The following is a 144,179-nucleotide window of genomic DNA, read 5'->3' on the forward strand; positions in this document are numbered from 1 at the left end:
ATCTTTCAGGTGCACCTTCACAACTATCAGGAGAGTAAATTTAAGATTGCTGTGCACTTATACTAAAGTATGGGCTATGTGTTAAATAGTCATATACTGGGAAACATTGTGTCATATTCCACAATACAGAACTAAGCAAGAACTAAAGTACTTATTCAAACATTTGGGTGGTCCAGAACTCTGATATACAGTACTTAATAATTAGTGGTTATGATTATTATTATCATTTGTAATTAAGGGTACACTAAAAATATTTCACAACTAATAAAAACTAACAAATTCAACCTTAACTTATGCACTACAAAGTAATATTCACTCTCATCCATAAAGTTACCATCACACATCATTATTTTATTAAGTCCTTTTAATGTGAAGTTATCCTAACCTCCAATACTGAAACTCTAATACTTTGGCCACCTGATGTGAAGAGCTGACTCATTTGAAAAGACCCTGGTGCTGGGAAGGATTGAAGGCAGGAGGAGAAGAGGACAACAGAGATGGTTGGATGGCATCACTGACTCAATGGACATCAGTTTGAGTAAACTCTAAGAGTTGGTGATGGCAGGGAGGCCCGGTGTGCTGCAGTCCATGGGGTCGCAAAGAGTCGGACATGACTAAGTGACTGAACTGAACTGAACAGATCCTAACCTCTCGATATTTGATTATCTAAACTTTAAAAAGTATATTTTAAAATATATACTTTAAGTAGATACTATTACGTAAGATTCAAGAGAGAGAAACTGAAACGCAGATGTCAAATATTTGTTAATGCGTGGTGGAGAATTAATTAGAACTCAGATCTTCATGACTCAAGAGACAGGGCTCTTTACCAGTCATCTTGGTTACATCCCAAATGAGAACCAAAGGAAAAAGATATAACCTATCCCTCTCTTCCCCGTCAAGATTTAGTGAAAAAACTTACAAGTCCAATTAGATTAGAGTCTGTGATTGTTAAAAAAAAAAAAAAAAGAAAAGGATCTGCTCTTCCTCGAACATTCTGAAGAACTTTGCAAAATTCTAAAAAGTGAATTTTGTAAAGTATAAGTGAGAATAATAAATGGAATTGCTAGGTAATAAATTTTATTCTTATGATGAAAGTGAAAGTTGCTCAGTCATGTCCAACTCTGTTACCCCATGGACTGTAGTCTGCCAGGCTTCCCTGTCCATGGAATTCTCCAGGCCAGACTACTGGAGTAGGTAGCTGTTCCCTTCTCCAGGGGATCGTCCCAACCCAGGGATCGAACCCAGGTCTTCCATATTGTAGGCAGATTCTTTACTGTCTGAGCCACCAGGGAAGCTAGACACATACATATGAGAGTGACAGGTACAGAAAGCCACTTATTGTCTGATTAGGGGAGAAATAGCACTTATATAAGGTATTTTCAGAAATAGTTCTATGCTATCAAAACAGAGTTGAAGTTAAATTTGTATTATATCTGAGTATAGCAAATTTATTCAAGTACCAGGGCTATAAATCTAGTCCATGTCAGGTACAATAAATTTACCTGCATTTATCACTTCAGCAGGGAAAATTTTGAGCTTATGGTTCTTTGATATTAAATGTAGAATCTTTACCTAAAAAGAGGAAAAATTGAGAGCCACCACTGAAAATGCCTGTCCTGGGGATGGCCTTAAATTTCAGAAAAATTCCATAAGTTAAAATGTAGACCCAAGTAATAGTATTTTGTGACTCTCATATATTCTGGGATAGCAGGTTTTAACCTGAATATCAAGCCTTTTATGACCATTACAAATCTCTGGGTTTCCACTGCCTGGTTAAGGCTTTAATCTTGTCAACTTCCTATCCTTCATCCACAGAGAAAGATTTTATTTTTGAGTGTGTATGAGTTATAGACATATTGAACCAGATATTGACACAAAGAAGAATGTTTCAGTAGCCTCCCTCAGAGTTCAACAAACTCATTCATTCATTTATCAAACAACAATATTTATTGAACATCTAAAGCTTCAATTATTCTTTGGAGGAGTGCTATTATTTTTTAATTGGAGTATATAACTTGCTTCATTTTATATCCTTTTTGTTCACTTCTTCCTTTTATGATTCTGTCCATTCATTCATAACTTGGGAATTAGGCAGATCTTAGTTTTTAATGACCCAACTTTCTCTTCTCATTTTGATCAAAAATTCTAAAAAGCAAGTGACTTTCTCCAATGATTTTTATTCCCAAAGGGGGAGGATGCAATTAATAATATGGTTTACCAAATTTCCAGGAGTCACAAAAAGAAAAAGCAAATAGCTAGCTCAGAGGTAAATAGGAAAACCATCCTCTATTAATGCATTTATTAATATTCTGTATATTCATAAAATATTTCTGTAATGACACTTTTAAGATAGCATAGAAATTATAGTTGCTTCTGATACGGTCAATGAAGGGCTAGGGTTCAGGAGTGAGAGGAAAACTTTTTGTGATCTTTGAATTTTTCTTATCCTGGACTTGAATTAATATTTGAAAATTACAGGACAGTTAATATCTTATTTAATTCTATATCATTGAACTATTCCCCAAAGTATGTGATAAAAATAGTTTTTGTGTAATCCAAATGCAAAATTGTATATTATTTAAAAGTATATATATATGAAGATCCGGAGAAGGGAATGGCATCCCACTCCAGTACTCTTGCCTGGAAAATCCCATGGACTGAGGAGCCTGGTAGGCTGCAGTCCACGGGGTCTCGAAGAGTCGGACATGGCTGAGCGACTTCACATTCACTTTTCACTTTCATGCATTGGAGAAGGAAATGGCAACCCACTCCAATGTTCTTGCCTAGAGAATCCCAGGGACGGTGGAGCCTGGTGGGCTGCCGTCTATGGGGTCGCACAGAGTCGGACACGACTGAAGCGACTTAGCAGAAGCAGCAGCAGCAGTATATATGAAGATCAGGATAAAGTAATAACCATGACACACACAAAAGTAATGATCACTTAAAACATCATTTATAACCAGCAGTATTTACTCACTTTAAGTTTTCAAGTGTTAATTCTATTAAGAAAAATTTATATTATTCTTTTTTAAAAATATGTCCCATTTTGTATTTGTGGTAAAAATAATGAGCATACTGTAGATAAGTCTTATACTGTATGATAACAAAGTTGATATGTCTATGTAAAGATTGGGAAAGTAACACCTATTTCTCAGAATTATCTTAAATGTTTACATTTTACAAGTGAATAAGGTAAGAAAATAATAGTCTTTACTTTTTCCTGAAAGTGAAAGGAAGCAGACCACTTGATTGTCAAAATTTCTTATTTAGAAATGAATTTGAAATAACATTTCTTCCACCCCATGTGTAAATAATTAATATAGTTGTGCTGAAATATGTTGCTCATGACTTGTTAAATTTTAGCTGTGGATTTCTAATCTGAGGAATGTGTGTAGCATTCAACTGATGCAGTAATAATTATTCCTGGTCTTAAATTGCTCTGTGTAGAAGCAACTGTCTCAGGCATCAGCAGAAAGATGATACCTAAAATACCCTTATTTTTTGCTCAGATAACATTAGAAGACTATTAGATTTGTTATCAGTTTGATATGCTGTAGTCACCAGATCATACATGTTAATATATGTAGAACTTATATATTATGTTAATATATATAGCATACAAATATTTCTTATGAAAAGAAAAATATAGACATTCACATAAAAAAATTCTCACTAGCAGTGGATTATACATTAAATGGATAAGTCTCTGTCAACATTTTGTATTGCTTTTCATTAACAGATATTACATAAGATTAATTTTACTCTATCTGGAATAATGCCTTATGCTTCCCACTCCCCCCCACCTCCCTGAGGATTACCTGATAATTTCTGCAGTCATATTTATTTAGTCATCATAATTGAGAAGACAATAGTGACATTTACTTGGCAGGGGATGTGAACCTTTGATACTTCAATGGTCACCACAGGCCCATACAATGAAGGCTAGGGTTCATATTGTTGAACTTGGTGCAACTGTATTGGTCCTTTTAATACTGTAACTCTCATTTAGAGGAGCATAAAAACTTCCCTGATTCTCCTAAGCACATACCTGTACCAGGACCTCCACCAGCATTCAACAGTCTAGCTACTCAACTGTTAATATCTGGCTTAACAGAGGTTCCTTGTATCTAGTTTTTCTACCAGTAAGACTGATATCAATTCTGATTGGATAAAAATGATAAAGAATGTGAATATTTACACATTGAACAAAGAAAAATGTTTTCATGACCTGTGATGACATTCAAATATCCTGCCTAGACATTTAGAGATGAAGTTTGTGCTTCATCTTGGGTTCTATGTGATATATTTTTATTACTATAATCATATCATAAAATAAAATGATTTATAAATGACGTTACACATGCAAATACCACCCAGTGCATTTGCATGAATAGAGTACCTCGTATTGCAAATACCACCCAGTACATTTGAATGAATAGAATACCTCGTGGTTTTTTTTCCTTGTCTACTTCAATAGTGATGTGTCTTGGCATCTAAATTCTACTCCAATTGGAGTTATTTCCTCTTTTTCTTATAAATGTAGTATGTTATTACTTATAAATTTGGTTTTATTCCTGTATCCTATGCTTCTGTACTTTTTATTTCTCTGTATCCTTTAATGAAAAGTGTCCTGATCTTCTTTTAAATTCAAATTTACTCATTATAAGTCGATAAAAACATCTGACTACATTTTTGTCTTCAAGTATACTCATGCTTGATTATGTTTATATTGAAATTCATTTTAATTTATTATAGATTACTTTTATTTTATATTTATAGTTCAGTTTGAGGACTGTAATTTTTCTATAACTATGTTTAGATGTAGGTTATATAATTATATAGGATTTCAAGTTAGTAAACGGTTCATTAGAAATTGCTCTAACTGTGGGGGTACCCTGAGTCTAATAAGGTTAAGAACTGCTATTTAATTTATTAAAAGTCAAAGCTCTTTCAAATCAGTATGTGAAGTATAAGATTATCTTGTATGTACGCAAAGAAGTCTTCTGAAGTCTTCAATAATAACTACTGTTTATTTTCTAATTTTTTACTATGTGCCAAGCAGTACTGTAAGCAATGTATGTGTATGTGTACCTATCTATCTATCTATATATATATATAAAATTTTAGTCCCCCTCAATTTTCTGAGATACCTGCTATAATTAGCCCCATTTCATAGACATGAAACTGAGTCACAGATAAAGTCACAGAACTGGAAAGTACTGCACTAAATATATATATGGATACTAAAGCAAAATCTTAGAGTAGATCATAGTAGACAAATGCTCTGACTGAGAACAAGTAGAAAAGTTTGATAAATATAGATACAAAAGGCTTCAGAGGCTGTGGAAAAAAGGACTGGAGGGAGTAACATTTCAGGGACAAGTTGAGGATCCTCAGCTTTCCCAGAGAATATTTTCTTATTCTAGCTAAGGCTAGAAGATGAGAATGTGGGCTCCAGGCAGACGCAGAGGGATCTAGAAGACAACAGCTTTTGACAGTGCCACCAGTGACAGAACTGGAGAAATGAAGGTACTCAAATGCAGGCTGACTTCCCCTCCAAACCTATAGATGCTAGTCACTCAGTCATGTCCGACTCTTTGTGACCCCATGGACTGTGGCCTGCCAGGCTCCTCTGTCTATGGCATTCTCCAGACAAGAATACTGGACTGAGAGCAGCTCTCCTGCATTGCAGGCAGAGTCTTTACCATTTGAGCCACCAGGGAAGCCCCCTCAAGATCTATATAACAGTGCATATAGAGGACACTACAGAGCTAGGCCAAAGCCTCAGAAAAGTAGAATGGAATTTCTTTGGGACCCAAGGTCTGCCAAGGCAGCATAAAGAATGCTGGGTGGAACAGAAAGCCCCCAGGAAATGGTTAATTTCTACTGAAGGTCTGCCATGGCTTGTCACCAGGGCACTCTTGCCAATCAGGCCACACCAGAAACTGAATGGAGATTAGACTCCTGGTAGAGAGCCACTGCTGGGGGACAGGACATTTTGAAATAAAAACTTACAATAAATGAGACCATGCCTTTGTGGTGTCATTGAATTATTCTCCTTCTGCTGAAGCTTTCTGTATATTTTGTGTTGCTTTCTTTCCTTTTCACTCTTCGTCCTTTCCTTTTCCCACACTTGTTATATACAATCCAAAATAGGATTCTGTTATTTTAGATAAGAAAAAACAGATTTTTTTGATTTTTTCTAATTCCCTGACAATATTCTAAGCACATTAGCTATAAAAACTAAATTAACCTTAAAACAACACTACAAGATAAGTTCTGTTACTTCATTTTACATGAATGTGGAGATCAAGCCCCAGAGAGGTGAACTAATTTGCCTGAAATTAAAACCTAAAAACTAGCAAAATTGGTATTCAAGCCTGGAAATCTTGCTCCAAGGCCCATGCTCATAACTAGTAAACATTACATTAAATTTTCACAGAAATGAGAGGAAAGGGACAATTTAGTATGTAGGATAAGTAAAGAAATGAATTCGTAGTATCATAAACTCATTGGTGACTAAGTCAGGACATTCATCCTATATAACTAAAATAAAGATCTTCACTCCCTGCGCTGTGTTGTTGGTGTTTTAGTCCCTGAGTCGTGTCCAACTCTTTTGCAAATCCATGGACTCTAGCCCACCAGGCTCCTCTGTCCATGGGATCTCCTAGGCAAGACACTGGAGTGGGTTGCCATTTCCTTCCACAGGGGGTCTTCACGACCCTAGGATCAAACCCATGTTTCCTGCATTGAAGGCAGATTCTTGACTACTGAGCAACCAGGGAAGCCCCACTGTGCTATAGATTTTCAGATTTAGTCTAGTAAACAATGTCAGTTTATCAGGCCCTTTTAAGTCAGATTTTGTTCTGGACAATCAGTCAGTATTCTTTTTAGTCAAAGAGAGTCTTCTTTTTTTTCCTCCAAAGAATTTGCATTTGACATACTACATTTGAAATTCTTATATTACTATGTTAGTTACATAACATTGGGCAATTTAGTCTCTCTGAGCTTTGGTTTTCTTATCTCTTAAATGAGAAAATACAATGTTTCCTAATAGATTATTTGAGGGAATTTGATGAAATGATACAAAACGCCCATTTAGCCAGTGCTTATCATATGTACTCAATACAGAGCAGCTGTTTTATTATATGTGTTGACAGGGTACATAGATAAGAAAAACATGATTTACTTAAGGAAGAAACACCAATAAAATATTTTAAATTTCATGTATTTTAACATATTTTCCTTTTGGAGAAAGAAAAAAATCTATGAGTTTATAACAAATCTTGTATAAACTGTAATGTCTAGAACAATGATGTTTATATATCATGGTAATCATACTTCTCAAGAATGTGTGAGGGTCTTTTCACATTGAATAATAGAGCTGCAGCTAACAAACTTGTGAGTTTGGAAGATATAAAACTACTAGATGTAAATATGACTATAAAAATATAATTTCTTAAATAATGAATTTAGAACTCTCTCCTAAACACTCTTGCTTTGTTTTAACATAACTGCCTGTCTTTTCACCACTGTATTTTTCTAAAGAAACTGAAAAGATGCAATACAAAATGTTACATGAGTATTTTGAGAGAATGTCAATGACTGAAAATGAAATATATCCCAGGCTTAATGTATTTTAGTATTTCTTTCATATTTTATTTTTTTTAAATGGGGAACCCAAGTTATTAAGAACTTAACTCTAGTTCAAACTCAGTGCCAGAAAACACAGAAAAACTGAATTCGAATTAGCCACAACTTTAGCCCTCAAAGAGCTTTTATTCTAGCAATAAAGGCAAGTACACACAAGAAATGATTACAGAACTGGGTGGGAGGGTGACTGTGATAGAATTGTCTAGTAGGAGGGGGTCTCAGGATTCCAAAGAAAAAGTGCCCAAATCATGGGGAGGGATCAGAAAAGGCAAGTTGGCAGACAGGAAGACCAACATGTACTTCAAACCTTCCCATCAAGGAATATTCAGAAGCCTTTAACCCTGAGCATCTATACATTCAGTACTATTATATACTATATGCTGCTGCTACTGCTGCTAAGTCGCTTCAGTCATGTCCGACTCTGTGCGACCCCATAGACGGCAGCCCACCAGGCTCCGCCGTCCCTGGGATTCTCCAGGCAAGAACACTGGAGTGGGTTGCCATTTCCTTCTCCATGCATGAAAGTAAAGAGTGAAAGTGAAGTCACTGAGTCGTGTCGCTGTACTACACCATATACTATGAGGAATAGTTCATTGGGACTTTGTCGGTGTTCTGGCTCAGAAGACCGAGGTAAAAAATCTATTGAGCTATTTAGTCCCTCTTTGTATTCAAAGGGAGAAAAGATCTCCAGGAAATTATTAATGTACTTTGTTTGCTTGTCTGAATCATTCTCTTTATGCTTTTACCCAATAAATACATTTGGTGGCAATTCTAAGATCTTTGGTGTGTACAAAAATATAGTTTCTGGTTGGCCATATTTTGTGTATTATGGCCAATTCCTACTCACAAGCTGCTTACTTTTGAATTTGAATTCAGTAAGCAGGATACAGAAACAACTGTACTCTGTTAGAATGTCTTATTGAATTTAACAATCATGTAGGTGGAAGGAATTCCTCACATAAACAGATTTCAGCATGTACAGTATTGAAATGTCCATATTCCAACTAAGACTGTAAACTAAATGAAGCTGAAAATGACAGATATCCATTCCACAGTTCTCCACTCTACCAGCTGAGCTATGGAATAGTGGGGATGGGAGCAGGGAAAGGATGACTGGATGGAGCACAGGGCCTTTCAGAGCAGTGAAACTACTCTATATGATACTATAATAGGGGATGCATGGCATTATGCACTTAGCAAAGCTCTTAACTTTACTTACTAATAATGTATTAATACTGGTTCATCAGTTGTAACAAATAGACCACACTAACGCTAGACATTAATAATAGGGGAACTGAGCATTGGAGGGACAGGGTGTATAAATGAATTATCTGAACTTTCTGCTCATATTTTCTGCAAACCTAGGACTACTCTAAAAAATGAAATCTATTTAAAAGACAGAGAAATGGAAATGACAAATTGGAAAATATTTTTTAAGAATCTGATAATGAATGATTAATATCCTTTACAAATAGGGATCAAATAAATCAATGACTAAAATAATTAAAATTTCAAACACAGTGAGGGCAACAAGATAAACTAATAATGAACATAAGAAAAATACTGGCATTATTACTGATAAAATAAATACAGAGAAATTACATATTTTAACTTATCTAATAAACATTTTATCAGAGAAGGCAATGGCACCCCGCTCCAGTATTCTTGCTTAGAAAATCCCATGGACGGAGGAGCCTGGAAGGCTGCGGTCCATGGGGTCACTGAGGGTGGGACACGACTGAAATGACTTAGCAGCAGCAGCAGCAGCAGCAAAAAAGATTTTATAAAATGTTAAGACTCAAGGTAGCTCAGAGTACAGATTAATTTTCAAATCTTAAGTATAAATTGAGTTTTAAAAAATGGTAATATATATCAAGAATATTTTACTCATTCATCTATACATCTGTGAGTTTATAAGCCTAAAATGCAATAGTGAGTATAGCAAACATTTCCCCTGAACCATGCAGCTTAAAGTTTAGTGATTAAAACTGATATTTTAAGAAACTTAAAAATTAAGTGCTCTTGTTACAATTGTTATGATAAAGAAATACAGAAGAGCTTAAATTGATCTGGATTATCTTCAAAGGAGAAGTAAAATTCAAATGAGACTAGAAAGATAAGCAGAAATTAACTAGATGAAGAGAGAGTGTCATTCCATCAGTAGTAAGAGCAGAGTTGAAATGCTGTAGCATGCGAGCCTGATGAGCTCAGAGAAATGACAAGGGCCAGTGCAACGGAAGCAGAGAAAGCTGCAGTGAGTTGTTGGGCATAGTGGAAACCTTTGAAGAGTCCAGACTGATGCTCAACAGGGCTCTTGGAGACCTGAAGGCTCATAGCAACTGAGCCCAAGAGAACTGAGAGGGGAAATCAAAGGTTTGGCGAGTCTTAGGATATATGAGTAATGCTTTAAGGGAACCGTGTCTGACTCTGTGTGACCCCATAGATGGCAGCCCAACAGGCTCCCCTGTCCCTGGGATTCTCCAGGCAAGAACACTGGAGTGGGTTGCCATTTCCTTCTCCAATGCATGAAAGTGAAAAGTAAAAGGGAAGTCGCTCAGTCCTGTCCGACCCTCAGCGACCCCATGGACTGCAGCCCACCAGGCTCCTCCGTCCATGGGATTTTCCAGGCAAGGGTACTGGAGTGGGGTACCTTTGCCTTCTCCAATTAACATAGAAATATAGGCATGATTTCCATTATTTGGATGTTCAGTGTGTCTTATTTGAAACCTTTTGAGCAACTATATGCAGAAGGCAGATAATACAGAAGATCATCGAGACACTGACAACAGCGACTTCAGGCAAAGGGAAAAGAACTAAATGAATTCCAGGAAAAGCACAACATTCATCTCATGGGGGGAAGACAACCAGCAGCCAAGGAAAACTCAGAAGGAGCTAGGGCTAAAGCCAGCTCAGCTGGTGTGTTGGTCTCCTAGAGACTAAGACCTCTACTTTTTTGTATACCCTGATTCCCACTTCTAATTTCTCTCTTTATTGTCATTATTTTCTCTATTGTAATTTTTTTAATACTTAAATGTCTTGGTCAGAAAAAGTAGTAGAATATAGTGTTTATCACAGGATGTTTGTAAAATATGGTTAAAGGGGAAACTTGTTAGGTAGGTGGGACAAGGAATCTTCTAAGAAGTGATGTAAGAGTCCATAATGAACAGGACTGTACATACTGCTGGAGGATTTTTTTTTTTTATCCTGTGATGGAGTCTACATTTTTTTTTTCTTTAAATAATTTCCTTGGAAAATAACTTTATTGTAGAAGATGCTTGATACCTGCAGTTAGCAAACTAAGATTTAATTGGGTCAAGGGCTTCTAAATAAGGGTGATGAGAAAGGGTGGTGAAATGTTTATATGTGCCAACTATTCTATTATACAGCTTGACTATCATCCTTTCCCCCTAATATTTTATTTTGCAAATGAAATATTCAGAACTACCTTGCTTATCCTTGCCCAGGTGGCCCTTTATCTGGCATCTACCAATGCCTGATTTGTAAAGGGTGTATTTTTGCTCTGTCATGTAGGCATATGTAGATAATCCCGACACAAATTACCATTCATAGCATTCCTCACAACCTTCTATTACTGCCGATAATAAAAGATTTGGAAGTTCCAATGCCTAGGATCTAAACAAAGAAAGAAAAAAGGAATTGTATGGATAAGAATAGCCAAATTAGTGCAGAAAAAATTACATTTCAAGGTCAGATATTGAGAAAATGTATAGAAATAAAGTTTTAAAATGCAGCAATTAACACTGTATAGTCCATTATCATGTACCACATGAAATTGCAAAAATATAACTCCATGACTGTCACAAAAGTCTAGTATCTTTTCTTTAGGAATTTGCTCTCAAATCCATACAAGAGTGGTGCATACATTTCTAACTGCAGCTGAGTTTGGAGTATAAGCAAGTCCTATGAGTATTGCTCTGTTCAATGTCAGAATTAAAAGTTCGGAGTTTTCTTATGGTGGTTGCCCAATACCTTTAGTTTTGAAGTGAAGGTTATTTTTTTTCATGTCAAAATCTCTGTGTCTGTGTGTGTGTATCTATTCAACCCTGAATACTCATTGGAAGAACTGATGCTGAAGCTGAAACTCCAGTATTTTGGTCATTTGATGCAAACAGCTGACTCATTGGAAAAGTCTCTGATGCTGGGAAAGATTGAGGGCAGAAGAAGAGGGTGTCAGAGGATGGGATGGTTGGATGGCATCATGGATTCAAAGGACATGAACTTGGCAAAATTCAGGAGATGGTGAGGGACCTGGCATGCTGCAGTCCCTGGGGTCACAAAGAGTGAGACATAACTGGGTGACATAACAACACACATACATATATATATACATTTTTACTTTTCAAATTTTTGTCAGTGCATATATGTGTATGTGTATATATACTTGCTATACTTTTTTGTCAGTGTGGTGATGGTTGGTAATTATACATGGAAAAAAATCTAGCACTGTGGGAGTTTAATGAATAAAGGAAATGAAATATTTGTCAGGCAAGTTCAATGTCAAATGTCACAGAACAATTAACTTCCTCCTTCCATCCTTGAATGTTTCTAGATGTAGTGGGTGGGCCAGCTGGTCTTCCCCACAGAGGAATTTCAAGATGTATGTAAGGCAATTACTTCTTTCAAGCAAAGTCAAGCCCCAGACCTTACTGAACTGAAATCACAAATACATTTTAAATTTGCAGACCCAGTTCCTATTGTTTTGCTTAAGGGACACAGCTGAGTTCTTCCAATCCATTGTATTCAGGTTTCCAGCTTACATTCAGACTGAGAAAACCTGAGATAAGAAGGGATGACAATTCACCATGTAAATCATAGCCCTTGAAAGTAACATTTTCAACAAAGTATTAAGACACTGCTTTAAGACAATATTGAAAAGGCAAAACACTTGGGGTTTTAAGGTTAACAGTACCATCTAAATAGAGTTTGGTACTGAATATGAGAGCTTTTACTTGAAAGGAATTGATGGCTCTGAAGTATGATCTGCATGCAGGCTAAGTGACAACCTAAACAAAGAAGGCTGCTGTGCTTAATTTGAGCGGATTCCATGAATGTGTTGTGGTATTATGAACTTGTTTACAATAATAACCCGAATGCATCTGCTCCATCTCTGTGCAGTTACCTAGACTACATTGTTTGACACCACCTTTCTGCATTAACCTCCATCTGCTGGGCTATGTCTGTCATTTCTCTCACTATAACATAATGTGACAGAGTCTTCATTTACCTAAACTTATCTTGGCAACTTGTACTTCATTAAAAAGAATCCTGAAAGCATCAGTTAAAGCTTTCTTAGCTGGCCATGCATAGCCAGGCTTCATAAATCATTCTTTCACTTTCCATTTTGCAGCTTTTAGAAAGGTAACATTATTGAATTCAGATCACTGGGAAAGAGTAGTACTAAAATGTTTATTGACCAGCTTTTAGGCACTAAGCTCTGCTCTAAACCAGACATTAACCAAAGCTTTTGAAGTTTAAAAAAAAAAAAAAAAAAAAACTTAACTCACTGATATGGTTTATACTGTGCTATAAATACCTGTTATAACAGTCACTTTAGCAAGCTAGTATTAACTTGTTTGAAGAAAAAATATTTTTGGTTGTTGGTTCCCCATTCCTTACCACCTAAACTTCTTAACTAGATTTCTGCTAATTTAAGGAGATATTGATATTATCATTTACCTATCACCACCAACTCTAAACAATCTCAGTGGGTAGTAAAAACATACCAAGTCTCCCTTGGGTTCCTTCCTTAGTAAATTTTGCACTTCACAGAAGTTTGTATATCAGGTTTCCTTGACTGAGAATCAGCTACCAGAACTACCTCAACAACACAGTCTAAGTCAAATTGGACTTCTGCTAAAAGGCACCAAGAACACGTTCCTTATCCAATAGGCTTGCATGCATGTTTGTGGAAGCATTATCATATTTATGTTTGCAAATGTATGGTCTTTCTTTGAGAGCATTGGGGATTTGCCATCAAAGAATTTAAGGAAGGACGTTTAAATCCAGAAATTGTGTGAGGTTTGTTCTTATGGGAAAAATAATTATTTTAATGTATTTAATACATTACTCTGGTCAAACAAGAAGTACTTTATTACACCCTTCACCCTCTGCCATGGAACTCTTGAAATCAAGTATTTTAGATGAGTACATGGCAAGTAATCATGATTTATTTACTTTGGGTCATTTAGGTGAAACTATTTTCTGCTTTATATGTATCAAGTCATCTTCAATATATCTGTAATTTTAATTGACAAAATGAATGGAAATAATATTTTTACTTTGTTTATTTTAAAAGCAAACATCTATAATATGATTTTAAAGGAAATCCTTAAAATGATAAATTGAAATCATATAACATTTCAATCTAATAGTGTAATTTTAAAATCAAAGGACTTTAGAGGTGGAAGTAAATTTAAAGAAGACCTGACATGGACTCATTTTTACATAAATCTAGTAGGAAACAGGTGTTTATTAGTTTTCAATGATTTGCCCATGCTCATAAAGCAAGAGCATAGCAAAGATAAAACTCAAATGATTTTGGGCATAGAGTTTCTGATACAGCTTATATTTAGATTCCAAGAAATATATCAATATAGAGAATGCTTTTTATGTCTCAAGTGAGCCTTTGATAAGGAATATCAACTGTAGATCTATATAATCATAATAGAAAGTCTATCTTTTATTGATGAATTCTCAATTATTACAGCAAAAGGAAGTCAGAATAACATTCAGAAAATTACTCTTTCTTCCTTATGCTCTACCAGTTGGCATTTTTATCATAATGGAGACGATATGAATTCTAATATTGCTTGACACAGAATAAATAAGAAAGAAATACAGCAAAAGGTCATATCGCTTAGCTGATTTATATATATGCCTTCTACTGTCTGTGAAAACATAGCATGAGGATCCATCAGACAATAGTAAATTTTTCAGTAACAACAGAAATTACCTTGCCCAATATCCTTAATTTACAGAAGGGAAAAAAGAGGTCCAGATAAGTGACTTACACAATTACAGTTATTTCCTCTATTACATACTATCCCTTTAATTCATGTAAAGGAGAGATATTCATAATTCTTTTGTTAGGTCACCAGCTATAAGCAACAATTGTGAAGGGCATTGAGGAGTTCCTCTAGGAAGTCACAATCCAGCTGAGAATATGAACATTTAAATGACAAACAATAATTCAACAATTTTCTAATAGATACAGACTGCAAAGAGAAAATAATCAGTTCAGTTCAGTCGCTCAGTCGTGTTCAACTCTTTGTGACCCCATGAATAGCAGCACGCCAGGCCTCCCTGTATATCACCAACTCCCAGAGTTTACTCAAACATGTCCATCGAGTCGGTGATGCCATCCAGCCATCTTATCCTCTGTCAACCCTTTCTACTCCTGCCGCCAATCCCTCCCAGCATCAGAGTCTTTTCCAATGAGTCAACTCTTCGCATGAGGTGGCCAAAGTATTGGAGTTTCAGCTTTAGCATCAGTCCTTCCAATGAACATCAGGACTGATCTCCTTTAGAATGGACTGGTTGGATCTCCTTGCAGTACAAGAGACTCTCAAGAGCCCTCTCCAACACCACAGTACAAAAGCATCAATTCTTCGGTGCTCAGCTTTCTTCACAGTCCAACTCTCACATCCATATATGACCACAGGAAAAACCATAGCCTTGATTAGATGGACCTTTGTTGGCAAAGTAATGTCTCTGCTTTTCAATATGCTATCTAAGTTGGTCATAACTTTCCTTCCAAGGAGTAAGCGTCTTTTAATTTCATGGCTGCAATCACCATCTGCAATGATTTTGGAGCCCAAAAAATAAAGTCTGACACTGTTTCCACTGTTTCCCCATCTATTTGCCATGAAGTGATGGGACCAGATGCCATGATTAGTTTTCTGAATGTTGAGCTTTAAGCCAACTTTTTCACTCTCCTCTTTCACTTTCATCAAAAGACTTTCTAGTTCCTCTTTACTTTCTGCCATAAGGATGGTGTCATCTGCATATCTGAGGTTATTGATACTTCTCCCAGCAATCTTCATTCCAGCTTGTGCTTCTTCCAGCCCAGCGTTTCTCATGATGTACTCTGCATAGAAGTTAAATAAGCAGGGTGACAATATAGAGCCATGATGTACTCTTTTTCCTATTTGGAACCAGTCTCTTTTTCCATGTCCAGTTCTAACTGTTGCTTCCTGACCTGCATATAGGTTTCTCAAGAGGCAGTTCAGGTGGTCTAGTATTCCCCTCTCTTTCAGAATTTTCCACAGTTTATTGTGATCCACACAGTCAAAGGCTTTGGCATAGTCAATAAAGCAGAAGTACTGGAACAGTTCTGGAACTGTCTTGCTTTTTCCATGATCCAGCGGATGTTGGCAATTTGATCTCTGGTTCCTCGGCTTTTTCTGAAACCAGCTTGAACATCTGCTGGAAGTTCATGGTTCACGTATTGCTGAAGCCTGGCTTGGAGAATTTTGAGCATTACTTTACTAGCGTGTGAGATGAGTGCAATTGTGCAGTAGTTTGAGCATTCTTTGGCATTGCCTTTCTTTGGGACTGGAATGAAAAAGGACCTTTTCCAGTCCTGTGGCCACCGCTGAATTTTCCAAATTTGCTGGCATATTGAGTGCAGCATGTTCACAGCATCATCTTTCAGGATTTGAAATAGTTCAACTGGAATTCTATCACCTCCCCTAGCTTTGTTCATAGTGATGCTTTCTAAGGCCCACTTGACTTCACATTCCAGGATGTCTAGGTGAGTTATCACATCATCGTGATTCTCTGGGTCATGAAGCTCTTTTTTGCACAGTTCTTCTGTGTATTCTTGCCATCTCTTCTTAATATCTTCTGCTTCTGTTAGGTCCATATCATTTCTGTCCTTTATCGAGCCCATCTGTGCATGAAATGTTCCCTTGGTATCTCTAGTTTTCTTGAAGAGATCCCTAGTCTTTCCCATTCTGTTGTTTTCCTCTATTTCTTTCCATTGATTGCTGAGGAAGGCTTTCTTATCTCTCCTTGCTATTCTTTGGAACTCTGCATTCAGATGCTTATATCTTTCCTTTTCTCCTTTGCTTTTTGCTTCTCTTTTCTTCACAGCTATTTGTCAGGCCTCCCCAGACCGCCATTTTGCTTGTTTTCATTTCTTTTCCATGGGGATGGTCTTGATCCCTGCCTCCTGTACAATGTCACCAACCTCTGTCCATAGTTCATCAGGCACTCTGTCTATCAGATATAGTCTCTTAAATCTATTTCTCACTTCCACTGTATAATCATAAGGGATTTGATTTAGGCCATGCCTGAGTGGTCTAGTGGTTTTCCCTACTTTCTTCAATATAAGTCTGAATTTAGCAATAAGGGGTTCATGATCTGAGTCACAATCAGCTCCCAGTCTTGTTTTTGCTGACTGTATAGAGCTTCTCCATCTTTGGCTGCAAAGAATGTAATCAGATTTCAGTGTTGACCATCTGGTGATGTCCATGTGTAGAGTCTTCTCTTGTGTTGTTGGAAGAGGAGCAACCCCACGTCCAAGGTCAGGAGGGGTGGCTGTGAGGAGATACCCCTCATCTAAAGTAAAAGAAACCCAAGTAAGACGGTAAGTGTTGAGAGAGGGCATTAGAGGCCAGACACACTGAAACCATAATCACAGAAAACTAGTCAATCTGATCACACAGATCACAGCCTTGTATAACTCAATGAAACTAAGCCATGCCGTGTGGGACCACCCATAATGGACGAGTCATGGTGGAGATGTTTGACAGAATGTGGTCCACTGGAGAAGGGAATGGCAAACCATTCAATATTCTTGCCTTGAGAACCCCATGAACAGTATGGAAAGGCAAAATGATAGGATACCAAAAGAGGAACTCCCCAGTCAGTAGGTGCCCAATATGCTACTGGAGATCAGTGGAGAAATAACTCCAGAAAGATTGAAGGGATAGAGCCAAAGCAAAAACAATACCCAGTTGTGGATGTGACTGGTGATAGAAGCAAGATCCAATGCTGTAAAGAGCAATATTGCATAGGAACCTGGAATGTCAGGTCCATGAATCAAGGCAAATTGGAAGTAGTCAAACAGGAGATGGCAAGAGTGAACATCAACATTCTAGGAATCAGCGAACTAAAATTAATGGGTGAATTTAACTCACATGTTCATTATATCTATTACTGCGGGCAGAAATCCCTTAGAAGAAATGGAGTAGCCATCCTTGGTCAACAAACGAGTCCGAAGTGCAGTACTTGGATGCAATCTCAAAAACAACAGAATGATCTCTGTTTGTTTCCAAGGCAAACCATTCAGTATCACAGTAATCCAAGCCTACACCCCAACCAGTAATGCTGAAGAAGCTGAAGTTGAATGGTTCTTTGAAGACCTACAAGACCTTTTAGAATTAATACCCAAAAAAGGTGTCCTTTTCATTATAGGGGACTGGAATGCAAAAGTAGGATGTCAAGGTACACCTGGAATAACAGTTAGGCAAATTTGGCCTTGAAATACCAAATGAAGCAGGGCAAAGGTCAATAGAGTTTTGCCAAGAGAGCACACTGGTCATAGCAAACACCTTCTTCCAACAACACAAGAGAAGACTCTACACATGGACATCACCAGATGGTCAACACCAAAATTGATTGATTACATTCCAACAAACAAGAGAACATAATAGGAGCAATGAATTATTCAAAGGATTGAAAGAAAAAGTGAAGAAACAGAAAAGAAGATTGGGAGTTTATCAGGCAGAGAAATGGAGAAAGACTTTCCAGATAAGAAAACACCAGCAAAGCCGTGGCATGGGAAACTGTGGTAGTGTTACCAAGTAATCCCAAGACATACTTTAGCCTGCTGAGTCTAATTCCCAACACTTAATACATAAAACCACTATTTGTTTAGTTTTAACTTCCTGTTCTGCCTCTCATATTTTAAATAGGTAGTAATTTTTTTTTCTTATATGATGGATTAGGGAAGGATGGGCAGTCAGTGACACCCAGGATACAATCTTAGCTCCAATTAACACTTGCTCGGAGTTTGCAAATCACATTTGTAGTTCCTTGTGTTCTTTCCATTTAAAGTTGAGCTAAATAGAATTTAATCCCTAAGGTTACTTGTGCCTAGTTTTTGGTACAGTGCCTACATAAAATTAGGTCCTCAAAATCTGGTACTTGCAAACATTTGCTTTAATGACATTTTAATATACAGTTACAGATATGCTATTTTGAATATAATATACAGCCACTTACTAGAACATCTATTTATAAAAACAACATTCAAGGATATAATATATAAAGAATGTGCAGATACTTGAGAGAGTCTCTATGTCTGTGCCCTGAAGAATAACCATTATATAATTTATTATTAATAGCAAACACTTTGAATATCTCAGGCAAAATCTCAGCGTAAGTTCTAAGTAGAATTTGGTTCCATCTAATTATACAATCAGTACATTATTCCTAGTGTTTCTAATTTTAGTTGTCTGCAGCTATAGTACTAAAATTATAAAATGAACTTTCTCCCATAGTCATCGTAGCCTAAAGCAGATATGCACAAGGTGAGTTTCCCAGAATGTACAAAATCTAAAATTAACATGGACCCAAGATGCAGACCAATTCACAGAGAAATACCCTCACGTCTCCTTACAAGCATTCCTGAAATCTTAACAGTAACCTCAAGATGTATTTTAGTATACTCAGTGAAAACTGAATCCCTATCAATTCTGAGGCAAAGTCTGTTACAATCAAAAGATAACAAATACTAGAGAATGCTCATTTTCTTATCATATTTTCTACAGAAAGATGGTCTTCACACTGCCTTTGAGACCAGACAAAATTTACCATACGGAATAACTCAAATAACATTTATTATATACAAAGTTCCATATTCTCATGCTTATTCAATAGAAATGAACAAATCTTCATTCCTGCTTCGCTAAGATTACAATAGTCTGGAAAACTGGCAAAATGTCCTTTCCATTTAACTGGTTTCTGTGCTTCTGCACAAAGAGAGGATATATTAATTTATCCCTTAAATCAGTATTCTCTTAAGTCAAAAGAACCTTTGTAGCAGACAATGGGTTTTGTTTAAAATAAAACTGAAATTATTTCAATAAATAAAAGAAAGTTTTTTTCTTCATATACTCGGGTTATCAGGAAGGTTCATACTTGAGAGAAAGAAAAATGTGTCTCTGGAACTAAGAGCAGTTTGCTGATAATTCACCTTTTGCTAATTCATTTTGACTGCTTAAACACAGAGTTTTAAGAGGCTCTGTTGATTTTTCTAGAGTAAATGACCAGTGGTCTCTTTTAAGGGACCTCCTTTCTGTGAAATCAGAAGGAAGTGGCATTAGGCATTTTGGTTGGAGACTTGGAGTCAATCCAGCCTGCAAATGGTTACCAAAAATCTGTTGAACTTTTCTTTCCGGGGAAGCTTCCTGTCTCCTCTCACAGTTGGGTATGGCTGAATGACTACATTTTGGCAATGGGATATAAATAGAAAAGATGTCACTATTTCCAGCCCCGGGCCACAATATCTTTCTATGTGTGGTCTTGATTCTTCTTCCTAGTACAACACCTGGATGAAGACTGGAGTGGAGTGGATCCCCAAAATACAAGAGGCATGGGTCTCCAAATGATTACATCGAACAGTTCACTTGAAAACACAGACACACACAGGTGCACACATATAAACACATAGGTTGCTACCAACCCAACAACCCAAGTACTCTATTTCTGTTTTTGTCACTGAAACACTTGGGTTGTTTCTCTAGAGGACCTTACTGCTTTGTGCAAATATTTGCATTCATCTTTTCTGAGTGCATAGGGAAAATGTTCTTTCCCTCTTTGTAAAAGTTAGTTGTGACCATATGAAGTTCTTTGGCCAGTGACATGGAGTAGAAAAGTCAGCATAAAAAATAAGAGAAGATATTTGCAAAAGATGCAACCAACAAGGGATTACTCTCCTAAATTTACAACCACCTCATGAGGTTCAATATTAGAAAAATAATAATAAAGAAATGGGCAGGAGACCTAAATAGAGGTTTCTCCAAAAAGGCAAGTTGCTGTTCTTTAGTTGCTAAGTCATGTCCAACTCTTCCGTGACCACATGGACTGTAGCCCACCAGGCTCCTCTGTCCATGGGATTCTCCAGGCAAGAATACTGGAGCAGGTTGTCATTTCCTCCTCCAGGGGCTCTTCCTGACCCAGGGATTGAACCCATGTCTGCTGCATTGGCAGGCCAGTTCTTTACCACTGAACCACCAGGAAAGCCCAGAGAAGATATACAGATGGCCAAAAAAACCCATGAAAAGATGCTCAACATCACTATTTATTAGAGAAATGCAAATCAAAACTACAACCTCACACCAATCAGAATGGCCATCATCAAAAATCTACAAACAACAAGTGCTGGAGAGGGTGTAGAGAAAAGAGAACCCTCCTACAGTGTTGGTGGGAATATATGTTGCTACAGCCACTATGGTGACCAATATGGAGGTTCCTGAAGAAACTAAAAGCAGAGATTACATATAATCTAGCAACCATACTGCTGGGCATATATCTAGATAAAAACATGGTTCGAAAGGATACATGCACCCCTGTGTTCACTACAATGCTGTTTCCAACAGCCAAGACGTTGAAGCCACAAATATGTCCATCAAGTGATGAATGACTAAAGAAGATGTAGTACACACGTATATGATAAAATATTACTCAGCTATTAAAAAGAATGAAATAATGCCACTTGCAGCAACATGGGTGGACCTGGAAATTGATCGTAATAAGTGAAGCCAGACTGAGAAAGACAAATATGTTATGATATTGCTTACATGTGGAATCTAAAACAAACAAACAAACAAACAAATAAACTTACAAAACAGAAACAGACTCAAAGACTTAGAGATTGAATTTATGGTTACCAGGACAAAAGGATATGGGAGAGGGCTAGATTGAGACTTTGGAATTGATTTTTACACACTATTATATTGAAAACTAATAACCAATAAGGACCCACTTGTACAGCACAGGGAAATGTGCCTCAGTCTCTGTAATACCCTAAATGGGAAGAGAATTTGAGAAAGAACAGATCCATATATATGTCCAACTGAGTCACTCTTCTATACACCTGAAACCGGCACAACATTATTAATCTATACTCCAATGTAAAGAGAATTTTAGAAAACAAGAAAAAAGGAAGGATGTGGGTCATTTTGGAGAAGGAAATGGCACCCCACTCCAATATTCTTGCCTGGAGAAGCCCAGGGACGGGGGAGCCTGGTGGGCTGACGTCTATGGGGTCGCACAGAGTTGGACACGACTGAAGCGACTTAGCAGCAGTAGCAGTGGGTCATTTCATGTATTATGCATTTAGTTGTTGGTGCGAGAGTCTCCAGGTAAATATTCCTTTGAGCCTCCGAAGGTTGTAGGTTTGTAGGTTGTATGGTACTTTAGAATAAGTAGAGCATCGGATTGCTAAAGTTTCAGGAGGAAGCCCATCTTGACCCGTACAAGGCCCAGGCCTAATGCCTGCCATTCTTATTTTCCATCAGATAAATGTCCAAATACATCTTGCAAAAAGTACCTGCTCTGAGAAAGCAACCATTCAGAATCTGAAATTTAGACTCTATTTCTTAAATAGGATTCTTCTTTAGTAGTAATTTTAAAAAATCCCAAATAGTACTAGAAATAGTCTAACTGTTAGAAAAGTATAGAAAGTGAAGCAGTACTTTCATTATCTCTTTCTAAGTTTCTCTCTTGCTACGAACTTCCCTCAAATTCGTGGGAATATATAGTAACATTTCATGCATGTTTCATGCTTAAGTAGTATAAGGATACCTTCAAGATAGTTAAAGAGCTCCTTGCATATAGACTCCAATTTATGGACCTTCACCATGGTGGCTCTTGTCTTCTTTTTAAGAACCTCCTTTCTGGGACTTTGCTGGTGGTCCAGTGGCTAAGGCTCCACATTCCCAATATAGGGAGCCTTGGTTTGATCCCTGGTCAGGGAACTAGTTCCCACTTGCTGCAACTAAGACCCAGTGGAGTCAAATAAATATTTAAAAAAAAGAAAATAACAACAACAAAAAAAAAAACCATCTCCTTTCTCTTTACCATGGGAGCTGATTCTCAGTCCTGTGACTGGTTGATCTGGCCACATTCCCAGTTCCGCTCATATGGCCCACGGCCATAATGAAAGCTCCCCAGTCGTGTAGACCCACACTGTGGTCATTCCAGCACTGCTCAGTTCTAGTTCTCTGCTGTCTCCTGGTTCCATCATTGCCTGCAATCAGACATTTTCAGAAGCAGTATAGCAGGATATTCTAGTGGTAGGCTCTGACCTCAGACATGACATTTCAGTACTGCCATTGATCAAATATGTAACCTTGAAAAAACTCTTAATCATTGTATCTAATTTCCTCATTTTTAGAACTATTGATTCCTTTTTCATACACGCAGCAACTGATTTGCTGATATCTTCATCATTCAGTTAAAGCAATAGCAGCCAAATTGGTCATCTTTTTCTCAGTTTAACTCTATGTGTGTGTGTGTGTGTTAGTCACTCAGTCATGTCCAACTCTCTGAGACCCCATAGACTGTAGCCCACAAAGCTCTGCTGTCCATGGAATTCTCCAGGCAGGAATACTGGAGTGGGTTTCCATTCCCTTCTTCAGGGAGCTACCAGGGAAGCCCTTAACTCTGTATGATACACTCTATCTAGTCCCATGTCCAGATTATCACAAAATACATTTTCCTGAGGCTTCCCTGGTGGCTCAGATGGTAAAGAATCTGCCTGCAATGCAGGAGACCTGAGTTCGATCTCTGGGTTGGGAAGATCCCCTGGAGAAGGGAATGTTAACCCACTCCAGTATTCCTGCTTAGAGAATCTCATGGACAAAGGAGCCTGGTGGGCTGCAGTTCATTGGGTTGCAAAGAGTCAGACATGACTGAGCGACTAGCACTTTCACATTAAAATGTCTTGTGCTTCCTTACTTTGTGTCTTTCATTTTGAACTTTCAGCACGATATACCAAATCTTTTCTTTATTTAAGCTGTTCTGCCTCAGTCTCTTCTTGTCTTTTCAGAGACTCTTCCAGCAATATCCACAATGGCAATAGCCAAACCTGAGTCAAATAACCTGCTTAGAACATCCAAAATGAACAGTGTTCTATACCACTTTGCTTTTGGACATATACTTCACAGGCTTCTCTGGTGGCTCAGATGCTAAAGAATCTGACTGCAATGCAAGAGATCCTAGATTCAAGAAGATCCCCATGGAGAAGGGAATGGCTACTCACTCCAGTATTCCTGCCTGGAGAATTCCATGGACAGAGGAGCCTGGTAGGCCTCAGTCCATGGGGGTCACAAAGAGTCAGACATGAAGGCGTACTAAAACCTTCACTTTCATGTACTTCACCTTGTCTAGACTGTAACTGTCTTTTGTTTTCTATCTTTGTCAGTCCTCTTTGACTTTTCTGACTGACTTCTGAGGGCTTGATTTCCCTGGTTATTCTAGTTGAGTTATATTCCCCTCATCTTCTTTAATGCCTTGGGCATCCAATTGAATAGCAAATATCACAGTAACAGCATTTACTTGTGTTCTTATCCTCCTTTCCTCTTTACTGGAATCACCCTTTTTAGCATTAATTATGCTTTTCGGATGTGAGTCTGAGTGAGCTCCGGGAGTTGGTGATGGACAGGGAGGTCTGGCGTGCTAAGATTCATGGGGTCGCGAAGAGTTGGACACAACTGAGCGACTGAACTGAACTGAACTGAACTGAACTGAATGCTCTTTTTATTTTTGTCTCTTCAGCACCTAGGATATTGTCTGTTACACACTGTATTGCTAATAGTTGCCAGGATTGCCTTCACAATGTACCACAAACATAATGCCTTAGACGATAGACATTTATTTCCACGGTTCTGGAGGATGGAATTCAGAAATGAAGGTGGTTAGAAGAATTAGTTCCCTCTGAGGGCTGTGAGGGGGGGATTTCTTTCAGGTCCCTCTCTTCGGCTTAAAGATGGCCATCTCTATTTTCACGTGGCTTTCTCCCCATATGCATGTCTGTCTTCTAATTTCTAGTTTATATGAGGACATCAGTCACAGTTGACCAGGACTCATTCTAACACCTCATTCTACTTAATTACCTCTATAAATACCCTATCTCCAAATGAAGTCACACTATGAGGTACTGGGGTTTAGGACCACAGCATATAAATTTTTTGGAGACAATTAAACCAATAACAGTGAAAAATACACATTAAATTAGTACATGAATGGAAGAAGGAAGGCATTACTAAATTTTCAATAAGTCATTGCTTAAGTCAGGTATGTATTAGAGCATTCTGCATCACAGATGATAACAAAAGAACTCTTTGATACCAGCATTTAAAATCCTAAAATAGAAGAAAAAATATTAGCAGGTGCCTTTTGGCCTGGATGAGACTTTTTATGCTGCACCAATTCAAAGTTTATGAAGCCTTTTATTTCTCCCTCAGCTGGGGCTTCTCTGCTCTGTTAATTGTCATCCTGTCCATTTATTCAACTTCTAGTCTAGTAAGAATGACACTGGATTCTGAATATACCACACAGAGGAAAATGCAATACTCTGTCCACTCAGCAAGTCCATCTCTGTGGAATAATGGGGTTCATATAAGAAAATAACACTTACACAAATTATGGTTTGCCATAGGTTTGCAAAACTCACAAAGCCTCTGGGAATCAAGATATATTGAAAAATCCATTCTGCCAGCTACATAAAGACACTTAAAAGCATCAAGATTCTTTGTGCCAAGTGGAGAAATTGCAAGGAAAGGTGAAAGGATATTGCTGTGTACTGAGGTATTTGCCTTTAACAGATTTTCCTTTATTTTTATTAAATGTCTATAGTTCCGGCACAGTGATTTCACTTTATATAAAAGCCTAATGTGTCACAGCATAATATTTTTTGAAAATTGTGACTGGATTTTTAGATAGAATCTGATTTTGCTACACATTTCCCTTCTCATCTGGTGGTCACAAATAATTTAAAGTAGATAATCATATTAAAAATGTATATAGACAAGACTGGCACCTATAGCACACAGTATGTGATGGCTCTTCAAGCACTGAGAATACATATTTGTGTTATAATAATTATTTGTTTCCTCAGGTTTAGATTAGGGGGAAAATACCAACCCGTGTAGTATTACACACATTACGACACTACTATTTCATTGTCTAAAATGAAGGCAGCATCATCAGCTCAGTTCAGTTCAGTTCAGTCACTCAGTCGTGTCTGACTCTTTGTGACCCCATGAATCGCAGCACACCAGGCCTCCCTGGACATCACCATCTCCCGGAGTTCACCCAGACTCACGTCCATTGAGTCAGTGATGCCATCCAGCCATCTCATCCTCGGTCGTCCCCTTCTCCTCCTGCCCCCAATCCCTCCCAGCATCAGAGTCTTTTCCAATGAGTCAACTCTTTGCATGAGGTGGCCAAAGTACTGGAGCTTCAGCTTTAGCATCATTCCTTCCAAAGAATAGCCTCTCCCATTATCAATACCACCCACAAGAGGGCTTCATCTGTTACAGTTTATGAATCTACACTGACATAATTATCTTCCAAAGTCCATAGTTTACCTTACGGTTCATTCTGGGTGTTGTTTGGATAAATTTGATGAGTTTAGATAAGTTCATGCTAACTTGTGAACCCATTAGAGTAACATACAGAATTTCACAGCTCCACATATCCTCCATGTTCTGCCTATTTATCCTTTCTTCCTACCCCCAACACCTACCAAGTGAATTGACTTTTTTTACTGGCTTCAGAGTTTTGTCTTTTTTAAATGTCATAGAGCTGGAATTACAATATGCAGCCTTCTCAAATGGCTTCCTTCACTTAGTAACAAGCATTTACTTTCCTCCTTGATCATTTTATATTTTACTATTTATTTTTAAAAGTTTATACAATATTTGAAAGGTTACTTTTCATTTACAGTGTTTCCTTTTTCTTTTCTTTTTTTTTTTGTTTACAAAATATTGGCTCTATGCCCTGTGTTACATTGTACATCCTTGAGCTTATCTCACACCCAGTACTTTGTGCCTCCCTCTCCCCTACCCCTCGGTTGCTCCTGCCTCCCTCCCCACTTCCAGTACAGCTTCAGTATTTTCCCCACTTGATGCAAAGAGGCGACTCATTGGAAAAGACCGTGATGGTAGGAAAGACTGTAAACAAAAGTAGAAGGGGGCAACAGAGGATGAGATGGTCAGATAGCATCACCAGCTCAATGGACATGAATTTGAGCCAACTCCAGGAGATAGTGGAGGACAGAGGAGCCTGACGTGCTACAGTCCATGGGGTCACAAAGAGTCGGACACGACCTAGAGCCTGAACAGTAGCAGTTCTTCCCACTGGTAGCCACTAGTTTGTTCTCGGAGAGTCTGCTTCTTTTACATCATATTCACCAGTCTGTTGTATGTTTTAGATTCTACAGGTAAGTGATATCACACAATGCTCCTCTTTCTCTGACTTATTTCACTTAGCATAATGCCCTCCTGGTCCATCCATGTTGCTGAAAATGGCAATATTCTGTTCTATTTTGGCTGAGTAGTATCCCATTGTATACATTCTATGTCGCCTTTATCCATCCATCTGTTGATGGACCCTGAGTTTACTTCCATATCTTAGCTATTGTATTGTAAATAATGCTGCTATGAACATCGGGATGCATATATCTTTTCAAAGTAGTGTTTTGGGTTTTTTCAAATGTATACACAGGATTGGAATTTCTAGGTCACATGGTAGTGTTATTTTTAGCTTTTTAAGAAACCTCCAGACTGCTTTCCACAGTGGCTGCCAAATTATATTCCTACCAAATTACATTCCTACCAAATTACATTCCTACCAACAGTGGACAAGCATTCCCATTTTTCCACATCCTGACCAACATTTGTTGTTTGTATTCTTTTGATGACAGCCATTCTGAAAGGTGTGGGGTGGTATCTCTTATTGTTTTGATTTGCATGTCCCTGATGATTAACAGTGTTGAGCAACTTCTCATGTGTCTGTTGACCATCTACATTCCCTCTTTAGAAAATGTTTCTCTGCCCATTTATTCATTGGATTGTTTATATTTTTGATGTTGAGTTATATGAGCTATTGATTTATATGTATGGATATTAATGCCTTATTTTTCACATCTTTTACAAATATCTCCTCCCATTCAGTACATTGACTTTTTGTTTTGTCAATGGCTTCCTGTGTTGTGCAAAAGTTTCAAATTTAATTAGGTACCATTTGTTTACTTTTGCTTTTTTTAACTTTACTTTAGGAGACAGGTCCAAAAAATAATTGCTATGATTCATGTCAAAGAGTATTCTGCCTATGTTTTCCCCTAGGAGTTTTAGAATATCCATGATCTTTCATGGCTTTATAGCTCATTTATATTTTGTGCTGAATAATGTTCCATTGTGTGGATGTCACACAGTTGATATATCCTTTTACTTACTGATATCTAAGTCGCTTCTGAGTTTTGGCAATTATACATAAAGGTGCTCTAAACATGTGTGTGCATATTTTTGGGTGGACATGAGGTTTAAACCCCTTTGGGTAAATACTCAGGAGCATAATCATTAGCTGATATGGTATGATTAATGTGATAGAAAAATGCCAATCTGCCTTCCCAAGTGGCTGTACCTTTCGCACTCCCACAAGCAATGAGTGAGAGTTCCTATTGTTCCACATTCTCACCAGCAATTGGTGTTGGCATTGTTCTGGATTTTGACCATTTTGATAGGTGTGTAGTGGTATGTAACTGTTGTTTTAATTTGCATTTCCCTGATGATATATGATGTGGAGCATCTTATTTACCTTACTTACCTTCTATATATCTTCTTTGGTATGGTGTCTGTTAAGGTCTTTAGCTCATTTTGTAATCAGGCTGTTTGTCTTCTTATTGTTAAGTTTTGAGAGTTCTTCATAAATTTTGAATAGCAGTCGTTTATCAGATGTGTCTTTTACAAATATTTTCTCCCAATCTGTGGCTGTCCTTTAATTCTCTCAGCAATGTCTTTTGAAGAGCAGACTTTTTAAAATTTTAATTTTTAAGTCCAGTGCATCAAGTCTTTCTGTCATGAATTGTGCTTTTGTTGTTTTATCTAAAAGTTAATTGTCAAACTGAAGGTCCTCTAGATTTTCTCCTACATTATTTTCTAAGAGTTTTATAGTTTTGTATTTTATATTTTGGTCTATGATCTATTTTGAGTTGATTCTTTGAAGGGTTTAAGGTCTGTGCCTAGATTCTTTTTATTTTTTTTCCTTTTTGTATGTAGACGTTCAGTGGTTCTGGAGAAGGAAATGGCAACCCACTCCAGTATTCTTGCCTAGAGAATTCCGTGGACAGAGGAGCCTGGTGGGTTGCTGTCCATGGGGTCACACAGAGTCAGACGTGACTGAAGCGACTTAGCATGCATGCATGCATTGGAGAAGGAAATGGCAACCCACTCCAGTGTTCTTGCCTGGAGAATCCCAGGGACAGAGGAGCCTGGTAGGCTGCCATCTATGAGGTCGCACAGAGTCAGACATGACTGAAGCGACTTAGCAGCAGCAGGAGTTCAGTGGTTCCAGCATCATTTGTTGAAAAGAATGCCTTTGCTCCACTGGGTTTCTGTACACTTTCGTCAAAGATCAATTGACTATATTCTCATGGGTCTATATCTGGGAAAAATTACCTTATGAGAGCCTACGTGAAAGGTGAACATAGTGAGCTTGGCAACTGGGAAAGTTAAACTGTCAAACACTGTGTATTAATAAGAAGCTATGATAATGATAATTTATGTGTGTATGTTTAGTCGCTTCAGTTGTGTCTGACTCTTTCAACCCTGTGGACTATAGCCCATCAGGCTCTTCTGTCCATGGGATTCTCCTGGCAAGAGTACTGGAGTGTGTTGCCATGCCCTCCTCCAGGGGATTTTTCTGACTCAGGGATCGAACCCGTGTCTCCTGCATCTCCTGCATCTCCTACATTGGCAGGTGGATTCTTTACCCACTAAGCCAACTGGAAAGCCTGTGAGAAGCTAACTGCACTCCAATTTTCTCAGCATTTGGCTGTGATAACCCAGATTAACCCATTGTTAACTGTATAAGTGCTTGCAGTACAAGAAGAGGGGTTCTCAAGAAAATAATTATTAATGAGAAGCAAGGCAGCTTAAGCAATAACATAGAAATGAAGAAGTTCAGTTCAGTTCAGTCGCTCAGTCATGTCCGACTCTTTGCAACCCCATGAACCACAGCACACCAGGCCTCCCTGTCCATCGCCAACTCCCAAACTCATGTCCATTGAGTCGGTGATGCCATCCAACCATCTCACCCTCTGTCGTCCCCTTCTCCTCCTGCCCTCAATCTTTCCCAGCATCAGGGTCTTTTCAAATGAATCAGCTCTTTGCATCAGGTGGCCAAAGTATTGGAAATTCAGCTTCAACATCAGCCCTTCCAGTGAATATTCAGGATTGATCTCCTTTAGAATGGACTGGTTGGATCTCCTTGCAGTCCAAGGGACTCCTCAAGAGTCTTCTCCAACACCACAGTTCAAAAGCATCAATTGTTTGAAGCTCAGCTTTCTTCACAGTCCAACTCTCACATCCATACATGACCACTGGAAAAACCATAGACTTGACTAGACAGACATTTGTTGGCAAAGTAATGTCTCGGCTTTTTAATTTGCTGTCTAGGTTGGTTATAACTTTCCTTCCAAGGAGTAAGCGTCTTTTAATTTCATGGCTGCAATCACCATCTGCAATGATTTTGGAACCCAGAAAAATAAAGTCAGCCACTGTTTCCACTGTTTCCCCATCTATTTGCCATGAAGTGTTGGGACCGGCTGCCATGATCTTCATTTTCTGAATGCTGAGCTTTAAGCCAACTTTTTCACTCTCCTCTTTTACCTTCATCAAGAGGCTCTTTAGTTCCTCTTCACTTTCTGCCACAACGGTGGTGTCATCTGCATATCTGAAGTTATTGATATTTCTCCCAGCAATCTTGATTCCAGCCTGTGCTTCCTCTAGCCCAGTGTTTCTCATGATGTACTCTGCATATAAGTTAAATAAGCAGTTCAGTTCAGTTTAGTTCAGTTCAGTCGCTCAGTCATGTCCGACTCTTTGCAACCCCATGAATCACAGCACGCCAGGCCTCCCTGTTCATCACCAACTCCTGGAGTTCACTCAGACTCATGTCCATCGAGTCTGTGATGCCATCCAACCATCTCATCCTCAGTCATCCCTTTCTCCTACTGCCCCCAATCCCTCCCAGCATCAGAGTCTTTTCCAATGAGTCAAATCTTCGCGTGAGGTGGCCAAAGTACTGGAGTTTCAGCTTCAGCATCATTCCCTCCAAAGAAATCCCAGGGTTGATGTCCTTCAGAATGGACTGGTTAGATCTCCTTTATAAAGCCTTGACATACTCCTTTTCCTATTTGGAATCAATCTGTTGTTCCGTGTCCAGTTCTAACTGTTGCTTCCTGATCTGCATACAGGTTTCTCAAGAGGCAGGTCAGGTGGTCTGGTATTCCCATAAATGAAGAAGAGATGCATGTATATTTTTATGTTGAACTTGTAGAGTCCAGTTATACACAAGTTAGACACAAGTTCATGCATGCATGCAAACACACACACACACACACACACACACGTATTTATACCTGTTTTTCAATGATCTGGCTTTTTCACCCCAACAACTAAATCACGCAAACCTGAAGTAATAAAAAAATTTCTAATCTAAACAAGAATTAAAAATGTCAACAATATACTGATAATTAGCATCAGATGGTGATACCCAATGTGAAAGATTAGAGAAGATCCCTAGCATAAGCAGAATGGTCTCTGCTTGCACTTTAGTCAAAGAGACAGGTGGATATTTTGAGCTCTGTTAAGCAGTAAAGTTTTTATGTGTCTCTCTGGAAATGAATTTGGATTGATGACTGATCTGTCATCAGCTGGTTGGAAATACTGAACCATTTGGTAAATAATGCAGACAGATTCTCACCAACCTTTTCCTCTACATTGCTGTCGTTGTTTTTTGTCTAATATGAAGGTTTGTTTCTAATTAATGTGGAGTTCTGAAAGAAGACAAGTTGAGGGGTAGGTATAAAGCAATTTGATCATGAAGTGGAAATACTAGACAAATAGAAAAGCGTCCAGTGTCAGGAGATAAAGAGGAGAACATGAGCAATTATAGAGAGTATTTACCTGTCTTGTGCCTCAAGTGATTCAGGAAGCAGAAGAAAGAGCTGTATTCTGTGGCCATTTCTAGAACAAATTAGAACACAGCCTAACATTTAAAGGGGGCTTTACTTTCTTCTCAAAGTCCAGTTTGGCAAATTCAGATGGGATCATTTGAGTCTGAACTGACCGAATAGTTACAATTAATTCAAGAACTGCTTCTAGCAAAATTTCAGCATTTTGCTAGGGGGCTGGACTGGCTCACTAGAGTAATGTGCTGTCATGAATGCACTGATCTTGAAACAGAGGACACGGCATGGTAAGGGGAACTCTCTGGAGAAATGAAAGTGTATTGATACTGGTTACAATGTGATTTATTTTAGTGGACGCTGGCAAAAATAAAGCTGAGAATATCTCAAAATGAAACTGTACATGAATGTAACCTCTTTATTCTGATCAACAAGCTGATTTAACATTAATATGAACTTTTTGTCATATACCTATATCTATATATTTATCAGAATCATGGACTTCCCTGGTGGTTCAGCAGTAAAGAATCTGCCTGGAGTGCAGGAAACATAGGTTCAACCTCTGGTCAGGGAAATCCCCTGGAAGAGGAAATGGCAACTCACTCCAGTATTCAGCCTGGACAGAGGAGTCTGGGTGGGCTACAGTCCATGGGATTGCAAAAGAGTTGGACATGACTTAGCAACTACATAACAACAACAATCATAATAGACTGAAAAATGGCTCAGAGGGTAAAGCGTCTGCCTGCAAGGCGGAAGACCTGGGTTTGATCCCTGGGTCAGGAAGATCCCCTGGAGAAGGAAATGGCGACCCACTCCAGTACTCTTGTCTGGAAAATCCCATGGACAGAGAACCCTGGTAGTGTATAGTCCATGGGGTCACAAAGAGTCGGACACGACAGAGCAACTTCACTTTGATCATTTTGTTTAAGTCCATCAGTATTCCACCAAGCATTTTTTCAAACAAGAAAATTAATAATGCTTGTCCAGTACTATTTATTATCAGCATACCAATTTCCTGGCAATTTTGAAAGATAAGAGATGACTATTTTAAAATACATATTGTTCTTAAAATCTACCACAAACTACAAAGCATAGTTTGGACAACCATTAATCAAAAAAACGTTTCAGTGTTCACATAAAATCACAAGTGTGTGTATATGTTTGATTCCAATTTTTCCCCATATTTGTGTAGCAGTATTGCTATAAAATATATGGAGGAGGAGCTATGGGTTATATACAATGGACATATTTTATTGCTTTGGGAAAATTCTAAGGCATCCAGCACTGCAGATGGTGACAGCAGCCATGAAATTAAAAGACACTTGCTCCTTGGAAGAAAAGCTATGGGAAACATAGACAGTGTATTAAAAAGCAGAGACATCACTTTGCTGACAAAGATCCATCTAGTCAAAGCTAATGGCTTTTCCAATAGTCATGTATGGAGGTGAGATTTGGACCATAAAGAAGGCTGAGGGCTGCAGAACTGATGGTTTTAAACTGAGGTGTTGGAGAAGACTCTTGAGAGTCCCTTGGACTGCAAGGAGATCAACTCAGTTAATTTTAAAGGAAATCAACCCTGACTATTCATTGGAAGGACTGATGCTAAAGCTAAAGTTCCAATATTTTGGCCACCTGACGCGAACAGCCAGCTCATCAGAAAAGACCCTTATGCTGGGAAAGATTGAAGACAGGAGACAAAGGAGATGACAGAGGACAAGATGGTTGGATGGCATCACTGACTCAATGGACATGAGTTTGAGCAAGCTTCAGGAGATAGTGAAGGACAGGGAGGCCTGGCATGCTGCAATCCATGGGGTTGTGAACAGTCAGACATGGCTGAGCAACTGAACAACAACATCCAGTGCTATGAGATCTTATGGTTAAAGAAAATGGACAACTGCTTTTTCTTCTCACTTGGCTGCGCTGCACAACATGTAAGATCTTATTAACAGTTCCCTAATCAAGGATGGCACTCGTGCACCCCAGAGTCTTAACCACTTACCTGCCAGGGAAGTTCTGAGGTTTAAGAAAATGGAATCCAAGAGCAGTGATGCATTAGCCAGTCTCCCCAGTATTCCTGTAGGTATCCCTGCCTCTCCATGGTCACATTTAATCCCTTGCAAAAAGGGATATGAAGGACAAAGCTCAGACACAAGAAATCTCTAAGTACTGGCCAATGTACTCAAATCTCAATGTACTGGCCATTGACTTATTGCAGCAAGTTGACCACTTCTCATGTCTTCCTTTTGGAAATGAAGGAAAAAATATTCCCAGAGGTCAAGTCCTCTCCTTTATTACAGTGGCTTCTACTTCTAATAGCATAGACTTTTTAATAACAAAAACTCATGGGCCTATTATTTTGTAGTAATTGTTCTCTTAGAATCCATTGATTAAGACAAATCATAATGATACAATACTCTTGGTAAATTCAGTATGCACTTAAGAAATGTAGATTTTATTAATATCTATGCATACATATTCATTATTCATGCTGCATATTTTGTTAGAGCTAAATTAGGACCAGACTGTCAGTGCTTTGTGTGCGTATGAATTGTTGGAAGATCTTTTTCTGGGGCCTGTACCCCAGCTTTCTCTGGGGCCTGTACCCCAGCCTGTACAATATATATATTGTGAACTCTTGCTCTAGCCCCCTCGGTTTGCCCAAACATTTCTTCTCCCTCAGGATTGCTCTTAACTACCCACCCTGTTGTCTGCTCTCCATAGTCAATTCTCAAGCAAAGTGATCCCTTTAAACATAAGTCAGATGCTGGCACTGCTCTTCCGCAAGCCCTTCAGGGCCTTCCCTCTCACTCAGAGTAGAAGCCGCCACCTTGCCACGTTCTCTTCTACCTCCAGGATCCTCTGTCACGTGCCCTGGCACCGCCTCTAGTTCTCATTCTCTCTCTTTCTGTCCCTCCCAGGTCCAGACACACTATCCTCTTTCCTCTTCCCCCAGCAACCAAGTCCAACTGCTCCTGTCCCAAGACTTTTGGACTTAATATTACCTTTGTCTAGATATTCTGTCACTAGGGTTCACTCTTTCAGCATCTTCAAGGATTTGCTTTTATCACCACTTCAGCGAAATTCCTCAACCATTCTAAACTGGAATTTCTGACACATTGTACTCCCAACTCCCCTTAGCTATTGAAAATTTCCATCTACAGCACTCCTCAGTGTCTGATAAAACAGAAAAGTTATTTGCCTATAGTTCATTGTCTGAGTTTCCCCACTGCAATTAAGTCTTCATGAGGCAGGAAGGCAAATATTTATGTGATTTTTTTCACTACTCTGTCTTCCCTAGTTGGAACACCGTCTGGCACATGATGGGTACTCAATAAAAATTTATGAATAAAAGAATCAATAGATTAATCAGTTATTCTGTTTAATTCAAAATATGATGCACCTTCTTAATAAACCATATATGCTGGAATGAAATCTCATTCTATCTCAAAATTGTTCTTTTTTTTAAATTCTTCTTGAGTAACTTTTGCCTGCCCTAGAAGTCACTAGCTCATTAAATTCAGGACCTCCTTTACGGTCTCCAAATGCTTTGACACAATGCTAAGCTCTTACAAGATCTTCAAATAACACTGCCTGGCTTAAAATGAGTTGCTTCAAAAATGTCAGGGAAAATAAATTGCTCTTTTTCACCCTTACTGTGCCACCCTTTTGTCTTCATAAAGCACAGGTTAAAGAGGGAAAACTTTTGAATAATGCCATTAATATAACAATCTGACTGAGATGAGTGAATGATGGAAAGGAACATATTTAAATTAAAACACAAGACTGCATTTGAGGAATCAGTACAAGTATGATAGTGATGAAGTACCAAAGAGGTAGCCTGTAAAGCCTGGACATAAACTCCCTTTCACCTCATTGCTGAGAGCCTCACTAGTCCACGCTGCTGCTGCTGCTGCTAAGTCGCTTCAGTCATGTCCGACTCTGTGAGACCCCATAGATGGCAGCCCACCAGGCTCCCCTGTTCCTGGGATTCTCCAGGCAAGAACACTGGAGTGGGTTGCCATTTCCTTCTCCAATGCATGAAAGTGAAAAGTGAAAGGGAAGTCGCTCAGTCGTATTCGACTCTTAGCGACCCCATGGACTGCAGCCTACCAGGCTCCTCCGCCCATGGGATTTTCCAGGCAAGAGTACTGGAGTGGGGTGCCATCGCCTTCTCTTCTCTAATCCACACTACACACTTGCTAACCCAAGTGAAATGCATTTACACATACCAGGGGGACATTTCTCATTCATGTAATAATGGTCTTCCTTTGCTCATCTTAGCTCCCCATATTTTTATAGTCATAGCTTTTTTTTAATGTTAAATTCAAGTACTATTTTCTTCATTCAAATATCCTTTATTCTCCCATTAGAAATAAGTTTAGCCTTCTTGGTAATGTTATAGCACCTAATATTTACATTTATAAACAAAAGTATGGGTCATTATGATTATACAGGCATTTGATCTACTTATTAGAGTGTAATCTTTTTGAGGACCACGTCTAAATTAATTTATCATATAATCTTTAGCACCAATTCACCATTTTCATGGAGTGGGCACTGGATATATGTGTGTTGAATAGATGGGTGGATGGATAAATGATTGAAAGGTTGAATACATATTTGACAGTAGCAAAACCTGAGTTCAAAGATACATACTTTCATTATCAAGTACTCAATTCTTAGTAACAGTAGTTTTATATCATGTTTAAATCAAAAGATTTCTTTAAAAAAATATTAAATAAAAATGAACTACTTTTAAGAGTGAAAATGTTATGGGGCCTTAAAGCTCCTTAAATATATATATGGTGATTCTTTGAAAGTTTCTTGAGAACTTAAAACAATTGAGGAATGTGAAAAGGGATTTTTCTAAAATCATTGATTTTCTGCTACATTTAACTGCAACTCTGGATTAAGAAATATTTTTAAACGTTTATTTTCAGATGTGATTGAAAGAAAAAATATGAAAACTACAAATAGTTCTTCATTTAATAATTTAATAAAAATAATATATATATGACTTACTTCGTGCCAGGAGTTATTGGAATTTATCTGTTTAATTAAGTTAAGTATTGTGTTTATAATTCTAAGTCATTCACAAACTTAATTCTTAAATCAAATCTGAAGAAAAGAGTTAACCTACCCATCAACTGTAGATCTTTTATAATCAGTTTGTTACACTAAAAATATCAATAATTATACATTTTCCTACTATAATGACCTATAACATTAGCCTGATGTAGCTGAAAATGGACAAATGTTGTCACTTGAGTGACTATCTTATTTGATATTTACCAATAAATCATGTTATGTTTCCTAGCTACTTCTAAATAGATTAAATATTAAAACATATCTAACAGCTGGTAAGTTAATCAAAATAATGCCTATGAATAAAATAAGAATGCAGCATTGAATATGAATAAAATAAGAATGCAACACTGAATATGAATAAAATGAAAAGCAGGACTATTTGTTTATTTGTTATTTTGTCTCAAGAGAGGAGAGAGAACATCAGAAAATCAAATGATCTGAAACTAGGGTAAAACCTGAGATCACTTAAGAAAGTCTTCACTCAGTGGTCGAATCCATCCAAGTTGGAACATCTTGAATAGTCTGTTAACTGCAGGTCTTTCTAACCTAATTAATATAGGAAGTTATCTTAGGATATGAGAAGAAAGGAAATCACTTATCTTAGCTGGTTCAGCAATAAGCAGATGGGCTTAGCAATACATACAAGTCAAAGAATTGTAACAACTCAAAGGAGGCAGCATAATGTTTTAAAAGCATACGCTACTGAGCTTTCAACAACTATTGTTCCTTCTAGCCTAAGATGCTCTCATTCTGCTATTCTTCACGGCTTCAATAGAGTAGCATTTGCCTAACCCTCTCATTGGACTACATTTTTACTGTATCTTGTCTTATTTATTTCATTTGTAAACTTTGTTTTATCATGAAGGTAGAAATATCAATAACACACTATGTTGTTCTTCCAGAAACTTACGATAGGAGAGGCTGCTGTGACCATTTGTCTACTGAGTAATAATACAAAAACAAGCTTGTATCCATTTTACTGTTAGGTAGTTAGAATAGAATGTTAGGTAGTTCGAATAGGAAACAAAAGTCCAGAATGGCGGTGGCTAAAAGATAAAGGAAGGGAAAAGCCCACGAAAATAGAACAAAGGAAGTTCCGAGGACCTGAGTGAGGACCTCAGGTAGAACAAACAGCAGTCCTGGCTAGCCCAATTTACACAGGGCAGGCCCAGGGGGAGGGAAAAGCATAGAAAAAGAGGAGCCAAAGGGCCGGGGCCTCTCTTCTCTTTGTGTCTTTTGGATCAGCATGCCCTCACCTCTTGAGGATGTATTTTCCTTTTATTTTATAAATAAAACTGAGCTGTAACATGGAGCTGTAACACTGATCTGTCCGAGAGCTATAACACGGTCTGTCTGAGAGCTGGGACACATTCTGTCCAGGGCTTTCACATCTGTCGCTTCAAATTTTTGTTGTGATGAGACAGAACCGAGGAAATTACACACTCCCCTGACATTACCAAGGTAAGATGTGTGAACACACATGTGGGAGATGTTATCTGCAAAGATTTCCTGAACAATGTAATGCCTCACTTGGACTCTGAACATGATGGTTTATTTGCTTAAATTGAAAGACTGGATACACATTTTGGAAAGTGGTAACCAATAGTGCAAAACTATTAAAATGTAAAATGAATATAATATATATTAAGTCAAAAGTATAAAGTATAAAGCATCCCACCAGTGAAAAATGGTTTGGGGAGCTAGAGTTTAAATCATAAAAAAACTTCAGCTGTCGAGATGCCAGGGGTAGTTGTCTTCTCCAACAGTGAGAAGGGAAAGACTAGATTTCAGTTTTGGAGTTTGTTTGGCAATAGGATGAACTATGGATGATTTCTTAGAAAAGAAATGACAGTGGGAATAGACAGTAACAGAAAGTGAATGAAAAGATTTTCTGAATAGTTAGATATGAGATCAGAATGATTCGTATAAGACGTTTCTTTGTTTTCTTGTTTGGGAACTGGATTTAATCTACACATCATCTCCCAAGATAGTTAATATGGGTTGAAAAAACAGTGGGTGATAAAAGGCATTTATTTTGGACTTTACTTTCACATTCATATGATAATTCATTTGGATATGCTTTATTTTTAAATTTTGTATTATAAAAACCTTTCATTTCAACAACAAAAGAGTAGTTTAAAAGCTTTAAGTCTTTTGAAAGCCTTTGCATTTTAAGCATATTATTACCTTTTAAGTAGGAATTTAAAATATGAAAGTTTGAGGATTTTTCAGCATTATTGTGTAGTAATAGCTTTAAAGTATTAACCTCCTTGTGCAAATCCAACTGGGAACATCCAGCCTTTCAATGGCTCCTTTTCCTGTCACCATAAGATCATCATAAATAGCATAATTTCTTTCAAATTCTTCATTTTTGTTAGTGATTATCATTAAAGAAAAAGTCTCTCAAACAATTCACCTGAGTGTCAATACAAAAGCATTTTTATTTTAAGGAGTAACACTAGTTTCTAATTTTCTGACCAAAAAAATGATAACAAGTGAAATTATCTGATGACTTGTCAGCATCCTGATTTACCCATTTGAATAACTTTGTAAGAGAAATAACTTGAATGGACCTGAAATCTGGAAAGGAGGTATGGATTTGGGATATAGATTAGACTAATATCAGATTCATAAACACTTTTTGCAGACAATAGGAGGCAGCGATGCATATTGAACTAGCCAAAGGCAAGTCAGCAAAAAAATACAGACATGAGGAGAAAAGCCCAGAATGATAAAATGCTAGTATTATTGTATTTTTCTTAAATAAATTTTTTAAGTGACCAAAAAACCACCTACTATGTGCGCTTCTAGACTTGATAAATATCAATGTTGCTTTTTTAATAAAATAAGAAAATTATTTGCTTTTACTGAACATTTTTAGTGCTATTCTTTTATAAGTTTGACTTCGGTTTTCTTTTGGATTTTAATATTCCTCTTCCCTGTGGACATATGATTCTGAGTTTGATATGTGGGAGGAAGAATCATTCATATGTCTAGAACTCTTATCTCTTCTCCCAGTAGGTTTGTTTTTAATTCACTCTCCCACACTTGTACCTCTACCCTCCTTAATAAAAATGAAATCCCTTTTTATTCATTAGCATTTTAATAGAAAAAGAAGACTACAATAATGGTATGGGCTATGTCCATATGTTATGTGAAATAGGACCGAGCATTCTATAAATCCCAGAAGAAAAGATTCATGCAGGCTAAACACAGCATTTTGATTGTAATCAGTACTAGATATGGTAGTATTTTCTTTCCTCAGAGCAATTATGTTAAGAGCACCTAAATGTCTAAAAATAACATTCGATAATGTTGCCTATTTTGTGAGAGTATTATTTTAACTATGTTTGTTTAGAGCAAAACGTAAGTCTACTAGGCTATTTTAATAATTTGATATTTAAATTTATTCTTTTAAAGTATGATTGGACTGCAAGTTTTCAGTTAATTTGATAACTGTCTTATGATTAACATTTGAAGCAGCCAGGCATGCATTCCAATTTAGAACAGTGCCTCTCCAGCTTTGAAATAGCATTTTCTTATAATTTCAGTAGGTCTCTATAGACCAGCTTTAAAAAAGCAAAAGGCACCAATCTTGCATAGGTCTCTTAGAAATTCTTTTTTGTTTTCAGGATATCTTTCTCTGGTTCAGTTCAGTTCAGTCACTCAGACGTGTCTGACTCATTGTGACCCCATGGACTGTAGCACACCAGGCTTGCTTGTCCATCACCAACTCCTGTAGCTCACTCAAACTCCTGTCCATCGAGTCAGTGATGCCATCCAACTATATCATCCTCTGTCATCCCCTTCTCCTCCTGCCTTCAATCTTTCCCAGCATCAGGGCCTTTTTCAAATGAGTCAGTTCTTTGATCAGGTAGCCAGAGTACTGGAGCTTCAGCTTCAACATCAGTCCTTCCAATGAATATTCAGGACTGATCTCCTTTAGGATGGACTGGTTGGATCTCCTTGTAGTCCAAGGGACTGTCAAGAGTCTTCTTCAACACCACAGTTCAAAAGCATCAATTCTTCAGTGCTCAGCTTTCTTTAGTCCAACTTTCACATCCATACATTACTACTGGAAAAACCATAGCTTTGACTAGATGGACTTTTGTTGGCAAAGTAATGTCTCTGCTTTTTAATATGCTATTTAGTTTGGTCATAGGTTTTCTTACAAGGAGTAAGTGGCTTTTAATTTTGTGGCTGCAGTCACCATATGTAGTGATTTTGGAGCCCCCAAAAATAGTCTGTCACTGTTTCCACTGTTTCCCTATCTATTTGCCATGAAGTGATGGCACCAGATGCCATGATCGTCATTTTCTGAATGTTGAGTTTTAAGACAATTTTTTCACCCTCTTCTTTCACTTTCATCAGGAAGCGTTTTAATTCTTCTTTGCTTTCTGCCATAAGTGTTGTGTCATCTGAATATCTGAGGTTATTGATATTTCTCTGGGCAATTTGATTCCAGTTTGGGATTCATCCAGTCCAGCATTTCTCATGATGTACTTTAAATATGAGTTAAATAAGCAGAGTGACAATATACAGCCTTGATGTGTTCCTTTCCTGATTTGGAACCAGTCTGTTGTTCCATGTCCAGTTCTAACTATTGCTTCCTGACCTGCATACAGATTTCTCAGAAGGCAGGTCAGGTGGTATGATATTCCCTTCTCTTTCAGAATTTTCCACAGTTGTGATCCACATAGTCAAAGGCTTTGGCATAGTCAACAAAGCAGAAGTAAATGTTTTTCTGGAACTATCTTGCTTTTTTGATGATCCAACAGATGTTGGCAATTTGATCTCTGGTTCCTCTGCCTTTTCTAAATCCAGCTTGAACATCTGGAAGTTCACAGTTCACATACTGTTGAAGCCTGGCTTGGAGAATTTTGAGCATTATTTTGCTAGCGTGTATGATGAATGCAATTGTGTGATAGTTTAAGCATTCTTTGGCATTGCCTTCCTTTGGGTTTGGAATGAAAACTGACCTTTTCCAGTCCTTTGGCCCTGAGTTTTCCAAATTTGCTGCCATAGAGTACAATACTTCCATAGCATCATCTTTTAGGATTTGAAGTAGTTTAACTGGAATTCCATCACCTCCACTAGCTTTGTTTATACTGATGCTTCCTAAGGCCCATTTGACTTCGCATTCCAGGATGTCTGGCTCTAGGTAAGTGAGCACACCATCATAGTTATCTGGGTCATGAAGATCTTTTTTGTATAGTTCTTATGTGTATTCTTGTCATCTCTTTTTAATATCTTCTGCTTCTTTTAGGTCCATGCAGTTTCTGTCCTTTATTGAGCCCATCTTTGCATAAAAATTTCCCTTGGTATTTCTAATTTTCTTGAAGAGATCTCTAGTCCTTCCCATTCTATTGTTTTCCTCTATTTCTTTGCACTGATCACTGAGTACGGCTTTCTTATCTTTCCTTGCTATTCTTTGGAATTCTGCATTCAAATGGGTATATCTTTCTTTTTCTCCTTTGTTTTTGCTTCTCATCTTTTCTCAGCTACTTGTAAGGCCTCCTCAGACACCATTTTGCCTTTTTTGCATTTCTTTTTCTTGGGGATGGTCTTGATTCCTGCCTCTGTAAAGTGTTACAAACCTCCATCCATAGTTCTTAAGGCACTTTGTCTATCAGATCTAATTCCCCTTGAATCTATTTGTCACTCCCACTGTATAAGTGTAAGGGATTTGATTTAGATCATACCTGGATGGTCTAGTGATTTTCCCTATTTTCTTCAATTTAAGTCTAAACTTGGCAATAAGAAGTTCATGTTCTGAGCCACAGTCAGCTCCCAATCTTGTTTTTTTGCTGACTGTATAGAGCTTTTTCATCTTTGGCTGCAAAAAACATAATCAATCTGATTTCAGTATTGACCATCTGGTGATGTCCATGTGTAGAGTCTTCTCTTGTGTTGTTGGAAGAGGGTGTTTGCTATGACCAGTGCATTTTCTTGGCAAAACTCGTTAGCCTTATAATAGAAAAACTCTATCTCCTTATCAAAGAGAAAGCACAAGTTTAATTATGGTCTTCTTCACTCTTCTCCAGGGAATCTTCCTTACCCAGGGATAGTACCTGAGTCTCTTCCATTGCAAGTAGATTTTTTACCATCTGAGCCCCAGAGAAATCATAGATAATTCAACTGAGTCTCAATTATCTGTGCATAGTCACTCAGCAATTTAACAGCGAAGGCAAAACATGAACCCAAATCTTTAGAGTTCTAATTCAGATTTTTTTTTTCCTCTGTATTTGACAGATCTTTAATGTCACTCATTCCTAGCAGGAATACATCAACATCTTACTAGTTTAGCAAAGTTAATCTTCTTGGAGAATAAGATTTCCATCTCTTTTTCTTTCTCTCCTGAGGTTGTATTTACTCACAATTTCCCCCATCACTGTCTTACTTTCATCTGAATCTTTATCCTATTCACATAGTTGGTGTTCTATTCTTTTCCCACTTGATTAAAGTGCTATCAGTCAATTCAGCTCAGTTCAGTCACTCAGTCGTGTCCGACTCTTTGCAACCCCATGAATTGCAGCACGCCAGGCCTCCCTGTCCATCAGCATCTCCCAGAGTTCACTCAAAATCACATCCATTGAGTCGGTGATGCCATCCAGCCATCTCATCCTCTGTCGTCCCCTTTTCCTCCTGCCCCAATCCCTCCCAGCATCAGAGTCTTTTCCAATGAGTCAATTCTTTGCATGAGGTGGCCAAAGTACTGGAGTTTCAGAATATCTAAATTATATTATGCATTTTCTATATTATCATTCTTATTCATTTTTTAGGGATGAAATGTTCCCATATGCCATACAAAATGTATGTTCTTTAGGGTGCTAAATGTTAGGAGGACACATCTGGACCAAAAGCAACATCTAGGCACCAGATTCTGTGGAGAATGGATATTTAGCACAAAATTGGTGTTGACGTGAATTATTATAGCTCAATCAACTTTGGCAAAAAGAAAAAAAATATCCCTTAGAAACTCTAACCCTGGCTTTTGTGTTATTTGGTTCTAGCTTTTTTATTGGATATGAATTACTATGGTTAACTTTGATAATAAAGAGAGTTTGTGAAGAAGTATCAAAAAAGCAGAGAAAGACTGCTTTCTAAAAGCTTGAAAAGTTTGTGTTTTTTTTTCCCTTAGAATGACAGGCTTGATTCTCTGGGGAGTCCAGACATCAAATGGTGAACAACAGCAAAAAATTAAAAAACCACAGTTGTCCACTCAGAGTCACACTATCTGCTGAATATTATCCACCCACCAGGAAATGTGGTTTATGAAGAGAAAATGGGAAGGCTAACAGATGGGACACTAAGATACTAGAAAAACATAAACATGCCCCAAAGTGTTGGCTACGAGATTTGTGATGCATTAAGTCTTAAGGAACACTGGACCACCAGGAGTTAAAGAGTAAGGTCGAATGTTGATTTTCAGATCCGAGCAACACTCTGTCAATTCTGGGCCAGGTGTTGTGAAGCTTCAGCAGGCCTCCAGGGTCACAACTATCTTCAATCCACCTGACCCAAAATCTTCCTTATTCCAAGCATGCTCACTGCTCTGCTGTGGAACCTGCCACTGTATCCTCTGGTAGAGCTTTCTTATCAAGTTGTCCTCAACACACTCCCAGTGCCCACCATCCAAACTTTTGATTTCATACCACATCAACCTTACCACTCTTCCCAGTTATCTTCTCATTTATCATCATTTTGTATCTCCAAACTATCTCTTTATTTGATTTCTTTTCACCATCATTGGAATATATTTAATCTCTCCATCTGAAGATAATACATTTAGCCAGGAGATTCTAATTCAGCTCTCATTTTTTTCTTCCCATTCCCAGCCGAGATACAAGTACTTTATCAGATATTTGATTTGCAAACGTATTCTCCCAACCAACACTTTGTCTTCCTATGCTCTAAGCAATGTCTTTCAAAGAGCAAAAGTTCTTAATTCGGATGAAATCCAATTTAACAGTCCTTTGTCTTGTGGGTCACACTTTTGGTGATGTAGATAAGAAATCCTTGTCTGACCCAAGGCTACAAAATTTTCTAGCATGTTTTCTTCTAGAAGTTATGCAATGCTAAGTTTTACATTTAGATCCATGATCCACTTCGAGTTACTTTCTACTGTATGGTGCCAGGTATGAATTTAAATTGCTGTAGTTTTACATACGATTTTCTAATGGTCCCAGCAATATCCATCGAATAAACAGCACGTCTACTTATCTGGTTCTTTTTCAGTTAGTTTCTTTCAATCATGTTTTGCAATTTTCATTGTTCGTTCTTGAAAAATTCTGTCAGATATATTTCCAAGTACTTACACTTATGAAATAATGCCACATCAGGCATTCAGTGATGGTTTTGGCTGTTTGCAGATTAGTCACTTAGCAATAGTCATCACCCTTAGAAAGGAGATGTCCAAGTTGTTGATCTCTGTCCCTACCATTGTGATCACTTTCCTCATGGTCCCACTGAACAAGACCTGGAATGACTGGGCAAGGAAACTGACAGACATCCTCAAATTATGTCATTTTGTCCACTGATTATTATTTTGTCCACTCTGATTACTAAAAATTTATTAAGCAGTGCATGCTTTTTGGTGGGCGTTCACTCAGAACACAAGTACTTTTACAATGTGTGCCTATTCTAAGAGATCCTTCCACACACTTCTCTCCCAAACTTAATTTTTGCTAGTCTTTTAATCTTATTTCTACTAACTCCATGGCCATCCACCCAGACACTTATGAACTACCCATAAATCATTATAGATCTGTCTTTCTGCCCAAGTCTCATTCATTACACACTGAGTAACAAATTTATGGCTCATTGAGAAAATGTTTCTCCACCACTGACCTTCAAGCCCATCCCTGAATAGGTTAATAGTACTACAGCCTTACATTTTGGAGTGGGCAAAGCTTATCTTCTGACCCATTTCTAAAGTAAACTCAAGTTTGTTCTTCCTGGGTTATTTGGTTTCAAGGAACCCTTCAGGAATCCAAGGTCTTGAACTGCGGGAGAGAACACAATGTGCAAGGTTTGGTTCAAAGGAGTCAGAACCACATGTTCATGCAACTTACTTGTATCTTGCAAAGTAGGTACAATCATTCAGTTCGGTTCAGTTCAGTTCGGTAGCTCAGTCATGTCTGAGTCCTTGCAACCCCATTGACTGGAGCATGCCAGGTTTCCCTGTCCTTTAGCAACTCCTAGAGCTTGCTCAAACTCATTTCCATTGAGTCGCTGATGCAAACCAACCATCTCATCTCCTGTCATCCCGTTCTCCTTGTACCTTCAATCTTTCCCAGCATCAGGGTCTTTTCAAATGAGTCAGTTCTTCACATCAGGTGACCAAAGAATTGGAGTTTCAGCTTCAGCATCAGTCCTTTCAATGAACACTAGAGACTGATTTCCTTTAGGATGGACTGGTTGGATCTCCTTGCAGTCCAAGGGACTGTCAAGAATCTTCTCCAGCACCACAGTTCAAAAGCATCAATTCTTCTGTGCTCAGCTTCCTTTATAGTCCAACTCTCACATCCATACATGACCACTGGAAAAACCATAGCTTTGACTAAATGGACCTTTGTTGGCAAAGTAATGTCTTTGCTTTTAAATATGCTGTCTAGGTTGGTCATAACTTTCCTTCCAAGGAGTAAGCGTCTTTTCATTTCATGGCTGCAGTCACCATCTGCAGTGATTTTGGAGACCAAATAAACAAAGTCTGACACTGTTTCCACTGGTTTCCCATCTATTTCCCATGAAGTGATAGGACCAGATGCCATGATCTTCGTTTTCTGAATGTTGAGCTTTAAGCCAACTTTTTCACTGTCCTCTTTCACTTTCATCAAGAGGCTTTTTAGCCCCTCTTCACTTTCTGCCATAAGGGTGGTGTCATCTGCATATCTGAGGTTATTGATATGTCTCCCAGCAATCTTGCTTCCAGCTTGTGTTTCTTCCAGTCCAGCGTTTCTCATGATGTACTCTGCATAGTAGTTAAAGAAGCAGGGTGATAATATACAGCCTTGACATACTCCTTTTCCTTTTTGGGATCAATCTGTTGTTCCATGTCCAGTTCTAACTGTTGTTTCCTCACCTGCATACAGATTTCTCAAGAGGCAGGTCAGGTGGTCTGGTATTCCCATCTCTTTCAGAATTTGCCGCAGTTTATTGTGATCCACACAGTCAAAGGCTTTGGCATAGTCAATAAAACAAAAATAGATGTTTTTCTGGAACTCTCTTGCTTTTTCGATGATCCAGCAGATGTTGGGAATTTGATCTCTGGTTCCTCTGTCTTTTCTAACACCAGCTTGATCATCTGGAAGTTCACAGTTCAGGTATTGCTGAAGCCTGGCTTGGAGAATTTTGAGCATTACTTTACTAGCATGTGAGATGAGTGCAATTGTGCGGTAGTTTGAGCCTTCTTTGGCATTGCCTTTCTTTGGGATTGGAATGAAAACTGACTTTTTCCAGTCCTGTGGCCACTGCTGAGTTTTCCAAATTTGCTGGCATATTGAGTGCAGCACTTTTCCAAATGCACAAAAGGAGGAAAGCAAGATGAATTGGACCTCTCTGTTGGGGTTGGCCCACCCTCATGCCTCCAGGGTGTACTTTTCTTTGCTTGCCAAATAAAACTGAGCTGTAACCAAACTGTAACATTTTGGTCCACCATTTCAAATCTTTGCTGCAGCAAAACAGAACTGAGGAAATTGCACACTCTCCTGTCATACGCAAACCTGATACCTACCAGAGATGCTCAGAGGGCTCAAACAAAACCTTGTGCACACCAAGAGACCCCACAAAGTCCGAGGCAGACTTGCTTTTGAGTGTTTGAGTGTCTCCAGTGGTGGTATGGGTCAGCAGTAGCCTGACATAGGGGCAGGGGCTCTGGGTACAGCAGACCTGGGTGTGGCGTAAGCTATCTTGAAGGAGGTCACCATTAACCCCACCACAGAGCCACCAGAACTTATACAGGACTGGGGAAACAGATTCTTGGAAGGCACAAACAAAACCTTGTGTGCACCAGGACCCAGGAGAGAGGAGCAGTGACCCCACAGGAGACTGACCCAGATTTGCCTCTGAGTGTCCAGGAATCTCAGCGGAGGTGTGGTCCACTGGTGGCCTGCTGCAGGGTCAGGGGCACTGAGTGCAGCAGTGAGTGCATGGGACCTTTTGAAGGAGTCACCATTTTCTTCATAACCTCCACCAAATAATTTGGTCTCAGGTCAAACAACAGGGAGGAAACACAGCCCCATCCATTATAGAAAACTGGATTAAGAACAAGACCCAGTTTCCCCCACAGTCAGTCTGTCCTATCAGGAAGCTTCCATAAGCCTCTTATCTTTATCCATCAGAGGGCAGACAGAATGAAAGCCACAATTACAGAAAATCAATCAAACCAATCACGTGGACCACAGCCTTGTCTAACTCAATGAAACTATAAGCCATGTCATGTAGGGCTACCCAAGCCAGACGGGTCATGGTGGAAAGTTCTGGCAAAATGTGGTCCACTGGAGAAGAGAATGACAAACCACTTCAGTATTCTTGCCTTGAGAACTCCATGAACAGTATGAAAAGGCAAAAAGATATGACTGAAAGAGATATGATCATTAGGTATCAATATATTAGACCAATATGATGGCTTATAGACTGTCATGATGATCAAAATCTCAGCAGACAACATTATGGCAAAGATCTTGGGATTATTTAACTCTAGTGAAACACTAAGTTATGTTGTTGGTCCTGACATATAAAATAAACTGCTAAAACTACCTAAAAATTGGTATGAAGATAAATGCATGAGCCAGGCCAATACTGGCATACCAAATACTAGCAGCTATACTGATTTTCTCTGGTAAAATACTACATTTGTTACCACAACGGGACAGTTGAAGTTACCACTTGATTAAATTTACAGTAGTTCACTATCATTCTCCATTTGATTTCTGCACAGGTGACACATAAATTAGATGGGAATATGATATGTATTGCCACTCCTATTTCTTTCAAGTCTTCATGGTGGCATTAACTGTTGCAATTCTTCCAGGATATTATATTGCTTCTGATTTACTATCCTAACTTGGTAGGAAATTCAAAGGTCTTTATTTAGCCCTCTCACCACAATGAAACTCACAACATCGGTTAAAGAGCTATGTGAGTATTCTGCCAGTTGCCAAGGGTGTCTAAGACAGGGAGCTGACAGTGGGTCAGATCGTGAGCTCTTTGCTACAGAATTAAGATTTAAACTAAAGAAAATAGGGAAAACCACTATGCCATTCAGGTGTGACCTAAATCAAACCCCTTATGATTATACAGTAGGAGTGACAAATAGATTCAAGGAATTAGATCTGATGGAGTGCCTGGAGAACTATTGATGGAGGTTCATAACATTGTACAGGATGTGGTAACCAAAACTATCCCCACAAAAAAGAAATTCAACAAGGCAAAATGATCGTCTGAGGAGCCTTTACAAATAGTTGAGAAAAGAAGAGAAGTGAAAGGCAAAAGAAAAAGGGACAGATATACCCATCTGAATACAGAGTTCCAGAAAATAAAAAGGAGAGATAAGAAAGCCTTCTTAAGTGAACAGTGAAAATAAATAGAGGGAAAAAAAGAATGGGAAAGACTAGATATCTCTTCAAGAAAATTAGAGATACCAAGGGAACATTTCATGCAAAGATGGGCTCAATAAAGGACAGAAATTGTGTGGACCTAACAGAAGCAGAAGATACTAAGAAGAGGTGGCAAGAACACACAGAATAACTATACAAAAAATGTCTTAATGTCTTGGATAACCACAATGGTGTGATCATTCACTTAGAGCCAGACATCCTGGAATGTGAAGTCAAATGGGTCTTAGGAAGTATTTTACAAACAAAGCTAGTGGAGGTGATAAAATTCCAGCTAAGCTATTTGAAATCCTAAAAGACGATGTTGTTAAGGTGCTGCACTCAATATGCCAGCAAATTTAGAAAACTAAACAGTGGCCACAGGACTGGAAAAGGTCAGTTTTCATCTCAATCTCAAAGAAGGGCAATGCCAAAGAGTGCTCAAACTACCACACAATTGCACTTATTTCACATGCTATCAAGGTAATGTTCAAAATCCTTCATCTAGGCATCAACAGCATGTGAACTGAGAACTTCCAGATGTACAAGTTGGATTTTAAAATGGCAGAGGAACCAGAGATCAAATTGCTAGCATCCGTTGAATCATCGAAAAAGCAAGAGATTCCAAAAAAAATCTACTTCTGCTTCATTGAATGCACAACAGCCTTTAACTGTGTGTATCACAACAAACTGTGGGAAGTTCTTCAAAAGAAGGGAATACCAGACCACCTTATTGCCTCCTGAGAAACCTGCATACAGGTCAAGAAAGAACAGTAAGAACCAGACATGAACAATAGACGGTATCCAAATTGGGAAAGGAGTTTGTCAAGGCTGTATATGTCACCCTGCTTATTTAACAGAGTACAGAGTACATAATGTGAAATGCAAAGTACATCATGTGAAATTCTGGGCTAGATGAATCCCAAGCTAGAATCAAGATTGCCAGCAGAATTATCTACAACCTCAGATACACAGTTGTCACCATCCTAATAGCAGAAAGCAAAGAGGAACTAAAGAGTTTCTTGATGAAGGTGAAAGAGGAGAGTGAAAAGCTGGCTTTAAACTTCACATTCTCAAAACTAAAGTCATAGTAACAGGTCTCATCACTTCCTGGCAAATAGATGGGAAAACAATGGAAACAGTGACAGAATTTATTTTCTTGGGCTCCAAAATCACTGTAGACAGTGACTGCAGCCATGGAATTAAAACAGGCTTGCTCTTTGGAAGAAAACCTATGAGAAATCTAGACAGTGTATTAAAAAGCAGAGACATCACTTTGCCAACAAAAGTCTGTCTAGTCAAAGCCACAGTTTTTCCAGTAGTCATGTATAGATGTTGAGAGTCGAACCATAAAGAAGCCTGGATACCAAAGAAGTGATGCTTTCAGATTGTGGTGCTGCAGAAGACTCGAGAGTCTCTTGGACTACAAGAAGATCAAACCAGTCAGTCTTAAAGGAAGTCAACCCTAAATATTCATTTGCTAAAGCTAAACCTCCAACACTTTGGCCATCTGATTTGAAGAAAACTGACTCATTGGAAAAGCCCCTGATCCTGGGAAAGATTGAAGGCAGGAGGAGAAGGGGGTGACAGAGGATGAGATGGTTGCATGGCATCATTGACTCAATGGACATGAGTTTGATCAAAGTCCAGAAGATAGTGACAGATAGGGAGGCGTGTGGTGCTGCAGTCCATGAGGTCTCAAAGAGTTGGACACAACTGAGTGACTGCACAGCAACAATTCCAATTACATATTCAGGATCTAGCAAAATAACCTTAGTGTATCTGCACATCTACTGGGTCCTCTGTGATTCAGACTTGAGTTTCCACCTGACCATCATAGGCACTTATTTTGACTGGTGGCCACAGCAGCATTTTGAATCATCTGATAAAAGTCTCATTTCAGTGCCAGCATCTAGCAATCCCTGAAGTTCGGTGTGTTCCTAGTCACAGAGTGACTAGGTAATGGCTGACAATCTCTTTGGGAAAGGCTTGGAGGAAGATTTACAGTGCATACTTACAGCAATTGTGCAGTGCCCTCTCTCAAGGGGACCGGAACTCCTGCAGTCAGGCAGTCTGGGTCTATGAATAGACAAGTCTGGAAACTGAGAGGCAGTAATTCTCCACTTTGGCAATCTAAGTCAGGTTTCTTGTGATTGGACTTAAGAGTTTTTCCTATTATGTAAATCAGGCAATATGCTACTAGGCTGTCCATTTATTTCATTCCTAGAGACACTGTGATCAATTAGCCACCACTAAAGATCTCTGCAGGTCAATGCATTCTAATTACTGGTGCGCCCCTGTTTCCCTTTATGGTTGATGTAACCACCTTGCCTTTAATGATTAAATGCTGCTGCCTGGCCTCTGCTATTCTGGGATTCTGTCATTTTTTTTTTTTTTTTTTAATCAAGGGACCCATCTGAATGGTGGTATCCCCTACAGTAGCACCTGACCTATGATAGAGAGCAGTCACAAAGCCTTTCAGAGACACTTTTGTCAATAATGTATTTGGCAATGCCTTAGTGAAACAGCATATTCTAGGTCTTCTCATGGATCATGGTTGTGGAAAGGGGGTATATGTCATACATAACAAGTTTAATATAGCATTTCTATTTCCTTTTGGATTTCCTTGGAGCTTTTGGATTCTCTCTTCATGTAGGGAAGCTCTGGCAACTGCCGTATTAAATGGATGCTACAATTGAGTTCGTATCTTCTCAAACAACCAAGTAAATGGTTAGAGCCACATAAAGCTGCACAAACAGATGAATTGAATCTGGAATCTCTGATAAGTGCACCTGTATGAATGAATTCAGTCTAATCTAATGTTTAATTCTACCTCTTCAGTCTAATACACTTAAAATTTATTTGCACGTGTTTCTCAGATTTCTGCTGCTATATATAGGCAAGCTCTTAAAAATCTTTCAAATTATAAGCTACTTCTTTTTCCTCCTGGAATGTGAAGAAGAGGAGTACCTATAATGCTGGAGTATACAGAGATGTGAACCTAGCTATGGATACAGTGGCACGGGGATGGCTCTGGAGAGTCTGGAGGAAAATCAGCATTACCTTTCATGGTTCCATTGTCACAGAGTCTTCAGCACAAGCAAGTCTAGTCACCTTAGCCTTCCGAGGGAAAGCTTCTTTTACTTCAAAAGGAGTCTCAGGGTGACTAGGGGATTTAATATTGTCAGTTTCATCTGGGTCTAATGAGATATCCCCAATTTGAGTTTCAGCATTTGATTTTTTTTTTCCCCCGATTAATGCCTTAATTTTCACATGAAAAACCAGGAGACACTGAATTCAATTGTCACTGTGGTACTGAAATTTCCAAGATTAAAAATCATATTTGAGGATTTCCCTGGTAGTCCAAGGTTAAGAATCTACCTGCCAATGCAGGGAACATGGGTTTGACCCCTGGTCCGGAAAGATCCCATATGCTGAGCTGCAGATAAATCTGTGTGCCCCAGCTATTGAGCCCATGTGCAACAATTACTGCGCCCATGCACAGCAACTACTGAAGCCGATGCACCTAGAGCTTGGGCTCTGTGACAAGAGAAGCCACAACAATGAGAAGCCAGGCTGCACACCTGGACAGTAGCCACAGCGAGGAAGCCCCGTGCAGCAGCGAAGCCCTCGCACACCCCAAATAAAACATGATTCGAACCTTGTACTGGACTTTCAATCATATCAGTCCAGTGGCTACTAGAAACAAGACTCTGTTAAGGCTGTCGTTGAAGCCGTGCTTCCACAGTCAAAATTCAAGTGATATTATGTCACTTCAAGTATAACACGAGGATCTCCCAGTCAGATACTTTGATTTCTCCCCTCCTGGCCTTTGTGCTATTTTTGTCATAAACTTCATTTCTATGTAGATGGAAAATATTGTTATCTACAGTATGATTATTATTTTCACTCTGAAAAATGAATTCTCTTTTCAAGAGGTTTACATTTTATCTTTATATTAATGCACATAGCTACCATTTCAATAATCTGCATTGCTTTAAGTATAACCACATTTCCATCTGATATCATTCTCCTTTTCCTTAAAAGACTTCATTCAGTATTTTTGGTGGTAGTGGTTGGTTATTCATGAATTCTTTAAACTTTTGTATAACTGAAACTGTCTTGATTTCTGCTTTGTATTTTGAAAAGTATTTTCCCTGGGTAAAGATCTGCAGTTGCAGGGATTTTATTTTGGTTTATACTTCTTGGTTTTTATTTTCTCTTAGCACAGAAGATTTCTAATCAAAAATAATGCAGTGCCCTATGTCTTTTGGCCTGCCTTATTTTATATTAGAAATCTGCTATAATTCTTATGTTTATCCTTAAGCATGTAATCTATCATTTTGCTCTGGGCACCTTTAAAATATTTGGTTCATCTCTAGTTTTAAGCACTTTGATTATAACGTCTTCTGGTGTGGTTTTCTTCATGATTCTTGTGCTCGGATTTTGTTGAGATTCTTAATATCTGAGTTAATCATTTTCATGAGAATTTGGAAAGAGTTTATCCATGATTTCCTATCCATTTTTTATTATTCTCCTTTTGCTAGATAACTCCAATTAGCTTTATATTAGGACTCTTTATTTCTCCCACAGCTCACTGATTATTCTTTTCTTTTTTTCTATTTGTTTTATTTGGAGTATTTTCTATTTTATCTTCAGTTATTAATCTCTTCTCCAGAATATCTTATCTCCATTAATTCCATCTAGGGTATTTTTCATCTCAGAACAATTTTCACATTAGTATTTTAAATTTTACATCTAAAAATCCAACTTGCATTTTCTATATTCATGTATGTCTCTCTCAAGATTTCCTTTAATTCTTTAGGGGTTTCCCTGATAGCTCAGTTGGTAAAGAATCTGCCTGCGATGCAGGAGACCTGGGTTCGATCCCTGTGTTGGGAAGATCCCCTGGACAAGGGAAAGGCTACCCACTTCACTATTCTGGCCTGGAGAATTCCATGGACTGTACAGCCCATCGGGTCACAAAGAGTTGGATACAACTGAGCAACTTTCACTTTCTAATTCTTTAACAACTATACAAGAACATAACATCATTTTTTTACTAAATTCATTATGATCTCATCTTCATTGGCATTTCCCTTTGTTCCCTTAGTAATATAAGGCATGTACTTATACTTGTAAAAATAATTGTTTTTTAAAAAAATAAAATAATTTTTTTTAATTGAAATCCAAATGTAAGTGAGCAACCTATATTTATCTGACATCCCTAATAGCAAACCTCACTGCATGACATTTCTTAACTTCCTCATCAACTTTATTTGCCTACTTAGTTTGCACTAATCACCAATAGACCTCCTGTGTACATTATGTATTTACTTATTTACTAATAATCAGCCTTCTTCCATCAAAAAAGTCAGCTCTGTGGGCATAAATATTTCTATGTTTTGCATACTGTTCTTTCGCAGTGTCTATAACAATGCCCCCACATAATAGGCATTTCCTTAATATTTGCCAAATTAATAAATGGATGAATAAATAAACAAGTATTTAACTGATGGACGGATTGATTAACCTTGGAGATATATTCTTCCTGAAAGATAAAATGGAAGATGAGAGGGGATAGGAGAAGTAAGACAGAGGCTGTTGTATAAATCACAGTGCTTTCTTTTCATCATCTTCCACTTTCCTGATTACATTTCAGAAAATATTATTTAGAAGTGGACAGTGATATATTTTGTGGTTTTTCTGAGCACTTAGTTTTAAGTCAAGTGTCCTACCAGAAACAGTCATCTAATGAAATAAACCATTTGCTCTGCATTTAGTTTATTTTGTTCTCTAAGATACACTTTTTCTGATTGCTTCTGTGAACTACTTTTTTTTCCCCTCAAATCAGAACTTTAAAGAACTTGACTGTTTTGTCCTCTAATTCAGATCGAAGGATGGCTGAAAGGACAGTTTTATACACAAAGGAAAGGGTGATATTTTAATTTTCTTTCCCTTGTTCCTGTGAAAGTCAACTGTGTAAATCCTGCTCTCTAAGGTAATGATACTTGTGAGCTTGGGTTACACTTAAAGATTCCACGAAGAGAATATCATATTACAGTTTCTTTCTCTAGTTTCTAAATGTCGGCCTTGATATTACCAGACAACATAAAGATATCAATCATCAGAAAGCTTATCGACTGTACGAAATAGTTCTATCAATATCTAATTTGCTGTCTGATCTAATGCACAGTCAGCCAGTGCAATGCCAACATCCTGGCTCTGTCTTTCAGAATATGTCATCTTTCCTCTATAGACAATGAGAAAAGCCTTAATTTCATCCTTGGATACTACACACAGAGAGATACTCTTTATGGGCTAGAAGGGAAAATGCTAAAGAAAACCCCAACTTTTCTGTTCTTGTCTCTACAGTCTTTACCTCTGTGTTTAAAAGTACTCCTGCCACAAGTTTTACATTAAAAGTAAATCGAACATTTTACAAATATCATATAAAATTATTATTAAACTCATGAATAGCAAACCTCTGTTTATCACTATGAAATGTTTCCATTTGCACCTGCACATCTAATTCTCTTTGCAATTGTGATTTTCAATTTGAAGTAGCTTCTTAAAGGGTCGATTGGGCAAAAGTTGAAAGCTTATATCCATCTCTTCCAAACCCTCCTTTTACATATTTTTCTATTTGCCCAGCCATGTTCTTTTTCTTCTCAGGTGAAAAGAGAGAACCCTACCAAAAACATAGTTTTAGTGCGAATAGTCTTGTCCTATACAAACATAGCTCACAGTACCTAAAACACAACGCAGTCATTCATGGATTCTAGTTCACCAAATTCTTGTTCATCACTAATATATAGTATAGGCCCTGTACTAGTCATTGTGCACAAAACAAACTATTAGCATAGATCTGATCCTGTCTTTATGGAGTTTATGGTCTAGTGGAAGTATAGCCCAGAAGTTCAAACTGTTGTAGTTAATCCGAACATGCCATAACTTGTTATATGCATCCCATTTTCTCTTGTTGCTGTATATAATTTGAAAAGTGTTCAGTAATTTAAGAAGCTCGGTTTTATAGCATGTTAAGTTTCTAAAAACTACTGAATATATGAGCAAAGTAGGAAAATGTAACAACTTTGATTTTGTTTTCTCCAACCTACTTGCTCACTTTTCATTCTCTGCATCTCTCTCAAGTGAAAGAGCAGAACATCAGCATCACAGATACACCACAAAATCTGGGGCAAAGCTGTGTCTTAGCAGTTTATATTATCTATGTAAAATATAGTGAATTGAGAGCTGAACAAAATATGGGAAGAAACAGATGGATGGTAACGGATATATTTTTCTTTCCCTCTTGCTGAAAAGAAACTTTGCAAGTATTTAAAATGTTCCTCCGTTTCCCATGCTTAATCAATAATAGCAAAGGCATTTGTCCCTTGGCTGGAATCATTTCATTTCAGAAAATTTATCAGAAGGAATATATATTTATATGTGTGTGTGTGTGTGTGTGCATGTGTGTGTGTGTACATATATATATGTGTATACATATATATGTTATATATATGTTTATAGCATAGGCAGACATCCAAGATATCATCAGAGAGGATTATAGTACATATATGACATTTAAATACTGACTAGAATAGCATGCTTTATTCTATACCTCAGAAAATATAGCTCTAAGAGCCTCAGGGTATGTTGGAGGGCAGTTATGTTTAATAAACGTCTGACTTTTCTGAAGTAGGAAAATGAGAAGGCTGTCGGCTCTCAGTTCAGAGTGAAAATCTTTGGTGGGAAGAACTGGGCTCCAACAGCTTCCATATTTTGGCATCCAAATGAAAAGCTGACCATTATTGCATGACAGTTGCTATGATGCATCACTTCATCACTCCAACATGAAACAGAACAAAGTGTCCTAGATCGGAGCTGTATGACTTTGCAATGGCAGCATAAAAAATACTCCACAATTGAATGACTTACACAACAACTACGTATTTTTTCTCAAAATTTTGAAGATCAGCTTGGGTTGGTTTATCTAAGCTGACATTGATCTGGCTGATTGCCTCTTTTCCCTGTGACACTTGTCTTCCGCTGAGACCACCAGGCTGGCTGAGGCATGCCTTTCTTATCGTGATGCCAGAATACAAGAGAAAGGGCCATTAAATTCTAGTTGGAGGTACCATCCTCTCACTTCCGCTTCATTATAGTGGCTAAAGCAAGTCACATGATCAAATACAAAGTCAAAGGTTAGTGAATTTTACTCTCATTTTTAGGGGAAGGAACTTCACTAAACAGAGGAAGGAGTGAAAAAGTAGCAATCAGTGCCACATTCCTAGGAGCCAATTATAAACTCATGTATTCTATCTCTTCTTCAGAGGCCTTAAAACTGCCCTAAACTGGCCTCTGATTTCTAATCAGATCGCATGGAGATGGTATTAGTTTTATACTGCTGCTGTGAAAATTTACTATAAATCAGGGGCCTAAAAGAGTACAGGTTTAGTATCCTACTTGCACAGAACAGAAGTTCAACATAGCCTCTTTGGGATAAAAATCAAGGTATAAGCAGGGTTGTGTTTCTTCTAATGACTCCAGGGAAGAACCCGTTTCCTTGCCTTTCCCAGATTCTAAAGGCTGTCTGCATTCCTTGGTTCAGCGCCCTTCTTCTATCATTAAAGTCAGCAAATTCAGGTTGAGTCTTTTTCATGCTGCCATCTCTCTGGTTCTCATTTACCTCCCTCTCTCCCTTTTAAAGACCTTGTAATAACACTGGTCTCTTACCTAGATTATCCAAGATACTCTAAGATTAGCTAATGCACATCCTTGATTCCATCTGCAAATTTAATTCCTGTTGTCATCTAAATTAAGATATTCATGGTTCAGTGAATTAAAATGTGGACATTTTTTGAAAGGACATTAACCTACTTTCTGTTAAAGAAAAAAAAAAGACATTTGTGAAAGGACAGTATTGAAGTCTTTATTTAGGGGGATTATTGCAATGGAATTTTATTGTCAGGGAGAGAGATAAAGCTCAACTCTGAATACAATAAGGAAAAGCAGGACTCTAAACCAAGCAGCAGGAAGAACAGTGAGTGGAAAATTATTGAGGAAACATCAGGGATAAGCAGAGACTTTGGCTAAACCAACCTAAGAGAATTCTCACTGAAGGAAGGCCAGGGTGATCAGACATCACCTGGGGAATAGCAGAGGTTGAAGAACCTGATCAGGTATAAGGGGTGACAGATTCTGTTTAACTTACATAGAATTCTTGCTAAAATTGGGCCATGCAAAGGTAAACACAGAGGTCCAAAAGTCAGGTCCTAGTCGAGGAGATGGTTCAGAAGTGCCTGACCAGGGTTAGGTCAAGAAAAGAATCTTTGTCACTATCAGAGAGTTATTTTTGTTACTAATAACTTCAAAAAAATAAGGAAAAAAAAGAACACATATGTTCTTAGAGGATGATGAAGTGTTATCACCTTTGTGTTCTAGATTATTTCTTAAACATTTTTTATTACAGTAGCCCCCCACACACAGATACACATACCATCTGCAGTTTCTGTTACCAGCGGTCAACTGTGATCCAAAAATACTAAATGGAAAATTCCAGAAATAAATGATTCATAAGTTTTAAATTGCAATCCATTCTGAAAAGCATGTTGCAATCTCATCCCGCCCCACTCTCTCTCTCCCTGGACATGAATCATCCCTTGTGTTCAGTGAATCCACGCTGTACATGGTCCACCTATTAGTCACTCAGCAGCTGACTCAGTTATCAGATCAGCCATGGTGATATCTCAGTGCTAGTGTTCAATAACTTATTTTACTTAATAAAGGTCCCTAAGCACAAGAATAGTGATGCTGGTAATTTGGATATTCCCTTACTGTGCCTAATTTATAAATAAAACTTTACCATAGGTGTGTATATATAAGAAAAAACACAGCATACACAGCATTCACAGCCTTAGGCACCCACTTGGTGGTCTTAGAACACATCCCTTCCAAATAAGCGGAAACTACCGTACATTGCTTTTGTAAATAAATTGGGTTCATAGTAAAAGTTCTTGTAAATAGAGAAATAAAAAGAAAACTAGAGTCAGACATAGGATTACCAGTTAGATAGCTACTTTTAATTAGCTTGAGAAGACTTTATAGATAAAAACATGCCTTTATATCCATATGTTTTCATTTACATCTCATTCTCACTAATGTATTAACCTGTATGATGGACTAATGGAAAAATTCGTAGTGTGATTAGGGAAGGATTAGAAAACAAGCAAACACAGGGATAAATAGGATTATTGTGTGTGGGAGTGGAAGCAGATGTTTTTAAAAATATAAATATCTGGAGAAATTAAAGGCTGTTACTCATTGCAATCATATTCCCAGCCTCAAACGCTTGCCCTTGTTTGCCCCGTTCACTTTCAATTGTATTGCAGCAAACAGACTTTCTATGTGACCACAGATGTGTATGAAATGGTGGCAGGGAGTGTTGGTTTGGCCTGCCATAACCGCATAATCTAATAGGAACTTTACTATTAATATTTAACCATTTTGCACAAGCCAATAATTGTCACAAGATTTATGAAAAATACTTTCTCTTGTTTTTCTAACTTAGCAATCTCATTGCTCAAAGGAGTAGAAATCAACTATAGGAATATAATGATAGCATAGTGGTCAGTTATACCAAGTGTATCATTAAGGTGGTAGGAAAAAGATCAGGTAGACCTCCTAGCAGCTAGTCATTATCTGTGGGAGCTTGAGCCTACGAGTCAATGTAACAGAGCACAAATGGAAATAAAATCTTATAATGGCATATTTCATGGCCCAGACATTGGAAAACAGAATGTAAAGAGCTGGAAGACAGTGATCATGTCGTAGCAGTCATCAACTTTATTTTATTTTTCATATGTACTTTTCAACTTACTGAGTTATTTTTAGAAACAGTTCTTGACTTTAACAAATTCATAACCAAAGATATCAATTTACAATAAGAGATATGAACAATGTACTCTAAAAGAAAAGTTGGTTACTTGTCCCTGAAGGTGACCAGATCAAAATGACTTCATAAAATTATTACTGTCACATCTGTGATGAAATCACAGATTGTCTGATTCCCAATACAGACAATTGTAAGCACTGCACCCAGAGAACTACTTTTAAAGAAAATGTAGACCTGGTGGGTATATGAATTAACACCAGCCATACGTATGCATGTGCAATCTGGAATAAGATAAGAGAAATAGACTCATGGCTCTCACTGATTCTCCATGTGACCTTGACCAGGTCAGTTTTCCTCTGCACATGCTTCTCTTCATCCTTAAAATGAAGGAACAGAATCACTGGCTTTCATATTTTCCTAATCGCTCTCTTACTGCATCTTTCTATGACTTACTCTCTGGTTATACAACCTGGAATCTAAAACATATTGAGAGAGAATTCTCCATGGCATTTTTGTACATCTTCTATCAGGTTTTGTCCCAGACAATCCTTTTTAGCATGTTTGTAGTTTGTATAACAAACAGTTTTGGAACTAAGATAACATCACCTTCTGGGGACAAGGGAAGATTTATATCCTGAACAGAATAATGACAATGTCTCCCTCTGGGGCAAAGTTGGGCAGTTTGCGAGCAGCCCCTTTTAGATGATCAGAGGGTCTTAAGCTCAGGGTTCCTCAGTTTTGGCACAAAATCATTAATTTGCAGGATTCATCTGGCTCTATTTTGGCAACATCCTCATGAGACTTGAAGACAAGAGGATCCAGCGTGATGCTCCTTGCTGTGCAATGAGTAAAAAGGTCCTTTACTCTCACCAAGGAATTCTGTGTCTTCTGCCAGCATCTATGAAGTTTTGGCAGTCAAACTTGTTAGCTTGCAAAAATAAGGCAAAAATCTTAGAAATTTCATATTGCTTGACAAATTATTACACATTATAGAAACTTGTGGAGAGGAAAGATAGTCTTTATTTAGGATTATCTATGCCTTGATAATGTTCTTAGATTTAAGTAACCCCCAGAGTGATGAGTAATTTATATTATCTGAGTTGTAATAATTTTGTTTGTTAGCTGCAAAACACATAAACCCTAAAATCTAAGTGGTTCATAAAATAGAAATTTATTTCTTGCACATTTCAATTTCAAAGTGAATGCCTCTAATCTGGGAGAATAGCTATTCCAAGATTCACACCGATTTCATATATTGTCCCAAGCATGTTCCAGGACATGGTGGTGCTCTGCAGTAAGCAGATGACAAGAGAGTCAAAACTGTTCAGAAGGTTACTATGGGCCAGACCTAGAAAGTGGTGCAAACTACATCAGCTTACTTTACAATGATCAACACTCAGTCTTTTGACCATACTCGTCTGCACTGTAGCTGGGAAATGCAGTGTGGGTGTATATATGAGAGAATAAAAACTGGTATTGCTGACCAGCTAACCAGCTATTGCCAGAGCTGGGTGAAACTTATCCCTCTATTTCTGAAATTCAGGGCAGTTAGCATTCAGTAGTATTTCTTTAATTTATTATTAATAAGACAATTTACCAAACAGCCTACTTCCTGTAAAACTTACTATTATAACTTTGACTGTACCACAATAATGCTTTTATATTAGCACAGCAAAAGTGGATTTCCCTTTAAAGAAAAAGTTGCAAACATCTTTTCAAGATTTTCCTAACAAGTGGAAAAAACTATCTGATGTGGAAGGATCAAACCTGTATAAGCTACAGCATGTGAGTTATAGCCTTGCTCACTAAGGTAGTGGGGAAGCCATTACTAAAGAGTTACCTGAATGGAGTACAAGATATTTTCAGATCAAGAAAGCACCAGCTTCTCCACGACTTAATGGCCCTACAATGATCGACTCCATTGATTGAAGGGATACTGCTAGAGAAGTAGACTCTTGTCTCATTATGCAATAAAGATTCCCAGAAGTAAATTATTATGAAATATGTCAGTGATGAGATTAAAAATATTGCTTTAAAGGTTTTCTGTGATAATCCTAGGTCTTATGGCTTCCCTGGAGGCTCAGAGGGTAAAGCATCTTCCTGCAATGTGGGAGACCAGGGTTTGATCCCTGGGTTGGGAAGATCCTCTGGGGAAGGAAATGGCAACCCACTTCAGGATTCTTGCTTGGAAAATCCCATGGACAGAGGAGCCTGGTAGGCTACAGTCCATGGGACGGCAAAGAGTAGGACACAACTAAGTGATTTTACTTTCACTTTTTAGGTATTACATAGGTTTGAGGTATCCCTCAAACCTGAATACATATTTGTCAGGCTGCTAATAATAGATCCTATTTATATTTGCACGGAAACTTTAAAATCATTCTGAATTCCTTCCCTTGCCTTTTTCCTATAGATTAGCTCTTCCCTATCTATCTCCAGTATTGTGGTCCAAGCTCTTATTACATCTCACTATACAAGTGGCATCCTGACCCCCAACAGTTGTCATTCCAATACCTAGCATCCATGATTCATGTTGGTAACAAAATGACTTTGCTCTAAGATACAAATACTCCATCATTCTGTGAGTTTAAATACATTAATGTGGTCAAGGATAAAAGCATAATTTTCCTTGTTAAATGGATGAAGCTCTTTAGAATATGCTCCCTGTTAATCACTCTGGCCTATCTCTTGCCTTTCCCTTGCAAGTACTGTCCACTCCAGCCATATTACACTATTTGCAATTTTAAGATCGTCTTATAGTTTCAAACTGCTGTGCTTTTCCACAGCTGCTGTATCTCTCTGTAAATGGCATTCCTCCATTTTCCTCCAGACAATTTTTCATTGTCTTTTAAGTCTTAGCTTAAATATCCTTTCTTCCAGGAAAAATTCTACAATCCTAAGCCCATTTAAAAATTTATGAGTTCCTGTAAACCACTGTGCCAAATAAATACAATATACTCCTCAGCATCATTATGGTTTATTTTTGTTTTCTGTCTTCCACTAGGCTCTAATCTCCTTGAAAGGCACCATGCCTTATTTCACTTAAAATGGAGGTACATGTAAGTTTCAAAATTAGGAAAAATCTCACATCCAAAAATCTATTAATCAATCATTGTTTGACACTCAAAAATTACTCCTCATTGAATCTATCTTACATAATTCAAAGATGTCCATTACAAAAGTACAATAAGGCCCCTACATATGAGCCTTCAAGTTGAGAACTTTCACAAATGCAAACGTGCCTCTGCATGTCTAATCACATAAATTATTTCACGTAACTGGTATACATTGTCACATGTATGCATCCTCTACAAATGGCTGTGCTTTCGTACACTTGACTGTACAGTATTGTATCTATATACAGTACAGTAGAAAAATGCCCTTATTTCAAGCTTAGGATGTCCTGAAGCAAGCATGAAAGCACCAGTGATGTAGCTGGTACTGCCAAGAAGCACCAAGGGATAAGAGTGAAAATAATTGAGAGAGTGGAGCAACAGGAGGGAGAAGTAACTGAGGAACCAAAGAGATCCATGGCACAGGGAATGGCAGGGGGATTTCTTTATTTGAGGAGGTGCTGATGGTATTTGAGGACCTGAAGGTTGATGCAGCCGTTCAGAATTCAAACAAATGCTACTGCCTCATCTATGATGAGAGAAAAAAAGAGCTACTACCTAGACGTCACTAGATCTTTTTTTTCCAGAAGGTGGATAGAACTGGATCGAACGAGAAACCAGAACCTGTGCCGTCGGTGTCAGGCATGAGTGAAAGTGCAGCTTGCCCTCCATCTCCTATTCCTGATGATCCCTCAGCTCAATCATCTCCCTCCTCCAGTCAGTAACTCTTGCCGCCTGTTCACTCAATGCTAGCCCCTGTATAACCACTGTTGTACTGTACCACTGTACTTTTCAAGGCACTGTACTGTAAGATTAAAAATGTTTTCCTAGAAATTTATTGTTTCTTTTAGGTATTATTTCTGTAAAGAGTGTTATAAACTTATTACAGTATAGTACTATACAGCCGATTGTATTAACTGGGCACCTAGGCTAACTTTGATGGATTTACAAAGAAACTGGGCTTACCAACATGCTCTCAAAATGGAACTCATTCATATTAAGGGATTTACTGTACTTTCCCGGAGAAATTAAAATCTTTAAGGAAGACTTTTTTCCTTAAAAATGTGAAGCACATTTAATAGTTTCTTTGAATGTGACCTTAAGCAGAGATCAAGCCATACTGGGACCCAAGAATTTTTTATGGTCACACCTAAAAGACTTCCAAATTACAGTTGCACCAAAGGTACAAACTGGAGCTGCACCTGGAGGAGGGCATGGCAACCCACTCTAGTATTCTTGCCTGGAAAATCCCCATGGACAGAGAAACATGGTGCACTACAGTGCATGGGGTCACAAAGAGTCAGACATGACTGAGCAACTAAGCACACAGTTGTGACAAGAAGCAGAGAAAGAGACGTGGAATTATCTTTAGAATGCACCACTGCAAAGGTCCAGAAAAAGCAGTTTCAGTGAAGGACAAGGACTGAAATTTATGAGAGTCTTGCACTAGGGTGACTCATGGATACCAAGCTATGAAGATCATCAGATATTCACCTTCTACATAGAGGGACAAAGAGGTCTCTGGGACCTGTGATCCTTATGTCCACTGCAATAACCAAGCAAAGACTATCTATGAGAATAAATGCATGGCTCAATTTTGACTATGATTGTAGATGTTAAAATATTACATAAAATATTAGCAAGTTGAATGTAGTATTATCCTATTTTATCTCTCCCAGGTAGCTCAGTGATAAAGAATTTGCCTGCTAATGCAGGAGAAGAGGGAGACGTGGGTTCAATCCCTAGGTCAGGAAGATCCACTGGAGGAGGAAATGGTAACCCACTCCAGTATTTTGCTGGGAGAATCCCATGGACAGAGGAGCCTGGAGGGCTACAGAGCATGGGGTTTCAAAAAGTTAAACGTGACTGAGCACAGCACAGCAGTATCCTTTTTATAAAGATAATATGGCAGAACTGGGTTTATCCAAGGGGCATGTGGATATTTATCATTACAAAAATGAGTATTACACCTTGTCATATTGACACATTCAATGGGAGAAACATGAGCATTTTAAAAGATATGGGTCAAGTATATTTAAAAATATTAATATTCATTCTTGATGAAAACAGTATGCATAAATCATATAAAAGACTTTTCAATGGGTGGGATAGTGAAGCACACAGCAGTCAGCTTGTAATATCAAGTACTATGACTTGAATTTGTATTTTTCATTGTTTAAAAGATACTAAGTTAATTTTAAGTATTAAATTATATTAAATATTAATAAATTTAAACTTTCATATTTAACATATAAAATAACTTCACTAAATTCCATATTATAAATAAGCATATAAAAGACTGCTGATACTTATAAGTTTATAGCTATTCAGAAAGTATTTAGTAAGGAATAGTAAAACTTATAATATACCTTGATAGCTATTTAAAAGTGAACTAAGCCTGTCACATCTTTTTCCATGTTTATTAAGTGCTTATGTAGGACTTTATATGATCAAAGTTTCTAACAACCATTTTTACTTGTTATGTGTTGTAACATTACCTAGATACATGAAAGAAATATAATGTAACTTATTCCAGGCATTATAGCACAACTATGTTGGTTTATATAGTACATATAACTTAAAATGAGCAAGAACTCCAGGCCCTTTTTACCTACCAAATAGTCTTATAGGACTTACTTCATTACTACGTTAGTGGAAATTTATTCTTTGGAAAGCAAACTCTCCTTTTCCATTTCCATTTAAAGCTTGGTTTATTCTATTTACTTAGTTCTCTCTGTGTGTGTGTGTGTGTGTGTGTGTGTGTGTGTATAATATTTACTTGTTGTTGCTCAGTCGCTCAGTTGTGTCTGACTCTTTTTGATCCCATGGACTGTAGAACTCCAGACTTCCCTGTCCTTCATTGTCTCCTGGAGCTTACTCAAACTCATGTCCATTGAGTAGCAATATCACCCAACCATCTTGTCCTATCGTCCCCTTCTCCTCCTGCCTTCTATCTTTCCTAGTATCAGGGTTTTTTCCAGTGAGTGCCATCACATCAGGTGGCCAAAGTTGTCTACCTTTGTATATGTGTACACACACTTTCATTATTCAGCCTTAAAAAAGAAGGAAATGCTACCATTTGTGACAGTATGCATGGACCTGAAGGACAGAATGGTAAGTAAAATAAGCCAGACACAGAAAGAGAAATACTGCATGATTTCATTTATATGTGGAATCTAAATAGTGAAGCACATAGAAGCAGAGGGTTGAACGATCGTTGTTAAGGGCTAGGGGACAGGACAAATAATTGGGACCAATATCTCCCAATATGGAGAGATATTGGTTAAGTAGTAAAAGTAGCAAAAGCTTCAGTTATGCAAAACGTATAAGTTACAGACATCCAATGTACAACAATGTGATTAGAATTAATAATATTATATAGTACTCTTGAAATTTGCTTAGAGAATAAATCTTATGTGTTCTCATCATATGCACATACACATGCACACACACAAGGAAGAGAACAGTAACTATATGAGGTGATGGAGATGTTAATTAGGCTTGATTGTGCTGATTATTTCATGATGTACATGTATATTAAACATCAAGTTGTATATCTTAAATGCATTCAATTTTTATTGTCAGTTGTACCTCATTAAACATAGGAAGAAAAATGCTAAACATTGCTGAGCTCATGATACTAATGAAGATATCACAAAGTGAAGATACGATAAAGTAAGCTGAAAACAACTGCACATCATTTATGTATAATTTTTTTGCCCATAGGCAAACTGTCACTGTTGTAGGTATGAGTATCTATATTGTTAAGAGTCAAGCAGTAATTAACTGACAGTTATTTATGATTGATCATAGATCAAAAATATTTTCAAGTTTTGGTGTGTATTGCCAAAATACGTTTTCAAAACAAGCCATAATCCAACTTGAAGAATGAAAGTGAGCATTGTACAATACTCATATTCTCATATTAGCCCCGATATGTTCTTCTTTACAAATGCTAGGTTATTTGATTAGGCTTGATTGTGCTGATTATTTCATGATGTACATGTATATTAAACATGTTGTTTTAGCATTGTTCAGTGAAAGCTATTTATGGTATGCTTACAGTGAATTAGGCATGATTACAGCTCCTTCATACACTCTGATGAGCAAGACAGGTAAGGTCCCTACCCTCAACAGGTGTTCTTACAGTAGGGAGACAGATCCTACTCTAATGGAACAGTTAAAAATAGGATGTGATTCTTTCAAATGCCAAGAAAAATTAATAGGAAAATATGGTTGAAATAGAGGAATCTTATATATTAGGGGTGGTTGAAGAAGTTCTCCCTAATTATACTTTAGCTGAAGCTCCAAAACTTTGGCCATCTGATGTGAAGAGCCAACTTATTGGAAAAGAACTTGATGCTGGGAAAGACTGAAGGCAAAAGGGCATCAGAGGATGAGATGCTTAGACAGCATCACCAACTCAGTGGATATGAGTTTGAGCAAACTCCGAGTGATAGTGAAGGACAGGGAAGCCTGGAGCGCTGCAGTTCTTGGGGTCACAAAGAATTGGACACCACTTAGCAACTGAACAACAATTATATTTTAACTTTAGAAAGTGTAAGGAAAGTCATCCTTTGAGTGCCAGAAAAAAAAGATTTCCAGGGTGAGGGCAGAGCTTATGCAAAATCCCTGAGAATTACTAGATCTTGGTATGTTTGAGAAACTGAAATAACAGGATGTGACTACAGTGAACACTATGGATACGAGCAAAGTGGAGACAGGCAAGAGACAGAGTTGATTCATGTAGAGAATAGTACTCAACCTTTGCTGTGTGCATTAGCACAAAGCCCTGGAGCATGACAGCATAATTGAGCAGAGAAGAACCCAAAAAACCGACAGATATAAAATGGCTATTGAAGCTGGAGGGGAAAAAATGGGGAAATAATCAACAAAGCCAGAAAAAAGAAGCATAGAAGAAAAAGGAGAGAGTGGTCAGCTGTGCCATATGTTTGTGATATAAGAATAGGACAGATTTCAGAGAGGTCTTAAAGGTGGAAGCCAAGCTGAAAAAAAGGGATGAAAGAAGCAGGGTGGGAAATAATGAAAGACTAGTAGAACAAAGAGGTCAGAACTCGTTCTGAAATGTTTCAAGCTGATATAAGAATCCTGAGTAATAGCTGTAGGAAACTGTGGACATTTCGCAGTGATTATTTTGAGAATGTTGATACTAAAAGAGAGAAAGCAAGATAGAATGGGGAATGACTAAAGTTTCATTGTCTGAGTTTTAGTTTTTTAATGGAAGAGGATAGAGCACATATGAACTCACACAAGATAGCCATTATGCTGGATATATACACCTCGGATTCCCTTAGCACCGCAGCTTCACGCACCGACTTGTTCTTCCTCTGCTACAGCTATGACTGACCTACCCCACTGAGGACCAGGAGCATTGCTGTGACTTTGAACTGTCACTCAGGATTCTGACATTGCCCCTCCTACAGGTTAATCCCAGTTTTCACCTTAGGCTGTTTCTTTGGGAACTCTGCCTAAGATAGTCATATTTTAAAAACAATACTCAAAGTATGTATTATTTATGGATTCCATCAATGTTTTTTTTCTCTTTTACTGGTTATAGAAACTTTAAATATTTGTAGTTTTATAATTATGTTTAAATTAGTCAATAGAATTCCTCCATCTAAAGTGCTGAGAAATACTTCTGTTCTCATCTGTATTGTCATAAAAGTGACATTTAGAAGTGTATTGTTAGGATGCAAAAAAAAAGCCCTTATTATTTAAATTATAATCATTAAACTATTAATTAGTGAAGAATTGAAAATGAATTTATTCAATATAAAATTTTATTTTACTAATATTGAATAAAACACAAAAACTAATGAGGAATGGAGAATTTGAATTTGTTCAATATACTTACCTATTAAAAATATATATTTAAGATATTTTTATTTCAATTAAATGAGCCATCTGGATTCCTCTTCTATTTATTTTGTCTATTACATTTTCCCATTGTAAAGGAACATTATTAAAAAATTTAGAGAAGATTTCTGTACAGATATAAGAAAATAAATTATTATGTTACTTTATTTCTTCCTTGTCTGTATTTGATCTGTACATGGCTGATGCATGCTATATGTGAATTTGAATGTTTTTCTGTAACATAATATGAAATATAATATGGATGTTTATTATTAAATGTATATAAATCTAATTTTACCTGTAAAATATCTTACTTAAACATTTCTGGACATTGTTGTCAAATATAGCTATTATAGTTAACATGTGTTCAAAGCACTTTTATATATAAATGTTTTTTATAATTTAGAGGTTGTTTTCTTAGAAAAGATTCATAGGCTGTATTACTTAGGAATCATTAATTTTATGATTTATTTTTGGCCATGCCAGGTGGCATGTAGGATCTTAGTTCCCTGACCACCAATGGACCGAACGCTTGGCAGTGAGAACACCGAGTCCTATCCATTGGACCAGGAGGGAATTCCTTACTTTTATGATTCGTCATAAATCAATTTTATCTAAAAGTTTCTCACAACTTATATCCCAATAGCAATGTAATAAAACATCATTTTTACTGTATCATTTTAAATATTTTGCATAACCTTTTATAAATGGCTGTTTTAATTTTTTAAAAAAAGATTGCCATTTAAACTGTTCATGTTTAAATTCTAATACAAACATAAAGTTTGCTGAATTTTCTTTTGTATTTCATAATTTTCATATTTTTAAATTTCCTTTTATTTATATTATTCATATATTAGTATAACTTATTTATTGTAAGATGTTATATATATATCTTGAATACTTGGTTTTAGCTATTCTTAATATATTTGCTAATTTATAATTTGCCTTTAATTTTCAGTTCAGTCGCTCAGTCGTGACCGACTCTTTGCAGCCCCATGAATTGTAGCATGCCAGGCCTCCCTGTCCATCACCAACTCCCGAAGTTCACTCAGACTCACACCCATCGAGTCAGTGATGCCATCCAGCCATCTCATCCTCTGTCATCCCCTTCTCCTCCTGCCCCCAATCCCTCCCAGCATCAGAGTCTCTTCCAATGAGTCAACTCTAAGCATGAGGTGGCCAAAGTACTGGTTTCAGCTTCATCATCATTCCTTCCAAAGAACACCCAGGACTGATCTCCTTTAGAATGGACTGGTTGGATCTCCGTGCAGTCCAAGGGACTCTCAAGAGTCTTCTCCAACACAACAGTTAAAAGCATCAATTCTTCCCGCTCAGCTTTCTCCAGAGTCCAACTCTCACATCCATACCTGACTACTGGAAAAACCATAGCCTTGACTAGATGGACCTTTGTTGGCAAAGTAATGTCTCTGCTTTTCAATATGCTATCTGCTGCTGCTGCTGCTGCTAAGTCACTTCAGTCGTGTCTGACTCTGTGAGACCCCATAGACGGCAGCCCACCAGGCTCCCCCGTCCCTGGGATTCTCCAGGCAAGAACACTGGAGTGGGTTGCCATTGCCTTCTGCAATGCATGAAAGTGAAAAGTGAAAGTGAAAGTGAAGTTGCTCAGTCATGTCTGACCCTCAGCAACCCCATGGACTGCAGCCGAATATGCTATCTAGGTTGTTCATAACTCCTTCTAAGGAGTAAGCTTCTTTTAATTTCATGGCTGCAATCACCATCTACAGTGATTTTGGAGCGCAGAAAAATAAAGTCTGACACTGTTTCCGCTGTTTCCCCATCTATTTGCCATGAAGTGATGGGACCAGATGCCATGATCTTCATTTTCTGAATGTTGAGCTTTAAGCCAACTTCTTCACTCTCTACTTTCATTTTCATCAAGAGGCTTTTTAATTCCTCTTCACTTTCTGCCATAAGGGTGGTGTCATCTGCATATCTGAGGTTATTAATATTTCTCCCAGCAATCTTGATTCCAGCTTGTGCTTCTTCCAGCCCAGCGTTTCTCATGATGTATTCTGCATATAAGTTAAATAAGCAGGGTGACAATATACAGCCTTGACGTACTCCTTTTCCTATTTGGAACCAGTCTGTTGTTCCATATCCAGTTCGAACTGTTTCTTCCTGACCTGCATATAGGTTTCTCAAAAGGCAGGTCAGGTGGTCTGGTATTCCCATCTCTTTCAGAATTTTCCACAGTTTATTGTGATCCACACAGTCAAAGGCTTTGGCATAGTCAATAAGACAGAAGTAGATGTTTTTCTGAAACTCTCTTGCTTTTTCAATGATTCAGCGGATGTTGGTTATTTGATCTCTGGTTCCTCTGCCTTTTCTAAAACCAGCTTGAACATCTGGAAGTTCACAGTTTGTGTATTGCTGAAGCCTGGCCTGGAGAATTTTGAGCATTACTTTAATAGCGTGTGAGATGAGTGCAATTGTGTGGTATTTTGAGTATTCTTTGGCATGCCTTTCTTTGGGATTGGAATGAAAACGGACCTTTTCCAGTCCTGTGGCCACTGCTGAGTTTTCCAAATTTGCTGGCATATTGAGTGCAGCACTTGCATAGCATCATCTTTCAGGATTTGAAATAGCTCAACTGAAATTGCATCCCTTTCACTAGCTTTGTTTGTAGTGATGCTTTCTAAGGCCCACTTGACTTCACATTCCAGGATGTCTGGCTCTAGATGAGTGATCACCCCATCGTGATTATCTATGACCAGTGTTTGCTACGACCAGTGTGTTCTCTTTGCAAAATGCTATTAGCCTTTGCCCTGCTTCATTCCATATTCCAAGGCCAAATTTGCCTGTTACTCCAGGTGTTTCTTGACTTCCTACTTTTGCATTTCAGTCCCCTAGAATGAAAAGGACATCTTTTTTGGGTGTTAGTTCTTAAAGATTTTGTAGGTCTTCATAGAACTGTTCAACTTCAGCTTCTTCAGCATTACTGGTTGGGGCGTAGGTTTGGATTACTGTGATATTGAATGGTTTGCCTTGGAGACAAACAGAGATCATTCTGTCGTTTTTGAGACTGCATCCAAGTACTGTATTTCAGACTCTGTTGTTGACCATGATGGCTACTCCATTTCTTCTAAGGGATTCTTGCCCGCAGTAGTAGATGTAATGATCATCTGAGTTAAATTCATCCATTTCAGACCATTTTAGTTCATTCATTCCTAGAATGTCGTTGTTCTCTCTTGCCATCTTCTGTTTGACCACTTCCAATTTGCCTTGATTCATGGACCTAACATTCCAGGTTCCTATGCAATATTGCTCTTTACAGCATCGGATCTTGCTTCTATCACCAGTCACATCCACAGCTGGGTATTGTTTTTGCTTTGGCTCCATCCCTTCATTCTTTCTGGAGTTATTTCTCCACTGATCTCCAGTAGCATATTGGGCACCTATCGACCTGGGGAGTTCCTCTTTTGGTATCCCATCATTTTGCCTTTCCATATTGTTCATGGGGTTCTCAAGGCAAGAATACTGAGATGGATTCCCATTCCCTTCTCCAGTGGACCACATTCTGTCAGAACTATCCACCATGACCTGCCCATCTTGGGTGGCCCCACAGGGCATGGCTTAGTTTTATTGAGTTAGACAAGGCTGTGGTCCATGTGATTAGACTGACTAGTTTTCTGCGATTATGGTTTCAGTATGTCTGCCCTCTGATGCCCTCTGGCAACACCTACCATCTTACTTAGATTTCTCTTACCTTGTACGTGGGGTATCTCTTCACAGCTTCTCCAGCAAAGCGCAGCTGCTGCTCCTTACCTTGGATGAGGGGTATCTCCTCACCGCCACCCCTCCTGACCTTGAACGTGGAGTAGCTCCTCTCGGTCTTCCTGCCCCCATGCAGCCACTGCTCCTTGGACATGGGGTTGTTCCTCTTGGGGTTGCCTTTAATTTTAGTTTTCCATTATAAAGTTTCTACAGTGATCATGTAACCTAACATATTTATATTTATTTGTATCCTCTGCCACTAATTTCAGATTAGAATACTCTTCCCTCTGAAAGAAAGGGCATATATATATTTGTCCAAGATTTCAGAGTTCATTTTAATCTTTAGGCACATCTGTCCCTCTGAAATTTAATTTAGTATGGTTTGATATGTAATCTAAATTTATTTGTTAGACTAACTAATTATTCTAATGATTTTTATTAAAAATACATTGATCATTTTTATTGTTTTTTAAATGTTAGGTAATTTGTAAAATATTTTTGTATCAGTCTGGGAATGATTTACTCTGCTCAGTCTTGGCAATAAACTTTATTTTTTTAATATCTTAAAATTTGACTTACATTGTTTTTATTCTACTTTTAATTTTTTCCTCTAAATTTTCTTAACTTTTCCTTATTCAATTAAGAACTTAAAAACTCTTTTGTCAAATTATAAGAAATGTAGCTACAAATTCATTTTAATAAACAGGTTTCTTTATAACATTCTGCCTTCTGATCCAGGAACCATGGTACCCTTTTCATTATTTGATCCTTCTTTTGTATCACTCAAAAAATTATGTAATGTACTATATGCTGTAGCTTTTACCTGTAGATTACCTTGTGTTCCATTTATTTTGGACAGTGAGAGCTTGAAATTCAAAGTTCCTTAAATATTTATCCAAGATCCTTCAGGCAAATGCTGATGTTGTCCTAAACAAGAGCAGGAGTTTTCAGACTGATCAAAATGTTAAATTCAAGTCCATGTGGCAATAAATTGAAAGAAAAATGGGAGATTTAATATTTTAGATTCTGATATTAATAGTATTGAATACACGATATAATCATCTCCTCTTTAAAAATAAAAAGAAAGGAAAGAAAACACGATCATTGTGTCTGAATGACAAAATTCTAGAGTGTTTTCTTTGTTCTTCTCAAAAGCCGTCTTCCTGACGAGGTTAGTTGTTTTGGAAGAAGCATGATTTTATAAGTTACATGTGCTTTTGCATGATTTCATCATTGTGAATTGATGATGGCTTACTTTCATCAGTTTTGGCATCTGGAAGAAATAAAGTTTGTGTGAAGCACTGTCGCTTTCAAATTTCCTGTTTGCTTTCTTCACAATAGCTAAATTAGCCATGACTGAGTTTCTGAGGAGGCAAAGGAGGAGAGATGTCCTCTGCATCTTGTCAGCATTGCTGCGAGTTTTATCCCAGCAGCCGATGTGAAGATGATGAATCACATCATCATTCCTGACCAATCAAGCAAAGGAAAGGGCCAAGACAGGAAGGAAAGCTTTAGCCTTCTTATTTATCTCTTTTTTTAAAATTCACATTGCACTTATTTTGAAAAATGTCAGATGGCTCTTCTTAGGCTTGTGCTTCTAGGGACAACCTGGTTTGCAGTTCCTTTGTCAAATTTATTAAGATGCCACTATCAGGAAGAAAACATATAAGTAATCAATAAGCAAAAATAAAATTATCCTTTTACCTTCCTAAAATGTAATGGTGAAAATTTCTCAAGCTGTAGAGAAAGGCAATGCTTTGGATGCGTTCCTCTCTTTTTCTATAAAGATGTCATTATACTGAAAAATCGATTAGAAGTTCACAATTTTGAAGTCATCAACATCACAATTACTATGTGAACAGATGTCAGATGAAGGGATTTTCTGTCCAGTGGTGCTAGATGGGCTTAATAAATGCAACATCCTCACTATGTTTGTATAAGGAAAACCTTTTTCATTAAAAAAAAAAAAGTTTCCTTAGGCATATTTCTAAATCTTAAGCACTTGCTAATCTTACCAATGATAGTGTAAGCGCAGTGTTACAAGGCAAACATAAGTGAATTCCCAAGCGATGGAGCTGGGAAAGGAGATCTACCTCCCCAGGGAAGTAGTTAGGGCTCAACTGGTGGTGAGCTGAGATTGAACAGAGAATGCTCTCAAGACTCTCTAGTTATAGGCTAGAGGAGGACCACCTAGCAACGGGCATTACGACAACAGGGAATAAAACAGGCACAAACGGACTGGCTTCAGAAGGGTGCTCCATGTGGTAGAGCTGAGGTTCATGTAATGCATGAGTCACAAAGCAAGACCAAAAACAGAGAATAGAGAGTTAGTGAAATAAATGGGCTTTTTCACTCGACTGTATTTCTGAAACTCAATGATCGGACACATATAGGTGCTCAATAAGTGTTTGATGAGTAAATGGCTGCCTTTGTCCCTTGATTCAGCATCTATTGAGTATCTACGTCATAAATGAACAAATACATATAGTTTATAAAGTGCTATGATTTCTGCCATCAAAGAATTCACAATGAATTCTAAGAGACTATGATGATCTTTTACATATAGCTTTTGAATTGATTTATCCACACTGCAGGTCTGAATATATCCTTTGTACCTCCTACTCCAAATCCACGCTACAAGCTTTTCATCTGTCTACTTACAAAAGTATTCATTTCCTTGATAACCAGGACCCTTCACAATTTGATTAAATGATTCCTTTTCCAACAATATTTTGGGCAAAATATTGAAATGGAATGCCGTATCTTTTCCTACTTTAAAAAAAAATACTATTTTTTTCCTTAGGTATTCCTAGGATAATTTCCCCTGATTTAATTACCCATCATTTCAATATCTCACTTATTCATACTCCACTCAAAACATTTATGACTTTTTAAAACTATCTTAATGCTCTATAATGGATGTGTTCATATTACTTCCCCTCTAAACTTATATCCTCTTAAATCATGTGCTCAGTCACTCAGTCATGTCTGACTCTTTGCAACCCCATGGACTGCAAAGAGCCCACCACGTTCCTCTGTCCATGGAATTTTCCTGGCAGGAATATTGAAATGGGTTGCCATTTCCTTCTCCAAGGATCTTCTGGAGCCAGGGATTAAGTCCATGTCTATTGCATCTCCTGCATTGGCAGGTGGATTCTTTACCACTAGTACCACCTGGGAAGCCCTATTAAACCAAAAGTTGCTAAGAAACCAGACCTGTATCTTTATGCGCAGTCTTCAAAGCCCTAGTAAACTCTTTGCACAAGCCAATCCATGAGTCAGTAGCAAGTTTGCTGAGATCACTGCTGTCAGGACCACCCGGGAAGCATGCAGAACACCTGTATTAATTGTTCACTTAAAGGACAAGAGACTTCTTCCTTTGGCTCTCTTTCCTATTTGAAGGTTGGTCTTAAATTCATCCATATTTTTAGGTGGAGCTTCAGCCCAGGTTCCCTGGACTTCCCTGGTGGCTCAGACAGTAAAGCATCTGCCTACAATGTGGGAGACCTGGGTTTGATCCCTAGGTTGGGAAGATCCCCTGAAGAAGGAAACAGCAACCCACTCCAGGACTCTTGCCTAGAAAATCCCATGGATGGAGGATCCTGGTACGCTACCATCCATGACGTCGCAAAGAGTCGGACACGACTGAGCGATTTCACTTTTTCAGCCCAGGTTCAGTGACCACTACACTAGGGGGTCCCTGGGTACAAAAGAGAAAAACAAGCCATGTGAACTTGAGATGGAAACATGGTGAATAATCAGTGAGTTTAAGCTCCTCCAGACATGGGTCCACAATTGGAACCAAAATCAGAGGCAAACCTAGCTGCTGTGATTCAGGGCTATGGTGTATCTTGCACTGGATAATCAACTCAGAATTGGATTGGGAAAATATTTCTTCCTTCCTTTACTTGCTTGTCATTAAGAAACTTAATTGTGCAGGCACTGTGTTAAGTAATTTTAACATATTTTTTCCCTCAGTTTTTTCTTGTGGGGCTATATTTATGTTTTATAGTCACCAAGATATAACTTAGTAAACTATTCTAGTGATGTAGAAAAAATTCTATAAAATTCTGAAGGATAGAAGACTTAACTTTCCCAGATGCTTGCAAATCTCAGATGTAACATTCACTATTTATTGAACTCTCAAGGACATACATACATTTTTCTTATTATTCAAAAATGATGTCACTAATGGGGATTGTTCTCTTAGTGACTGAAAAGATGGATCTGTGACTAATGGTCCTTTCCATCCTACATAAATGCATATACTGTCCTTCATCTATGACTTGCTGTGTCTGAGGCTATTTACAATGAGGCTTACCCCCACTGTCTTCCCAACACCTTCACTGACATAGAAACACCCCATTTTAAATTGCATTGTCTAGGGCTAAATTGATGTGCATTAAAAAGTAAAAAAAAAAAATCTTCTAAAGAAAGCAATCTCTAGCTTCCATTCTAATGCCTAAAAACATTAACCTGTACATAAAAAGCAAAGGATAAAAGGGGTGGGGGTAGGGAGTAAAGAGTTATTTTCTTCATCAAATTCATAGAAAGAGACTAGTATTTTTAAATTGTAAATATTTCACATATTACTTATGTTGCTAATTACTTTGGTCTTATTTTTCCATTAGTAATTGTGCTGTTGAATTTTTTCTAAAGTTGTTGAAATAGGGTTATCTTGACAAAAAGTGGCAGGTCATCTACCTCTATAGTCAGCTGTCTGTAGCCTGAATCCTCACCACAGGCATCAAGCATCAGTCCACTCTTTTTCTGCATCTTAGCATTTTAGCACATGCGGAATCCTCGGGGATTTTCCTTTATCACAAATCTATTATTTCCATTTTGTCTTTTCCAGTTTCATTATTACCACCACCTAACTCAACTGTCTTTCTGTATTGACTCAGTATATCCTATAAACTAAACATTGTGCTAGATATAATGCACTCCTAAGTTACTGGAGATACTTACCAGTTAATGCTGCTACTGCTTTATCTAGATTCTTTTTGGCATGAAGCAACAGGAAATGATATAAACGAGCTCCAAACTAATATAAAGATTAATTGCCAGGATACAGTGTCATTGCAGAGTACCCAAGAGCACTTAAAAGCTTCCAGGCAGTAAGAGAGACCAGAACCAGGAAACAGAAATTCATCATAAACTCAGGCAATTACTCCATTTATCTCATGGATGTCTCTCACCTCTGCTTCCCTTTCTGCAACTACTACATTCTTTGAATTTCTTTGAACAATAGTTTTCTCTACCCCTTTAAGTGCTACTGTTTAAATATAGGCAACCAACCAACCGTTCCCAAGTTTACGTATCATGACTAAGTTACTACCACAACAAATAATTAACACATTAATATGAACCCTGCAACCCTGACTATGAACACCAACCCTTACTCATTGAGATTTAGCAGTCCTGTATATCAGCCATCCTGTGATGTTTAAAATGGTGATTAGCTAAAACTGTGCATGTTAGTTACTGCCTGTTGGAAAACTGAAATAGAGCTTCAGGCTCTCTCTCCATCTTCAGGTAATATATGTGGATTGGGATGATATTCTGAAAACAAAAACCTAGAAGTTGCCAAATTCAAGCAGTTGACTCAGTCAGGAATGTCCATCCCATTAAAAAAAAAAAGAAAAAAAAAAGCCTATAAGGCTAAGGTGAAAATGTTCTCGGATAGGACCAGCTTCACAGTACCTTTGACACTCTACCTCCTCAATACCAGATCACATTTTGTCTGGCTAAGCACTAATGAACAAAAGTTCGACAAAAAGATTCCTATCAAGCCAGGATGGCAGAAACGTCAGAACCAGTTATGGAAAATCTCATTGGCATAAGAGCCAAACATTTTTCAGAGAATTTTTGAATATCTGTCAATTCAGTTCAGTTCAGTTGCTCAGTCGTGTCCGACTCTTTGCAACCCTGTGGACTGCTGCACGCCAGCCCTCCCTGCCCATCACCAACTCACGGAGTGTGCTCAAACTCATGTCCATTGAGTTGGTGATGCCATCCAGCCATCTCATCTTCTGTTGTCCCTTTCTCCTCCCGCCTTCAATCTTTCCCAGGATATATGTAGGGCCTTTACACTGTATATAAGCTCCTCCTCCGAGCATTTTAGATGAAACTCCCTGATACTAATAAAAGAGACACAGAGGAGAGCTTACCTGATATAAGAAGGTGTGGGCCACATAACAAACCAAGCACAAAGACAGGAAGATGGTTAATGCGCTTTCTACATATCATGTCTAAAGTGGTCCCATCCAAATAATTCTACTGGGAAAACAACTCTGAGAACTTTAAAAGCACACAAATATTCTCTCTCTCTCTCTCTCTCTCTCTCACACACACACACACACACACACACACACACTCAGATAATGAAAACTGCTGAATTATCTCACTTCTTTGGGAAGATGCCTACTTGTGGTCTGTGATTACACCTTAAAAATCCCAGTGGATATAGGACTAACATCATTGTGGGAAAGAGTAGACACTGGGAATAAAATTGTGTATTATTTGGGCAAAAAGACTCTCTCTTTGAGTCACTGAAGGCAAAAATGAATTGCAGGTCTGCAGCCATCTGGGAGTTGGACCCAGGGGACCATGATTTCCCAGAAAGTGCAGAATTCTCTTCAAAACTGACAAGAGGTAGGTGCTGCTTAGAATGAAGAGCTTTGTGCTTCTATGCATAAATGGCCCTCTATCACCAGGTAGTAATCTTCTGAGATGCCTCAGCAGAACTTGCAGTATGAACTCTGCTCTTTGAAGGGCCAGAAGGACCCAAAGACTTTAGTGGGCAAGTCACACATTTAAGACAATCAGAAAATCCCATCCGTGCCCTGCCCTAGACAGTGTGATCTGAAACAACTGTTGCATTTTCCTACTTAAAATTTTGGCTCTAATGAAAAGAACACAGTGCCCACAGTAGTTTATTCTATGTTTTACTAATTTTAATTAGAGTATAGTTGCTTTACAATTTTGTATTACTTTCTTTATCCTTATCTATCTTTTTCCATTCCTCTGTCAAAGGACTTTTAGGTTGCTTCCATGTCCTTGCTATTGTAAATAGTGCTATAATGAACATCAGGGTGCATGCATCCTTTCAAATTACAGCTTTCTCCATATATATGCCCAGAAGTGGGGTTACTGGGTAATATGGGTCATTCCTCAGTTTTTTAAGGAACCTCCATACTGTTCTCTGTAGAGGTTATACCCTGGGTAAGGAAGATCCCCTAGAAGAGGGCATGGCAAGCCACTTCAGTATTCTTGACTGGAGAATCCCATGTTCAGAGGAACCTGGCGAACTAGAGTCGATAGGGTTCAAAAGGTTGGACACAACTGAAGCAGCTTAGCACGCACACACACATACTTAGCAGTGTAAAAGGATTCCCTTTTCTCCACCTCCTCTCCAGCATTTATTGTTTGTAGATTTTGGATAATAGCCATCCAGACCGGTGTGAGGTGATACTTCATAGTTGTTTTTACTCTCTAATAACTAGTGCTGTTGAGCATCTTTCCATTTGTTTTTTGGGCATGTGTAAGTCTTCTTTTGAGAAATGTCTATTTAGGTCTTCTACTCATTTTTTGATTTTATTGTTTGGGCTTTTTTTTTTTTTTTTTTTTCCAGTACTGAGCTACATTAACTGCTTATATATTTTGGAGATTAATCCCTTGTCAATTGCTTCCTTTGCAATATTTTCTCTTATTCTGAGGGTTGTATTTTCCTTTTTGTTTATAGTTATTTAAAGATGCATAACTGTGTAATTCCTTGTTTGTGACCTAAAATCACCAATTTATATAAAAGTTCTCAGCCATAGAAATAATTTGCTTTATTGTATTTAACACTATCATACTTCAGAATGTGGGGAAAATAAGTTCTTAGGAGAGTTTTCAAACTGGCATATAATATTTGCATTTTCTTTATTCCATAATGCAAACCTTGTATTAATTGCCTTCTCTAAAGAATATTTCAACATCTTTTCTAAGCATAGTGATTCTTCATATAATTATGCTCAGGCTTCACCACTATGCTCCTAAAAATGAGGTCACTCTTTACCGATATCTTACATGGTGATGGTTAATTAACAAACAGAAATTCCACTTTTTTCAAAAGGTTGTCTTTTTTTGGTAGTTTCAAAGCTCCCTAGCGAGTATTTCTCAAAGAATCTGTCCTCCTTTTCACTTCCTATAGCTTCTCTCAGGAGAACTCAGATCTGCCTCTTCAGGTCAGACTCAGAACTTACTAATTCCCTTGATTTGTTCACCAGAGAACATCCTCCTATTTGCTTCAACTGCATCCAAATACGACTGCATTGAACTGTGAGTGGAGGAATGAGGTTGAGCTAAAGCCCCTACCACCTAGGGAAGTCGGAAACAAAACCAGTTCTGTTGCAGCTAAGGGAATCCCTCCAACTCCTTCCCAGTTCAGAGAAGAAAATGTTCCACAGAGGAAGAAATTCTTCCTCTTTCTGTGTTAATGCTTAGCCATAGGTATTCCACAGAAAATCTGATTGAGCCCCGAGTGTTGCAGTTGTTTAATTTTCCAGCTGTTTGAAATCGATAAACATTCACACATTACCTCCATGGACAAGCCTCATGGGTTTCAGGGCTGAGATGAAGGCCTACTACTAATTGCTCATTGTGTCTAAAAAGACAGGGTCCTGGAGTTCTACGTTGCAATCAAGTCTCAATCAGATCCACTCCACCCACAAGCTGCTCACTGTTTCTGAAAAAAGAGAAGCCCTGTGCTAGCAATTTTGTATCAGCCAAATCTGCCTCAGTCCATCAAACATCTTATGTATCACTGAAACTCACTGGGGAAGAGGGCAAGGACAGATAAAGAGAAGATAAATTTCTGGAGGCAAACAGATATTTGGAGAGGAAGGGCAGGACTCCAAAACATGCAGCACTAAACATCAAATACTGACAAATATTTGGAGCAAGGAGTGACAACAAGCCCTTCTCATATTATTTTTCGAGCAATAGGCTACAAATCCAGACAAAATATCTTGTTATATATGTTTTAAATATCTAAAAGTTTTCTAAATGTCTATCCCCAAGAACGAAAACTCAAATTTTACAGATAACATGCTATTTCCACCATAAAGGAGCTTCTGCATTGCAAAAATCATAAATTCATTTTATTTATGTTACTTGCTTGCCCAGGTAGCTCATTTTGTATATGGCTGAAGATTTTATAGATTAACATATTTTTATGTCTATTTTATAATAGTCTGAACATAACCTTTAATTTCTTCTAACGCAATAGCAATTTAATGGGCTTCCTATTGTGCTTAATCCTTTTCTTCTTATATAATGTGGAATACACTTAAAACGCCTGTGTGCCCTTTCTTTGAATCCAGAGCTATTCATAATGTGATTTTTTCTTTCATCCTGCTGCTTTGCCCATTAAAGAGTGGTGTATACTATGTGGGATTACTGATGAGTCAAGGAAGAAATGAGTAATTATTTCTGAAGCTCCATGAGAGTAATTTATACCCTTTAAATCAGAGGTTCCCAAACTTGAACGATCAGCAGAAATATCCAAGAATATGCTTTGAAACAAACAAAAAAAAATTGGTCATCTGGCCTTCCTTTAGAAAGATTCTGATTTAGTGGACTCAACACATATACATACAGGTACAGATAAGACATAGATGTAGAGATAAATAGATTATTTTTAACTGAGTTAATTCTGATGCTCAGGACAACTGCTTTATCAGAGAGTAATCTCTGAACAAAGTGAAGCGTCACCCAGGTCCCCCTTCAGAAACTGAGGCTCTGCTTCCCCCAACTGCTGTCAGTCTTCTGGCAAAAAGGCCTCAACTGTCCTGAAAGGGTTGTCTATGCTGAGGCAGGCAGTGTCACTCAAGGGCAAGCCACATCACAAGTCCCAAGCACCCAGCCCCGAACCCACCTGGGGCAGCTCAAGTCTCCCTGAGTTTGGTATCTTCCAGGTGCTGATCCTGAGGACACTCCCTTTAAACCTCTTGCACACCATTTTCTTCTTGAAGACCGCTCCCTGGGGTCCCTCTTGATGGGTATTTTCATTAGAGCTGGAAGGCCAAAAGGGAGCTTTCCCGAAATTTCTCAAGAAAAAAATAATCAATCTTTTATCCCTCTATCTGCTCTCAAAGAAACATAGCTGGCGTAGCTGCTTCCTTTTGTCAATCATTTGCACCCTACCTGTCACTATGCGTTCTTTCCTGCAGTGAAAGAATGCTCTCCTCTACTTCTCTAATCCAAACCCTATATTCTGTCCTCATAATTACATTCTTTCTTGAAACTTTGACACCACCTGACTTTCTCAGTACTTAGATATCCATGTATGTAAAAATCTCTAGTATAATCATGAATGCCCCTATATATTGGCTTTCTATCTATAGATAATATGTCCTAAAGAAAAGAAACCATGTTTCCTGCTTTTCCTTTCTTCTTTTTTTTTCCTGTTCCAATTTTTTTCACCATTTTTATTAAGAAATAATTGGCTGAGTAATACTCCATTGTGTATATGTACCACAGCTTTCTTATCCATTCATCTGCTGAGGGACATCTAGGTTGCTTCCATGTCCTGGCTATTATAAACAGGGCTGGGATGAACATTGGGGTATACGTGTCTCTTTCGATTCTGGTTTCCTCGGTGTGTATGCCCAGCAGTAGGATTGCTGGGTCATAAGGCAGTTCTATTTCCAGTTTTTAAAGAAATCTCCACACTGTTCTCCATAGTGGCTATACTAGTTTGCATTCCCACCAACAGTGTCAGAGGATTCCCTTTTCTCCACACCCTCTCCAGCATTTATTGCTTGTAGACTTTTGGACCACAGCCATTCTGACTGGTGTGAAGTGGTACCTCATTGTGGTTTTGATTTGCATTTCTCTGATAATGAGTGATGTTGAGCATTTTTTCATGTGTTTGTTAGCCATTTGTATGTCTTCTTTGGAGAAATGTCTATTTAGTTCTTTGGCCCATTTTTTGATTGGGTCGTTTATTTTTCTGGAATTGAGCTGCAGGAGTTGCTTGTATATTTTTGAGATTAGTTGTTTGTCAGTTGCTTCATTTGCTATTATTTTCTCCTATTCTGAAGGTTGTGTTTTCACTTTGCTTATAGTTTCCTTTGTTTTACAGAAGCTTTTAATTTTAATTGGGTCCTATTTGTTTACTTTTGCTTTTATTTACATTACTCTGGGAGGTGGGTCATAGAGGATCCTGCTGTGATTTATGTTGGAGAGTGTTTTGCCTATGTTCTCCTCTAGGAGTTTTATAGTTTCTGGTCTTACATTTAGATCTTTAATCCATTTTGAGTTTATTTTTGTGTATGGTGTTAGAAAGTGTTCTAGTTTCATTCTTTTACAAGTGGTTGACCAATTTTCCCAGCACCACTTGTTAAAGAGATTGTCTTTTCTCCATTGTATATTCTTGCCTCCTTGGTCAAAGATAAGGTGTCCATAGGTGTGTGGATTTATCTCTGGGTTTTCTATGTTGTTCCATTGATCTATATTTCTTTCTTTGTGCCAGTACCATACTCTCTTGATGACTGTGCCTTTGCAGAAGAACCTGAAGTCAGGCAGGTTGATTCCTCCAGTTCCATTCTTCTTTCTCAAGATTGCTTTGGCTATTCGAGGTTTTTTGTATTTCAATACAAATTGTGAATGAGATGGATGAAACTGGAGCCTATTATACAAAGTGAAGTAAGCCAGAAAGAAAAACACCAATACAGTTTACTAATGCATATATATGGAATTTAGAAAGATGGTAATGATAACCCTCTATGCGAGACAGCAAAAGAGACACAAACAGTCTTTTGGACTCTGTGGGAGAGGGAGAGGGTGGGATGATTTGGGAGAATGGCATTGAAACATGTATAATATCATATATGAAATGAATCACCAGTCCAGGTTCGATGCATGATACTGGATGCTTGGGGCTGGTGCAGTGAGATGAACCAGAGGGATGGTATGGGGTGAGAGAAGGGAGGGGGGTTCAGGATGGGGAACACGTGTATACCTGTGGCGGATTCATGTTGATGTATGGCAAAACCAATACAACATTGTAAAGTAATTAACCTCCAATTAAAATAAATAAATTTATATTTTAAAAATTAAAAAATTAAAAAGGAAATAATTGGCATGTGTGCATGTTCAGTCTGGAAAAGAAATGGCAACCCACTCCAGCACTCTTGCCTAGAGAATTCCGTGGACAGAAGAGCCTGGTGAGCTGCTGTCCAAGGGATCGCACAGAGTTGGACATGACTGAAGCGACTTAGCATGCATGCATGCATTGGAGAAGGAAATGGCAATTCACTCCAGTATTCTTGCCTGGAGAATCCCAGGGACAGAGGAGCCTGGTGGGCTGTTGTCTATGGGGTCGCACAGAGTCAGATACAACTAAAGCGACTTAGCAGCACAGCAGCAGCATGCTCAGTTGCTTCAGTCATGTCTGACCCTGTGCAACCCTGTGCACTATAGTTCACCAGGATCCTCTGTCCCTGGGATTCTCCAGGCAAGAATACTGGAGTGAATTTTCATTTCCTTTTCCAGGGGGTCTTCCTAACCCAAGGATCAGACCCATGTCTACGTCTCCTGCATTGCAAGCCAGTTCTTTACCCTCTGAGCTATCAGGAAAGCCTAATAATTGACATACATCACGTTATAAATTTGAAGCATACAAGATGGTTAGATTTACATATACTGTGAACTGATTATCACAGTAAGTTCATCTAACATCCATCTTTTTATATTTGTGTGTTAGTCACTCAGTCATGTCTGACTCTTTACAACCTCATGGACTATAGCCCAGCAGGCTCCTTTGTCCATGGAATTTTTCAGGCAGGGATACTGGAGTGGGTTGCCATTTCCTTCTCCAGGGGATCTTCCTGACCCAGGGATCGAACCTGAGTCTCCTGCATTGCAGGCAGATGCTTTACACTCTGAGCTACTGCTGCTGTTGCTGCTAAGTCGCTTCAGTCATGTCCAACTCTGTGCGACCCCATAGATGGCAGCCCACCAGGCTCCCTCGTCCCTGGGATTCTCCAGGCAAGAACACTGGAGTGGGTTGCCATTTCCTTCTCCAATGCATGAAAGTGAAAAGTGAAAGTGAAGTCGCTCAGTCGTGTCTAGCTCTTTGCGACCCCATGAGCTGCAGCCTACCAGGCTCCTCCGTCCATGGGATTTTCCAGGCAAGGTACTAGGGAAGCCCCAAAAAGAAAGAAAAAATTAAAAAATTGTCCTTGCAATGAAACACAGTTGTTATTGTTTTTCAGTCACCCTATCGTGTCTGACTGTTTGTGACCCCATGGACTGCAGCACGCCAGGCCTCCCTGTCCCTCACCATCTCCCATAGTTTGCCCAAGTTCATGTTCATTGCATCAGTGATGCCGTCCAGCCGTCTCATTCTCTGATGCCCTCTTCTCCTTCTGCCCTCAATCTTTGCCAGCATCAGGGACTTTTCCAGTCCCTGGGTTGTCTGTTCGCATCAGATAACCAAAATACTGGAGCTTCAGCTTCAGTATCAGTCCTCCCAGTGAATATTCAGGGTTGATCTCCCTTAAGATTGCTTGGTTTGATATCCTTGCAGTCAAGAGACTTTCAGGAGTCTTCTCCAGCACCACAGTTCGAAGACACCAATTCTTTGGCATTTTGCCTTCACAGTAGTATTAGCTAAATTTATCATGCTATAATTCTAGTATTTATTTATCTTATAACTGGAAGCTTGTACCTTTGACCACCTTCTTTCAATTCCCTTCCCCCAACTCTCTCTGCCTCTGGTAGTCACAAGTCTGATCTCTTTTTCTAAGATTTTGTTTGTTGTTTATATTTCACAGATAAGTGAGATCATACAGTCTTTGTCTTTCTCTCTCTGACTTATTTTATTTAGCATAATGCCATCAAGGTCCATCCATATTATTGCAAATGGCAGGGTTTCATTATTTTTATTATTTTTATTCCATTGTATACATCACATCTTCTTTATCCACTCATCCTTTGACACTTTAGTTGTTTAAATTTCCTGGCTATTGTAAATAATGCTGCTATGAACCTGGAGGTGAAGATATCTTTTCCAGTTGATGTTTTCATTTCCATTAAATATATTCCCAGAAGCAGAATTGTAGGATCATATTGTAGTGCTATTTTTAACTTTTTGAAAATCCCTTATACCATTGTCTGGGCTTCCCAGGTGGCACAGTGGTAAAGAATCTGCCTGCCAATGCAGGAGATGCAAGAGATGTGAGTTTGATCCCTGGGTCAAGAATATTCCCTGGAGAAGGTAATGGTAGCCCACTTCAGTACTCTTGCCTGGAAAATTCCATGAAGAGAGGAGCCTGGCAGGCTATTGTCCATGGAGTTGCAAAGAGTTGTAAATGACCAAGCAACTGAGCACACACATATTCCATAGAGAATCATAATAGCTGTTCCAAATTACAGTCTCATTAATAGGACACAAATTTGCCCTCACCAGCATTTGTCAGCTCTTGTCTTTTTGATGATAGCCATTTCAACAGGTATGAGATGATATCTCATTGTTGTTGTTTTACTTTGCATTTCCCTGCTGACTCTTGATGCTGAGCATCTGTTTATGTACCCCTTGGTCTTTCATGTACATGTTGGTCTTTCTTGGCAGAAATATTTATCCAGGCCCTTCGGTCATTTTTCAATTAGGTTATTTGGGATTTTTTGCTATTGAGTTGCCTGAGTTCTTACTAGAGTTTGAATATTAACCCTTTATCAAATATATGGTTTGCAAATATTTTCCCATTCTCTTCCCATTGTTTTTTTCTTTTTTTCCACTATATTCCTGTGCAGAAGATTTTTAGTTTGATGTACTCCTAGCCATTAACTTTAAAATTTTGTTGCCCAACTCTTCTGTTTTATTTGACGTTTGTTTTGTTTTGCTTTGTTTTACCCGGTGTGCTTATTGAATGAATGGAAGGTAATAAAAAGTAGTGGTTAATGCTCTGACATAAGATTCTGTCCTCATTAGTCCCTGATTTTACCAGACTTTCTGAAAGCTCTAGTGATCTCTACACATACACATATTACTGCAAAGTAACCCCTCTTTCTAGTGTAATGATTTACTGAAATGCTCAAATTTGTATTGTCTTTACTATAACAAAGATGATTTTGGGGGAACATTTTACTCTAACAGTTGTATATATTTGAACTGAAAATGTTAATATTTAATTTTTTAATTTATAATGTGTAGTAAATTAATTTTATTTTTGTAATGCATTAATGTGATTAGCAGTTCTTTAGCTTAACATGAGAATTATAGTTGCAGTTGTGTTTTCCCAGTAATTCGCATTGTTGAGTTATATTGTCCGTTGTTTGGAATAATGAATAAATGATTTTTTTTCCTTAAAATAAAAATAGAAGCCTCTGGAGTTACACTAAGAGGATTTCAATCTGTTTGTCATTTATGGTCTTTGGTATTGTGAACAGTTTTTTGATCTGTCTGTGTGTTTCCATTCATTTTATTGTAAAATGGGGATGTTGAGACGAGACAGATGAATACTTTGAATGCATGATCTTAGCAGGACAGCACACTCTGCTTTTGAAGCTTCCCCCCCCCCACACACACACTTTTAAGTAAAATATATATTTTTAAGTTCTGAATTAATTATATTTATTACAAGGTGTTTGCTTCATGAAATACAGTTATATATCTAGTACTCAAAACATAACTGTCAAATAAAACAAAAAATGAATGGAGAGGTTCACAGAAGTAAATCACCTGGTACGTGGCACAGGATCTGCTCATGATAGAGGTTAGCTCTTGTTAGCATTTAAAATCATCTCCACAGCCAACAACCTTCATCACTGTTGATATATTTCAGTGTATGATTGAGAAGGAACCCAGTGATGATTCTTTTATTCTCAACTCTCAGAAGTGGAAGTTACTTAGGTCAGGAGAGGCATATATCAAATATAGCAGATGGTTGGATGTAGCAGATTTCCTCTTATCCTTGCAGAAAATCATGTACCTTCATAATTGAGTCAAATGTATAAACTAGCAGTTTTTAGCCATGGTGGTTCATCACAGTAACTGGTTGGTATTTTTAAAATATACTTCCCTACTTCACTTTAAGATTCAAATTTAGTTGGACTGGCATGAGTCCCAAGTATCTGTATCTTAAAATTTGCTACATGTGATTCCCGTGAGTGTACAGGGTTAACAAACCATGAAAAAACTAGCAGGTTAAAAATTATTGGCATTATTCAGCAGGTCATTATTATTTTCATTATTAAAGGAAACAAAAGTAAGGTGATGATTGGGATTTGCAGTAGAATATTAGAGGTAAATGTACTTTAACGAAGTCATTAGTATCTCCAGAGGAATCACATACTTCCTAGAAAAAAGTGCTAATGATTAATGGAAGAATAGAAAACAAGAGTCATAGAAGGCATAAATGTTCTTTCAAGAACGATGCAGGAGAAAGGAAATGTTTACCAAGAATATCGAAAACTAGGGTTATATTGGTGCCAAGACATGCCTTTTGGGAAAATGAGCTATCTATAAGCTATCTTAACCTGAGACTATTGAAAATTCTGTTCCCTACAGTGTTTAGATTCTATGATCACACAATAACCCACTGATACATAGAATGCTACAAGGAGAAATTCCTCATGTTGAATTAATTTGAGTAGTCCTTCCATTTCATAAAATTCTCACTATAAGTTAGAAACAGACATTTATGATGTATACAGTAGATCTCCTATGATCTTGATAAGTATAAGAACCCCAGAGTCTAATTGAATTTAGCAAACAGCCAAGTTGAGTTCTTAGGCCTTAGCTGAGGACCAGGCCTCTCATGGTGGTAATCTCACGTTCAGGGTCTCAGCACAGAATAACCTTTTGTGTTTACCAAGAGAAATCCCTCTGCTTTACAACCACAGCACTCTGCTGCAAAAAATTCCTCAGAATTGTCAAGTAACTTCCTGAAGCAATAGGAAAGAAAGCCTCACCTCAATGTCTAATCCTTTAGGGCAGGAAGTTTTGCGAAATGATTGCATATTTATAGCTTTCCCTCAATCTCTAAATTGGTCCAAAAAATAGTTGAAAATACATTTTTAACACTTCAATAATATTGTATCTGTCAGTGATGTGAGCAAAATCACTAACCCTGTCGCCAGTAAGCAACAAAGGAAGCTGGTTTGATCAATCAGAAAAAATATCAGTGTTGACTATATCCCACTATCTGAAAAGCCAATCTGTAAAGTGTTATCAGTAAAAGAAGCAATGGAGTGCTGAGTGAGAGGAAAACTGGAGATTCAAAGTTCCATTTAGTAACTCCTTAGGTGACAAGTAACAAAAGATATGAAAAGTGAAAAAAAGAAAATTAAGCTATTTTTTTCTGTTCTTTAACACATCTAAGATAAACATGTTGATAATAATGTATGTAAAGACAAATAAAATTTAAAATTCACAATTCAAAAAATATAACCAAGTAAATAAAAAAAGGCATATAAACTGAGGTTCAAAAAATGTAAATAAGGAATAACATTTTTTCAAATGGAAAATAAAAAAACAATAAAGCTAAGGACAGCAAAATCTTAAAAACAAATTCATTTGGATTAAAGAGGAGATAAAGCTATTACTGAGTGATCATTCAGTCACTCATCATTGCCATTTAAGCACATTATAAGAAAATGTGACAGGCAATTAAAAAGAAAGCATTATGTTCTTCACTACTTTCTGTAAGGGATTTATTCCTTTCACTTGGCTCAAGTTAACAGAACTGTCCAGAGTTCCTTCTACCTCATGCTCCATGCTTCTCTTAGCACACAGTTCAGTTCAGTTCAGTCGCTCAGTCGTGTCCGACTCTTTGCGACCCCATGAATCGCAGCACGCCAGGCCTCCCTGTCCACCACCAACTCCCGAGTTCACTCAGACTCACATCCATCGAGTCGGTGATGCCATCCAGCCATCTCATCCTCTGTCGTCCCCTTCTCCTCCTGCCCCCAATCCTTCCCAGCATCAGAGTCTTTTCCAATGAGTCAACTCTTCGCATGAGGTAGCCAAAGTACTGCAGTTTCAGCTTTAAGCTTAGCACACAAGCTAAGAGAAATAAAAAATAACTTCCTTGCTAGCTTTCCTCCATAATACGCACATTTGATGTGGATCTGCTTGATAAATGGTTAGCTAGATAGACACAAATAATTTTGTAGAAAATAACAGAAATATAGAAAGTAATATAGCGGTATCTTTGGCTAGAATTTTTTTGGTATAATAATAAATGTTTTGGTGAAATTGCTGTACTTTAATATGCACATATACATACACATAACAGATTATATACATACACACACACACACACATATAATTCTGTTCAGTTGAATAGCTCTTCATATGTTACCTTACTTTGCTCCCTGCAGTCTGTCCTCTCAGTATTTTTTATACAATAGACATTCACTTGTATTTTGCTTATTTAGAAAAGTCTGTCAATATTTTCATTTTATAAATGTTATGAGAACATAAATTATCTTGGGCTCAGCAGTATACAGACAACTAGGAAGTTGTCTTTTTTCTAAGCATTCACTTCACTTCAGTTCAGAGCTCAGTCATGTCCAACCTTTTACAGCCCCATTCTGCAGCACATCAGGCCTCCCTGTCCATCACCAGCTCCTGGAGTTTACTCAAACACATGTCCATTGAGTCGGTGATGCCATCCAACCATCTTATACTCTGTCATCCCCTTCTCCTCCTGCCTTCAATCTTTCCCAGCATCAGGGTCTTTTAAAATGACTCAGCTCTTCCCATCAGGTGGCCAAAGTATCAGAGCTTCAGCATTCAGGACTGATTTCCTTTAGGATGGACTGACTGGATTTCCTTGAAGTCCAAGGGACTTTCAAGAGTCTTATACAACACCACAGTTCAAAAACGTCAATTCTTCAGCGTTTAGCTTTCTTTATAGTCCAACTCTCACATCCATGCATGACTACTGGAAAAACCATAGTTTTGATTAAACAAACTTTTGTTGACAAAGTAATGTCTCTGCTTTTTAATATGCTGTTTAGGTTGCTCATAACTTTTCTTCCAAGGAACAAGCGTCTTTTAATTTCATGGCTGCAATCACCATCTGCAGTGATTTTGGAGCTCCCCAAAATAAAGTCTTCCATTGTTTCCCCATGTGTTTGCCATGAAGTGATGGGACCAGATGTCATGATCTTCGTTTTCTGAATGTTGAGTTTTAAGCCAACTTTTTCAACCTCTTCTTTCACTTTCATCAAGAGGCTCTTCAGTTCCTTTTGCTTTCTGCCATAAGAGTGGTGTCATTTGCATATCTGAGGTTATTGATATTCCTCCCAGCAAACTTGATTCCAGCTTCTGCTTCATCCAGCCCAGCATTTTGCTTGATGTAGTCTCGCATATAAGTTAAATAAGTAGGGTGACAATATACAGCCTTGATGTACTCCTTTCCCTATTTGGAATCAGTCTGTTGTTCCATATCCAGTTCTAACTGTTGCTTCCTGACCTGCATACAGATTTCTCAGGAGGCAGGTCAGGTGGTCCCATCACTTTAAGAAGTTTCCACAGTTTGTTGTGATCCACACAATCAAAGGCTTTGGCATAGTCAGTAAAGCAGAAGTAGATGTTTTTCTGGAACTCTCTTTCTTTTTCAACAATCCAAAAGATATAGGCAATTTGACTTCTGGTTCTTCTGCCTTTTCTAAATCCAGCTTGAACATCTGGAAGTTCATGGTTCATGTACTGTTGAAGCCTAGCTTGGAGAATTTTGAGCATTACTTTACTAGTGTGTGAGATGATTAAAACTTTGTGGTAGTTTAAGCATTCTTGGGCTTCCCTTTTTTTTTTTTTTTTTAGGTGTTAGTTCTAAAAGGTCTTGTAGGTCTTCACAGAACCGTTCAACTTCAGCTTCTTCAGCATTACTGGTTGGGGCATAGACTTGGATTACTGTGATATTGAATGGTTTGCCTTGGACACAAACAGAGATCATTCTGTCGTTTTTGAGATTGTATCCAAGTACTGCATTTCGGACTCTTTTGTTGACCATGATGGCTAATCCATTTCTTCTGAAGGATTCCTGCCTGCAGTAGTAGATATAGTGGTCATCTGAGTTAAATTCACCCATTCCAGTCCATTTAGAACTAGCACCTAAAAAAGATGTCCTTTTCATTATAGGGGACTGGAATGCAAAAGTAGGAAGTCAAGAAACACCTGGAGTAACAGGCAAATTTGGCCTCGGAATGTGGAATGAAGCAGGGAAAAGACTAATAGACTTTTGCCAAGAAAATGCACTGGTCATAGCAAACACCCTCTTCCAACAACATAAGAGAAGACTCTACACATGGACATCACCAGATGGTCAACACTGATTCTGATTATATTCTTTGCAGCCAAAGATGGAGAAGCTCTACACAGTCAACAAAAACAAGACCAGGAGCTGACTGTGGTTCAGATCATGAACTCCTTATTACCAAATTCAGATTCAAATTGAAGAAAGTAGGGAAAACTACTACACCATTCAGGTATGACCTAAATCAAATCCCCTATGATTATACACTGGAAGTGAGAAATAGATTTAAGGGACTAGATCTGATAGAGTGCCTGATGAACTATGGAATGAGGTTCATGACATTGTACAGGAGACAGGGATCAAGACCATCCCCATGGAAAAGAAATGCAAAAAAGCAAAATGGTTGCCTGGGGAGGCCTTACAAATAGCTGTGAAAAGAAGAGAAGCGAAAAGCAAAGGAGAAAAGGAAAGATATAAGCATCTGAATGCAGAGTTCCAGAGAATAGCAAGAAGAGATAAGAAAGCCGCCTTCAACGATCAATGCAAAGAAATAGAGGAAAAGAACAGAATGGGAAAGACTAGAGATCTCTTCAAGAAAATTAGAGATACCAAGGGAACATTTCATGCAAAGATGGGTTCGAAAAAGGACAGAAATGGTATGGACCTAACAGAAGCAGAAGATATTAAGAAGAGGTGGCAAGAATACACAGAAGAACTGTACAAAAAAGATCTTTATGACCCGGATAATCGCGATGGTGTGATCACTCATCTAGAGCCAGACATCCTGGAATGTGAAGTCAAGTGGGCCTTAGAAAGCATCACTGCGAACAAAGCCAGTGGAGGTGATGGAATTCCAGTGGAGCTATTTCAAATCCTGAAAGATGCTGCTGTGAAAGTGCTGCACTCCATATGCCAGCAAATTTGGAAAACTCAGCAGTGGCCACAGGACTGGAAAAGTTCAGTTTTCATGCCAATCCGAAAGAAAGGCAATGCCAAAGAATGCTCAAACTACTGCACAATTGCACTCATCTCACATGCTAGTAAAGTAATGCTCAAAATTCTCCAAGCCAGGCTTCAGCAATATGTGAACCGGGAACTTCCTGATGTTCAAGCTGGTTTTAGAAAAGGCAGAGGAACCAGAGATCAAATTGCAAACATCCACTGGATCATGGAAAAAGCAAAAGAGTTCCAGAAAAAAACATCTATTTCTGCTTTATTGACTATGCCAAAGCCTTTGACTCTGTGGATCACAATAAACTGTGGACAATTCTTCAAGAGATGGGAATACCAGACCACCTAACCTGCCTCTTGAGAAATCTGTATGCGGGCCAGGAAGCAACAGTTAGAACTGGACATGGAACAACAGACTGATTCCAGATAGCAAAAGGAGTCCGTCAAGGCTGTGTATTGTCACCCTGCTTATTTAACTTCTATGCAGAGTACATCATGAGAAACGCTGGACTGGAAGAAACACAAGCTGAAATCAAGGTTGCCAGGAGAAATATCAGTAACTTCAGATATGCAGATGACACTTCTGGCAGAAAGTGAAGAGGAACTAATAAGCTTCTTGATGAAAGTGAAAGAGGAGAGTGAAAAAGTTGGCTTAAAGCTCAACATTTAGAAAACGAAGATCATGGCATCCGGTCCCATCAGTTCATGGGAAATAGATGGGGAAACAGTGGAAACAGTGTCAGACTTTATTTTGGGGGGCTCCAAAATCACTGCAGATGGTGACTGCAGCCACAAAATTAAAAGATGCTTACTTCTTGTAAGAAAAGTTATGACCAACCTAGGTAGCATATTGAAAAGCAGAGACATTACTTTGCCAACAAAGGTCTGTCTAGTCAAGACTATGGTTTTTCCTGTGATCATGTATGGATGTGAGAGTTGGACTGTGAAGAAGGCAGAGTGCCAAAGAATTGATGCTTTTGAAGTGTAGTGTTGGAGAAGACTCTTGAGAGTCTCTTGGACTGCAAGGAGATCCAACCAGTCCATTCTGAAGGAGATCAGCCCTGGGATTTCTTTGGAAGGAATGATGCTAAAGCTGAAACTCCAGTACTTTGGCCCCCTCATGCGAAGAGTTGACTCATTGGAAAAGACTCTGATGCTGGGAAGGATTGGGGGCAGGAGGAGAAGGGGACAACAGAGGATGAGATGGCTGGATGGCATCACTGACTCGATGGATGTGAGTCTGAATGAGTTCTGGGAGTTGGTGATGGACAGGGAGGCCTGGCGTGCTGTGATTCATGGGGTCACAAAGAGTCGGACACAGCTGAGTGACTGAACTGAACTGAACTGAACTGAGTGCATAAAGGTAAATAAGGTTAATTTACCTCTTATGATTTCAGGAGTTCTTTCTAAAAACAAAATTTTCTCAGAACTGGAAGTAAACATAAAATAAGCTCATAGACACATATGTAAATATTGTATGTTGTTGCTGTTGCTTCTTGTTTAGGCTCTAGTTTGTATCCTACTCTTTTGTGACCATGGACTGTAGCCTGTAGGCTCCCTGTCGATGTTACTATTTATTATTAATAGATTCTTATTTTATCATTCTTTTTCCTTTTATAAGACAAGTTTTGTAGGTCAACAGTGTACCACATAACTCCCCGCCTTCAATACTAAAGCACTCATTTCCCAGCTACTGGGACTTTTGACATCCAACAGCTCTCAGCCTTTGTCTAAAGAGCCATTTTGCCCAAGTTTATGCCTCCTTTCCAGGGACAGACCAAAGCATGATTCCACAGACAAGTAAAGCCCTGACCTCTGCACCAGCCTGTGATACCTCTGCAGAGAACCAGTGCTCCAGGGCGACTTCTGGCTTGGCTCAGGGGGCCTCTGTTGTGCTGCCGCTCAGTACAACATCTCCATTTACCAGGTCAGCTTCCTCCACTTCCCGGACAGGTGCTTATCCTAAGAGAACTCCTCAGTCACCTTCTACTGGCTGATCTCCCTTTCAGCATCTGCCTCCTAGCAGAACAACTATTACCAGACAGATTAAACAGCACCAGGACTTCCCTGGTGGCTCAACTGATAAAGAATATGCCTGCAATGTGGGAGACCTGGGTTTGATCCCTGGGTTTGGAAGATCCCCTGGAGAAGGGAACAGCAACCCACTCCAGTATTCTGGCCTGGAGAATTTCATGGACTGTATAGTCCATGGGGTCGCAAAGAATCAGACATGACTGAGAGACTTTCACTTTCACTTCTTTCTAAAGAACTCCAAAGAGGCCTCTAGGTGTGTGGAAAAGAAGGGGAAGCAGGGGGGCGGGGTGGTGGGAGCAGGGTGTGTAGTTTGATTACAAAGCTAGAAAGCATTGTCTTATTGTTTAGGAAATTATCCTCCAGTCACTGTACAAACTTTTCAAGAGCAGCATTAATTTTCAGAGTAGAACAGACTTTGTGGTCACTGATGGATATTTCACATCCCTATTTGTTAAGAATGTGGAACAAATACACTGTAAAAAATGGCACATTAAAATAATCCTTTCTCAAAATTGATTTTCTGAAGAAAGATTTTGAAAGTCTATGTGACCCTCTTCTGACACAGATGAAAGATGCAAAATGCAAGGCTATTTTTAGCCCATTATGAATATATGAATAAGCCTCAGATTACTTACTATAAACATCTACTTAAAGGCAGCTGCCAGGAGGAGAAATCAATGCTACTGTTCAACTCAAGGTTCTATTCTATCCTCCCCAGGATTGTTTCTTTAGATAGAAATTTTATATTTCAATTTCTTATAGATACAGTCATCCCTCTCTATCATGGGGAACTGAATCTATGTTTGCAGGAGACAAAAAAATCAGAGACTACTTCAGTCCCTTGTATAAACTAGCATGGTGTTTGTATGTAACCTACAAACATCCTCCTGTAACTTTGTCATCTCTTAATAAAGAAAGCTGAGCACCGAAGAATTGATGTTTTTGAACTGTGGTGTTGGAGAAGACTCTTGAGAGTCCCTTGGACTGCAAGGAGATCCAACCAGTCCACCCTAAAGGAGATCAGTCCTGAGTGTTCATTGCAAGGACTGATGCTGAAGCTGAAACTCCAATACATTGGCCACCTGATGCGAAGAACTGACTCATTTAAAAGACCCTGATGCTGGGAAAGATTGAAGGTGGGAGGAGAAGGGGACAACAGAGGATGAGATGGTTGGACGGCATCACTGACTCAAAGGACATGAGTTTGAGTAAACTCTGGGAGTTGCTGATGGATAGGGACAACTGGCATGCTGCAGTCCATGAGGTCATGAAGAGTTAGACACAACTGAGTGTCTGAACGGAACTTATTACTTATAATATTTAATACAGTGCAAATGTCATGTAAATAATTGTAAATACAATGTGAATGCTATATTAAAACTTGCCAAGACAGAGCAAATTCAAGTTTTGGTTTTGGGAAATTTCTAGATTTTTTTCTGATTACTTTTGACTAGTGGGTGTTTGAATCTGTGGATTCAGAACTCACAGATATAAAAGGCCAACTGTATACTGCAGAGTTTTGCACCTGCATTAAGAAGTCACCATTAGAAAACATGGTAGAAGTAAGGGAAACTTTTCCTTACAGGAGTGAAAAGTAGATAAGGTCAATTAGATCTCCTCTCTTAATCATCCATATTGTTTTCTTATTTTAAAATATAAATGAATCATAATTATCTCTATAAAGTATTTATTTTGTGGCAACTATTAAGCACTGAACAACATTCAATTTTATGCTATATGTGCACAATGGTATATTAAAAGTGAAAGTTAAGTCGTTCAGTCATGTCCGACTCTTTGCGACCCCATGGATTGTAGCCCACCAGGCTCCTCCCTCCATGGGATTATCTAGGCAAGAATACTGGAGTGGGTTGCCATTTCCTTCTCCAGGGGATCTTCCCAACCCAGGGATTGAACCCAGGTCTCCCACACTACAGGCAGATGCTTTAACCTCTGAGCCACCAGGGAAGCCTCGGCCATAAAAAAGAATGAAATAATGCCATTTGCAGCAACATGGATGGAACTAGAGATTATCATACTAAGTGAAGTAAGTCAGACAAAGACAAAAATCTTGATATCTCTTGGACTGCAAGGAGATCCAACCAGTCCATTCTGAAGGAGATCAACCCTGGGATTTCTTTGGAAGGAATGATGCTAAAGCTGAAACTCCAGTACTCTGGCCACCTCATGGAGAGTTGACTCATTGGAAAAGACTCTGATGCTGGGAGGGATTAGGGGCAGGAGGAGAAGCGGACGACCAAGGATGATATGGCTGGATGGCATCACTGACTCAATGGAAGCAAGTCTGAGTGAACTCCGGGAGTTGGCGATGGACAGGGAGGCCTGGCGTGCTGCGATTCATGGGGTCTCAAAAGAGTCAGACACGACTGAGTGACTGAACTGAACTGAACTGAACTGAAACAAAATATTCAGATGAACTTATTTATAAACCAGAAACAGACTCTCAGACACAGAAAAAAAATAAAAAATAAAACCTATGTTACCAAAGGGAAAAGGGGAGGTTAGGAATAAATTAGGGGTTTTGGGTGAACTTATATACACTATATAAAATAAATAAACAACAAGGCCCTACTGTATAGCATAGGGGACTATATTTAATATCTTATAATCACCTATAATGGAAAAGAATCTGAAAAAGAATATATATTCAATCCATTATCTACCATGTATATACATATTTATCTGAATCACTTTGCTGTACAACCAAAACTCATACAACATTGTAAATTGACTACATTTCAGTTTTTAAAGTATATTTTTAAATATATTATGTGGTATAAGAGATGAGATGTGAAGTACTTGAGAACAAAAGACAAATGCTTTATCAATCAAATGGCAATATTGTGAAATAACTAGGGTCTGTCCAAGGGCATTCAGTGGAAGTAGAGAATGTCACAGGGTGGGGAATCACAATAGGCTTCGTGAGAATAATGCCATTTATGAGAAGACCAGAGGAATGGACTAAACTAAGACAGTAGAGAGAGTGGTCATTTCAAACTAGCTGTGGAAGTAAGTGAAAGGGCACAAAAGTGGGAAGGAATGAGAGAGGCTGCATGGAAAGCAGAAATAGCCATGATTATATTTCTACCTTCTCTCTGGGAAGCTTTGATTAGTCAATGGAGTCAGTTACTCTTTTTCTTGTATCACTTTTAACCCAATCTAAAGAGATAACAGACAGTAATATGAGATCTAGCATAATTAACTCTGCCAGTGGCAATGTCTTCAAAAGCAAACTATGAGATCATTCCATTAGACATTTCTGGGAAGAGTAAATTTGAGATTTAAAACACTGAACCAGAACTACTTTGCTGGGAGTTGTAAGCAACTGACAAAAAGGAACTTCTGTCTACATCAAAAGAAGTTTAACCTCATAAAGATAAACTCAAGTCTACTAAGATCTGTTCCTACCACTTTTGTTCGGTACTTAATGCTATGTCATTAAGATAGTGCCTTTAGTGCCTTACGATAGGCACATCTTGTTCTAAAAGAGAGTCTAAAAAAGTTTCTTTAAGCTCTTGTATGATAAAGCTTGTTTCTAGGGAAATTTGCTGTTATCATGCATGTTTTACATCTTTTTTAACTCTTGAAAAGTACCTTGCAATCATTTAATTAGTCATATATGAAAATAAATTAAATAAGGGAGACTAGTGTTATTTTCTCTTTCAAAAATGAAAAAGAAAATGCTGTTGTCAGAAGCAATGCTATTTATAGCACAGTTTTAGGACCTAGTGAGGTGGTCTATAGAATAAGAAAATAATTACACTTTTAGATTGAATTGAAGATTTTGAGACACATCCTCCTGAATATATTGTAATATAATAGTCTTTGAGCAAACTCCAAGAAATCCAAAAGATAGTAGAGGATGGAGGAGTCTGGCATGCTACAGTCCATGAGTAACAAAGAGTCTGACACTATTAGCAACTGAACAATAACAACAGTAATATTATTTGGAATAAAAAATGGTGAATTGGGAGATGCAGAGTGTTCAAACTGTAGTTCCTGTCATTCATGTAAAAGCATGGCTCCAAGTAAGATGGTTTTCTGAGGCCCACCATCTGCTCAGTAGCTCCCTTGTCCTTTTATTCCCCAGTTTCTGCATTAGAATAACTTGGGTTGGAGATTGGGATTGACATATATACACTATTGATACTATGTATAAAATAGACAACTAATGAGAATCTAATGTATAACACAGGGAATTCTACTCAGTGTTTGGTGGTGACCTAAATGGGAAGGAAACCCAAAAAGAGATGATATATATATAGGTTTAATTACTACTATCCATAGATTTTTTGAGACAAGAATACTGAAGTGCTTTGCCATTTCCTTCTCCAGTGGACCATGCTTTAATGACATGGAAAACCACAATGGTATAATCACTCACCTAAAGTCAGACATCCTAGAGTTTGAAGTCAAGTGGGCCTTAGGAAGCAAAACTACGAACAAAGTTAGTCCAGCTGATGGAATTCCAACTGAGCTATGTCAAATCCCAAAAGATGATGCTGTTAAAGCTGCACTCACTATGCCAGAAAACTGGAAAACTCAGCAATGGCCACACGCCTAGAAAAGGTCAGTGTTTGTTCCAATCCCAAAGAGAGGCAATGCCAAAGAATGTTCAAACAACAGTACAATTGCACACATTTCACATGCTAGCAAGGTAATGCTCAAAATCCTTAAAGTGAGGCTTCAACAGTATGTGAACCAAGAACTTTCAGATGCAAGGCTGGATTTAGAAAAGACAGAAATCAAATTTCCAAGATCTGTTGGATCATAGAGAAAGCAAGAGAATTCCAGAAAAACATCTATTTCTGCTTCGCTGACCACACAGTCAGCTGTGTGGATCACAACAAACTGTGGAAAATTTTTAAAGAGATGGGAATACCAGACCACCTTACCTGCATCCTAAGAAACCTGTATGCAGTACATGAAGCAACATATAGAACCCGGCATGGAACAACAGACTGGTTCAAAACTGGAAAGGAGTACTTTAAGGCTGTATATTGTCACTCTGCTTATTTAACTTATACACAGAATACATCATGCAAAATACTGGACTGGATGAACCACAAGTTGGAATCAAGATTGCCAGGAGAAACATTAACAACCTCAGATATACAGATGACACCACCTTATTGCAGAGAGCAAAGAGGAAGTAAAGAGTATGTTGATGAGGGTGAAAGAGGATAGTGAAAAAGCTGGCTTAAAACCCAGCAGTCAAAACACTAAGATCATGGCATTTGTTCCCATCACTTCATGGCAAATAGATGGGGGAAAACTGGAAGCAGAGGCAGATTTTATTTTCTTGGGTTCCAAAATCACTGCAGATGGTGACTCTAGACATGGAATTAAAAGAAGTTTGCTCCTTGCAAGAAAAGCTATGACAAGCTTAGACAGCATATTAAAAAGCAGAGACATCATTTTGCCAACAAAGATCCATACAGTCAAAACTACGGTTTTCCCAGGAGTCAAGTGCAGATATGAGAGTGAGTTGGACCATAAAGATGGCTGAGCACTGAAGAATTAATGCTTTCTAACTGTGGTTCTGGAGAAGTCTCTTGAGAGTTTTTTGGCCAGCAAGATCAAACCAGTCAATCCTAAAGGAAATCAACCCTGAATATTCATTGGAAGGACTGATGCTGAAGCTGAAACTCTAATACTTTGGCCACCTGATGGGAAGAGCCAACTCATTGGGAAAGTCCCTGATGATGGGAAAGATTGAAAACAAAAGGAGAAGAGGGTGACAGAGGATGAGATGGTTGGACAGCATCACTAACTCAAAGGACATGAGTTTGAACAAACTCTGGGAGATAGTGAAGGACAGGGAAGCCTGGTGTGATGCAGTTCATGGGGTCACAAAGATTTGGACAGGGCTTAGCAACTGAACAATGAACAACATAGCTGATTCACTTCAATGTACAGTAGAACCTAAACACAACATTATAAAGCAACCATACTACAATAATATACATACATATAAACAGGCTTCAAGGTGGAAGAAAGTTCATTCCTTTGAATGAAGTCTGTGAAATATGAGGAATGTCCATTTCCCTATCTGCTACCAAAAATCTGATTTGGGGCTTTTTGAGGCTTATTACAATGTGCAAAGGAGTATAGTCATGTCCTGTGTGGATTATTTGGAAATAAGATCAGACCTCTTACAATACAGACAGTGACTTCAGTATCATCTATATGCCTATTAAAAGACCCTTCAGATCCTGTAACCCACATCTTCCTGCCCACAGCATAGTCTCAAACCTCTTCATACTGATTCATGGAATCAGAAATATTTAATTTATACCTACCAGATGCCAAGTACTACTCTAGGTCCTCAATAATATCTTGCTACAACCCAGCACTTAGTGAGTATGTGGTCCAGAAGAGGAGACAAGGGGTATAAATTAGCAGAAGAGTATATGTTAAAATACTGGTGAGTTCTCTTAAGGAAAAAGAAAGAATTTGTGTGGGGTTCCTACTTTAGATTGGGTATTTGTGGATGACCTCTCCAAATAGTATGGCATTTAAACTGAGGTCTAAAGCATAAGAAGAAATCAGTTATTTCCAGGTTGACTGAAGACCCTTAAACTTAAGAGACAACAGCTATAGATGACTTGGGTGATAGGAGCTTGATATTTTGGGGGCTAAGAAGGAAGGATTGGGCAGGGAATACAGAATGTGAAAGGACATTTGGAAACTAGCAGAGCCAGATCATGCAGCAGCACCCTACCAGTCAACACAATGCTTTTATTCTATTTCTGTAGGGAGCCATACAGAAATTTCAATCAGCAAGCAACACTATCTGATTAAATTTTTTAAATATTTTCCCCATTTAAAAAAAAAAAAAGAGTCCAAATTTTTTTTACAATAGGTATTTATTTATTTATTTATTTTTATTTTTACTTTATTTTACTTTACAATACTGTATTAGTTTTGCCATACATTAAATTTAAATAGCTAAGCACTTGAATAGACATTCCTTCAAAGAAGATACACAGATCCCCAACAAACACACAAAAAGATGGTCAACACTGTTAATGTCTCAGGAAATACAAATTAAAATCACAAGATACCACATCACACCTATTAGGATGTCTGACATCCAGGAAAAAGAAAGTGTTGATAAGGATGTGGCAATATCAGAACCCTTGTGCACTGCTCGTGGTAATGCAAAATAATATAGCCACTATGGAAAACAGTATGGCAGTTCTCAAAAAAATTAAACATGGAATCAAATATGATCCAGCAGTTCCACTTCTGGGTATATAATCAAAAAAAAAAAAAGAAGAAGAAAGAAAGGACTCAAACAGGATCTGATGGTCATAGCTACATTGTTCACAATGGTCAAAAAAGAAATAGAAACAACCCAAATGTCTACCAAGATGTAGGAATAGATAAGCAAAACATGACATTTACATACAGTGGAATATTTTTCAACCTTGAAAAGGAAGGAAGGTCTGAATCATGTTACAGCATGGATGAACCTTGAATACATTATACTAAGAGAATTAAACCAGGCACTAAAGGACAAATAGTGTATAATTCCACTTATATTAGGTACATAGAATAGGCAAATTCATAGAGACAGAAAATAGAATGATGGCTGCTAGGACTTGAGGGAGCAAAAGAAGGGGTTATGTGTAATGAGTATAGAACTTCAGTTTGGGAAGAAGAAAAAGTTTTGCACATAATGATTGTTGGAGACCAATGTGAATATACTTAATGTCACTGAATTGTATACTTTAAAATGGTTAAAATGATATTTTTCATGTTTTGTGTATTTTGCACAATAAAAAGATTATTCCCAGAACTACCTCAAGAATGTTGAGATCAAGAATATTAATGGTATTCTTCAAACTGTGTGAACCTTCATAGAATCTTCTACATTTTCTAATCTATCTGTTGTTAGTAAGTAGACTTTCAGTTTACTTAATATTCTTTATAACATGTTAAAGATATGTATATATATATATACACACACAGTTATGCTTAATTGCTTAATTTTTATTTCAACTTGTGCTTTATCAATCAAAGGTTTTGTTTCATAAACTCCTGAGGAACTTAAATCACAGCTATATTAATTTTCTTTTCATTGCTTCAGAAATCCCTTCACTCATTTATAGAATTTGTAAGCTGTTTGGGATTTTGTAATTTTTTTCTACCTCTATTTCAAAATATTCATGTGTAAATTTATTTCTAGTGGAAATTTGTTTTCTGCTTAATTTGAAATTTATTTTCCTTTCTCTCTGTTCCAGCCCAAGTCTGGATATTTTGTAGTTGCTTCAGTTTAAGATGTTGAGTATTCCAGTTCTAAATAACATTTGTTTGCCATTTCAGCCTTTACAGCCCACAGCTGGTCCTACAATTTACCTGGCTCTTTGTTGAACCGATCTTTCCACTCTCAAGTTTCTCTCCAACCAAGGAGCTCTTCAAAGTCCACAGCTCTGGATAATGACTCCAGTTCTTTTCAGCTTCTAGTACACCTTGAGAAGTCCTGCCATAGATCTATGGTAGCCCTCTAGCCTCCTCTGTCCATGGAATTCTCCAGGCAAGAATACTGGAGTAGGTAGTCACTCCCTTCTCCATGGGATCTTCCCGACTAAAGAATTGAAGCTGGGTCTCCAGCATTACAGGCAGATTCCTTACCATCTGAGCCACTGGTGATGCCCCATTTACCCTCTTACCAGAGCCTAACCCACATGGGCCTTCACTTGGGCTACTGGAGTCCCTTCCTCCTTCATAGGTGAACTCCAGAAAGCCACCTGTCTATTTCTGTCTCTGGATCACAAAGACTCTGCACATCTTTGTGTGTGTGCGTGTGTGTGTGTGTGTGTGTGTGTGTGTGTGTGTGTTTCCTTTGCTGATAAATGAAAACATTTAAAAATATCTTTGTTGGTCTCATTTTTCATAAGTACTGGGACAATTTATATTTTGAATAAAACAAAACACCTATGCATTCATAAACAGAAAAATCAGGAAGTATATACAGAAAACTATAATAACATTCATCTCTAGGGATAGAGTCTGGACCAATCTCCCTCTACTTCCAGAGCCTTCTGAGAAAGGAAGTAGAGAGACTACAGGACTAATCTCCAACTTTCACCATCCATTAAAATAGGCATTTATAAATTATGGGATTTAAGAAAATTTTCTCCTCAGAAAACTCACACTTGAACATCAGAGAAGAACATCAGTAATGACTTTTCCAACTGTTTCAGGAGTATATTGAGATAAATCAAGGACTTTCAAATCTCTGTCATGTTTTCTTTTTATATGTTTGCCTTTTCTCATTCTCATCTTTTTTGTTTATTTTTTTAATGTCAAAAATAGAGAGAATACGTAAATGAGTTCAGTTAGGGGATATCCACAGAAATAACTAACAACAACAAAAAAAAGAGCACCCTTAGTGACCGCACAGCAAAATATTAACAAGTTCTTTAATTTCTAAATCCATGTTCCTAGGTTGGAGGCACAGGCTGAAGAGACAGAGATCAGAGAAAAGAAAAATCTTAACTGTCCTCTGAGAAGACACGGTGATGAGAGCCTCATGCCAGAACCCAAACTGTTGAATTGGTTTTGCATGAAACATTATGGTGTTTTAGAACACATCAGAGGCAGGATAAAGTCAGAGAAATTGTTAAATCCAAGAGTTACCTGGAGTATAGAAACTCTAGGACTGGGTAATGGATTGACCATTATAAAACAAGAAATAAGCAAGGGACAAAATGACCACCCCATTTCCAGGAATAATTTGGAAGAGGAATGGAATTGATAGAGATGGATATGGGAAGATATTTTTAATTTAAGAGCACATGAAATATGTGTGAAACTTTTGCGGTGAACCAGATTTGAATAGGACCTTGCTTAACTCCTAGACAGTGGGAATTGTATGTCAGGAAAAGTGTGTTCATATTTACTAGTAATAGTGTTCTTTTTATAATTGAAAGTAAGAAGGTCAGAAGACCCAAGTTCAAGAAAATGATCTATTGTTTAAAAACTTCACTTAAATTTCCTGAGCCTTGGTCTACCGGGGTGAGGGGAGGGGGATGATTAAGAAGGTGATTGATCACCTAATCTAATAGTCTCACCAATTTTTGTAAAAATTGAACAAACTTCATTCACAGTACCTTATAAACTCCCAGTACTACATGATCTAGTTACAATCGTCATTGCTAGTATCATGAGCTCCTCTCCACCCCTCCTATTTCTTTACCCTTTCATAATAAATACTACCTATATGATTTAAAAAAAGAACATAGAGGGGAAAACTTATGGATATGTGTATATTTCTTTATGAAAAATAAATTTAGCACAGTCCTGTGCAGTTTACCTAAGTAGGGAGAGAATAGTCAGTGATTTTTTTTTTTTTAACTGCAATGAATTTGGGAAATAATATACTACTCTGAGGACTTCCGTTGTAGCTCAGTGGTAAACAGTGCAGGAGACACAGGTTTGATCCCTGGGTCAGGAAGATCCCTTAGCAAAGGAAATGGCAACCTACTCCAGTATTCTTGCCTGGGAAATCTTATACGGAGGAGCTTGGTGGGCTACAGTATATGGTGTTGCAAAAGAGTCAGATACAACTTAATGACTAAACAACAACAACAACAAATATTATTCTGATTAGATAATCGGAATTTTTTTTAAAAATCCACAGAGGATTAATTTGGAAAAAAAATCTAGACTACCAAAAATGTCTAACAGTAGGTAGATAAACATTATTTTACTTATCCTATTTATCTCACTTTCTCTTTCATAAATATCACATATTTTAAAGTACGATTCATGCAACAACTGTATCATTTTCAATCTGCTATTTCCAGAAGAAAAAAAAAAGATTGGAATTCACCCTGAATAATCAGCTAAAACTGGAAATGCCCGGTTCCTAATTATGTTTCCCTGCTAAGACAGAGCTGGAAAGTAAATTTAGAATAACTTCAGAATCTCTGTTAAACCTAAAAAACTCAGTTTTCCATGGTTTATTGGTGAGTTTTTTGCTTCAGTAAAGCTGTATCCCAAAAACTCAGTGAGACTTAAATGACAAGCACTTATTCCCATTTTTAGAGATCTGAATTTTTGATAGAACTTGACCTCTTCTAGCCAGGGTAGATTGGGTAACTTTGGTTCAGGTTGAAAGTTGGTTCAGTTTGGCTCAACTGCAGTTTAATCAGCTCGATTCCACATGCACTTCTTTGGGACTCAAATAGAGGGCAGTGGCTCCCTGGGGCCTGCTCTTCTCATGATAGGTCACTAGAGTGCAAAAACCAAGCCACACTGGACAAGCAGATTTAAGGATGATGCTTATGTTACCTTTGTCAATCATCCCATTGGCCAGAGCAAAACATAAGGCCAAGCCTAACACCAGTGGATCAGGGAAGGACACTCTACAGTAGGACAAGGAAAGACAGTATTTGCCAAAAACAGTTCAAGCTATCTAGTCTCGGTTCTACACTATCACGTCTTGGTTGCAAAAATTTTGTTCATATTTTGTAACAGTGATAACCCTTGTAACTTTATATCGAACTGTAATCATATAATGGAGTCTTAGTGTAACACAAATATAATGTCAATGTAAGGTCTATTTTGAAAGCAAAGGAAACCTAGCCCTGACCCATAGGTATTAAAAATAATTTTCCTATTGAAAAATGTTTCAAGATGCAACAACTCTGTTTTATATTTCATCATGACTGTATATCCAGAAAGTATCTGGACAGTTCTAACAGTTTGTGTTATGTGTATATTGTCCTCTAATGCATGTAAAATTAGCAGTATATTCATACAGAATAAGTGAAAAAAAAAAACTATTTTTCATAACTCAGTACACAGCTTGTAGGGTTGACTGTCACAGGAGGTCACTGAATCAAATACTGTGGTTACAATTTTGAAAGCTGTTGGAAAATTTTATGATGACTAATGGCATTCATTATTATTCATGCCAAGCTTCAGGTAATGAACTCTCCCACTTGAGGCTCTGAGTGATCACCTCAGGGGTCAAATAGGATGGTTCCCTTTGTGTAGCTAAACAATAGACTATTCATTTGGGGATACCCATAATCTTAAAACACAGATAAAAACTAACACTAGAGACCTCCAAAAGTCATATTATGCTTTAACATTTGGCTAGTAGTAGTAAAGACAGTCCTATAAATCACTATCAAAATTGTTCTTTGTTATTATGTATTTATCCCAATTGGCTTTGATCACTCTGAAATGAAACATGATTAAATTTCCAGATATTTCTCGATTACATATAAACAGATAATCCATTTTAAATTCATAATTCCAAGCAAAATCCTAAATTTTCAAAGAAAAAACATTTGCTTTCATTAAAGATTCATGTTACTCTGTGGTAAAAGAGGCTCTCCATCCAAAAAGAAACAAAATGGGAAGGATTAAAGAGATTGCTATTTTATCTTCTCCCATTTTGCCTTGTCCTCCAGTAAATTCTCTACTCCCAGAAGAAAAGCAGGGAAAATGCAAATGCTAAAGTGAGTCTTCCAGATTAGGAATACAATATCATTTTTCTATCTGTATTATAGAGTGAAAAAACAGAATTGAGTTAAGCAAGATAGAGGTACCCTTCCAGTTCCTTCTGAATTGTTTTTTTCTTCATAATATTGTTTTTACTCTTTTTATTTTTGAAATATTATATATTAGCAGAACAACAGATAGCATTCACATTTTAAGATAAATAGAAATTCACCCACAGGCCAAAATATGAATATTTTGGGAAGTTTTCTGCTATTTTTAATTATGTAAACTCTTATTATCTGTCTTAATCAAAGACAAATTATCTTTAAATCAGTTTTATTTTAGTAAAAGTATTTTTATGGGTGGGGCATCAATTCTAGCTTTTGTGTATAAACAGGGGGAAACGGCAACCCACTCCAGTATTCCTGCCTGGGAAATCCCATGGACAGAGGAGCCTGGCAGGCTATAGTCCTTGCAGTCACAAAGGGTGGGACATGACTGAGCAACTAGCACTACTAGGGGGAGTATGATATATAAAGTATTTCAAGTTAGTTTGACTCATTTATCATTATCAGTAATTCCATGAAGAGAGAAAAGAAACATAAATAGTTGAGAGGAAAAGGGTTTGAGGTAAATTAGAAAGCATAAAAGATGACCAGGAGAAAGACTGATGAGGTCTCTAAGGTGAAATACAAAATACAAAACAGAGATAAAGTCTGGTCTCAAAAAATAAAGTTGAAAGTCTATGGGGATTCACAAATATATTCTTTATTTAGACATATGCAAATGATGGTTTGTATGTGATTATTTGCTATTACTAGTTCAAATGTAGTCAAAGATACATTTTAAAACTTTGGTAAAAATCTATTTTTGGTTACATATTCCAGTTAATTGAGGTGCTTTTATCTGACACTTTATGATACTTCTAGGAATATTAGCACTAGGTAGTTAGAATAGGAAAAAGGAGTTCAGAATGGCGGTGGCTAAAAGACAAAGACGGAAAAAGAAAAAAGACAAAGACGGGAAAGTCCACAAAAATAGAACAAAGGAAGGTCTGAGGACTGGAGTGAGGACCTCAGGTAAAACAAACAGCCCTCCTGGCTAGCCCAGTTTACAAAGGGCAAGCAGAGGGGGAGGAGAAAAACATATAAAAAGAGAAGCCAAAATTGGGCCAGGGGCTTTTCTTTTCTTCTCTTCTTTTGGGTCAGCCCACCCTCATGCCTCGAGGATGTATTTTCCTTTACTTCCTAAATAAAACTGAGATGTAACATGGGACTGTAACACTGGTCTGTCCATTGCCTTCAAATTTTGCTGTGACAATACAGAACTGAGGAAATTACAAACTCCCCCAACATTAGTTAAATATATTATATTTGTTTCCTAAAAGTGGAAGGAATCATAGCACTCATAATTCAGATATCTTTTGGAATACCAAGGGACTTCCCAGGTAGCACTAATAGTAAAGAATCTGCCTGCTGAAGGAGAGGCAACTAAAGTAGCTTGTAATTTTTCTGAGACATATTGATTAAACATAAATGAGGTGGAATGCAATTGATGCTTGACTTATCAAGGCGGGTGCAGCCACTGACAGAAGCTGGACTGTGAAGAAAGTACCATTCCACCCTCAATCTACACCCTATGCCCCTCTATTTCCCACTTGACTAGAAGACTCCAGGAAGAAAAATGTGTAGAGATCCAGCCTCAGCATCACAGAAAGAGTATAGCAGGTTGAACTGGCCATATATATAAATAACAGCACAAAAACTTATTTTGTTTTGTGAAGAAAAGAACTCCATTACTAATATTACTAATGTGGTAGATGAATGCATGTAAGGAAGCAACAGTGTTTGAAAATGTATGATTTAATAATGTGTAGCAGAGAGATATTAGGCAAAATTTTGAATTTTTAGTCCAAGCAAAATTGACTAAATCTCCTATATGGGGTTATATATGGGAATATACATGAGATTACTCTGAGTCTGTTAGAGAATCATGCTTTGGAGCAATGCAGAAGTTACAAAATCAACTGTTATGCCTATGAATGATCAACAGCAACTCTACCTTCCTTTTTTAAAAAAAAATTATTCTATATATTAATACAATAAAACATACTCATATTTTGATAAATTTATTTTTTCATAGTAGCAAATAGAGCATTACAATTTCAGTAGATTGAAATAGCTTCTGACGCTTAACAAATGCATTATTCTCTTGTAACCTTTCTCTCCCATTATATTTTTGAATTGGTTACTGTTGTTACATATGAAAACTATTGAATTAGAGATATTTATCATCTACCCAGCTGCTTTACTAAACTCTTTTATTAACTCTATTTATTCTTTGAGGATGCCAAATAGAAAATAATATTGTCTGTAAATAATTAAAATTCTATCTCCTTTAACAAAATTATACCACTGCTTCTGCTTCATATTGTATTTCTTTAGAGCATCTACAAACATTACTACTTTTCCTTACTATAATAACAAGTCTTGTACTTAATTTTTAGACATTTTTACTTTTACTATTTTTTTTTTAATTATTTTTTTTTATTTTTTTTAATTTTAAAATCTTTAATTCTTACATGTGTTCCCAAACATGAACCCCCCTCCCACCTCCCTCCCCATAACATCTCTGTGGGTCATCCCCATGCACCAGCCCCAAGCATGCTGTATCCTGTGTCAGACATAGACTAGCGATTCAATTCTTACATGATAGTATACATGATAGAATGCCATTCTCCCATATCATCCCACCCTCTCCCTCTCCCTCTGAGTCCAAAAGTCCGTTATAGACAGCTGCGTCTTTTTCCTGTCTTGCATACAGGGTCGTCATTGCCATCTTTCTAAATTCCGTATATATGTGTTAGTATACTGTATTGGTGTTTTTCTTTCTGGCTTACTTCACTCTGTATAATCGGCTCCAGTTTCGTCCATCTCATCAGAACTGATTCAAATGAATTCTTTTTAACGGCTGAGTAATACTCCATTGTGTATATGTACCACAGCTTTCTTATCCATTCATCTGCTGATGGACATCTAGGTTGTTTCCATGTCCTGGCTATTATAAACAGTGCTGCGATGAACATTGGGGTACATGTGTCTCTTTCAATTCTGGTTTCCTCGGTGTGTATGCCCAGCAGTGGGATTGCTGGGTCATAAGGGAGTTCTATTTGCAATTTTTTAAGGAATCTCCACACTGTTCTCCATAGTGGCTGTACTAGTTTGCATTCCCACCAACAGTGTAGGAGGGTTCCCTTTTCTCCACACCCTCTCCAGCATTTATTGCTTGCAGATTTTTGGATCGCAGCCATTCTGACTGGTGTGAAGTGGTACCTCATTGTGGTTTTGATTTGCATTTCTCTGATAATGAGTGAAAAAATATACAAGCAACTTATGCAGCTCAATTCCAGAAAAATAAATGACCCAATCAAAAAATGGGCCAAAGAACTAAATAGACACATCTCCAAAGAAGACATACGGATGGCTAACAAACACATGAAAAGATGCTCAACATCACTTTTACTATTTTTTGAATTTTAAAATTACTTCTCAGGCTCTAATTTGTTACTATATTGGTAAGTAATCTTATGACATTTGGAAATGAGTTATAGTTAACTTACTGTTTTAGAGTTCCATAGTTAAAAGGGTTTTTGAAATATATAATATACTTTGAAACACACTCATTGAGTGTGATTCAAGTATTAGTTATTCCACTGTTACAAGGGAAAAAAAATCTGAACTCACTAATAACCCAAAAAAGTATTGCTTTCAAATAGTTTCCATTCCAGTTGTTTAGGCAAGAGAGCTGTCACAGGAAGCCTGTGATAAAATACTGAACAGTCATAATAGTATCTATTGAGTGTTCACAATGTGCTGATTGTTGTTTTATACAGATTATTATTAATTCCTCACAGTTTTCCTTTGAGTTAGAATTTGAAATTATATTGATGAATCTGAGCCCCTAAAGAGGTTGAAGTACTTGCCTAAGTCCTGTGGCTAAAGCCTAGCCCAACCTGGTTAAGAGGGTAGGCAGTCTGACCTAAAATCTTCTTAAACGTCTCTGAGAACTTAGAATGGAATGTCACGAAGATGATAATAGGTCATGGCAGGTTTTTTTGGAAATTTTAAGACTGATATTTTATGTTGAGAGTGAAGAACATTCAGATAGAATCCCTCTAATGGGACAGTGGTGCAAAGAGTTCCATAACAGTGATTAGATTAGTCTGACTGAATAGGGTCTTAATAAAGGAGAATCACCAATTGCACAAAGATTGGGAAAAAAATCATAAATTTTAGCCTGCAGACTTTATTTTTTACCCTGAAAATAATGGGGAACAATAGAGGAAATGGAACACAATGCAACAGTAACCACACAGAGCAGACATTCCGGGTTTCTTTCAGCAATGATGTTAGAAAAGGAGATTAAGATATTCCAATCTAAGGAAAAAAGACCCCAAGAAATCTGAAACCTCAAAATTAAGGATGAGAAAAAAATGTGTGACATACAGAAACAAGCTGCTCTGGACATGGTGAATGCTTTCTCTTTAAGCCCATTTTAGCCCCTAACTGGGCAGTCAGAAACAAAGCCACTGGTTCAAAAGTTCTGATGCAATCTCCATCTACAGAATTCTGTCAAACTGAGCTGGCAATATTTTTTTATCAGAATCCTCATAAGATTTCAGGTAGCCTCCAGCTATGCTGAAACACTTTTCATACCGTTTCAAAGCTTCCATCCCTTTTATGCCTAAAATATGGGTTTGCCTTATCTTAAAACACACGTACATGCAAGCTTGCATACACAGTCCACATGACAAAAAGTCGATGGAAAAGAAAAGTTACAGAAATCTCTAAGAATATCAGAAAAGTTTAGCTTCACATCCTGGTGTGGGGGCCTCATTCACACTATCTCACTTAGTTTGTTCTTCCATAGAAATGACCTTAGAAACAGGAACATGTTATAAAACTCTGTGCTAAAACACATTTTAATTGACTTTCTAAGTTTAGAATGGCTCTGCTTTCAACCATTTTTAGATTTTTTTTTTGTATATACCTTCAAGTATTGAAAGTCTAATGTTTATTTTCAGCAGCTGTCATTTTACAACAAGAAATTCCATCCTGCCTTATTTAAATAGTCACATTCATGATGACTGGTAATAAAAGTGTTTATAATTGCAATACAACAAAAGACTCCCTACTTCTACGAAAAATTTTAGCTGCCTCAATCCACATTTCCATGTGAAAAAGGACATTTGCATGATCAAATCTGAGAACCATATTTTAGTCATTTTACGAATGTTCACCAAGAGCAGTTGGAATATATGTGTTAAATGCAAAATATTTTTAGATGATGGTGTCAAAAATACAGTGAGTGACTGATGCCAGAAAAAAATGTAACTTCATGAAATTTTTATTTTCTACTTATTTTAATCTACTCTGAATTTCTTTACAGATATATTATTTGAGGCCTATTGATGAAAATGTTCTATATTTGTGCTTGAGATATGGTTGCTATATGTCACATATATGACCATCTGATGTGGCTTGAGTGGCTGAGAAACTGAATTTTAAATTTTATTTAAAGTTAAAGTTTAATAGTCTCATGAAGCTAGTGGTTCATGAAGCCTCATGAAGCTATAATGGACAATACTATCTAAACACTGGAAGTAGTTGAAATATGTTAGTTTATATAAACTTTTTGAAAACTGTTATTGCTTGCATATCTTTTGCTTTTTCAATGAATCAATAAATATAACACAGAGGAAGCCTAGCATTATAACCCATATAAAATATATGGGTTATTGTTTTTTAAAAGTTTAAAGCAACAAATGTACTAAATATCCATTGCTGCTAAATAAGAAGAGACTCAAGTAAACCAGATGGTCACTACTAAGTCTTTTTATTTTTTCTCCATAAACGTGTCCCTTGGTGCAGTTCACTTCAGCCCAGTCACTAAGTCATGTCCAACTATTTGCAACCCTATGGACTGCAGCACACCAACTCCTGGAGTTTATTCAAACTCATGTCCATTGAGTCGATGATGCCATCCAACCATCTCATCCTCTGTTGTCCCCTTCTCCTCCCACCTTCAGTCTTTCCCAGAATCAGGGTCTTTTCAATTGAGTCAGTTCTTCGCATCAGGTGCCCAAAGTATTGGAGTTTCAGCTTCAGCATCAGTTCTTTTAATGAGTATTCAGAACTGATTTCCTTTAGGATGGACTGCTTGGATCTTCTTGCAGTACAAGGGACTCAAGAGTCTTCTCCAGCATCACAGTTCAAAAGCATCAATTCTTTAGCGCTCAGCTTTCTTAATAGTCCAATTCTCACATCTATACATGACTACTGGAAAAACCATAGCTTTGACTAGAGGGACCTTTGTTGGTAAAGTAATGTCTCTGCTTCTTAATAATCTGTCTAGGTCAGTCATAACATTTCTTCCAAGGAGTAAGCATCTTTTAACTTCATGGCTGAAGTCACTATCTGTAGTGATTTTGGAGCCCAAAAACATAAAGTCTGACACTGTTTCCACTGTTTCACCATATATTTGCCATGAACTGATGGGACCAGATGTCTTATATTTTCATTTTCTGAATGTTGAGTTTTAAGCCAACTTTTTCACTCCTCTTTCACTTTCATCAAGAGGTTCTTTAGCTCTTCTTTGCTTTCTGTCATCAGAGTGGTGTCATCTGCATATCTGAAGTTATTGATATTTCCCCCGGCAATCTTGATTCCAGCTTGTGCTTCATCCAGCCCAATGTTTCTCATGATGTACTCTGAATATAAGTTAAATAAGCAGGATGACAATGTACAGCCTTGGTGTGCTCCTTTCCAGATTTGGAATCAGTTTGTTGTTCCATGTCTAGTTCTAACTATTGCTTCTTAACTTGCATACAGATTTCTCAAGGGGCAAGTCAGGTGGTCTGATATTCCCATCTCTTTAAGAATTTTCCACAGTTTGTTGTGATCCACACAGTCAAAGGTTTTGGCATAGTCAATAAAGCAGAAATAGATGTTTTTCTGGAACTCTTTTGCTTTTTCAATAATCCAACGGATGTTGGCAATTTGATCTCTGGTTCCTCTGCCTTTTCTAAAACCAGCTTGAACATCTGGAATTTCATGGTTCACATACTGTTGAAGCCAGCTTGGAGAATTCTGAGCATTACTTTACTAGTGTATGAGAGGAGTGAAATTGTGCAGTAGTTTGAGCATTCTTTGGCATTGCCTTTCTTTGGGATTGGAATGAAAACTGAGTTTTTCCAGTCCTGTGGCCACTGCTACGTTTTCCAAATTTGCTGGCATATTGAGTGCAGCACTTGCATAGCATCATCTTTTAGGATTTGAAATAAATAGCTCAACTGGAATTCCATCACCTCCACTATCTTTGCTCGTGTGATGCTTTCTAAGGCCCACTTGACTTCACATTCCAGGATGTCTGGCTCTAGGTGAGTGATCATACCATTGTGATTATATGGGTCATGAAGATCTTTTTTGTGCAGTTTTTCTGTGTATTCTTGCCTCCATTTCTTAATATCTTCTGCTTCTGTTAGGTCCATACCATTTCTGTTCTTTTTTGTGCCCATCTTTGCATGAAATGTTCCCTTGGTATCTCTCATTTTCTTGAAGAGATCTCTAGTCTTTCCCCTTCTGTTGTTTTCCTCTATTTCTTTGCAATGATCACTGAGTAAGGCTTTCTTATCTCTCCTTGCTATTCTTTGGACCTCTGCATTCAAATGCTTATATCTTTCCTTTTCTCCTTTGCTTTTCACTTCTCTTGTTTTCACAACTATTTGTAAGGCCTCCTCAGACAGAAATTTCGCTTTTTTTGCATTTCTTTTTCCTGGGGATGGTCTTGTTCCCTGTCTCCTGTACAATGTCATGAACCTCTGTCCATTGTTCTTTAGGCACTCTGTCTATCAGATCTTGTCCCTTGAATCGATTTCTCACTTCCATTGTATAATCGTAAAGGATTTTATTTAGGTCATACCTGAATGGTTTAGTGATTTTCCCTAATTTCTTCAATTTAAGTCTGAATTTGGCAATAAGGAGATCATGATCTCAGCCACAGTCAGCTCCTGGTCTTTTTTTTTTAACTGTATAGAGCTTCTCCATCTTTGGCTGCAAATATTATAATCAGTATGATTTTAGTATTGACCATCTGATGATGTCTATGTATAGTCTTCTCTTGTGTTGTTGACAGAGGGTATTTGCTATGACCAGTGTGTTCTCTTGGCAAAACTCTATTAGCCTTTGACTTGTTTCATTCTGTACTCCAAGGGCAAGTTCTCCTGTTACTCCAGGTGTTTCTTGACTTCCTACTTTTGCATTCCAGTCCCCTATAATGAAAAGGACATCTTTTTGCGGTGTTAGTTCTAGAAGGTCTTGTAGGTCTTCATAGAACTGTTCAACTTCAGCTTCTTCAGCATTACTGGTCAGGACATAGACTTGGATTACTATGACATTGAATGGTTTGCCTTGGAAACAGAGATTCTTCTGTCATTTTTGAGATTGCATCCAAGTACTGCATTTTGGACTCTAGTTGACTATGATGGCCACTCCATTTCTTCTAAGGAATCCTTGCCCACAGTAGTAGATATAATGGTCATCTCAGTTAATGGAATTCAGTTCAGTTCACTGTATGGAATTCACCCATTCCAGTTCATTTTAGTTCACTGATTCCTAAAATGTTGACATTCACTCTTGCCATCTCCTGTTTGACCACTTCCAATTTGCCTTGATTCATGGACCTAACATTCCAGGTTCCTATGCAATATTGCTCTTTATAGCATCAGACTTTGCTTCCATTACCAGTCACATCCACAACTGGGTATTGTTTTTGCTTTGGCTCCATCCCTTCATTCTTTCTGGAGTTATTTCTCCACTGATCTCCTGTAGCATATTGGGCACCTACTGACCTTGGAAGTTCCTCTTTCAGTATCCTATCATTTTGCTTTTTCATACTGTTCATGGGGTTCTCAAAGGAAGAATACTGAAGTGATTTGCTATTCTCTTCTCCAGTGGAACACATTTTGTCAGTGGGCTCAAGTGTCATAAAAAAAGGTGGGGGGGAGGGCGGGTAGGGGCCCTAGTAATGTTTGATTAGGGGAATCTACACAAAAGAAAATTATTTAATATTTACTAATGAATCAATATATTTCTATACATATCATGTCAGCTTGGAGCTTTAGAAATGGTCCATTCTCCTCTTTTCTGGCTGAAATCTTTGTAGAGTCTCAGTGCACTAGAGTTTTTGTTTGTTTAGCTGGTTGGTTGGTTAAATACATATCTTTCATAAACCTTGCTCTGTGTGTCTTTGCAGGGTCTTAAAAATATTCCCAAGCCCTATTTTCTTTAGTAGCCCTACTTAATGCACAGTTATAGCTCTTACTGGTTGATACATGGCCTCAACAACAGAATAGACAAATGGTCGCTGTCACACAAAATTATTCACCCCCTCTTTCCAAGAACAGTTGCTTTCACGGTGCTATTACTGCCTACATCCCTTTCTTGTTTTTTGTTCCCCTTACTTCCATTGATTTTGGATTTTTTTTCATGTTTCTCCCTCTCTAATGTATTACCTATTTTATTCGAATATGTAGGTGGTATGTTTTTAAGTGAATCAATAATGAAGTAGTTGAGACCACAAGTCTCATCACCCTCTACATGCTATTAGTATTGGAATCCCAAGGGCCAACTGTGCAGTGAACCATGGTAATGAGGTTGATAGTTCATGAAAGAGCCGATGTGACAAATTGCCAACCTGCTGCAGGGACAGCCTCCCTAACCTTCCAGAAGGCCAATGTTATTCCAATTTTCATCTAGTTTTGTTCTCACTCTAAATGTGCCAGAGTTAACACAGTATTTAAATGGATAGCCTTCCCCCACAACCCACCCACACACCTACCTTGCAAAAGAGAGCACCCTGTGGCATGTGCATTTATAATCCTCTTTTCAAACTGACATGCTCTCAGGGTGAATTTAATCACCATTTGTCATACGTTTTAAAGTATAAAAGGATGTTTCATTTTTTCATGCCTTATTTTGGAGGCACTTGTGAAAACAAGTATCTTCATTTTTTGGTGTTCTGGATACATAGGAACTTTTTAGATCTATTATTTCTGCTCTTAATAGTTACATTAGCTTATTTTTTTTTATATTCTCTCATTTTTGAACAAAACAACTTGCAGGTATCTTTTTACTCTTTTTTCCTCCCTCTCTTCCTGAGTTTGTAATCAGGAAAAGAGAGAGGCAAAACTCTTAACTTATTGAAAAATAAGTATTGCTCAGGCACTATTACTTTTTTGTATTTTCATGTTTTTATTTTTGTTGTTGTTCTTACAAATATGTTATTGATAGTCTGTAGACAATGAGAATGAATCATCTTCGAATTTAAAGGAGAATTTCAGCCCCAATAGCACTGCCTGTGTAGCTAGCCTTTTATAAGATATTTTTCAACATTTTGAACAAAATTTACACATTAGAGAATGTGTCCCAAACCACAGCTGGCTTGTCCTGCAGGGAGGTGACTAGACATCATGTGCTCAGTTTCTGATAGTGAAAAAACAGTGTTCTTAGAGGCAGAGGTATCATATATTCTTTCATACCGGAGATGCTTCTTAAACTTATTTTGCTTGGTGCCCTCCCAAGCTTGATTGAAAATAATTAAAAGTCATAATTTGGAACTTTACTAGCTCAGGCCCTGGATTCAGATTTTAGTGAATCATTCAGAACAAAGCTCCCTTTTCTCACCTTAATGTGTCTAGTTTTCTAATCACTGCCTGAATCAGGCATCTCTGATAAGTATGTTGTGAACCTATCTTGATGTACTTTGTATTTAACTAGTAAAACACTGAAATTAATGCTGTTTCCTGGCAGATATTTTGTCTTCTTATCTAAATTCCTTAAGACTAAAGCAAACTTGATTTAGCCTCTTGTCAGACCTTGGCTGTACATTTTTACTGAATGCTGGCTAATTGTGTCCTGTGTGTCATAGGCTGCCCTTATTATTCATAGTGTAAATCTCATCATCTTATGGGTTATTACCATGAGGAATAACTTTTTACTTTACACCACTCTGAAAGTTTGAAAGTTTAGTCGCTCAGTCATGTCCGACTCTGCGACCCCATGGACTGTAGACTACCAGGCTTCTCCATCCACCGGATTTTCCAGGCAAGAGTACTGGAGTGGGTTCCTATATTCTTCTCCAGAGGATCTTCCCAACCCAAGGATCGAACCCTGGTCTCCCACATTGTAGGCATAGGCTTTACCGTCTGAGCCACCAGAGAAGTCTCATCTTACGGGTTACTACTGTGAGGAATAACTTTGTACTTTTCACCACTCAGAGGTTACATACTAGTAGTCCACTAACTAGACTTAACCTCTGGACTTGTTTTAATTGGTCAGTGAAGTGTTATTAAAATGCTAAAGCTTAAGTGCTTTTTAGGTAGCATTTCCCATTCTACTCAATCAATTCTACTCCTTACTCTCTTACACCTTAGCACGCTACTGCTCAGCCAGAGAACCTGTGCATTTGGGGCCCTTGTCATATTTATTTGATTTCCCCTTTTGGTGTCTTCATTTATTGAATACCTCTCTGCTGAGTGCCAATACAAGTCAAGCGTGCTCCAGAAACAGGTAAAGACACAAATCCTTCTCTTCAAGAGTTTATGTTCTGGACAGCTGCATTCTGGGATCCCAAACTTCTGAATAAACATTTGGAAGGAAATAATAAAGTATGTGTGTTAGGCCAGGTCCTCTGAGAAGCAGATATCAAGATGAGACTAACTATGTAAGAATTTTATTAAGAAACTGCCTATGCCTATGCAAAAGGATATAGGGCCTGTCCGAATAATGATTTGGCTTGTCTAACTAAAATCCAAGGAGCGGTGGCTGCGCAGGTGCAGGAGGGCCTAGAGGAGCCATCCCATGTTGAAGGTCAGGAAGGGCAGCAATGAGGAGATACCCCTCATCCAAGGTAAGGAGTAGCGGGTGCACTTTGCTGGAGCAGCCGTGAAGAGATACCCCACGCCCAAGGTAAGAGAAACCCAAGTAAGATGGTAAGTGTTGCAAGAGGGCATCAGAGGGCAGACACACTGAAACCATACTCACAGAAAACTAATCACACTAGGACCACAGCCTTGTCTAACTCAGTGAAACTAAGCCATGCCCGCGGGGTAACCCAAGACAGCGGGTCATGGTGGAGAGGTCTGACAGAATGTGTTCCACTGGAGAAGGGAATGGCAATCCACTTCAGTATTCTTGCCTTGAGAATCCCATCAACAGTATGGAAAGGCAAAATGACAGGATACTGAAAGAGGAACTCCCCAGGTCAGTAGGTGCCCAATATGCTACTAGAGATCAGTTGAGAAATAACTGCAGAAATAATGAAGGAATGGAGCCAAAGCAAAAACAATACCCAGCTGTGGATGTGACTGGTGATAGAAGCAAGGTCTGATGCTGTAAAGAGGATTATTGTATAGGAACCTGGATGTCAGGTCCATGAATCAAGGCAAATTGGAAGTGTTCAACCAGGAGATGCTAAGAGTGAACATCGACATTCTAGGAATCAGCGAACTAAATGGACTGGAATGGGTGAATTTCACTCCGATGACCATTATATTTACTACTGTGGGCAGGAATCCCTCAGAAGAAATGAAGTAGCCATCATGGTCAACAAAAGAGTCCAAGATGCAATACTCAGATGCAATCTCAAAAACAACAGAATGATCTCTGTTCGTTTCCAAGGCAAACCATTCAATATCACGGTAATTCATGTCTATGCCCTAACCAGTAATGCTGAAGAGGCTGAAGTTGAACAGTACTATGAAGACCTAGAAGACCTTTTTGAACTAACACCCAAAAAAGATGTCCTTTTCATTATAGGGGACTGGAATGCAAAAGTAGGAAGTCAAGAAACACCTGGAGTAACAGGCAAATTTGGCCTTGGAATGTGGAATGAAGCAGGACAAAGACTAATAGACTTTTGCCAAGAAAATGCACTGGTCAAAGCAAACACCCTCTTTCAACATAAAAGAAGACTACACATGGACATCACCAGATGGTCAACACCGAAATCAGATTGATTACATCTATGCAGCCGAAGATAGAGAAGCTCTATACAGTCAACAAAAACAAGACCAGGAGCTGACTGTGGCTCAGGTCATGAACTCCTTTTTACCAAATTCAGACTTAAATTGAAGAAAGTAGGGAAAACCGGTAGACCATTCAGGTATGACCTAAATCAAATCCCCTATGATTATACACTGGAAGTGAGAAATAGATTTAAGGGTCTAGATCTGATAGATAGAGTGCCTGATGAACTATGGAATGAGGTTCGTGACATTGTACAGAAGACAGGAATCAAGACCATCGCCATGGAAAAGAAATGCAAAAAAGCAAAACGGCTGTCTGGGGAGGCCTTACAAATAGCTGTGAAAAGAAGAGAAGCGAAAAGCAAAGGAGAAAAGGAAAGATATAAGCATTTGAATGCAGAGTTCCAAAGAATAGCAAGAAGAGATAAGAAAGCCTTCTTCAGTGATCAATGCAAAGAAATAGAGGAAAAGAACAGAATGGGAAAGACTAGAGATCTCTTCAAGAAAATTAGAGATACTAAGGGAATATTTCATGTAAAGATGGGCTTGATAAAGGACAGAAATGATATAGACCTAACAGAAGCAGAAGATATTAAGAAGAGATGGCAAGAATACACAGAACTGTAGAAAAAGGTCTTCATGACCCAGATAATCACGATGGTGTGATCACTTATCTAGAGCCAGACATCCTGGAATGTGAAGTCAAGTGGGCCTTAGAAGGCATCAATACAAACAAAGCTAGTGAAGGTGACGGAATTCCAGTAGAGCTATTTCAAATCCTGAACGATGATGCTGTCAAAGTGCTGCACTCAATATGCCAGCAAATTTGGAAAACTCAGCAGTGGCCACAGGACTGGAAAAGGTCAGTTTTCATGCCAATCCCAAAGAAAGGAAATGCCAAAGAAGGCTCAAACTACCGCACAATTGCACTCATTTCACACGCTAGTAAAGCAATGCTCAAAATTCTCCAAGCCAGGCTTCAGCAATATGTGAACCAGGAACTTCCTGATGTTCAAGCTGGTTTTAGAAAAGGCAGAGGAACCAGAGATCAAATTGCAAACATCCACTGGATCATGGAAAAAGCAAGAGAGTTCCAGAAAAAAACATCTATTTCTGCTTTATTGACTATGCCAAAGCCTTTGACTGTGTGGATCACAATAAACTGTGGACAGTTCTGAAAGAGATGGGAATACCAGACCACCTGACCTCCCTCTTGAGAAATCTGTATGCAGGCCAGGAAGCAACAGTTAGAACAGGACATGGAACAACAGACTGGTTCCAAATAGGGAAAGGAGTACGTCAAGACTGTATATTGTCACCCTGCTTATTTAACTTCTATGCAGAGTACTCATGAGAAACACTGGACTGGAAGAAACACAGGCTGGAATCAAGATTGCTGGGAGAAATCTCAATAACCTCAGATATGCAGATGACACCACCCTTATGGCAGAAAGTGAAGGGGAACCTAAAAGCCTCTTGATGAAAGTGAAAGAGGAGAGTGAAAAAGTTGGCTTAAAGCTCAACATTCAGAAAATGAAGATCACGGCATCCAGTCCCATCACTTCATGGGAAATAGATGGGGAAATAGTGTCAGACTTTATTTTTGGGGGCTCCAAAATCACTGCAGATGGTGACTGCAGCCACAAAATTAAAAGATGCTTACTCCTTGGAAGAAAAGTTATGACCAACCTAGATATCATATTCAAAAGCAGAGACATTACTTTGCCGACTAAGGTCCGTCTAGTCAAGGCTATGGTTTTTCCTGTGGTCATGTATGGATGTGAGAGTTGGACTGTGAAGAAGGCTGAGAGCCGAAGAATTGATGCTTTTGAACTGTGGTGTTGGAGAAGACTCTTGAGAGTCCCTTGGACTGCACGGAGATCCAACCAGTCCATTCTAAAGGAGATCAGCCCTAGGTGTTCTTTGGAAGGACTGATGCTAAAGCTGAAACTGCAGTACTTTGGCCACCTCATGCGAAGAGTTGACTCATTGGAAAAGACTCTGATGCTGGGAGGGATTGGGGCCAGGAGGAGAAGGGGACGACAGAGGATGAGATGGCTGGATGGCATCACTGACTCGATGGACGTGAATCTGAGTGAATTCCGGGAGTTGGTGATAGACGGGGAAGCCTGGCGTGCTGCGATTCATGGGGTCGCAGAGTTGGACACAACTGAGCGACTGAACTGAACTGAAGTGAACTGAACCCAAAAATGAGTGGTTCTAGATGCATAACTTGGTGCCGTGGGGTTAAGAATTGTATCTCTTCCAGGATCAGGTAACAGGCTTTTTTTCTCAAAGCAGGTGTAATAGTGTCTTGCTGATGGCATGGTCTTGTTTCTGATTCCCTAGGGGTTGCATCATAGTTTTCTACCTGGAACTTGCCATAGACTGCATATTGCATCCGGTCCTCCTTTTGGCACCTCCAAACCGTAGGGTCTACCTGTCAGAAGACAGGACTCAAGCAGCAGGACAAATTGTACCTAGCCAGGATCTACTGCTCTACCCTTTCCTGCTCCTGCCCATTTTTATCCTTCTGCCTCAAAATCCTTGATTTATTTTGGTGTCACAGATTTTAAACATCAATTTAACCTTTTTCTGTTGCCTATCTGTTTTACCTTTAAGCTCAGAGGATAAAGTATCTGTCTGCAATGCAAGGGGTCTGGGTTTGATCCCTGGGTTGAAAAGATCCCTTGGAGAAGGAAATGACAATCCACTCCAGTATTCTTGACTGGAGAATCCCAGGGACAGAGGAGCCTAGTGGGCTGCCATCTATGGGGTCACACAGAGTCGGACACGACTGAAGTGACTTAGCAGCAGCAGCAGTAGGGAAACTCAGGCATTTCTACTTCACTGAGATTTGACCATTATTTATTCTAGGTTTCTAAGAGCCATCCAGCAGTGAATTTAAACTGACCCCTGCAGTTTTTGCCACGGTATTAAATCTCTTGTCAGAGAAAGTGTTCCCAAGTTGATGAATTTTCCTCTCCAGTCTAACAATCCAGTCCCTTTATCGAGCACTTTGCACATCAAGTCTCAGAGTACTTTCTTGGCTCCTGCTGGGACATGCCAGTTAGTACTTATAATTTTTAGATGGACAATCCCTTTTCTCCTTTACCAATGCAAGCCTGTTACCTGTTGGATTATGCTAGGATATAATCTTATCTATCAACATAAGGGAATGCTGTGGCTAGAAAGGAAAATATAGGGAGAAAATTGCTGACCAAGATGGTAGAATTGGTCAATCACCACTAGGTTGTGTTTATGCTCTGCAAGGATAAAGAGATAAGGAAAGTTGCCAGCTAGCAGTTAATTGCTAAGTTTGAGAAGCAGAAGGCCCAGTAGTGGTGTTTATCTCTCAGTCCTGTCTGACTCTTTGTGACCCTGTGGATTGTAGCCCACCAGGCTCCTCTGTCCATGGGATTCTCCAGGCAAGAATACTGGAGTGGGTTGCCATACCCTTCTCCAGGGGATTTTCCCAACCCATGGTTCAAACCTGGGTCTCCTGGATGCAGGTGGATTCTTCACCATCTGAGCTACAGGGAAGCCCCTAAAGAGACTCTTATCGGCTTATTCAAAGGGGAGAAGGTAGTCTGAAGATCTAATTTTGAGAGTCGCAGAGCAGCACTGATAACTGACCTCTCAAAGCAGGTCTCTTATGCCAGTTGTCAGTACCCTCCTAGGGAAAACCTAGGATTTTAGAAATAGGAATGGACCCCTCTGGAAGGACGTACCTGAAGATGTTGACTCTATAATCTCTCCAGATCCCCAGGCCACCAGAGGCAGGCCACCATTTTTCAAATAAGAGTTAGCACACCCATTATGATAAATAGTGTGGTGGAAGCTTCTCCACAAAGCAACAAGGGCTCCCATCAGAAACTTCCCACCCCCTTTCCCAGCTTCCATGTTAATAAACAGGATTGTTTCTTTTCTTCAATTTCTAATAGAAATATTTGTTTAGTTTTGAGCAAAACCGTGTCTCCTTAGTTTTCCCCTGTTGTATTTTATGTATTTCTTTTAGTCTTTGCTGTAGACATAAAATCAGACATTGCTATAACCAGAAACATTCACTCTCACCAAATCAACATGACTCCCTAAATTCCCATGGGGTACTGGCTCTACTAATGAAAATTATTTTGTTCCAGTACACTATTTGTAATACAGTAGCTGTATAATAAGCTATAATCCCCCTATACATTGTTAACACACAGCACCCACCATTTTAAACTATTCTTAGCTGTTACAGCAAATAAGATGTTCAAATATGAAATAGACCATCAGCAAATGGATTGGATTTATATTAAATCTGTATCAATTTATGAAGGTTTATGAAGATTTTAAGACCTTACCTTTAAGACATTACATATTCTAGAGATAAGCCTTATCTCTCTTGTTGAAGTTCTACTTATTTCCTGCTATGGGAATTTATAATTTCTCTGCCCTTTTTTTGGCCATGCAGCATAGGGGATCTAACCACTAAGGCGATCAGGGATTGAACCCATGTACCCTGCAGTGGAAGCACAGAGTCTTAACCACTGGACCACCAGGTAAGTTCTGTATAAATTTATGTTTTTTTCTTAGCTCACCTAATCCAAATGGTTAAAAAAAAAAAACTATTGTGAATGAGTACCTTTTTTGTTTCTATTTCTAAGTTATTAATACTAGTAGAGAAAATAGTTACTGATGTTTGTGTATATAAATAAATATATTTTTATAGAGGAAATATAGCTATTCTAATTCCAAAATATTTTAGTAGAATCTCTTTTGGTGGAAGCAAATAATTATATAATTTAGAACTAAAATTATGCTATCTGTTGATCTAATACTTTTACGATTTGTTTAACTTTTATACTTTAAATAAGATCTCCACTAAAATAATGATGAATAATATTAGTCACAAGGGTGTTACTGTCATATTCTTAATTTTAATAGAAGTAGTTTCAGTTCAGTTAAGTTCAATCACTCAGTCATGTCCTACTCTTTGTGACCCCATAAACCACAGCACGCCAGGCCTCCCTGTCTATCACCAACTCCCAGAGTCCACCCAAATTCATGTCCATTGTGTTGGTGATGCCATCCAACCATCTCATACTCTTGTCATCCCCTTCTCCTTCGGCCCTCAATCTTTCCCAGCATCAGGGTCTTTTCAAATGAGTCAGCTCTTTGTATCAGGTGGCCAAAGTATTGGAGTTTCAGCTTCAGCATAAGTCCTACCAATGAACATGTAGAACTGATCTCCTTTAGGATAGACTGAAGTAGTTTTAGCATTTCACAATTTAATATATTTTGCTGCTGTTGTTAATTGTTAGAAAATCTTTAAGTAGTTTTCTTCTATTCTTACTTTATGTAGAGTTTCAATTACAAATGGTAATTGACAAACAAAATGAAAAAACAATCTACTGAGTAGGAGAAAATATTTGCAAATGATATGACCAATAAAGGATTAATATCCCACATATACAAACTGTACAACTGACATTAAAAAAAAATAGTAAAAAACTAGATGGAAGAACTAAAAGGAATTCTTCCAAAGAGGAAATGCAGATAGCCAACAAGCACATGAAAAGATACTCAACATCATTAATCATCATGGAAATGAAAATCAAAACCACAGGGAGTATTACCTCACACCTATAATCAAAAAGAACACAACTAACAAATGTTGGTGAAGATGTAGAAAAAAGGGAACACTCATACACTGTTGGTGGGAATGTAAATTGGTGTAGCCACTGTGGAAAATGGTATGGAGGTTTCCCAAAACACTAAAAATAGAGCTACCACATGATCGAACAATTCCACTCTTAGGTCTATATCCAAAAAAGTAAAAACATTGATTTGAAAAGATACATGCACCGCAATGTTCATGGTAGCATTGTTTACAATTGCCAAGATATGGAAGAAACCTAAGTGTCCATCTATGGATGAATTGATAAAGAGGATATGATGTATACACACACAGTAGAGCAAAACTCAGCCATAAGAAAACAGACTTTTGCCTTTTGCAGCAACACGTATGGACTTGGAGGGCATGCTAAGTGAAAAAGTCAGACAGAGAAAGACAAATACTCTATGATATTGCTTATATTTGGAATCTAAAAATACAACCAGCTTGTGAATATAGCAAAACAGAAGCAGTCTCACAGATAGAGAACACAAACTAGTGGTTACCAGTGAGGGTGTGGGGCAGGCAATGAGGGAGCTTCAAACTATTGGATATACAGTATACTCAAGGGTATACTGGACAACATGGGGAATATAGCCAATATTTTTTTAAAAACTATAAATGGAAAGTAACCTTTAAAAGTTATATAACAAATTTTAATAAAATATTTTTAACTTTAAAAATGTAATAAGAAATGGCAGTTGAATTTAACCAGCATCTTCTCAGTATCTATTAATATACCCATATTTTTTTTCTTCTTTAATACATTGATATCATGAGTTATTCTGATATTCTACATAATGATGACCCATACTTATAGTTTTATACTTGGTTACTGTGTCTTAATTTCCTTAACATATTTGTGGATTTACTTTGTGCTTTTGTTATAAAGAACATTTGCTCTAACTCTATTAAGATTTTATATATAATCCATTACACTTTGGTATTAAGGTTATCTAGGAATTCTAACATAAGGCATTTTTTCACATTTTTCTATAACCTAGACTAGCTAAATAATATAAAGAGTATTATTTTTAAAGATTTAAATAGAATTTAGCTTTAAAATCCTGTTTCACTTTATTTTCTCTTTTCATAGTTTTTATTCTCTCACTTTTTTCCTTTCCTCACATAAATTCATGTTTATTTTACCAAAAAATATCCATTTCTCACTCTAAAACAAAAACTAGAAAGTATTAAGCTAGTGACAAAGGCATGTCAAAAACCAAGACAGGCTGAAAGCAAACCCTCTTGCACAAAACAGTTAGCCAAGTATGAATGTGAAGGCAAAGTTTCTGCAGGAAATTAAAAGTACTACCCCAGAGAACACACAGATGATAAGAAAGGGAAAAATTCTTATCATCAATATGGGGAAATTTTTAATGGTCTGAATCGAAGATTAAAACAGCCCCAACATTCCCTTAAGCCAAACCCTAGTCTAGAGAAAAGCCCTAACTCACTTCAGTTCTGTGAAGGCTGAGAGAGGTGAGGAAGCTGAATAAGAAAAGTTTGAAGTTAGCTGTGGTTGATTCATGAGGTTTATCATCATAACATAGGAAGGCAAGGTGAAGCAGCAAGTACATATATAGAAGCTTCAGGAACTTATCCAGAAAATATAGCTATGATAATTAATGAAGGTGGCTACACTGGACAACAGATTTTCTATGTAGGTGAAAAAGCTTTCTATTAGAAGAAGGCATCACCAGAACTTTCATAGCTAGAGAGTAAAAGTTAACACCTGGCTTCAAAACTTCAAAGGATAGTCTGACTCTCTGGTTCAGAGCTCACGCAGTTGGTAACTTGAAGTCAATGCTCATTTACCATTCCCAAATCCCTAGGGCCTTTAAGAATTATGCTAAATTTACTCAGCCTTGTGCTCTATAAATGGAACAACAAATTCTAAATGATAGCACATTTGTTTACAAAATGTTTACAGCTAATTTTAAGCCTACTGTTACAAACTATGGCTCAGGAAAAGAGATTCCTTTCAAAATATCATTGCTTATTGACAAAGAAACTGGTCATCCACAAGCTCTGATGGAGATGTCCAATGAGATTAATGTTGTCCAATGAGATTAATGTTGTTCAATGAGATTAATGATGTTGTGTTAGCAGGCATGACCTGCTAACACAACACTGTTCTGCAGTCCATGGATATAGGAGTCATTTTAACTTTCAAGTCTTATTACTTAAGTATATTTTGTAAGGCTATAGTTGGCATAAATAGTAAAAAGATCAGTGGTTGTCAGGGGTTGAGTGGAGGGAGGGATGACTAGGCAAACTATAGAGGATTTTTAGGGCAATGAAACTACTCTCTCAGTTCAGTTCAGTCTCTCAGTCGTGTCCGACTCTCTAGGGTACTTTAAAGGTGTGGGTACATGTCATTATAAATTTTTCCAAACCAATAGAATGTAAAACACTGAGAGCAAATTCTAAGGTAAACAATAGATTCTAGGTGATAATGATGTGTCAACACAGGTCCATCAGCTGTAACAATGTGTATCCCTATGGTGAGGGATAATTATGCGAGAGGATATGCATGTGTAAGAGCAGACAGTATATGGGAAATCTTTATACCTTCTGTTCAGTCTTGCTTTGAATGTGAAACTTGTCTAACAAATAAAGTATGCATATTTCTAAAGGTGGTAAAACACATTGCTCAGCTTTGCTCTCAGACTGCAATGATGCAAGGATCAAAACAATGAGAGAAGACAGTGTTATTAAGCTCAAGGTAAGGAAGGAAATTTCTTTAGAAGAAAAACTAACTTACTAGGATAAAAACTTAGATAGTATGAAAAGGAAATTTGGAAGTTTTTATCTTAGAAGTCAAGATAGATATGTAGAAAGATATAGGGAATACTCAGTTCTGCTGCTGCTGCTGCTGCTAAGTCACTTCAGTCGTGTCCGACTCTGTGCGACCCCATAGACAGCAGCCCACCAGGCTCCCCCATCCCTGGGATTCTCCAGGCAAGAACACTGGAGTGGGTTGCCATTTCCTTCTCCAATGCATGAAAGTGAAAAGTGAAAGTGAAGTTGCTCAGTCGTGTCGGACTTAGCGACCCCATGGACTGCAGCCTACCAGGCTCCTCCTTTCGTGGGGTTTTCCAGGCAAGAGTACTGGAGTGGGTTGCCATTGCCTTCTCTGACTCAGTTCTAGCTTCTCTTAAAACAAGATATCCATAAAGGACAGAGGAGTTTAGTCCCCATTAAATCAGTGAAATTAATAGGAAACTAGGAAAATTCAACACAGAGAAACCAAATCAGAGATAATTTTTCAGAGCATGCCAGAAGGTAAGAAAATATTCATGGGTAGCCTCAGACACAAAAGGAGAATTTAGAATCAAAACACTTGAGGGATTATATCATATACGTTTATCTCTACGAAGTGGTTACAGAAAACCAAGCAAGATTTTAAATAGGAAAGAGTAGTAAGTCAGTGGAGAAGGAAAAGAAAAAATAACAAAGTATTATTATTTGAGTTCCAAAGTAATACAACCATAGTAAAGTGAGGGTACTGATATTTATTCTACCTTAAAATTTTCTGAAATTAAGACCTTGCAGCATGATATAGAAAGAAGAGATCTGGGATAAGAGAACCACAGGGATAATGACAGATTATTCCATTCCTGGGTTGAATGTTTCTCATGGCAGAATATCTCCTATAGGGATTATTCAATTCAAAAGACAGAGCACAAGATGTGATTAAACTATGGATTCTTTTATCAGACCCAGAACTTTTTCATACCACCGTTTCTTAATAAATGAGAGTACAAAAAAAAAAAAAATTAGAGAACTATATTAGAAAAATCAAGCATCTGGGCCATGAAGCAAAGAAAGAAGGCTCACAATGCCGGCAAACTGTACTGCAACTACATGTAACAGAAGAAAGAGAAAGATCGATTTAAAAAGCTGTTTAAGAGATATTAAAAACCCTATGGAATCTTCTTGCAATTTATATAGAAATAGTAGAGTTAAATGGAACAATGTATCCACTAATGCAGGAAACGAAATATCAGAAAGAAATCTAACAGGTAGGATGTTCAAAGTCTATGGAAAGTCCTTGCCTTGAGGAACAAACACCAGTGGAATGGGTCTTTGCTAGTTTCCAGGAACATCAACTCAATTGAGGAACCCGAAGAGGGTGATTCTTCAACTGAAATATGATGGTGAGTGAAAATACCTCTATAGAGGCAGGTTTTGTATGAGTCGGTCTCAATCCTGACAGAACTCTGGAGTTCTAAGAGCCTTTTCAAGCCAGTACCATCACAGACATCCTCCCAGAGGTTCTAATTTAATTAATTTGAGGTAGAGCTTAATCACCAGCGTGTTGGAAAAACTCTCCAGATGATTCCAATGTGCAGTGATAGAACTTCAGTTTTACAGGCATAAACAAGCAATTCTCAACCCCAGAGGTACATTAGAACCCACAGAAAGCTTTTAAAACATATCTATGCATGAACCCAAAGCCAAAGAATGGAATCTGAACATGAGGGTATTTGCACAGCTTCCTCAGTGATTCTAAACCACAGCCAGACTTGAGAAACAAGGGTCAAGGAATCCATAAGAGGTGTTGGTAGCAATCACTGGCCACGGGCTTTAAAAAAAAAAGAAAGAAAGAAAATAATGCCTGCTCACAAAATCTTGTGTCTATTTATCGATGTTAACTATGAGATGCCAGAAACACAGGGAAAAAATGTGAATTGGAAAGCCAGAAGTTTTAAATAAGCAAGAAAGACAGATGCTTCAATTAAGACCTAGACAGTTGAGGATGCCAAGATTGTAAATGTCTAACCTTCAGAAAAATTCTGCAATAATCCAAATGCCATTCTTTGAGGGGGGGTGGGAAGGATAGTTTAAAGTAGAATTCCCCCTGAATATAATAAATATTTGATGCCTGAAAAGATTTTTCAAATGGTATGTTTTCATCCATTTCCTGATTATTGCTAGTATATAGAAATACAATTAATTTTTGTATTAATACAATATCCTTGAATTCAGTGAGCATGCTAAGTACATCTGTTAATTGTTGAATCTGTATTCAAAATCATTGTCTATGAAAAATGACACTTTTTCATATTTCTATAAATTTGTTTAAGATAACCTGCCTCATTAGAATGACTGAGACCTTCAGCAAAAATGTTAATTAAAAGTAGTGATAATGAATGTTTTAGTCTAGGTCCTAATTTCAAACTATTTCACCTTTAATTGTGATGTATACTGTAGGGTTTTTTGTTTAGTCACTTGAGGGGAGCACAGTTGATCAGACCAGATGTATTTGTTTTCTACTGATATGTAACAAGTTATCACAAACTTAGTGGCTCAAAACACCACCCATTTATTAACTGACAGTCTGTAGGTCATAAGTCCAGGAGGCTTCAATGAGGTTCTCTGTTGAGGGTCTCACAAGCTCAAAAATCAAGGCATTAAAAAGTGGGTTAACTGGAGACTCTAAAAAAGAGTCCACTTCTAGGCTCAGTAAGATTGTTGGTATCATTCGATTCACTGTGATTGAAAAGCCAAGGCTGCTATTTGTTTGCTCAGTGCCAACCACAGTTAGTAGCAAAGGTGCCTTTGATTGTCTCTGACTTCTCTTGCTGCTATGAACTAGAGAAAATTTTGTTTTCTAACAGCTCCTTGTGATTAAATGTGTCCCCATCTTTTTGCTCTATAACCTAATAGAATCACTGGAGTGACCGCTCATTAAATTCACAAATTCCACCCACATTCAAAAAGGAGTGTATTATGTAAAAGCCAGTGTCAGTAATGGCCACATTTAAAATTCTGCCTATGGAACTACGGAAGTTTCTTTATCTTTCTACTTTGCCTTCATTTTTATCCTTCTATCAGATGTTTTTTCTGAACTTTTGAGATAAGCATATGCGTTTGTTACTTAATGCAATGAATTGCATTTACTGATTCAAATTTTAAACTCACATTCCTGGACCAAATATAATTTGGTCAGATATTATGGTTATTTCTTTTTCCTCTTTTAATGCAAGAGTCCAGTATAGTCTTGGAGGAAAGGACAGAAGTGACATCCTTGCCTTCTTCCTATTCTTAGGGGGAAAGCAGCCAGTTCTTCACCATTAGGTATTAATTTAGCTGAAGAGGTAGATGTTTTTTATGAATTTGAGGAATTCCCTTTTCCTAGTTTGCCAAGTATTTATCATGAATAGGTGTTTCATTTTTGTCAGTTTTTTTCTGCATCAATTGATCTGACTATGATTTTCTTCTCTAGCCTACTGATGTGAGGAGTTCCATTATTTGATTTTCAAATATTGAGCCAGCCTTGCATAGCTGGGATAATTCTCACTTGGTTGTGGTATTTGTTATTTTTATGCATTGTTGAATTCAATTTGCTAGTATTCTGTTAGAATTTTTATATTTATGCTCATGAGTGATATCAGTCTGTAGTTTTCCTTTATATACTATCCTTATCTGGTTTTTGATTATAGGATAATGCTAGTCACATTTAATGAGTAAGGAAGTGTTCCTTCTGCTTCTATTTTTCTGACATAGATGGCAGATAATTGTCATTTCATTCATAAATGTTCGATGGAATTCACAAATGAAGCCTTTGCCTGACACTTTTTCTTTTGGAAAGTTATTAATTATTAATCCAATTCTTAAATAGATATTAGCCAATCCAAAATAACTATTTCTTCTTGTGAGAATTTTATAATTTAGATCTTCATTTGGCCCATGACATCTGAGTTACCAAATTTCTTGCCATAGAGCTGTACAGAGTATGCCTTTAGTATCCTTTTAATTCTGCGTTCTTTCATTTCTGATACTAATAATCTGTCTCTTTTCTCTCTGTTTCTTGGTCAGAGTGCCTAGAAGTCTACCAGTTTTATCACTCTCTTCAAAGAATCAGCTTCTGGTTTTGTTGTTTTTCTCTATTGTCTCTTGATTTTAATTACATTGATTTGTGTTCTATATTTAGATTATTTTCAATTAATTGCTTTATGTTTATCTTTCTTTTCTCAAATTTATCTAGAAAATTCTTTGCCCAAAGAGTTATTTATAAATGCTTTTAATCCCTAAACATTTGGGGGGTTTTTTGGCTATCTTCATGCTCTTGATTTCTAATTTAATTCCACAGTGCTCTGAGAGCACTCTTATACAGTTTTTAAACTTCCTCCAACTTATCATAGTATTTTTTATGGAGCAGAATGTAGTCCATTCCTTTGAATGTCCCTGTGATCTTGAGAAGAATGTACATTCTGCTCTGGTTGGATGGAATAATCTATAAATGTTAATTAGATCGAGTTGATTGATAGCACTGTTCAGGTCAACTATATCCTTACTGATTTTCTGCCTGCTTTACCCGGCAATTACCGATAGATGAGCGTTGAAGTCTCTAACTTTAATATGGTTTGTCTAGTTCTCCTTATAATTCTATCAGTTTTTACTTCACACATTTTGTCCCTGTGTTGTTAGGTACATGTTATAGATTTTTATGTCTTCTTAGGGAATTGACTGCTTTGTCATTATATAATGACCCTCTTTATCCCTGTTTTTATTTGAAGTCTTCTTTGTCTGAAATTAATATAAGTACTTTAGCCTTTTTTAAATTAGTGTTAACATAGATCCCCTGGAGAAGGAAATGGCAATCCACACCAGTACTATTGCCTGGAAGATCCCACGGACAGAGGAGCCTGGTAGGGTACAGTCCATGGGGTCGCAAAGAGTCAGATACGACTGAGCGACTTCACTTAACATAGTATATTTTTTAATTTCTCAAATTTTTTAATTTTCAAAGTAGGTTCTTGTAACCTACTCAGAATATATGGTTGGGTCTTTCTGTTGTTAGCTGGATTAACATTGACTATGTTTGTAAGTGCTTTTTATTTGTTGTTCTTAATCTTTTTACTCCTTTTCCTGCCTTCTTTAATTTTAAATAAGCATTTTATATTATTTATATCTTTCTTCTCTTAGGTATTCAAATACAGCTAAAATTTATTTTGAGTTGTAGCCTTAGAATTTGCAATACACATTTACAACTAACTAATCTATCCTTACAGTCAAATGGCACTGGACCACTTTGCGTGTAATGCAGGTATCCCATAACCAAGTGTTACAGGCTGAATTTTGTCCATCCAAAAATATTTGCTGACAGTCCTAACCCTCTTCTCTTTTTAAAACAATTATATCACTTTTCTCTTTACATTCATTTTGCAAAATTTCTATTGATGTCTCCAAGCTCACTGAGTCTATCTTTGTTGTGACCAGTGTCCCGATGAGCCCATCACAGACATTCTTCATTTTCTTTACAGCATTTTTTAATTTTTAGCATTATAATTCTTCCTTAGAGTTTCCATCTCTCTGCTTACATTATCCATCTCTTCGTACATGTTGCCTGTTTTCTCCTTAAAATATATAATCTGACTATTTATTAAATTTAATTACTCAACCTTGACATAGGGTGTTTAATATGTCAATTATTCTTGTTGTTGCTGCTGTTCAGTTGCTAAGTCGTGTCCAACGCTTTGCAAACCCATGGACTGCAACACACCAGGCTTCCCAGTCCTTCACTATCTACCAGAGTTTGTTCAAACTCATGTCCATTGAGTTAGTGATGCCATTCAACCATTTCATCCTCTGTCAGTTCCCTTTTCCTCCTGCCCTCAATCTTTCCCAACAACATGGTCTTTTCCATGAATCAACTCTTTGCATCAGGTGGCCAAAGTATTGGAGCTTCAGTATCAGCTCTTCCAGTGAATATTCAGGGTTGATTTTCTTTAGGATTGACTGGTTTGATTCCCTTGTTGTCCAAGGGACTCTCAAGAGTCTTCCCCGTCCAGCACCACAAATCAAAAGCATCAATTCTTTGGTGCTCAGCCTTCTTTATGGTCCAATTCTCACATCCAAAAATGACTATTGGAAAAACCACAGCTTTGACTACCCAGACCTTTGTTGGCAAGTGATGCCCCTGCTTTTTAATACACTGTCTAGCTTTTCTTCCAAGGGGCAAGAATCTTTTAATTTCATAGCTGCAGTCACCGTCTGCAGCCTCTTTGCTTTCTGCCACTTTAGTTCCTCTTCACTTTCTGCCATTAGAGTGGTATCATTGCATATCTGAAGTTGTTAATATTTCTCCCATATCAATTACAGTTGTTTTAAATTCCTGATCTGATAATTCCAAAATCTGTTTAATAATTGAGTTTAGTTCTGATGCTTGCTTTGCCTCTTCAGACTGTGTTCTCATTTCTTAGAATGTTTTACAGCTTTCTGTTAAAATCTGGATATATCAGATAATAGGAACTTAGGTTAAAAACTCTTTAGTGTGAAACTTTATGTTCATCTAGCTATGAGTTGGGCATCTTTCTATTAGTTGGGCATCTTGAGACTTTATTTTTTGGGGCTCCAAAATCACTGCAGATGGTGATTGCAGCCATGAAATTAAAAGACGCTTATTCCTTGGAAGGAAAGTTATGACCAATCTAGATAGCATATTAAAAAGAAGAGACATTACTTTGTCCATCTAGTCAAGGCTATGGTTTTTCCAGTGGTCATGTATGGATGTGAGAGTCAGACGGTGAAGAAAGCTGAGTGCCAAAGAACTGATGCTTTTGAACTGTGGTGTTGGAGAAGACTCTTAAGAATGCCTTGGACTGCAAGGAGGTCCAACCAGTCCATCATAAAGGAGATCAGTCCTGGGTGTTCATTGGAAAAACTGATGCTGAAGCTGAAACTCCAATACTTTGGCCACCTGATTCAAAGAACTGACTCATTGGAAAAGACTTTGATGCTGGGAGGGATTGGGGGCAGGAGGAGAAGGGGATGACAGAGGATGAAATGGCTGGATGGCATCACCGATTCAATGCACATGAGTTTGGGTAAACTCTGGGAGTTGTTGATGGACAAGAAGGCCTGGCATGCTGCAATTCATGGGGTTGCAAAGAGTCAGACATGACTGAGCGACTGAACTGAACTGAATGTTTGCTCTAACTACAAGTGCCCAAGGATTTAAATTTGTGTTTTTAATCTCACAGTGTCTTTTTCTCTCTCCTTTTGTCTTTATGTTTTCTTATTCTTCAAATAGAGCCTGTATTTTAGAACTCTTCCAGCTATAATCTGCTGCTATTATACTGACATCCTGTTGATATGATGGTAAGGTGTTGGAAGGGAGAAAGATTTTTTAATCTTATAATTACATCTCAGTCTTTTTGTGTCCTATAACCCTGGGTCTTGACAAGTGTTTCTTGGGTCTTTTCCACACTTTCATGGTACAAGAAGCATGGAGAGGGCTAGAACTTAATAAATGAACTTCCATCGAGGTGAAGTAATGCCTGGTAGTCTTTGCCTCTGATTAGTAATCCTTTGTTATGAGGAGCACTCTGGATATATTTTAAACTGTTATGTTCCCCTGTAGGACCTGTTAGAGCCAGGAGGAGATTTTTCTTGGCTCTGAAGCAGGAGAAACTTATGGGGTTCTTGGAGAAAAATTCTATCAGTTTGCCTCACATATTTTGAAAGTACTGGATATCCCTACCCCTAAGTTCCCCCTCAGTAGTTTCCCACTATCATGCTTGCCTTCAGCTCCAGGAAACTATCAAAATGACCATTTAACTGTCCCTCTCAGTTTGTGACTCCTGCAGCTTCTCCTCCAGATCTTAAAAGCACATCTTGGCTGTGATTCTTTAGATTCACCTATCTCTCCAGATTAGGTATGGTGGTTTCCCCTGCAACCTGAGTTCTCTGATGGGTCCAAGAAAAGCAGTTGATTTTAGTTTGTTCCACTTTTTTTCTTCCTATAAGGACAAAAGTGACAACTTTTAAGTTCTCTGCAAATCAGATCTGAAATTTGAAGTCTTTCATTCTATCTACCTTTTAAAGAAAGGACTTATTTCTACTTCAAAAACGGGGACATATCACCAAGCCCAATCAGAAATTGACACATCAGTCCTGTAAAGGATGATTTATTCCACTTCGTACTTATTCTTAGGATGTAGCATTCTAAGAGGTCTCAGGCAGAAGTCTGAAATACTTGCAAGCTTCCCTTACTCTCAAAATTGAAATTGGGCAACTTTGAATTTTCGCTTTTGTCAATGTATTCCTGTGAAACTGCTAGAAACCATTTAACTGTTCACCCTGTCACCTCAACTTTTACTTTATTGGAAATCTCAATAGAAAAGTAGCATTAAGTAATAGGCCCACTTCTTTGGCTTTCTCCTTTTCTCTTTCTTTCCTAGCAGATTCTTACTACCTAATAACAAACACTCTTTTTGACCAAATTCTAGACAAGCTCCTCTGAACCCTCTTTTGAGTAGGCTTTGTTCTTCCTCAGCCTGACTAAGCCAGTCTTAGCAAAGAATCTTTCTAAGTCAGCCCCTTACCCTTGATATCTGATCACTTTTTTTATCTGATTAAGTTCCTTATCCCCATTCTTTAATGTACAAGTCCTAAGCCTGCCTTTAGCAAGAATCCCTCTATCCTTGGTGTCTCCCTTAGTAATTTTCCTCTCACTGATGCCGTCACTCTTCTCTGTTGATTATAAATTCCTGCTTAGCTTTGTTGTATTTGGAGTTGAGGGCACTCTTTCTCCCCCATTGCAATGATCTTAACCCTTATTGCAATAGTCTTGAATAAAGACTCCCTTACCTTTTTAACAAGTGGCAGGATATTTTTTCTTTAACACTGGTAGTTTTCTAATATCTTCAAATAGATTTTTAAAAATATATTTAGTTCATCTTTTAAAATTCTTGAATGTAGGAGGGTGGATTAAAAACAACCTAAACAGTCATTTCTCAAGAGCAATAATTTTGAGGGCATAAGCAACTATACTAAGCACTGAACTAGGTTACATAAGGTATCTCCTTATATAACAGTGGTTTGTTTTTTTTTTTTTTAATATAAACTGACATGTATTGAACCTTTTTTGAGTTTATTTGAGCAGAAATATATTCTAATCAGGCGGCATCCAATCTAGCATATAGAAAGAGCTCTGAGGAGTTGTACCGAATGGAAGATTTTTTTATAGGCAAAAGGGAGTAAGAACAAGGAAGTTATCTAGACAAAAAAGCAGGCTGGCTGTTGCAAAGTTACTTTCCTTTAAAGTGTCAGTGCTGGCCAAGCAATTCTTGAAGGTTCCATTCTAGGAGACTTGAAACTATAATGAACTTAATCTGATTGGCAACATGAAGCTTAATATAAATAATTCTATTTCAGGTCTGATGTCTTATTTGTAACAGCCTTATAAGAATATCATATCTATTCTATAGATGAAGAAATGGAAGATTAAAATGTATATGTAATTTTTCCATTTTTTCACAAGTATTAAAGAATGGAAAGTTAAACTTAATCTCAGACTGGTCTGATTGCAAAGATAATACTTCTCAGTACAACTTCCTATAATCCACCTAAACATCTTGATTTTATGAAATTATGGAATGAGTTACTACCTTTTGGTTCATTTTAGATTTTATGATTTGGTCCTAGTAGATGCCTGTACTTTACTTGTGGACATTTTTACTGTAACCAAATTTTATACAGACCTATGTGTCAAGCACAGGTCTTTTTATCATATTATTATTTTATCATATTATAAAATTTTATCATATTATTTTTCAGTCTTCATAATCCTTTAGGTAGAGCCTATCAATATTTCATTCTACCTATGAGAAAATAGAGGTTAAAAGTGATAATATTCCAATGTGTACACACAGAAAATTAATATCACTAAGACAAACAGTGTTGCTTACTACCCAGTTCAACAAAGGGTTTAGTTATAACCCAGTGCAGTTGACAACCAACAGTGCACCCTGGGAGCAGTGAAAATCAAGATCAGGTACTCTGTGCTTTGGACAAGAAAGCCCCGTAGATAGTTAGAATTATATCGTGAGAAGAATTTCAGTGATGCCAGATTCTTGATCATCCCATACAGAGAAAAGCACTAAAATCATTAACTTGAGATATATGTTCTTTGTAATTCAGTAATCTTTTACCAAGTGGCTCAGTGGTAAAGAATCTGCCTGCAACGCAGGAGACACAGGTTCAATCCCTGGGTCAGGAAGATCCTTTGGAGAAGGAAATAGCGATCCACTCCAGTATTCTTGCCTGGGAAATCGCAAGGACAGAGGAGCCTAGCAGGTTATGGTCCATGGGGTCATAAAAGAGTTGGATACAGCAATTAAATAGCAACAGTGCTTATAGTCCCTGGCCAAAAATCATATATAAACTGGCTTCTCTCCCCTTGCTTCAGAGTAATTTCCTCAGAGCAAACTGGATGGCTATCTCCCAGACTAGAGCCCTCAGAAGGACCTTCAATAAAACTTAAAAAATCACAACTCTTGCACTGTATGTGTTTCTTTAAGTGGACACCAAAGCTCAAAATTCTGTGTGAAGGAAACTGTATTTGAATCACAGCCATTTCACCTTGAAGTTCATACACTTAACCTCAGCATTAAGTTATCTTACTTGATAGGTAGCTCCACTGAAGCTCATTTTGACATATTAATGATACAGTAATGTTTTCTCCACTGATAAATTCAACCATTCATTTCAATCTCTTTTTTAATGACGATTAATATATAATAAATTCTAAGTTATTATAATCATAGCTAACCTATTTATCCATATAAATAAAAATTATTAAAATTTATTTTGCTACATTGCACACTTACTGCTCACAATCAGCTGAGAAACTCTATTTCCATATCCATCAACACTGTCCTCCCACCTTCAGCCTCACTCATCATCCGTCCTCTGCTCAGAATGACATCACTGATATGTGTAAGTTCCATGTGACAGCTGTCACCATATCCTGGAAAAATCCCAACATTTCCTTCAGTTACACTACTGAATATAGGCAATATTTCACATTTATATTATAATTCTACTCCAATCTGAGATAGTTGTCTCTTTGAGACTGTGTATTGTAATAAATGAAAACTTGTGTCCATGGAATTAATGGAATGACATTTCTGGAAATGCAAATATATGTTGATCAATTAAAATCTATGTTTGTCCATTTTCAGGCACATCAAAAAATATCTTTGACTGCTATTCACATATAAAAATTTTCAAATGTGTATTAAAAAGTTTGTATTTGTGCAATATCAACTTTATGGACACAAACTTGTAGCAGGTAGAAATACTAATGGAAGTTAGTTATTTGCTCTCTCCTCATTTTTGACATCTTGTACAAATTTCCAAAATGCTAACTAAACACTAAGAAGGATCTAACTGGAAATTTTCAGAGAAAAATTCACTCTTGAAAGATATTGATGATGACATCTGAAAATGTTTACTTCTAAATTCACTGTCCTCTGCACAATTTAGATTAGCACAGACTGGACACACAGGCCTATTATAAAGTCACACAGTCCCCATTAATATTTGAGATTTGCCCATGCTAATTACTAAGCACTGGATACCTTACTATGGAAAAAGTGTCATTGTCCTTATTCTGGAAATCTTTCAGTTCTTGAGAAAATAACAAATGCACACGCATCAAATGATTTGGGGAAGAAGTAATAGCACAACAAATACATAGGGACACTTGAACTGCTACTCATACAATTCTAGTTCCCATATTGTCTAAATAAAATTATTTAAAATATATTCTAAAATATGGTCATTGAAGACATATCTATATTTTCATTAATAAAAATGAGGGAATCTATTTTTAATATAAATTTATTTCAAATAGAAATGTGTTCATATGTTGAAATGGGAAAATGGAGTGAAATAAGGTATAATGTTAATAACACATTGCAGATAAACCTCTATCATATAAAAACTAATAAAGGAATAAAACATTTTTATCACATCTTCAGTATCATAGAGAGATCATATGGGGTATGGTAAGGAAATACAGAGGGAAATTAACATTTATTGAGCTAGGCGCCTACCTCTGAGCTGCACACATACACATATATAATTCTGAGGTATGATCACAATATCGTGAACTTCTTGGAGGCAAGACCTGTCCTTTTTAGAGTTATAAATGCTTAGTGTTTCCCTTGTGGCTCTGCTGGTAAAGAATCTGCCTGCAATGTGGGAGACCTGAGTTCAATCCCTGGGTTGGGAAGATACCCTAGAGAAGCGAAAGGCTACCCACTCCAGTATTTTGGCCTGGAGAATTCCATGGACTGTATAGTCCATGGGGTCGCAAAGAGTTGGACATAACTGAGTGACTTTCACAGTGTCCTTAAGCATTATTGCTCAGTGAATGTTGATTAAATCAATGATTACATAAATGAGTGAACTAATGAATAAATAAACGTGCTTTGAACAGAAAGTTTTTGGAATATGGCAGCCAAGTCATTCTTTAAAATAGGAAAGATTTATTATTCCTAATTTTGTTTTTTTGAACTAGTCTGCCACCATTTTTTCCCATCTGTACCTTTTATTTTAAGATTATTGGATCTCATGTATATTCATGTCATTTATAATTTATTTCTCTTTTATATTTTCCAGTGCACTTGAAGAAATTCCCTATTTCTTCATCTAATTTTAAATGCCGTGTGTTCAACTCTAACCATTTTTTTTACAGTTCTACCTCTCTCTTGAGATTTGTTCATTTCCAAAAATCATATTTTGAGAGTTTTGTGGGATTTTTTTAATACTTAAGAACTATCTCCTTTACAGTTTTACATTTTTTATTGCAGCATCCTTTTATTAATGCTCAAATCTCATTGGAAATGCTAATGAGAACTTTAAAAATTCTCTTCTGCATGTATTGTGTTTCAATAGGAGCCATTTGCTCCAAGTGCTGATTTCCCTCTAAAAGGAAAAGTGAATTTCTCTTAATTTTTTATGTTAACAAATGTAGATGCATCATAATGCCTCAGTTGTGCTGAAAACCAAAAAGCTTTGCCTCCCCTGAGTTCCTTTCACTTGCTAAAGGCTATATCCCTCTTCTAGTTCTCTTCACTTTCATAGCCTCTTAAGATACAAATTCCCTCATTTCTCTGAGTCAGCTGTCTTCATATCAAATATAATTCTCTCAGCAAAACAAGGGCTTCATAATTTACCCAAGCAGTAGCTCCCTGAAACCTGCCCCCCAAAATCCTCCATCCAGCCCCATCACATGCTAGGGGCTTCTGAGTAAGAGCAAAAATATTCTGCTGCTAAAGCAAGTTTGACAAACACTCATCTAAGTCGAGATCCTTCCAGGAAGAATGTCAGGTGGACACGGTAATGGGGCTGGGCCAGCACCATAAAGTGGCAGGGGTTTCCTTGGATTCTGACTTGCCTGCCATGGATCTTGCTGATGCTGCTCTTGATTTCCAGAAATGTATCTCTTGGGTATTCAGCAGATCAAGTTCAAAGACTGCGGAGCACCTGTACCTGCCTTCTTTCTCAAGAAGAAAGGTTTTTTTTTTTTTGCAGGAGGCAAAAAGCTAGGGATTTTGCAAAGTAATCCCAAACAAACACAACCCAACAAAACTCATGGAAATAAAAATAACAAGGAAGAGAGACACTGAGAGTGAGCCTTGTGGGACTCTCCATCTTTGAGCTGGCATCTCATGGCATTGCCCTTCCCTCCACGTTGATATTCCTGCCCCTGATCCTG

Source organism: Budorcas taxicolor, chromosome 6 (genome assembly GCF_023091745.1).
Source record: "Budorcas taxicolor isolate Tak-1 chromosome 6, Takin1.1, whole genome shotgun sequence".
NCBI lineage: Eukaryota > Metazoa > Chordata > Mammalia > Artiodactyla > Bovidae > Budorcas > Budorcas taxicolor.